General features: G+C 37.6%; 2 pseudogenes; both read right to left on the minus strand.

The window, feature by feature from the left end:
• Nucleotides 1-485: 485 nt before the first annotated feature.
• LOC149223284 (nibrin homolog) lies at nucleotides 486-14,225 on the minus strand (annotated as a pseudogene).
• Nucleotides 14,226-14,258: 33 nt separating this feature from the next.
• LOC149223285 (nibrin homolog) lies at nucleotides 14,259-106,991 on the minus strand (annotated as a pseudogene).
• Between the last annotated feature and the right edge of the window lie 37,188 nt (nucleotides 106,992-144,179).

The raw sequence follows: 144,179 nt of genomic DNA on the forward strand, positions 1-144,179 counted from the left end.
TCAGAGTTGTACTCTTCAATTAATCTCTGTCAAACAACTGTACAATAAAGCTCTCTATTCTCCTCCACGCACCTCTCAGAACTCTCCTCCTTTTTCAAATGATTTTCAATACATTAAATAAAACTCAACTAGGAGAAAACAAATCGACCCAAAACAAGGGTGTTGTTTCAACTGAAATGATGAAGAAAAAAGGTTTGCTCTAAAAAGGAGCAGCGTTACATTTGTTTTTTGATGGCCAATTAAAAGACATAATCTGGAGCATAGACCATTTGAAATGCAACTGAGGTCAAAAATAAGCAAATCGACCCTATTTCTCTGCTTATGGTTGGTATTTTGCGTTTAATTTGGGTTTGACTGTCTATTCACTTCCGTTACCATTATACCACCCTCCCAAAATGTCACGACATGTGTCTCTGCTGAAGGCACGTTTCCATGCTACCACATAGATACCCATTGTTCCAGATCACAACCCTGAAGACGTACATTCACCTTCTAAGTTTCATCCTTTGCAAATGCATTACTTTAAAGTTTCCCCAATCTATAGTTAACACCTCAAGACTCCTAAGAGTACGTAATGCTTCACGGACAGGAACATCCAAAAGAGAACCTAGAAAATGTATTTCTACAGCCTTTAGATACCTACGACACCGTTTAGCCACTTGCTCTGCAATAATTCGACAATTCTCAAAATTCAAACATCTCCAGAAGTCTTCATGAACACTAGCAGCATGCCAATGTCTACACACTAGACCAGCTTTAAAACGCAGTCCAAATCATCATAGTTAAGCATTTCCACATTATCCATATCATCGTCGACATTCTCAATATCCTTTCAGTTTGCAGGAAAATGCAGTAATTTGGCACGAATCTGGGTGAATAAGAGAAATTTCTTTGGCTCTGAGACTGTATGGGTAGCGCGCCTACCCAACGCGTAGCGCACAGCAAGTGCGTAGCGCACTTGATATTTAACACGGGCTGTGGGCGTTATATGCGTAGCGCCCCTTATATGGGTAGCGCACCACCTCTGTGTCATTTACCTTTTTGAAACGTTGGCATTACTGCGCTGGATTTATAAAACAATTTCTGTTCCCGCATAAAATTGACCTCATGCTTAAATCTTTTTATTTCAGTTGTATCTGAAAAAATTTGTCTCTCCTTACAAATTGGCGGCAACTGCACACAATTACCACTCAAGTTTGTCTTGCTGCTATCTATGACCTTAGAATGTTGATGTCTTGTGGTAACCTCCTCTTCATTTTCAGAATCAGCCACATTTATGTTTGTTTATTTGAAGATGATGAAGGGTACAAGGTCATTTGGAAGGTAAATGCACTACAGTCTCCAGCTACAATCGCTTCAACTACTTTATCTTCACTCAATCTAGCGATTTCCTTAATGTAACTGAATCCATTAGAGTCAAGTCCTAAGTTCTCTTTTGTGCCCTCTGCTGGAAACTTCACGTTCTCTTGATACACCTGCCTGTGTACTTGAAAACCTTTTGGAAATTTGAATAATAGTAGCCCCAGCAACTTCCAGCAGAAGCTGCAATTTCTCCTTGTAATGGTACAAATGAAATGGCCCAACAACAAATGTCGTTCCACATAAGCATTCTTCTCGATGTTTTGGATCTGCAATCTTAACTTGTACAGAAACTCGCCCACATTTTAGTGCCATGGAAGGAGGAAAGCTCAAGCAATTCGGAATCTCTGAAGGTAAAGATGTTTGCCCCACCATGGCTTGAATAGCTTCTGTCACATCATTTGTTATAGGAGAAGAATCTTCAACAATAAGATGTGTACACTCTGACATCCATTTCTCTGTTGCGTAGGCTCCCATTGATGACACAATGGTACATAAACCATGTTTCCGGTTCAATTTTTCTAGAGATGGTATACAGAATAAGCATGGAACGAAGTTCAACCTGAAAGTTGAATTATTTGTTCCAAATGTTATCAAGTCCCCGTTACTTAGGATTGTCTCCTTATTTGCTAAAGAAAACATGGACTTTGAGCAAATTTCCTTATTGACAAATGTGCCAAACTTTGAAAGATCCTTCAGGTGAATTTCTGGTGAAGGGACGCTTGAAAAGCACTGCAAGGCCTTCTAAGAAGAGGCTGCCTCAACTATGATCTCCGCATGCACACTTGAGATAGTTTTATCAGTTTGAATTGCCACTGCACAATCTTTCCGACCAACTTTGTATGTTCCTTGAGATATCAAATAGTAATTAAAATAGTAGACCCATCAAACACTGTGTTAGCGCTAGGAATTTCACCTCAGGCTGAGAAAGCTAAACTCCAAGGCAACATCAAACCACTTAGCCTCGTAGCTAGCCCTATGGGGCAGGAGAGGGCTCTCTCCGGTCTATCTCGGTGAGATCTTCAATGGATGAGATGACCAATAGGGTAACACTGATTTTAGGCTAGTAAACTGAACAAAAAGGTTGATTTAGGGTTTTTAGGGTTTTCGGTGGCAAATTGAGGGGATGGAAATTTTGGGTGCGGGGATGGGACATAGTTTCTGCAGGGGTTTCCTTGGGGCGAGGTAGGAGACAGTGTTGATGCCTTTGATTGAGGTGGATGGTCAGGAATGAAAGGTGAAGAGCTAAAGAGAGCAAACAATAACTTTGAATTCTCTTTAGACAGTAGAAAACATTGAAATTAAACAAACTTAAAAGCAGAGCATGGCAAGCATGAATTCTTACTTTAACACTTCATTTGTTTAATGTGCAGAAGTAAAAGAAAGGAAATGATTCACATAACACACTTAAAAGTACATTGAGAAACACACCATCAACACATGAGTCCATAAGAATCCCAAAGAGGACTGCAAAACCCTGGTCTTCCTTAGCCAAAAATTGCAGAGATACAGTGAATAATACAATGATAGCTTCTCCCTCAAGAGTCCAACCTCTCCAACCATGAAAATGATTGAGAAAATACATAATATAGGCAAGCCAACCTCTTCCCTTGCCTCTAGGGGTCGAGCTCATCCTTCTAGGAGCTGTTTCAACCAATTCTAAACTGAGCACTAAAATCTAGGCAGTCAAAACAACTTGCCTCTATAAGCTAGGAAACCAATTCATTCATTTAATTTTCACCTTTTTCATGAATGAATCTTCTAGAAGAGGTACATAAGTGTAAAAGTGTCATAAAAGTACATTAATTACATCAAAGAAGATAATAATCCACCCCAAAAAGTCAAACAGGGTCAAACTGCGTTTTTCTGAGCTGTACACTGAAATTTGGAGAAATTTGCCTGACGGGTCGCGCGCCTCTGCCTAACGGGTCGCACGCCTTTGGGACCACTTTTAGGGCACCTCCAGGCGTCCAAATTGAGAAAGAGTAGGCTTGTTGGAAAGGTCTGTGAGTCTACTTTCCAACCCAACTAGAATTTCTGAATTTGGTGGTCATTTGCCCCTCCAAAATTGCAATCTCCCAAGACTGCTTTCTGCAACTCAAAAATGTGGCAGAAAGTCAATTTTTGCTTGTTTTTTGACTTTATGGAGGCCCAAAACTTCATAAAATCTCAAGTCCATTGATGAGCATATGTAACTTCTCATGAAAAATCTGGAAATGCTGAGTTTTTGCAAAATGGAGTTGCCATGATGAAGGGTCGCGCGGGGGGTGAGACCCGTTAATGGAGAAAACCTGCAAATTGCACAAAAAATTCACATTTGACAAAATTTTCTCCAAATTTCTTGAAATTTGGGCTGGGAGTCCCCAATAAGGTACCATACTCAGTAAAAGAGGCTTTGGCCAAAATTTGGAGTGGATCAAGCCTTTTCCGTCGTTTTAGTGCCTTGGCCAACCTCCTTGGATCTGGCGATTGCAATTTTGACATTTCTCTAAAACCATGACACCTGTGCAAAAAGTGAAGGAGGTTTTTCTTCTTTAGCATGTGATGGACAAAAACCTCTCTTATTTTTCCAAAATTCATCTTTGATTGCTCAGAAACATCATTTGAGTGCGACTTACCCCGATGTGTGGAATAAGGGATTTTGCCGAAATGAAGCGAAATGAAGGGGATAAGGGGCTTCTAAATTCTTGACGAAATTTTTGGCAGTAGGGAGGGATGTTAGGAAGTAGGGGAAAGTGGAATCTCAGAGAATGAGTGAGGGGAAGGGGTCCAAAAGGGCAAAACACAGGCCAAACCTAGAAAATTGCCAGGTTGTAGCTAGAAACTAGGGTTTGTGCAAAAATGAGGAATTTGGGGGATCTCAGTGATGGGAAGCATTTGGTAAGGTACTTTAAGGATAGGGGAAGGTGTATGAACATCAGGAAACAAGTTTTTCCGGTGATTTGACCATCCAAGAGAAATTGCCTTCAAAACCCTAGGAGAGGGAAATGACCTTGCCTAGGCACAACTGAAGCATGGAAAAGGTGTAAAATGACTCATTAGACACTGACATAATAATGACAACCCTATGAATGATGATAGACTCAGCTGAATGATGACATAGACTGACATTTGGACAACTTTTAGAAGGAGTGAAAGCAAACCCTAGACCTAATGCCTAATGACCAAATTTTGCTTGAAAACTCTTTGAAATGACAAAATTTGACCTTGACACTCTGAAACCACTTTGTAAGAGCATATTTGATCACTGGAGGAAGGCTGGAAAGACTGACACTAACACACTGTAATGGCCAAAATCATCTTAGACAAATTTTTCTAAACAATGCCCCACACAGGCAGAGTTTGCTAGTTTTTCGATTTCACATACCATTTCAATAGCTTTTGAGGTAATTGCTCTACAAAAGCAATGTCAAAATCTTATATATGTGAATTATAATTTGACTCCAACATGAATTGCGACTACTCCGCCTGAAAGGTCTCATATTCAACTTTCTCAAAGCCTGCTTCCTTAATCATTTCAGCGAACTTTTCCTGAGATGGAAACTTGCGTACGCTCTCCACTAAATATTGGTAAGACACAGGATCCCCAGCAACAATTTCTCCAATACATGGAATAACTGAAAATGAGTACAACTCATATAATTCTTGGAAACCAGGGATGTTGACATGGCTCAACTAGAGACACAGAAATCTTCCACCCCACCTTAAGACTCTGTATGCTGCGCTCAAAGCTTTTTCTATATGTGTTTTCGAATCATGCTTAATAGACCGATAGTACCCTGGGAAAGATGATGTTTCATAATGCTACGCCAGGGGCTTCTAATACCTTCAAAGTGCAAGATTTTGAAACAAATATTTCCATCTAAAAGTGAAGTTTCTTTCTATGGAAATCCTTTAGATATTCCAAGTTTATTTATCTCCAGAGGTATCTTCTCTTCAAGTTTTCTCCAAGCAACATACAGTAGCTATGTCATCCTCCATTGAATAAGCCACATGGTACATTCTCTGACTTCATATAAAGGAAACACTATATTCTAATCGGTGGAGTTCTTCTTAGTTCTGTCCTTCCAACATCTGACATGGCTGTAGCATTATCCTGTAGATCTCCAGCTTCAGCAGAATCAAGAATATGCCATCTTATTTATGGAACTTTCAATACTTATGATAAGTTCTCCTGTTTACATAGACTGACGGGGCTATTGAACCTAGCAAGATGACCAAGGCCTGTATTTCGAAGTACTCCATGATGGAAGGCTTTAAAATGTAAATTTATTACAAAAACAAATTTGTCGATTTCTTCTCCAAAACAGAGTTTTGGAGAAGGATCATTTTCGAGCATTACTGATGATAAACTCTTGAAGTAAGAGACTTATTCAACCTCCCTCTGGCCTGCAAGCGTTATTTCACATTTCTGGAGACAAAACCTTGGACTCAAGAAGTAAAATGACTCTTTTTTGGACCACAGTAACATCAGTGACTGTGCATAACAAGGAATGAACTATGGAGAATTTGACTACAGCGGGCTGACAAGACGGAGTCTAACATTGGCTCCAATGGGGATGGCAGCTGCCTCTTTTTGGAGGTGCCAAGAACCGCAGAGCTTTGGGAGAGCAGACAATGCCTCTATCCATTAGGCAATGGAGTCATTATTGCGAAGAAACGACATGATTAATTTATTCACTGGAAACTGACTGAAATGATTGAAAAACTGACTTGGCAAATGAAACTGGAACAAAATGCTTCCTTTTGGCTGCTTATTTATTTACAAAATTTACCCTACTTTGCTGCAAAAATAATAGATCAGGTAATACTGAAATTCCAGATCAACCATTCAAGTAAATCTGAGAAGAATGCTGCTTGAGAGTGTTTCAACCAGATCACAGATGCAATTGCTGGCAGCCCTACATGCACATAATCAGTCTGATCACGTAAAAGACAGTTTGATTTGTCAGTCAAACTGAAAAACATTTCCATGTACATCACAATAGGATCGCCAGACTCCGTTTGCTGCCCCAACTCTGCAATACATACTTCCAGCTGCACACTGCCAATGCAAACATCTGTAGGCAACTCTATTATTTTTTGTTTCGAAGGAAGAAGAGTTTCCAAGAACTTTTTAGGGTCTCGGAAATCATATGACTGGATCCGCTCATTCAAATAATGAATCTCCTTCTCAATTCTTTCAACAACTAACTCACAGACACCATTTTTCACTTCAAGAGGAAGTTTCGGAGATTTCAAACATTGAAGTAAGGAATTGAAAAAAACTTCATTAATTTCAAAATTTGCTAACTGATTTCTTACTTCTTTTACAACTTCACACAGTGCAGGGTTTACCACATACCCTACCATTGCATGGATGGATCAGCAAGCACTGGAATGTCTGGATCGAGTTGGAGTCACCAGGTGAATGTTTCAGCCTTCATATGTGTCTGACTGCTATCCACCATTAGCATTAGATTTGCAACTTGATTTCATGTACTGGGGCAAGACAATCTTCAAGTCGAATGTCACATCAACAGCAAACCATCTTCCCCAGTATGGTCGCCACTATGTTAGCGCTCAAATCTACCTCAGGCAGAGGAAGGCAAAACTCGAGGCCACATCAAACCATGCTCAGCCTCGTAGCTAGCCCTACGAGGATAGGAGAGGGCTCTCTCCGGGTCTATCTCGGCAAAAGGTTTTCAAAAGGGCTAAGATGCCTAAAAATAATACTGATTTTAGGCTAGTAAAGAGATAGGAACATTTGTTTTAGATTTTTGGGTTTTTTGTTGGAGAAACGGGAAAAGCATTTTTGGGTCCGGGGATAAGGCCAGATCTTTGCAGAATTCGAGTTGGGGCGAGGTAGGCAGTAGTCTTGATGCCTTTGATCAGGTGTATGGATGGATCAGAATGACAAGGAGCTGAAGAGGGCAAGGGAGAACATGGATCCTCTCCAAACTGGCGAAAACATGTAAAACTAAACAAATTTAAAGGCAGAGCACTGTAAACAATGGATTCAACCTCATTTACTCATTCATTTAGTTTCAGAAGCATAAGAATGGAATGGCATACATTAAACATGAATAAACTTACAATAAACTGAGAGATAACACCATCAAGAACTGAAAGCCACAAGAATCCCAACAGGTGCTGCAAAACCTCTGATCTTTCCTTAGCCAAAATATGAAAAATATGTACAATAGTGTGCCAAAATCTTCCCAAGAGTCCAACCCTTGCTACTGACTGAAAAATTACATAATATAGACCAAGCCAACCCATTCCCTAACCTCTAGGGGTCGAGCTCCTCCTTCTAGGAGTAGTTTGAACCAATTCTAAACATGGAGCAAGAATCTAGGTGACCAAAACAATCTGCCTCTAAAACGAAGGAAACTGATTCATTACATTAAATTTTTGCTATTTTGTGAATGAATCATCTAGAATATGGTAAATAAGTGCCAAGTTTACATCATGTACATCAAATTATATCAAGCTGGGTCAAAAATCACATCAAGAGGTGAAACTGGTCATAACTGGCCGAAATTCTGAGCTGGAAAGTGAAAAATTGACCAAAATCTGTATGTGTAGCGCCCCTGAGCCATACGCGTAGCGCGAATTTCAACCTATTTTTGGGGCACTTCCTGGCATCCAAATTGAGCTCATGATAGCTCGTTGGAAAGCCCTGGATGTTGGCTATCCAACCCAAGTGGAATTTCTCAATTTGAAGCTCATTTTCCCCTCCAAAACTTCATTCTCCCAGAAGTACTTCCTGCTGGTGCAAAAGGTGGCAGCAAGGTGGTTTTCATGGTGTTTTTGGGCCTTTTGATCATCCAGAACTTGATGAAATGCTTCAGAAATACTTGAGCATGCATAACTTACCATGAAAAACCAAAAAATATAAAGTTTCCCTCCAGCAAGTGTCCCAATCAAAAGCGAGCGCGTCGACGCGCTACTCGTATAGCTGAAAAATCTGTTTTGGGACCAAAAAATTTCAAAATGACAAAAATTTCTCCGAATTTTCTCAAATTCGGAGCAAAGACCCTCCATCATGTATCATGCCCAGCCAACGAAGCCTCGGCCAAAATCCGGAGTGGATCAGGTGTTTCACGGCGCTTCAGTGTCCTCCTGGTGTATGCAGTTCAGTGGTGCAATCTCTGTCTTGGTTGTATGATGTGTTGTTGTCAGTCATGGTGTTGCAATGTGTATGTTCAGCTTGTTGAAAATGAGAAATGAGACCTTGGTGTCTTTGTCTCCAATCGCCAAATGCGTGCCAAAGGGGAATGAGGGATTGAGAACACCTATAAGTGAGATAGGAATGGGATATGGTGATGGGGGGTAGTTTTTAAGGACAGGAGTGAAATGAAATGGCAACATATTAGTGAGTCAAGTGGAATCAAGGACAAAGAAACAGCCTTTGAATGTTATGGAGATTAGGCTTTTATCAATGGAGGAATGTAGTAGTAAGTAATAGTGTTTGGGATTTCACATAGGAACCAAAAGTATAAAGGGATATGAGGATAATGAATATGGGGAAGGGACAACGATATGATCACGTGGTAGTGACAATAGTGATGGAATACAAAGAAAAGGTTGACAAATGGCAAGAATTTAGCACCAACACAATCTTCAAACTTTATGCATAACCCTAGGAGCAGATTTGGTATAAGGTAGGGTTTGATGTTCACCATATCAAACACTTGTTTTCTTCACATTCGAAACACCATAACAAATTCACGAATCACTGAGCAGGCATAAATAACTTACTTGCAGACAAATGAAGTGGTTTGATGAGAATTTGGGTGATGAACTGTTGTTTTCCAGCCTTGGGGCTATATGCGTAGCGCGCACTTTTATATGCGTAGCGCGCCACATAGTGCATTTTGCAGGAGGCTTTTGGAGGCCTTCCCGGTGTCCAAATTAGGCGTGTGATAGCTTGTTGGAAAGATCTTGGAGTCTACTTTCTAACACAAGTAGAATTGTTCAATTTGGAGTTCATTTACCCTATTAGAAATCAAATCTCCCAACACTACTTCCAGCAGGTGCATCAATTCTCCCGAGGCAACGGTATTATTGACATTTCTCCAAAACCATTATACCTGTGTAAATATTGAAGGAGGTTTTTCTTCCTTGCCATGTTTTGAACAAAAAACTCTCTCATTTTTCCAAAATTCATCTTTATTTCTCTAAAACATCATTTGAGTGAAACCTATCCCGATGTGTGAAACAAGGGATTTTGTCGAAATGAAGCAAAATGAAGGGGATAAGGGGCTTATAAATTCTTGGGAAATTTTTGGAAGTAGGGAGGGATGTTAGGAAGTAGGGGAAAGTGGAATCTTAGAGATCGAGTGAGGGGAAGGGGTCCAAAAGGGCAAAACACAGGCCTAGCCAAAAAAATTGCCAAGTTGTGGCAAGAAACTCGGGTTTGTGGAAAAATGAGGAATTTGGGGAATCTCAGTGATGGGAAGTGTTTAATAAGGTACATTAATGATAGGGGAAGGTGTATGAACATCAGGATACAAATTTTTTCGATGATTTGACCATCCAAGAGAAATTACCTCCAAAACCCTAGGAGAGGGAAATGGACCTTACCAAGGCACAACTGAAGCATGAATAAGTTGTAAAATGAATCAATGGAACTCCACATGATGATGAAAACCCTCTGAATGATGATACACTCAGCTGAATGATGACATGGACTACCATTTGGACAACTTTGAAAAGAGTGAAAACAAACCCTAGACCTAATGCCTAGTGACCAAATTTTGCTTGAAGACTCTTTGAAATGACAAAATTTGACCTTGACACCTTAAAATCACTTTGTAAGAGCATTTTTGATCACTGGAGGAAGGATGCAAAGACTGACACTAACATTGGCTCCAATGGGGATGGTAGCTCCTTGGAGGTGCCAAGAACGGCAGATCTTTGGGAGAGCAGACCAGTGCCTTCATCCATTGGGCGATGGAATCATTATTTTGAACAGATAACACAAAACATTTGACACATTTATTGAATGAAAACTTGACTGAAAACTGACTGAAACTTGACTGAAACTTGACTCAAACCGACTCGATGGCAAACTGAAATAACTTGAAAAAACTGACTCAACAGACCAAACACAAATGACTCATGATTGACTTAAAACAAGACTTTACAAAGCTTTTGGAAAAATGGCAGCAATCCATCAAGATTTGGAATCATGATGACAACCACCTGCATACTAATGAAATATGTACAATCATGTATAATTGGCTTTCCAATGTAACCAATCAAGTAGATGGCTTCTTGATTGATTTCCCTGATCAGATCTGCTGGTCAACAATACAAACTGATAACTGGGCATCCAAAAACATAGCCGACCATGATCTCCTTCATCACTGAGCACTACAATAATCACTTTCACTGCTGACTATAACAAATCTGCCATTGGATCCTAAAAAACATGAAGATTTACCTCCTATTGAAGAAACAAGGTGTCTTTCTCTTCTGATTCTGATATGTCTTTATCATGTACTTCATTAAAAGTATGCTCTTGGGCTTCAAAAAACTTTGAACAGGTAGATGAGCAGATCTCCTCTTGTAAAAACATTTCAACACATGAGACATATGAAGAATCTGAAAGGTAATCCTGTATTCTCTGATCTTCTGTAGTCTGACAATATGGTAGGTCATTTTCATATGATATCACAACCAAATTATCAAGTTCCTTATTACATTCTTCAATCATAAGGAAAGAAACTTTAGCTAATTCTTGAAGTGAAAAAATGACATTTCTATCATCTACCATAAATTCATCCAAAGGAACTGTTTCACTTACTTGAATGAAGATCTCATCTTGCTTTTCATGAACTGATTGAATTACCTCCTCATGCAAGCTTTGTTCTGATGGAATGAGGACATTTGGATCAAAAACTCTATCTATGATCTCAACAAGAAAACTCTCCTTTTAAGGATTCAGCACAAGGTATGCTTGGTCATCACAATCTGAATCTAGAACTGAGGTAGTTGTCCTAGCATTATCACATTCTGCAATCTGAATGTTGTCTTCTTCTATGGGCAGATCTGAAACAAGCTCTTCTCTTTCATCAATTTCAGCCATATAGAAAATTTCAACCTGTTGATCTATAAAGCTGCTTACATGACTATCATCCTTTTCGGAAGAGGAAGAAGGTCCACCATCACCTTCTTGACCATGTGCACACTACAGATCTGCGTTAACTTGAGCTGGAACAAGACCTCTCAAAAGTAGATCTATCTCATCTTCAAATAGAGGAGATAATACCTTTTGTTTTCTTTTGTTCAAATAGTGATTGTCTTCATTTATTTCAACTGAAGGAGTATACAGATTTTCCTCATACTGTTGATCCATTTCATGCAATTCCTGTTGACTGTCAAGATGCGAAATTGTTTCATTTTCCACCGTACTAAGATCTTGGTCCTGCTGGAAATTTTCATGATCGTCTCTATGCTGCTGAAATGGATTTTCATACTGGGCTTCCATGATCTCATCATCCATGAATTTATCATCTTCATAATATTTCTCAAGGATTTCAATAAAAGTAGAAGCATATTTGCAACAGTCATGAACTAATTTTAATGATGGGTAAGATACTTGATATCTTCCAATGAATAAGGCATGAAAATCCTTTAAACAGTAAATACAAGCCAACGGTAATTTTTCATACCAAGATTGGGCTTCACCTTCCAGAGTGGCCAAGAATATCTTCATCAAGCAATCTTCAGGAAAATCCACCTTCAACTTGCGAATATGCATATGAAATCTAACTAGATGTAAAGCAACATCCTTCTTACCATCATCGTTAAATGTAGGCAGATTCCTTGACCAATCTACCTTGGGCATCTTATTTGGAAAACCTGGAATGTGGTCTCGGCTCATGGGAGCATATCTTCTTGTGATTCGGTCCATCTTGAAAATCTCACAGCTACTGATATCCCTGCAGTGAAGTCACCATTAAGCATCGATTTCTAGATTTGTTCAGTCAATGAAGTCACCGGGTGAATGATTTCAGCCTTCTTATGTCTGATCGTTGTTCACCATCAACCATCAGATCTGAACTTGATACACATACTGGGGAAATTCCCAAATCAAGGGGCACATTCACAAGCTAAACCGGAGATCGACTGAAGCAGCTTTTATCTACTATGCACTCGCAGAGCAAGAGCAGTTCGAAGGCTACCTGGCGTGACTTCAGACTCCGTCTATAGCAAATGACAGTAATAAGCAAATTTCTCCCCAGTATGGTCGCCACTATGTTAGCGCTCAAATCTGCCTCAGGCTGAAGAAGGAAAAATTCAAGGCAACATCAAACCAAGCTCAGCCTCGTAGCTAGCCCTACGAGGACAGGAGAGGGCTCTCTCAAGTCGATCTCAAGAAAATGAGAAATTGGATGCGAGATGACTTCAAACTGGAACTGATTTTAGGCTAGTAAATTGATAGAAATGAAGTTTTTAACAAATGATTGGGTTTCTGGGCTGCATGGGGCAAAGACAGCAAGAGCAGAGATTTAATCAAAAGCACAGATTACTCCATAAGGTAAGGTAGGCAAGATCTTAAGCATCCAAACTGAAATTATATGAAATGGAAGGACTGTTAAGAAAGATGAAAGGGGCATTAATGTATGAATCCCTTTCAGACAGAGGAAGAAACACAAAACATGAATGCTTCTCCAGGGCAAAGCAGTAAGCTGAAATTTACCCTTCTCACTCAGAAACATTCAAATTGAAAACGATTTATGAATGAAATGAAAAACATTACAAGATACATATGAGACAAAGAAAAACATATGCCAAATTTCAAGCCACATGAATCTTATAAATCAGAGTTGTACTCTTCAATTAATCTCTGTCAAACAACTGTACAATAAAGCTCTATGTTCTCCTCCATGCACCTCTCAGAACTCTCCTCGTTTTTCAAATGATTTTCAATACATTAAATAAAACTCAGCTAGGAGAAAATAGATCGACCCAAAACAAGGGCGTTGTTTAAACTGAAATGATGAAAAAAAAAGGTCTGCTCTAAAAAGGAGCAGCGTTACATTTGTTTGTTGATGGCCAATTAAAAGACAAAATCTGGAGTGTAGACCATCTGAAATGCAACTGAGGTCAAAAATAGGCAAATCGACCCTATTTCTCTGCTTATGGTTGGTATTCTGCTTTTAATTTGGGTTTGACTGTCTATTCACTTCCGTTACCATTATACCACCCTCCCAAAATGTCACGACATGTGTCTCTACTGAAGGCATGTTTCCATGCTGCCACATAGATACCCATTGTTCCAGATCACAACCCTGAAGACGTACATTCACCTTCCAAGTTTCATCCTTTGCAAATGCATTACTTTAAAGTTTCCCCAATCTATAGTTAACACCTCAAGACTCCTAAGAGTATGTAATGCTTCACGGACAGGAACATCCATAAGAGAACCTGGAAAATGTAGTTCTACAACCTTTAGATACCTACGACACCGTTTAGCCACTTGCTCTACAATAATTCGACAATTCTCAAAATTCAAACATCTCCAGAAGTCTTCATGAACACTAGCAGCATGCCAATGTCTACACACTAGACCAGTGTTAAAACGCAGTCCAAATCATCATAGTTAAGCATTTCCACATTATCCATATCATCGTCGATATTCTCAATATCCTTTCAGTTTGCAGGCAAATGCAGTAATTTGGCATGAATCTGGGTGAATAAGACAAATTTCTTTGGCTCTGAGACTATATGGGTAGCGCACCTACCCAACGCGTAGTGCGCAGCAAGTGCGTAGCGTACTTGATATTTAACACGGGCTGTGGGCGTTATATGCGTAGCGCCCCTATGGGTAGCGCACCACCTCTGTGTCGTTTACCTTTTTGAAACGTTGGCATTACTGCGCTGGATTTATAAAACAAGTTCTGTTCCTACATAGAATCGACCTCATGCTTAAATCTTTTTATTTCAGTTGTATCTGAGACAATTTGTCTTTCCTTACAAATTGGCGGCAACTGCACACAATTACCACTCAATCTTGTCTTGCTGCTATCTATGACCTTAGAATGTTGATGTCTTGTGGTAACCTCCTCTTCATTTTTAGAATCAGCGACATTTCTGTTTCTTTAGTTGAAGATGATGAAGGGCACAAGGTTGTTTCGAAGGTAAATGCACTACAGTCTCCAGCTACAATCTCTTCAACTACTTTATCTTCACTCAATCTAGCGATTTCATTAATGTAACTGAATCCATTAGAGTCAAGTCCAAAGTTCTCTTTTATGCCCTCTGCTGGAAACTTCACGTTCTCTTGATACACCTGCCTGTGTACTTGAAAACCTTTTGGAAATTTGAATAACAGTAGCCCCAGCAACTTCCAGCAGAAGCTGCAATTTCTCCTTGTAATGGTACAAATGAAATGGCCCAACAACAAATGTGGTTCCACATAAGCATGTTTCTCGATGTTTTGGATCTGTAATCTTGACTTGTACAAAAACTCGCCCACATTTTAGTGCCATGGAAGGAGGAAAGCTCAAGCAGTTCGGAATCTCTGAAGGTAAAGATGTTTGCCCCACCATGGCTTGAATAGCTTCCATCACATCATTTGTTATAGGAGAAGAATCTTCAACAATAAGATGTGTACACTCTGACATCCATTTCTCTGTTGCGTAGGCTCCCATTGATGACACAATGGTACATAAACCATGTTTCTGGTTCAATTTTTCTAGAGCTGGTATACAGAATAAGAATGGAACGAAGTTCAACCTGAAAGTTGAATTATTTGTTCCAAACGTTATCAAGTCCCCATTACTTAGGATTGTCTCCTTATTTGCTAAAGAAAACACGGGCTTTGAGCAAATTTCCTTGTTGACAAATGTGCCAAACTTTGAAAGATCCTTCAAGTGAATTTCTGGTGAAGGGATGCTTGAAAAGCACTGCAAGGCCTTCTAAGAAGAGGCTGCCTCAGCTATGATCTCTGCATGCACACTTGAGATAGTTTTATCAGTTTGAATTGCCACTGCACAATCTTTCTGACAAACTTTGTATGTTCCTTGAGATATCAAATAGTAATTAAAATAGTAGACCCATCAAACACTGTAATGGCCAAAATCAGCTTAGACAGATTTTTCTAAACAATGCCCCACACAGGCAGAGTTTGCTAGTTTTTCGATTTCACATACCATTTCAATAGCTTTTAAGGTAATTGGTCTACAAAAGCAATGTTAAAATCTTATATATGTGAATTATAATTTGAATCCAGCATGAATTGCGACTACTCCGCCTGAAAGGTCTCATATTCAACTTTCTTATTTATGGAACTTTCAATACTTATGATAAGTTCTCTTGTTTACATAGACTGATGGGGCTATTGAACCTAGCAAGATGTCCAGGGCCTGTATTTCGAAGTACTCCATGACGGAAGGCTTTAAAATGAAAATTTATTACAAAAACAAATTTGTTGATTTCTTCTCCAAAACAAAGTTTTGGAGAAGGATCATTTTCGAGCATTACTGATGATAAACTCTTGAAGTAAGAGACTTATTCAACCTCCCTCTGGCCTGCAAGCATTATTTCACATTTCTGGAGACAAAACCCTAGACTCAAGAAGTAAAATGACTCTTTTTTGGACCACAGTAACATCAGTGACTGTGCATAACAAGGAATGAACTTTGGAGAATTTGACTGCAGCGGGCTGACAAGACGGAGTCTAACATTGGCTCCAATGGGGATGGCAGCTGCCACATTTTGGAGGTGCCAAGAACTGTAGAGCTTTGGGAGAGCAGACAATGCCGCTATCCATTGGGCAATGGAGTCATTATTGCGAAGAAACGACACGATTAATTTATTCACTCGAAACTGACTGAAATGATTGAAAAACTGACTTGGCAAATGAAACTAGAACAAAATGATGCCTTTTGGCTGCTTATTTATTTACAAAATTTACCCTACTTTGCTGCAAAAATAATAGATCAGGTAATACTGAAATTCCAGATCAACCATTCAAGTAAATCTGAGAAGAATGCTGCTTGAGAGTGTTTCAACCAGATCACAGATGCAATTGCTGGCAGCCCTACATGCACATAATGAGTCTGATCGCGTAAAAGACAGTTTGATTTGTCAGTTAAACTGAAAAACATTTCGATGTACATCACAATAGGATCGCGAAAGCCAGACTCCATTTGCTGCCCCAACTCTGGAATACATACTTCTAGCTGCACACTGCCAATGCAAACATCTGTAGGAAACTCTATTATTTTTTGTTTCGAAGGAGGAAGAGTTTCCAAGAACTTTTTAGGGTCTCGGAAATCATATGACTGGATCTGCTCATTCAAATACTGAATCTCCTTCTCAATTCTTTCAACAACTAACTCACAGACACCAGTTTTAGCTTCAAGAGGAAGTTTCGGAGATTTCAAACATTGAAGCAAGGAATTGAAAAAAACTTCATTAATTTCAAAATCTGCTAACTGATTTCTTACTTCTTTTACAGCTTCACAGAGTGCAGGGTTTGCCACATACCCTACCATTGCATGAATGGATCAGCGAGCACTAGAGTGTTTGGATCGAGTTGGAGTCGCCAGGTGAATGTTTCAGCCTTCATATGTGTCTGACTACTGTCCACCATTAGCATCAGATTTGCAACTTGATTTCATGTACTGGGGCAAGACAATCTTCAAGTCGAATGTCACATCAATAGCAAACCATCTTCCCTAGTATGGTCGCCACTATGTTAGTGCTCAAATCTGCCTCAGGCTGAGGAAGGCAAAACTCGAGGCCACATCAAACCACGCTCAGCCTCGTAGCTAACCCTACGAGGACAGGAGAGGGCTCTCTCCGGGTCTATCTTGGCAAAAGGTTTTCAAAAGGGTTGAGATGACTCAAAATTAATATTGATTTTAGGCTAGTAAAGAGATAGGAACGTTTGTTTTAGATTTTTGGGTTTTTTGTTGGAGAAACGGGAAAAACAAGTTTGGGTCCGGGGATAAGGCCAGATCTTTGAAGAATTCGAGTTGGGGCAAGGTAGGCAGTAGTCTTGATGCCTTTGATCAGGTGTATGGATGGATCAGAATGACAAGGAGCTGAAGAGGGCAAGGGAGAACATGGATCCTCTCCAAACTGGCGAAAACATGTAAAACTAAACAAATTTAAAGGCAGAGCACTGTAAACAATGGATTCAACCTCATTTACTCATTCATTTAGTTTCAGAAGCAAAAGAAGGGAATGGCATACATTAAACATGAATAAACTTACAATAAACTGAGAGATAACACCATCAAGAACTGAAATCCACAAGAATCCCTACAGGTGCTGCAAAACCTCTGATCTTTCCTTAGCCAAAATATGAAAAATATGTACAATAGTGTGCCAAAATCTTCCCGAGAGTCCAACCCTTGCTACTGACTGAAAAATTACATAATATAGACCAAGCCAACCCATTCCCTAACCTCTAGGGGTTGAGCTCCTCCTTCTAGGAGTAGTTTGAACCAATTCTAAACATGGAGCAAGAATCTAGGTGACCAAAACAACCTGCCTCTAAAAAGAAGGAAACTGATTCATTACATTAAATTTTTGCTATTTTGTGATTGAATCATCTAGAATATGGTAAATAAGTGTCAAGTTTACATCATGTACATCAAATTATATCAATCTAGGTCAAAAATCACATCAAGAGCTGAAAATGGTCATAACTGGCCGAAATTCTGAGCTGGAAAGTGAAAAATTGACCAAAATCTGTATGCGTGGCACCCCTGAGCCATACGCGTAGCACGACTTTCAACCTGTTTTTGGGGCACTTCCCGACATCCAAATTGAGCTCATGATAGCTCGTTGGAAATCCCTAGATGTTGGATATCCAACCCAAGTGGAATTTCTCAATTTGAAGCTCATTTTCCCCTCCAAAACTTCATTCTCCCAGAAGTACTTCCTGTTGGTGCAAAAGGTGGCAGCAAGGTGGTTTTCATGGTGTTTTTGGGCCTTTTGATCATCCAGAACTTGATGAAATGCTTCGGCAATACTTGAGCATGCATAACTTACCATGACAAACCCAAAAATATAAAGTTTCCCTCCAGCAAGTGTCCCAATCAAAAGCGAGTGCGTCGACGTGCTACTCGTATAGCTGAAAAATCTGTTTTGGGACCAAAAAATTTCAAAATGACAAAAATTTCTCCGAATTTGCTCAAATTCGGAGCAAAGACCCTCCATCATGTATCATGCCTAGCCAACGAAGCCTCGGCCAAAATCCAGAGTGGATCAGGTGTTTCACGGCGCTTCAGTGTCCTCCTGGTGTATGCAGTTCAGTGGTGCAATCTCTGTCTTGGTTGTATGATGTGTTGTTGTCAGTCATGGTGTTGCAATGTGTATGTTTAGCTTGTTGAAAATGAGAAATGAGACCTTAATGTCTTTGTCTCCAATCGCCAAATGCGTGCCAAAGGGGAATGAGGGATTGAGAACACCTATAAGTGAGATAGGAATGGGATATGGTGATGCGGGTTAGTTTTTAAGGACAGGAGTGAAATGAAATGACAACATATTAGTGAGTCAAGTGGAATCAAGGACAAATAAACAGCCTTTGAATGTTATGGAGATTAGGCTTTTATCAATGGAGGAATGTAGTAGTAAGTAATAGGGTTTGGGATTTCACATGGGAACCAAAAGTATAAAGGGATATGAGGATAATGAATATGGGGAAGGGACAACGATATGATCACGTGGTGGTGATAGCAGTGATGGAATACAAAGAAAAGGTTGAAAAATGGCAAGAATTTAGCACCAACACAATCTTCAAACTTTATGCATAACCCTAGGAGCAAATTTGGTATAAGGTAGGGTTTGATGTTCACCATATAAAACACTTGTTTTCTTCACATTCGAAACACCATAAAAAATTCAAAAATCACTGAGCAGGCATAAATAACTTACTTGCAGACAAATGAAGTGGTTTGATGAGAATTTGGGTGATGAACTGTTGTTTTCCAGCCTTGGGGCTATATGCGTAGCACGCACTTTTATATGCATAGCGCACCACATAGTGCATTTTGCAGGAGGACTTTGGAGGCCTTACCTGTGTCCAAATTAGGCATGTGATAGCTCGTTGGAAAGCTCTTGGAGTCTAGTTTCCAACCCAAGTCGAATTGTTCAATTTGGAGTTCATTTACCCTATCAGACATCAAATCTCCCAACACTACTTCCAATAGGTGCATCAATTCTCCTTGGGCAAATGTCTTCTTGACATTTAACCAAAACCATTATACCTGTGTAAAAAGTGAAGGAGATTTTTCTTCCTTGGCATGTTTTGAACAAAAACCTCTCTTAGTTTTCCAAAATTCATCTTTATTGCTCTGAAACATCATTTGAGTGAAACCTATCTAGATGTGTGAAACAAGGGATTTTGTTGAAATGAAGTGAAATGAAGGGGATAAGGGGCTTCTAAATTCTTGGGGAAATTTTTGTAAGTAGGGAGGGATGTTAGGAAGTATGGGAAAGTGGAATCTCAGAGATCAAGTGAGGGGAAGGGGTCTAAAAGGGCAAAACACAGGCCTAGCCTAGAAAATTGCCAAGTTGTGGCAAGAAACTAGGGTTTGTGGAAAAATGAGGAATTTGGGGAATCTCAGTGATGGGAAGTGTTTAATAAGGTACATTAATGATAGGGGAAGGTGTATGAACATCAGGATACAAATTTTTTCGATGATTTGACCATCCAAGAGAAATTACCTCCAAAACCCTAGGAGAGGGAAATGGACCTTACCAAGGCACAACTGAAGCATGAATAAGCTGTAAAATGACCCAATGGAACTTGACATGATGATGACAACCCTCTGAATGATGATACACTCAACGGAATGATGACATGGACTACCATTTGGACAACTTTGAAAAGAGTGAAGACAAACCCTAGACCTAATTCCTAGTGACCAAATTTTGCTTAAAGACTCTTTGAAATGACAAAATTTGACCTTGACACCTTAAAATCACTTTGTAAGAGCATGTTTGATCACTGGAGGAAGGCTGCAAAGACTGACACTAACAGAAGGCAGTCTTCCACACATTAGAGGGTTTGATAGGTGCCTGGTGATAACCTAACTTCAAGTCAATATTTTCGAAATATTTTTCCTCCTTGAGCTGGTCCAGAAGGTCATCAATCCGCAGTATTGGGTATCTATTCTAGAAAGTGATCTTGGTCAACGTTCGATAATCAATACAGAGCCTCCAGATCCCATGCTTCTTCTGTACTAATACAATCAGAGTCCCACAAGGTGATGATCTTCGCCTAATGTGCCCTTTCTGCAATAGTTCCTAAATATACCTCTTGATCTCATCATTCTCCAAAACAGAGCATCGATAGACCAATCCATTGGGTAGTAGCACGCCTAGGGTCAGATCGATAGAGTGTTTGACATGACAGTGTAGAGGTACCCTTATGGGTGAGGTGAAAATATCCCTATACTCCTCCATGACCTTTTCCATCTGTTGTTGTTGTGCAGAGGATCCCTGCCTAGAAGTCGTGGCCACAACCTTCTTCTTGGTGTGGGGGCGAATCATAACGAAAAGAAATTTCCTGGTCTAGGAAAGGATCTTACTACATTACTTTGTAGTAATCAAAGAGATGGTGGTATAATGCTCAGAATTGTCTTTCCAACGATATATGGAACTCCCCAATTGGACTCTAGAATAAAAACTTACAACAGGTTAAAAGTTACCCTTGAAAAATAGAAAGCAAAGGAAAATGTTTAAGTTTAATCCTGAATCCCACAAATCATATTTTTCTAAATCATAAGTAGGGGAATGCATCAGCAATTAGAAATCAGCGATTTCCAATACCAGCTTATCCTAGATCGGAGGTCTGAGAGCATATCATAAATCAATGGATCAGGTGATGAGGCAATCGTTGCCTCATGTAGCTGAGCTCCGTTAGTGCATATCGGCATATCAAAAATTGAGGGTGCATGGAAGATGTTATATCAACGCATATCTCATATCAAGTTAGGTGTCTGATATATCAGAGGTCCTATATCGGTGGGTGAATCAGTGGGTCAGGAAGTGTGGCAAATTGGAGGTTTCAGCGATCCCGCATATCGGCGATTGTAAATATCTTAGGTTCCAACAACATGGCATGTCACCAATCATGATAGTGCAAGATCGGTGCATCACAATCAGTTATTAAAAAATGGAACCCTTCCAAAGTTTCCATTGTGATTAAAAGTGTTGGGATTTAAGTCGATAGTACAAATCACTAGGAAAGGGTTGAAACATCTAACAAAGGAAATCAGCGCAAAACCAGGGGCAACCAAGCCCTTTTCTCTTTCCTCCAGGAGGCCACGTGGCAGAATATTATTAGATCTAGTAAAGACATGGTGGCACTGAAGTGAGCATGACATGGCATTAGGGAGGACACGGGGCATGCAAATCTGGCATTTTCAAGGGTACAAAGAGGGGATATCTGGGTGACGTGTCACCACTCAGGAAGTGCCATGTGGGAAAGGATGATGTCACATCAGAGATCGCAAATCGACGTTTGCAATTTGAGGCATGTTATTACACTAGTTTTAAAACCCTGATTGCGATCCGCCAAGAAAGGACCTCCAATAAGGGGGCTAGCCAGTGGTCACAGGGAGAGTGAAGAACCAAGAGCTAAGCAGAACAGACGATCCCACGTATTAGTGATCGCAAGTATCAAACAGTGCATACAAAGGTGATGTTATGAAATTTCCAATTACGATATCCCGGGTGGGCCCAATTGGCATTTGATGGTCGCAAGTGTCAAAGGGAGCAAAACAAAGGTGATGTTATGAAATCGTCGATTGCGATATTTGTAGTGGTACCAATCGGTCTTCGATGGTCGCAAGCTAGAGAGGGAACATACTCTCCCTTATTCTTTTTCAAGTGGGTTAGACTACATCGTCCATCGGAGATTACAATGTTGGGGAGGAGGCACAAAAGATGAACATTAGAAATCACCAATAGGCGGGATTCCATGTAACAAAGGAAAAAGACCCCCAAAGGGGAGTCAAAAGGCCCTAGCACATAAGGACTAAGTGCCTAGTGATAGTCGCTGATCACATGAAGCAAAAGGGGATAAAGTGGATTATAATGCCCCATACTGTAAGGAATTTTAATGGGAAATCCCGATGCAATAGCTCCGTAACAAGCTAATGCAGAACTTTAAACGTGTGGTTGGTCGACAGCTGAGGCATTTAAGAAAGGATATGGAGCATTCAAAAATTGGCATGCGATGACCCTGTAAGCCTCTTGTGACATGAAATTGGGGTTGACACTGACAGACTGAATGAAAACAAGGAATCTCAGGAGGACTTGATGATCTAGCGTGGTTCTCCATGCAGGGGGAAGATGAAGTACTACCCAGGAGACCTCTGCTTATGTATTGTGGGATTAAATTGATATTTGACAGCTCCCAATTATTGAGAATGAATTATTAGAGTAGTAATGGCAGAAGTGATGGGAATTAGCTGGGTGGCACAGGAGACCAGACCATGGGCAAGAAATAACCTAAGAAAAGGCAATCCCAAGGATGGGCATGGAGAGATTTTGTTGGCATTTCCATCTAATTGTTTACCTGTTTTGTAATCATGTAATGTGTCAACCATTTAATGAAGCAATTAATCTTTGTAGTCATTTTTGGGCCATAGATCCATCCCAGGCCGAGACAGCTAGTTCATCTCATAGTTGAGGCTCGAATAAAGATATTTTGTTGTAATTATTGTTCAATACTCCCCTCTCCAGATAAATGGTGGGAAGCCACATTTCACAAAGGTTCAGAATCCTAAAGAAAGAACTACATGTTATTTCGACACTGTATGACTTTACAATATGAATCTTTCAAAATATTAAGGAAATGGCAGTGATTCCTCCTTCGAGTACTATAGTATGTTATCCCTGTATTAAATTCTAGTATGTTCATTTTTCCTCTCTGAATTCATGTAATTCTAGCTGCTAGAAATGTTTCATATGTTCTTACATATTCATTTGTATTGACTCATTAATGCATGTGCCTATATGGATCTTTGATATTATATCTTTAAAATTGTGCTCCATCAATCATCGCACACATCCTCTCTCATCCATTTGTCTACCTTTAACTCATATAAGTGTAGAATTCTATAGGCTTCAAACACTATGCGATAAGTGTATAATTCCTGACGCTTCAAGCTCTATGTGATGAGTTATTCTATCTCCTTTTCTTCTTTCATTGCGTTGTCAAAGCTTATTAAGCTATAAGACCTTGAACTACTCGGCCTCCATGAGTTTATACATATATTTCTGTGAGTTTTATATGTGAAGAAGTACCAGAAATACATGGCTTTTTCCTTTATATGAATGAACCAACCCATGTTATTTAATACAAATATATAAAGACATGTACAAAAATATATGTGATGTCTCCATCTTGCTGAGAATCATATGAGACACACAAAATCTAGATGCTCTAGACACTGGTCTTGTAAGCAATCTGAGGTTGTCTCTAGAAGCGACAACACCCTTAACCCTTAACACCTAAACCCTTAACCAACAACCCCTTACCCCATAAGCCCCATTAACCTCTAAATCCACTAAGCCCTAAACCTCCTACAAAAATTTAAATTACACACGAATGAATATCTATATATATATATATATATATATATATATATATATATATATATATATATATATATATATATATATATATATATATATAATTTGAAAAGGAAGATAAAAATATATTCTATTATCTTTTGTTAAAAATAATATTTTATTATTATTTAAGAAAATTTGTACTATGTTGTCACTTTTGTTAAATAAATTTATTAAATTTTAAAAATTGAAAATCCAGGAGTTAGGGTTACTTAAGAGTTGGCAGTCTAGATGGAACAATCATATTAGGTGAGATAAGGAAACAAAAACAACAAATCAATGATGAATCTTATGCAATTTATCAAGATGTTTATGGAATGTGCTAAAAACATTAGGAAAAATGTTACTTTTCTTAACATGTATAAAGAGAGACAGTTTGGGAGATATATAGTCATAACCAGTAAAAATAACCTATTCTTATGTCGCTTTCAAATTCTTGCTCAAAAGATAAACCATACCATATGACCCAAAAAAACTATGAAAGCAAAATCAGTTAAAAATCCATAGAACAATATTCTTTAAATATTATATCTATATATAGACATAGACACCAATAATTCACCCCTAGGTAACCTCTAAATTATTAACCCTTAACCCCTTAGATTCTATCCCCCCTAATCCTTAACACCTTATCCCCATTCCTCATAATTAAGCCCTAAAACCCCTAACTCCCAAACCCTTAACCAATAACCCCTTACCTCCTAAGCCCCTAAACTATTAGCACCTAAGTTAGCATAACCCATTAATCCCTAACCCTACACCCCTTAAAAAATAAACCCCTGATTTACAAAAAAAATCTGCAATATAAAAACATATAGTGAATAACTAACCAAAGGACGATATTCATGCCTTCCTTCAAGGTGTTCATAATATCTACAATGTTGTTTATATATTCTTCTTAAAATTTTTATCTTTTTGTAGCCCCTACATTTGGTACAAGAGAAATAACATTTTCCATCATTCATTTTTCCTTACCAAACTTTCAATATTGATTATATTCAAAATCAATCACAACTTAACTATTAATGATGCAATTTGTAATGTCAATATATATGTAAAACAAATCATCAGATTTCCACCATCCAAATATTATGGAGATATGTTGTATAATGGCCAACAAATTGACCTCCACCACTGTCGACATTATGACATTGATATGTTTGACCCGGTCAAATGTATCGAATCCAATGCATGTACCATTTACATCAAATATCTGACATGTGTAAGAATGTGTTGGATATCTTATGAATTTACATGTAGCATTGGATATTTGGCGCTGGTTAGGGATTTTAAAATAAAACTAAAAAAAGTCCAAATAAAAAGTGATAGTACGACTAATTTTATTAGTACTGTCGGAGTAAAGCATTATATGTTTCATCTATATGTAGTAGTGAATCACACAAGGCCCCAACCCCCTTAGATCAATAAGCACCAACTTTCTTGAGGCACCAACCTCATATTTGTACCGGAACCAACCTGCTTTAGCTAGTCATATCTATATTTCATACATTTTAGGACTTAGGCCTCAAGCAACATTCTTTAATTCCAATTTTAAATTAAAACCACTATTGTCGTACAACCATCTATGCTTCTACAACACACATAAGCCTTACTAGGTCCTTCTTTCTTCTATAAGCACACACATATGCAATTTGTAGCGCCACACTTCTAAAACACAATCGCTATCAGGTTCAATTTCTCTTAATCTACACTGTCTCAACTCAGCCCACACACTCTGGCTTTCTCACACCCACATACTTGGCTACTATTTTTTATTTAAATTCAAATTAAGTAGCACTTGAGAACAGGTGCTTCATTCAATAATCACAACACACAACATGGACTTCATTTCATTCTTCTTTGGATTGAGGTAGTAATTTCATTCATTCTTGCGATAGTCTGTTATTATTATCCTCTGACACTCTGTTCCTAAACTTCAAAATGTCAAGCAGCTCATTTAATCTCCACAAACTACAAATTTCTTTTAAATATTCTCTATCCTTAGTTACAATTTTACTAGCACGCATTCTTAATCTTGCACTACATTCTCTATAGGTAGTTATTTGTCACTTCTCATGAATAATTTAATCCTGCAATCTTCCAATATTCTATAGTTCAACGATGCAAATAATCCTTTCATTTTTCTTAACTAAAAATGGCTTCAAAATATAACTATCTAAGCTCTAGAGGCTTCAACACCTTCTTCATGTGACTACATAAATGACTAGGGTCTTTATGTTAAATAAACTTATGCTCATACACACATTTAGACCCTTTTATTGATGCACATGAGAAAATCAATTCAATGCACGGACTACTGGAGATGAGCTCTGGTATTACAACAAGGCTGTTGAAACTCCCAGGGTTACAAAATTTAATTTATTAATCCAGGGTTTTACAAACTTAAGAGGTGGAAACACTGTATGTGTAGTAGGTGGTGTACTTCTACCTAAGTTGGTGCAAGGGACTAATGTACTATATGTTTAAATAAAGAGAAAGTGTAGCTAATCCTATTTATAGAAAATAAAAACTACTTACTTTTGCAGAAAATAAGCATAATTACTTTTGCACAAAATAAGCGTAAATGTTAATCCTACTCGCAGAAATGTAAACATTAACCTATTTGTAGAATTTAAATGTTGCATCAAAAGGAAACCTAGTATATGCAATAGAAATAACAATGTTGGAAATTGAAACCCTAGCTTAAGATGTATGAAATAAATAAAGAAAACCTAATATATCTTACAAGACATGAAGTCATTCATCCATCACTGCATTCAAGATAGATTTTTTCAACAAAGTTCACAGGGTGCTTCATAAAATAATCATGAAAATCATCATTATGCTCTTCAAGTGATGAATTTTTCCACTAACCCTAATTGCATAGTTGAATTGTAATGGTGATGATGCAAGGGTTAAGAGGTATTTGGTCTTACTTAATCATGGTTTTGGAGTCTAAGAGTCATTATTGAGGGCAAGGAATAAAAAATAGAGCATTATAGGAAAATCCAGTCAAGTTTGGAGAGCTTCTACAAGGTGTTATAGGATGTTACAAGGTTGCTATAGGATTACCCTATTTTTCTAGGATTGGACCCATTCTAAGGGATAGAAATGTGATCTAAAGGTTGGAAGAGGTAGGGTAAGGTAGAAGAAGATTATATGCTTCCCTATCCAAGCATGGTACCCTTCAAGGGCCCATCTTGCACGAGGAACAATGCACACGATGTTATGCAAAATCTATGACTACATACAGAAGTATCTTCCCTAGGCCTGGTGGACTGACATAGAAAAATACAAATAAAAAGGCACTAAATTTTTGCTTAAAGTAAATAGATAATGGGATGAAGCCTACCTAGAATCAATTGTATGCTTCACTCCTTCTTGTGCTTGAATGCTCCAATCCTAGCTCCAAATGATATTATTAGAACCTTCTCAATCAGATAACACAAGCCAATGATCCATGAAATCTATGTAGCATCATATAATCACTTTATTCAATAGATCAAAACGGTATTGAAATATATGAAACCTTAGCATCATATATAGGAAAACAAATAATTTTTTTGCATTAATAGAAATTGAGTGAGTTACAACCAAAAATAGGTGTTGATCCCATAAGAGAGCTCCTCCAAGTTGACTTGTCCTTTCCTTGTTATAAAGTGCACCTCTAATCACCCTAATTCATGGGAAGATATCTCTCAATTCAACAACATAGGAGTAGAAACACTCTACAAAATTCAACCCCTAGCTTGTGGATGGGCACAAATATATAGGAAAGTAGGATAAGTTGGGAGTTCTTGTCCATTTACCAGTCTAAGGCTTTAAATTCACTATTGATGGGAGGATGGGATAAAAGTATAAGGGATGAAAACTACAAGGTAGGACAGGATAGGATTCGAGACTTTTATTAAGGTAAATGATTACAACAGATCCTAGAATCTTCTGGAAGAAGAGGCATCAAGATTCTCCATCCTTTTCCTGAATTTCTAGAACCAACGTAGGTGCATAGTGGAGAAACCTGTAGGTGATCAACACCATCCACAATCGAGAAACATTTTTCTCAACACTGTCCAGTAGGATTCCAGGGAGCATTGATCCTTAAAATGGTTGAAACAAGGTGTTTTTAGGTAGAAACTTAGGGATAAGAATGATTCATGCTTAGGGATTTGTGCTATGATGATGAGAAGGAGGTCAAATAGTGTTGATTGATCTAATTGAAGGCCTATTGACCAAAGGTGACAAAATGGCCTATAACAGATTGCCCCCTTAAAGTGCAAAGTCATAAATGATAGATGATGAATGAAGTGCTTTACCTTGTGACAAGTAGGGATCAAGAACAACCAACAAGATCATTATCTGTTACAATACATTTACATCATGATATCTTTTTTGAGGGAGGTATATGTAGGTTTTAACCCTCCTTTCTATACAAATGACAAGACCTCCTTTCTATATATAGGATTCTAAGGGGTCATAATATAATCAGAGCCAACATAACAATAATAATGTAAGGGCACAATAATCACAATAGTGGGCTTCTATGGGGCACAATAGTAACAATATGGGGACTGCATGGGTACAACAATATAATAAGGGGGTTGTACTAATAACAATAAGGGGTTACACTAGTAGGATAGGGGCTTAACATGCCCCTCTCCTTCAAAAGGTGTTGTACTCAACGCTTGAGTAGTTCTTGATGCTTCTGTATAAATCCTTCTCCTCCCATGTGGAATCTTTGGTGGGTAACTTTTTCCACTTGATGAGATACTTTTAAATTGATCTATTTCATAGCTTTTGATTTCTTAGTTCTGTGACTGCATTAGGTTCCAATATGATTTTTCCTTCGTTGTCAAGTTCTCGCAATACTGTTTGAATTGGGATCTTTTGCAACTTTTGAATGAGTTCCCACTCCTTTGGGCATATGGATATATGTAACCCCTGATGTTTGGAGGAACACTTCATGGAACCAAATGAATAGCATGATCATGATCATGAATAGGTGGGAGGCCTTTGGGAGTCTCAAATACCTTGGAATGATTGTCCAAAACGTTTTGGAGATTTGGAGAAATACATGATTTCAATGTGGGATCCTCTAGTGAACGTAATTGTGCAATTACACCCTGTTGTTCTTTATTTAGAAGCTTTGTCATGTTGTTAGAGTTGATTATCATTCCAAGTTTTCCTTCGATACCCCTCAATAAAATCATGTTAGAAATCCATGCACAAAACCATAGGTAGGTCCGCCCACCTAATATAGGGTCTGAAAAAAAATTCCCACGGCGCTACCCCTAACCCCATGTGTGGGGTAGTCGTGGAAAGAATATAACACAACCCAACAATATACACATACTACACATAATCTAACATTACATGTACAATGATAAAAAGACATGTCCAAAGATGACTGATGGTGGACCGATAACTGGATGACTGCTTGTATGATCATAGTCATCATACATTGTGATCTTGTATTACTCCTGAAATCGTAGCCCTATTGGATGAAACTAGATCTGAGGTCTTCTATCTCGTTCACCCAACCAATCAACATATGAGTCTAACCATGTGAATCAATGAGTTGGAGTTGAACATGGTAGACACCATATAATTACCGACCAATGATGTAAGTCGTTAACAGATGCGATAGAAACCATTGATGATGTTAATGGCTCTGAAGGTACTCTAGTACAATGTGTATAGTGTGAATAAATGAGTTGATGGTGAACACAACATATAATATTTCGGTCAAAGGCCAATGATGTAAACCTTTCACAGAGAGCAAGGATAATTTCCATTGATGTATGCAAACACCAAGGTACCAAGGGGTGTTTGTAAGTCAACTTCCTAGAGAATGAGCTGAACAGGAAGCAACCCATTGCAGGAGGGCCTTGATGTATCCCCCATCAATGACATGAAATGGGTATGACAATTTGAGACAAAATGATCAGAGTGATGCTGATATGAAATTGGATTAGGAAAGGATGACATGGAATGAAGACTTAAGAGTATTTTAGTAGATATTAACTAAATTATTTCTCTTGAACACAGCGGTGAAACTGAATGGAGTTGGTAGCATTGACCCAAAAGCAAAAGAGGATGCTTTGAAACGATATGAAAAACCAAATGAAAAGCATATTTCCCAACCCAACATCCATGGAGATGAAGTGGAAGAGTATCATGTTCAAGAGTGACTCACTGCCATTAGCAAATTAGAGAACCCTATTTTCCCAATTTCCCCAACCATAGTGGTCAGTACCTCTTTATTTTTTAACAAACTTTGGGAGGATAACATATGCTTGATCTGTAAGTTCATCCTTTAGATGAATCCCTCTGAGAGTATTTAACAAACCCAAAAGAGATGGAAAAGAAAATTCTAGATGTTTCTTTTTGTAGATAGTCCCTTATGTTTAAAAGTAAGAAAATAATACCTAAGATAACCTCTAAGCCATGTTTGACTAAGGTATTCCTTTTTCATAGTTTATATCATTCTGGAAAAGGGTTAAACTTATACTTAGTATACATCTTTTCATTTACTTTTACGAGTTTGAAAATACAAGTGCTCGATAATATTTTCATATTTTGGGAGTTTGAAAAGAGCTAAAAGCGCACTCCAGGGGGTTCCTTTCTCATAAGTTTATGGAGTCTGAAAAAGTGAAAAAATTATACTCCTTGGTCAAAATGATCGTTTCAAAACATGGAAAAATCCGTCAAATAGCTGTCGACTTGCTCAGAACATCAAAAATGGATTAAACATACTTGTTTCATGGTAAAAATAGGTTGTTACTAGGTAAAAAAAATAAATGTGAATAAAATAATGGAAGAAACAACCATAAATATCCAAAATCACTATTCATATTTACCATTTCACATTTACCTTCAACAATGAGAGCTCTAAGTAGGTTTTTCCCTCTATTTTCTGTAGTCGATTACGCTCAATCCGGTGGATCGTTTTAGGTGCCATAAATTCCAAGTAGGAGATAAGACATTTCTCTTTCAGTTCATGGCCCCATTTTATGATTTCATGCAAATTTTTTATATTTTTTAGGGCCTCAGGGTTCTAAAAATTCACCCTAGGACCAACGTAGGCCTAGGGAGTCAAAAATTTCATTGCACCTAAGTCAGGATACACTACAGGCAAGGGTGAAACACTCTGTCTCCTTCCTTAGGGGTGTGTTAAATGCAATTCCAAAATTTGTTTTCCAATTTCCCCTAAAATTTTCAATGTTTTGTTGCATTGAAATGATCCTAACGAGTCTCCCTTTAATGTTTTAGGTCTTCATTAGCATAAAATGGCTTTCATTTAGAAAGAAAGAGAACATGAGGAACATGATTTAACTGCAAATAATTATCCTACTACCATCCGGGAACTAAAGGATTGTGGATTGTTGAAACTATTTTGGGTTCCTAGTATGAGGCAACAGATGGAGCTACTAGAACATATTATTCATGCATGGGATGTGAAAACACAAGAATTCTGGTTTGTAGAACACATTAGGGGAATTTTGAGGTCTAAAATGGGCCTCCTAAGAAAAATGTACAACCAAAATAAACCTTATAAGAACCAATATGATTCAAGATGATGATGTCAACCATGGGGGATGATTCACCATTTTTGGAGTAAAAAAGTAAAAAGATTAAAAAATAATAAAATAAGAAAACTACTTTTTCGACTCATATTTTAAATTTATCTCCCTAAGTTTTTACTCAAATTTTGAGTGGCAGTACTCATTGGATGAAAACTTTAATTCCTCATCCAAGGAGTACCCATGTTGAATACTTCCAATGGACCCTACTACACGAAAAATTAGAAATACATGAAAAAACGTTAGTGCAATCACAATTTTCATGTATTTCTCATTTTTCATGTAACAAGGTCCATCAAAAGTATGTAACATGGGTATTCCTTGGCTGAGGAATCAAATTATGCATCCAACAAGTGTTTTTGCTTGAAATTTGAGTAAACCCATAGGGAGATAAGTTTAAAATACGAGTTGAAAAAATAGTTTTTATTTTTTCCCTCTAAAATTTGATGATGTAATCAAATCTTATGTTATTATTTCCACTATTATTTTATAATTTCCTTAGGAGGCCCATTTTAGACCTAAAAAATCCCCTAATGATCTTCTCGAGATCACAGTAGATTACATATATTTTTTTTCCTGGTTTATCCAGAAGACGTGTGCCCATCTCTCTCTTAGCTGGCAGAAGGGGTGTTGAAACAGTGAAAGACTATATCATTACTTACTGCAGACCTTAATCCAAACCAACTAGAGATCGAAATATCAGTATAAAAGATGTAACCAATTTTCCCTTAAGAACAACCTTGTTCATTATTGCCAGATTTGCAGGTAGCTCAACACTACATGTACCTAGCAGATCATACATGGAGTACGGTGTGGAGCACTTATAGCCAATTGTATTCAACTGGAGTGAGTGGGTATTGGTAAATATGAAAGAACAACTTCCTAAATAAAGAGAGGAAAAGTTGAAAATCTTTGGATACAATTCTATCATAGTCTCTTTTACCCTAGAATGGATTCCACTACTTCAGCCTCATCAGATTATGCCTGAGCCCATTGATCTGAGGGTACCATGGATGAGTAGACGAATCGATCATATGTCCCAACATGTAGGTCTGTCAGCGATCAACTTCTCACCAACCTCCTTTGGATGGTTGCAGAGATAATTGAATATGGTCAATGACTATCCATATGAAGGGATGGATTTTCATGATGACCTTGAGCTCGTGCTTTCTTAGGGTGAGAGATGGGACCTTATAGGTAAGATATTTTGACCATTTGAATTTTCTAAAGTTTTACAATGTTTTTGTGTTTTTTGATGTTTCTGAGACTTAAGCTATTGATTTGTCATGTAGATATTAGTCCCGTTGGACCAATAGGTGCCTCATATCTCCGTCATGTAGGAGAATGTAGGAATTTACAGAGTAAGTTCCTCAGACAGAACACCAAAGGACACCTCTCACAAACAGATCACAGATCAATACACCAGTATTTTTGATGTGGTTAAAACCCTCAAAGAGGGAAATAGTCCATGGCCTGAGCCAACGCGGCCACTTCAGGCAATATATTAATAAAAAGAATGAAAATTTACATAAGCTTCTCTCATGAACGGTTACCCTACAAATGACCCTCCATGCTCTTTAAATAGAGATCATGGACCAATCGGGTGTTAAGCCATGGATCAAGTGTCGGTAATACCGAGGAGAGAATGAACCGTCAGATCACTACATATCGTGACCATCGGATCGTAAGTTACAAAATGTACATAGTAAAGAAACACACTTTACCTAACTCTATACTAGACCAAGTTATACTTAACTTTTTCCTATGTGTCGGAATATCCTAACATCCCCCCTTAAGAACAACTTGGGATAGGATTGAAGGATGTACAAATATGACACAATAGGAGAAGGAAGGAGGCACTAGAGCCTATCCCCCCTTAGTGACAACTTCCTGAACTCCAACCATAAATCTAAGTTTAGTAAACTTCGCCTCTATGAGAGCCTTTGTAAAGATGTCTGCAACTTGATCATCTGTTGAACAATATTTCACTTCAAGAAAATGGTCATGAATGAGCTTTCTGATGAAGTGCATGTGCAGTTCAATGTGTTTGATGCACTGATGTTGGACTGGATCTTTGCATAGTTGAATGGAACTTTGATTATCACACCAAAGTGTAGTCGGATGCTGCTATTGAAAGCCAAACTCTAACAGGATCTGACGAAGCCACAAGGCTTCCTTACTAGCTTCTACGCCACCACGATACTCTGCTTCTGCTAAAGAAAGAGAAATGGCACCTTGTTTCTTGCAAGCCCATGTAATAGGTCCTGAACCAAGAGTGAACACATAAGCTGTAGTAGACTTCCGATCATTAGGGTCACCAGCCCAATCAGAATCAGTGAAACCAACCAATAGAGGAGCTTCTTCGGCACTGTAATGAATCCCAAACTGAACTATACCTCGAACATAATGAAGTATTCTTTTAGCTTCTTTCCAATGACTTTCATGTGGGTTTTGCATAAACCGAGCAACAAGGCCAACATCAAAGGAAAGGTCAGGATGAGTATGGGTTAGATACAAAAGTTTTCCTACAAGTTGACGGTATAAGGTAGCATCAACTTTAGGAGAAGTACAAGTGACTGAAAGTTTGACTCTAGACTGAAAGGGAGAAGGGGCTAGTTGACAATCTTCCATGTGAAAATGGCGTAGAATATCACAGGCATACTTGGACTGGGAAAGGGAAATACCTTCCTTGGATTGCAAGACTTGAAGACCAAGAAAATAATGTAAGTGTCCTAAGTCTGTCATTTCAAACTTCCTTTTAAGGCTAGACTTCACATGGTTTATAAGGTTGGGATCACTACCAGTCAGGATAAGATCATCAACATAAAGAACAAGAATGATAAGAGACTTGCCCACTTTCTTGTTGTAGACAGTATTGCCAGAATGACACCTAGAAAAGCCATTTTCTAAAAGAAAGTTATCCATTTTGGCATACAAAGCTCAAAGAGCTTGCTTGAGACCATAAAGGGATTTCTTAAGTTGACATACAAGGTTGGAGTCTGTTTGTATAAAGCTAATAGGTTGTTCCATATAGATTTCTTCATGCAAGTCCCCATGCAAGAAGGTAGATTTAACATCCATCTGATGGACTTCCCATTTGAAAGAGGCAGCAAGGGAAAGAACAAGGTGAATAGAGTTCATTTTGGCAACAGGGGAGAAGGTTTCAGTGTAGTCAATGCCTTGAACTTGTGAAAAACCCTTAGCAACAAGATGAGCTTTATGTTTATCAACTTTCCCATCTGGTCCATACTTGGTTCTATAAACCCATTTGCATCTAACAAGTTTTCGTCCCTTTGGTAGAGGAACAAGATCCAATGTATCATTTGCCAATAATGAATGATATTCTTCATTCATAGCTGCTTCCCAATCTGGATGGCTTGAAGCTTCTGCAAAGGTGTTAGGATCATAATTCACTGAAGCTTGAACCAGTAAAGAAGAGGCTCTATAAAACTGAGAACGTGTACGTCGCTGATCTGTAGGATCATCGGCAAGATCACCTGCTGCATCCCGAGTAGCACAGACCCATTTTGGAAGCTGAGGAGCTGAAGGGGGATCCTGAGAAGGCAAGGGAGGATTTTAATCCTCGCTTTCATCATCTGAAGAAGAAATATTTTCAAAAGTAGAAGAGATAGGGAGAGGTGGCACATCCACCGAACTAGGCTCGTAGGCCGATATATTTTCAACAAACTTTACATCTCTTCTAATGATAACATTTTTGGACTTAAGTGGAATAAGTCTATATCCTTTGACATCTTCAGAATATCCAACAAAAATACATTTTTCACTCTTAGGTTCTAAAGCTTTATGTTTCTCATCTAGAATATGGGCCCATGCTTCACTTCCAAAAACACGAAAGTGACTTACATCTGGTTTAATTGAGCTCCATGCTTCTTCTGGAGTGATATTCTTTAAAACCTTAGTAGGAGTGTGATTTATTATGTAATTTGCACAGTTAATTGCTTCTGCCCAAAAATTAATACCAAGTCCTTTAGATTGAAGCATACAATTAGCCATTTCCTTTAAAGTGCAATTCTTCCTTTCAGCTACACCATTTTGTTGTGGAGTATATGGAACAATATGTTGCATTTGAATTCCATTCTCAGTGCAAAAGTTAATGAATTTGTTGTTAACATATTCTCCACCATTATTAGATCTTAGCTTAAGAATTTGATGTCCAGATTGTTTTTCAACAAAGGCCTTAAAGGCCAAGAAAATTTTAAATACTTCACTCTTGAGTTTTAAGAAGTATACCCAAGTGCGTCTGGAGAAATAATCAATGAAAGTTAAGAAATACTTGTATCCAGAGAATGAAACAATTGGAAGTGGACCACATAAATCACTATGCACACGCTGTAAAGGGGCTGAGGCGTGCCAAGAGGCATGTTTTTCAAAACTATCCCGGTGATGTTTTCCGAGTACACATCTGAAACAAACACCATCTCTGCAAGATACCATTGGAAGACCCGTCACCATATTTTCTTTACATAGATTCTGAAGAGAGTGATAGTTTAAGTGACCAAATCGCTCATGCCAAAGTTTGCTCACTTCATCGTTATGAGCAACAAATACCGAGGGAAGATTTGATGACCCAAAGTTGTGAAACTTATACAACCTTGTAGAATCATCAGCAATGCCAGTAGCTAAAATCTATCTAGGATCTCTTAGGTCCTTAATTACAACATTGTGAGGTGAAAATTCAACGATTTTACCTTCACCTGTATGAGTTATCTGATATACAGATAGAAGGTTGCAGGATAAGGTTGGAACACATAATAAATCATTAAATTGACCATTGTCTATATGAACAGTTCCAGTCCCTACAACACTAAGAGATCTATCATCACCAACATATATATTTTTGGTGTTACAATCATTTAAAGAAGAAAACATGGCTTTGTTTTTGGACATGTGATAAGAAGCTCCAGAATCAATGAGCCACTCATGAGAATGAGAAGAAGAAGATACATTTAGTGCATAGCCAGACCGAGATGCTTGAAACCCACATGCAAAAACTGCTATTCTTGAAGATGAAGTTGAATTTGAAGAGTGCTCCAAATGGATGTTATGCTTCTTCATTGCTGCTTCCAAGGCTTCCATCTTCTTAAAGCATTCGGATTCTAAGTGGCCATCTCGATTACAAAAGTTGCAATGTCTATCAGTCTTCTTCCCTTTGTTTTTATTTTTCTTATCATTTTGTTGAAATGATTTTTCATTTTGAGGCTGAAATTGCTTAGGACCCTTGTTTGGTTTAGGACCATTCCTTTTAGGATACAACTTCTTAGGATTCTTTGAATTTGGTTGCTGCTGGGAGGCTAACGCTTTCTTAGAAGAGTTTCCAAGATGAAGAAGACCAAGGTGTAAGAGTTTTTCTTTTTCTCTTATTAAAGAATCACAAAAGGAATCAAAGGAAGGGGACCTGTAGGCTTGTCCTTGAGAAATGAAGGCTTCTCTTGTAGAATGGAAGGTGAAAACAAACACAGAATAGGCTGGTCCCAATTTAGTAAGAATGGAATAGATAAGGTTACTATCTTCTTTCTTAACCTTAACACCTTCCAAGAGAAGTCTAAGGGTCTTGAACTCGGACAAAAAATCTTCAATGCGAGAAAAATTATTGGGGTCCAATATAAGAAACTCATTTTCGAGTTGATGGGCTTTAAGTTCATTTTTAATTCCAAAAACTTTAATGATCTGTTTCATTGCTTCCTCAGGAGTATCAAGTTCTACAATATGGAATCTAAGATCTGGAGAAATAGACATCCCTATCAACCCTTGTGCTTGATCTTGCCTATTTTCCCATTTAGCTACCTTATCTTCATCTTTCTGTTTGGTTTCTTGGCCTGAGGCTATTCTGTAGAGACCTTTACTTCTAAGTAAATCCACAATGTAGGACCACCATTGGAAGTAGTTGGTGCTGTCAAGAATAACTTGGCATGGACTTTCCATTTTAACAAAAACTGAAGCTATAGATGCTGAAACTAAGTGTTCGAATGGAAAGATCTCAAAAAATTAGGCTGGTTCAAAAGAATGGCTCTGAAAATGGCTTCTAGATGAAGAAGTTATGGCTTTTTGAAGAAAAATTGATGAAGATGCCGACGAAGTGCGAGAATGTGCGGAAATGAATGATAATGTTAAAAAAATTCTGCCCCCTTTCCATAAAGTAGCTTTGGACCAATTGAGCTAAACTAAAAGTTTAGTAATTTTTGGAAAAGAAGAAGGGTTTTTTTTTTTTTTTTCTTGGTCGCTGAAGCTTTGGGCTGCGTGCTTACTTTGAGAAAGCTCTTTTTCCCTACAAAACAAAAAAACACAAAACCCAACACGGACATACAAAAAGAACGAACCTTACGGCTCGAAGTTAGATTTAGCCAGAAACTAAATATTTTCCTCAATGTTTCTAATTTTCTGAGATCACACTAAGGCGCAATAGAAAATACCATACGCATGAGAAAAATCCTTCCTTTCTGTTTCTGATTTGCTCAGATCACACAGAGTCATGGGGCAAAGAGCATACGTAGAAATGCAAGGTATAGATCCGGTAATAAAAAAAACAAAAATCTAAATAAACCGAAACTGAAATAAACAGAGAGAAAATAACTATAAACTGCAAATAAACAATGTATGCCTCCAGATCTTAAAAATGACATAGCTAGGGCTACCGGAAACCTTTTCGCATGAAACGAAAGGGGTTCCTCACCGGAATAGATGCTCCCAACACAATAGAGCAGTCCTCTTGGCCTAAAAGTAGTCAGAAATAGTAGATATAGGAAACGACAGTCGGATGCAATTCTATTGGCTTCAGATTTGGATCACCAATGGACGTGGCCCTCAAATAGCTCTGATACCATGTAGGAATTTACAGAGTAAGTTCCTCAGACAGAACACAAAAGGAAACCACTCACAAATAGATCACAGATCAATACACCAGTATTTTTGATGTGGTTAAAACCCTCAAAGAGGGAAATAGTCCACGGCCTGAGCCAACACGGCCACTTCAGGAAATATATTAATAAAAAGAATGAAAATTTACATAAGCTTCTCTCATGAATGGTTACCCTACAAATGACCCTCCATGCTCTTTAAATAGAGATCATGGACCAGTCGGGTGCTAAGCCACGGATCAAGTGTCGGTAATACCGAGGAGAGAATGAACCGTTGGATCACTACATATCGTGACCGTCAGATTGTAAGTTACAAAATGTACATAGTAAAGAAACACACTTTACCTAACTCTATACTAGACCAATTTATACTTAACTTTTTCCTATGTGTCGGAATATCCTAACAGAGAACATCCACAAGAATTAGTGTAACCATCATAGGTTGGTGCAATAAGATGATATGTGCTACGAGATCTAAATGTAGCTGAGATCCTAACTAAGGTGGAGCATCACATGGAGGGGTTGACTCAAGGGATAGATGAGACCGCGATCGACTAGGTTCCTTTACAACTTCAGAAACACACCATCAGAGTGCCTAATCATATTGGTCAGCTATTGTGTAACATAGCTCATGCAGTGTCTTGTTATCATGAGCACTTTGATTAGTCTACTTAGATATTTTAATGTAGTTTTGTATATGGTCTATGTGGTTGTATGTGTCTCTACCACAAATTTTGTAAAATCCAAACTATATATAAATATATCTATATATATATATATATATATATATATATATATATATATATATATATATATATATATATATATCTATATATATATATATATATATATATATATCTTTAGTGTTTCTATATTCTTACTGTGGTTACAATTATGTGAAGTGTATTGAAATTTATATACATTTGGTGCAAATTTCTATCTAAAATATGATTAGAAAGTGCATCTGTCAATGTATTCAGATTTCTATAAGTGTGTTCATATTGTGGAAAATCGAAATGTCCTTCTAGAAGGTAGACCCTTAAAAAGATAGGCAAGATGGTAGGACTTCTAGCTAAATAAATAGTAGCAAGTTGTAGTACCATGAGTTGTGAGTCAAGTTTGACAACTAAACAACAAATACCATGTGAAATCGCATTAGACAATAGCTTGACCACTACACTATACTCAGCGATATTGTTGGTAGAGTGACCAATACAAATCCATTGTAAACTTTCTATCTTTCCATTTGGAGAAATGATGGCCCATGGTGCGGAAGATAGGTTCTGAGTACTACGACTAACACCATCAGCATAACCAAAATATGGTTCTAGGGATGCCGACATCTGCAAACCAAACATAAAAGGAATCAATAAAACCCAAGGAAACTCTAAAGAGACACACCACAAACACACTCAACACACCTATAGATAGTATGTACACAGTTTTACTACGCATGAGATCAGGCATAGTATTTTGTAATGTACAACCCATTCTTGGGCTATGCTAGTGGAATCCCATCAAAATCAACTAACTCATTGGCCCCTTTTGCAAGGATTCCCTTGACAATATATGGACCTGACGACATAGGTTGGAACCTTCCTGAGCCTAACTTATCATATTCTTGTTCATATAAAAGAAGAAGGTCTCCTTCTGAGAAGACACGAGGCTTGACACTTTTGTCGTATTGCACCATGATATATATTTCATGAGCTTCATTAGCTATAGTGGAATTGAGCTGTGTCTCATCTAATCGAGTCAGACATAAAAGATGTTCCACTTCTACATAAGTGGCGAGAAGAAGTTAGACAGCTAATTTTAATGATGGAATCTCACATATTATTCAAAGTATTGTTTCAAGACCATAAACCAACTAAAAGGGTGCAAATCTAGTAGCAGTCCTTAATGAGGTTTGGTATGTCCAAGACAACATAAATGATCAGATGCTAGTCTGGTTTATGGACCCCTACCATATGTCCATATGTTGAAGCACAATTTTAAGAATTTTATTGATAGCCTCATCTTGTCCATTAGCCTGAGGATAGTAGGGAGTGTAAATTCCATGGAAAAGTCCCAACTTAGTAGTTATCTTAGTCATCATATGATTTTGGAAATGATTTTCGTGATCTGTAACTATGTCTTGCGACACACGAAACCATTCGATGATGTGATTGGAAAATAAGTATGTAGTCATTTCACCGGTGTTTTTAAATATATACATCACCTCAACCCACTTCGTAAAATAATATACTGCAACAATGATATAACGATGGCCCCCGGCTGAGTGAGGGTTACATGTCATGAAGTTGATACCCCATTTCGCAAATGTTTTGATGATGATAATGGGATGCAATGGAGCAGGCGAAGTAGGGGTATTATGATCATAAATATGGAATCCATGATACTTCTGGAGAATGAGAATATAGTCTTGAAAAAGCGAAGTCCAAAAGTAACCAACCCACAAAATATTTTACGTAGTAGCGTAGCCAGATAAATGAACACCACATGCCCCCAAATGGCATTCTTTTATAACTTTCTTAGCCTTTTCATACATGAGGCACCTTCATAAAATCATATCAGTACCACGTCTATAAAGAGTGTCACCAATGATGATGTAATTCTTTGCTTGGTATCCAATACATCGCTGCTCGAAGTGAGAGGTATCAGACCAAAAAATCTAGGTATGGAGATAAATTAGAATGTGTCCATACCATGGGTTAAATGATGAAATAAAAACAGTGACTAATCAGGGATAGAATTGTCAGATGCCGATTCAGAATCAGGGGAAGGAAGGTCGGATATAAGCTCAGTGAAAACTAAGGATTTATTTGACTTAGATTTGATGAATTCTAGGTCGAACTCTTGCAGGATAATGAGCCATTTAGTTTAATTCCACCGCCAATAATTGGAATGACAAAATGTATGTCATAGGGTTGCAATCTGATCTCCAACGTATGGGGGCCCTCCAACGTTTTCTTGTACACTTGAAGAACTCTTCAGCTACATCTAACTTAATAAATCATCCATAGCATGAATAACAAATAGAACAGTATAAATGATTCTTCAAATTATCTCAAAAGTCTCCAATAATCTTAATACAAAATTACACTCATTTTGAATGGTCCATAAACTCTACCTAAATAAGAAAATCATAAACAAACTCTACTATAATGGCTATAACAGCCTTATCAATCCTAATCCATCCATATAGCTCGAAATCATCAAGTCTAGTTCACAAAATCAAGAAAAATCCCACAAAATAATAAATCTACTCCTTTTTACTGGGAATTCCTGAATGACAGGTCAAGTTTGACCAGCGTTGACCGGGCTTGTTTTTGCTCAGTTTGACTAAAACAATAGGTATTTGTTCATCTGTGGTTCCCAATATTTCCAAATATGTGCTTAGATCTTGCCCAGATGTTCTGCACATATGACTTACATGAAGCTATTACGAGAACTTTTAATGTAGTCCAAATTTACTATTAAAACCAAATTTTTACAACAATTTCCAAAAAATTGAAAAACTTAATTTAGTTACCTAAATATGAAAAATAAGACTAAAATGAGGCATATATAGGTGAAATAGGATGGAATATGGTGATAAATAAATGGATTTAGGATAGGCAAAGATGACCAAAATTGAAGGCCAACATCTCCCCCTTGCTGATGTGCAAGCATGTCCTCATGCTTGCCTCCTCCAATTGGATCTCCTGAGTGATGATGCCCCTGCTGTTCTTGATTCTATCGCTTCTTCATATGTAACCTGAAGGAGAATGTCAATAAACTCATGTTTTCTACTTTGTAGATGGCAGTGTTCACCTTTTGTTTCTCATATTTGTACTACCATAACTTTTTCTCCTTTAGCCATTTGTCGGCTTGTTTGGAGATGAGGATATTCCGAGTCTCAAGATTTTTAATCTTCTTGCTCAATTTCTTGTTCTCCTTGATTATGTTGTTGTTATTTTGTTTATACATTTTGTTCTCCTTTTCCAGATGTCTATCCATGATCTTGCTATCTTCCATCTCACTTGCTAACTCTGCTATTTTCTTAAGATATACTTCGCCATGCAGTTCTTTAGATTCTTCCCTGGTCTCTTTGGCATATGAGTGAGATGAGGTGGATCCTACCCAAGCATCTTCAAAATAGGAGTCTTTCTCTATGAGATCTTCCTAGAATTCCTCCTCCAATCTCTGTATAATCTCATCAATCTGCTTTGATATTTGTGGAGGCTCAATTCCAATGATTTCAATTTCTTGATCTTTTCCTTTGTTGTGTGGTTCCTCTTTTGATTTTTTCTAAGCCTCCTAGGAATGGAAAGAAATGATTTCTCTTTCTCAATCATAATATCATCTTACTTCTTCTTAAATCTTGTCTTGGGATACAAAGGATAATGCATGATACTTCCTGTTACATCCAACTGCTCAAACTTCTCTTCATTCTCTATTGTTTGTTCTTCAAAATGATGTTTAGCCAAAAAAATCCTTCCAAATAAACCCCTTATTCCTTACCTGATACTCAAAAAGTATCTTGATTAGCCCATGATGATAGATATTGGCTTCCTTGGCTTCTGTTTTGTTCTTGACATTCTCTATCATTTTGGTTAGGCTTTCTAAAAAGAAGTAGGGTAAGTTGATTTTACAATCTCCCTTCATATGTTGAAGCAATTTGATACAATAGAGGTATACCACATTGTACTGATTATCACACGTGAAGTACTTCTGAAAAATCAAAACCAACTCTAACCATGGCTCTCTGAGCCAATCTCTTGGAATCCTCCTGTCCTATCAAAGGACCCCTTCCTTTGTTTCTCCAGGAAAAACATCCATCCCTTCTCCTTAAAATGATGACCCTTGTGATACTCTTCTCCTATCAAAGGAAGGTCCAATGCTTTAGAAAGAAAAGTTGGGTTCAATGGTATAGAAAGTTCACCATCTCTGGTTTTTCCATGTTCAAAATTTTCTATGAACTCCTGTGTGATTTTATCATTGTGACCATTCAACATTTTAAGAAACTCGGGTAGCCCTACTTGGTATAGTTTCTCTATTGTATCCTTACTCCAGTTTTAAATCTTGAAGTCTTTAGGTTCAGTTTTGGTTACCATTTGCATCTGATCTACATACCAATTAATATGGCCTTGTCTAGTAAATAACCTCATTATGAATATAAAAAGAAAAATATGTATATTTGACCTTCTCATTCATGTAATCTTTGGATAAAAATCATGGTGAATGTACTTACCAGACCTTTATAGTTTTGAAAAAAAATGATATTACTTCTTCTGCCTTTAGGTTTTCAATTTCTCTGTCTCCTACTGCAAATGGTATTCAAAAAAAAAAATCCTTTGTTCATAAAATTGGGTAAAAAAAACTCTCACTATGTGAAAAACCATGTCAAAACATCTCCATTGCAAAAATATCTCATTGTTTGCAAAATTGTGTTTAAAAATTCTCTTTGTTTCCAAAATTTCCCATAAAAATCAATGAAAAACCCTCTCTGTTTGCAAAATTTCATACAAAACTGCTCACTGTGTTTCTTTTATGTGAAAAATTCGGCAAACTATGTTTAAAAATGTATGAGGAAATCGTTTTTGGAACGATACCTGAGCGAAAAATGACTATCGAAACCTTGTAGAGATTATCTTGTTAATGTTTATTTTCTCCTATGTAAACATACAGTCCTAGTTAAACTCTCTGTCTCCAACAATTTGAAAAATCATTGGTCTACAGGTGGCATAGCCTTTTTAGGGTGATAGAGCATTGCTAATTTAGGACTGAAGTCGTGTTTCTCTCACAGTATGAAAAATTTAAGCAAGAACTTAAGTTGAACCCTTTTCGAGAGAATAACACAATCTTAGAAATATTTTATCTGTTGAGAAGACCCCAAGATCTACTCTTACCTGATCACTATGCAATTTATGGGATTTGATGGAGAATATGTCTTCTCAGTGCAGAGGAAATATCAGTTTAGCATTATCCTATCTCTCATCCTTTTAAACACAATAATCCTCCTTATTTCTCCACGCAATTCCTCATTCTATCTCTATTGCACATGGTTCTCCTCTTTGCACGCAGTTCTCTTTCAATCTCTACGTATTTCTCAGACAAACAGGGTTTGTTTTATCGTGTTTTCTTTAGGTTGTAGATAAACAGCGAATACGCAATGTCCTTTGATTATGAGTTAGGTTATGATGGAAATTAGCTGTGATGATGAAGAAAAAAGTGAAAACAGTGTTCAACTGTGCGTGCAACCCTTTGAAACATATTTTGACCATTTTCTGGTGTGTTTTTTCGATTTGACTAGATGACTGTTCATCTTGCCACTTGTACATTTGGATGCCACTTTTTTCCCTTGATGCATCATGGTTTTATACTCTTATCACCACTTTGTAACACAAGTGCTGTCCATTGTACATGTCTCGACACTTGTTTTGTTTCTTGTTAATGTTGCATCATAGCTCGTAACTGCTTGTAGTTTAGAGCTTTCAATACTCATCACTATTAGGACTAGTCTATGACTTTTGCATTGCATGCTTTTTTGATTATGAATTATGCTTGTTCATTGTGCATTTTTAGATCCATTATACTTGCATTGCATGTTGCATATTAATTATTATGTCTTTATCATTGCATACTTGCCCTTTTTTTTGTGTCATCATTTGCATATACTTATGTATTGATTTGTTTTGAAATGACCATAATCTTGGGTCATTTCAAATCAAATTATTTTTGAAATGAGATGTTAAGTATATTTGTAATGATTATAACTCTCTTTGTTCTTGTTTTGTAGGCATATGAGACTAATCCTTCTTGTTTTGTACGCAATTTTCCATGAAGCAAAAAAAAATTGGCCCGAAAAGGAGATGTGGCCAAAACGTTTGGTCAAAAATGCAAATGAATGTGGTTGAGTGAACGATAAATTGATGAATGTAAGGTTATAATAAGGTTAATGAATGTAATAATGTGAATGAATAATGTAAGAGGTAAATGTATATATTGTAGGGTGATAGAGGATATAGGGTAATGTAGGATAATGTAGGATGATATATACATGGATAGGGGTACTACATATTAAAGTTTAAACTAGTTTATCAATCTTAGAAAAAATTTCAAAATGGAGGGCATTAAGAATACTTTAAACTTACAGTACTTTCATTTCACTTGATAGCTCATTGTCAATTCTTTTCTTCTGTTGATGATGACCTTAGCTCTTTTGTCAACACTTGGCCTTTTGCTAATGATGACGACACTTTGACCTCAAAATGAATTCTACTGAATGATTTTGCTAGATTGTAGATGCTTGTAGTTTCTTCTCACGTCCTTTTGATGTTGATTTAAATATGAGTAATTAGGTCCCTTCTACAAGAACATATGAAATTGATCTTGTTTAGGTCCCTTACTGATAAATATTGATTAAGATGTCTCAGGTCCCTCCTGCAATATAGTTGCTTGACATTAAACCAGTTGCATAGTTTGTTGGTTTATTATGAATCTTCCCCCTTGCTGATATTGAGACTTGTCCTCAAGTATTTGAATTTTCGAGGATGATTCTACAAAATGAAATTGTAAAAAATAAAATAGAATTCATATTAGCCAAACAAGTTGGTTTTCCAATATGAATTCGAGTTTGTATTGCGCCAGTATCTTGGATTTTCACAACAAAAGTCTTTAATTATTTTTTAACTTTTTTTTTTTTTTTTTTTTATTCGAGAAGTAGGGAAGGCGTATCACTCTGTTGTTCCAATACTTCCATATTGTTTTATGCTGAGACTCTCTTCAGAAATTCTTCTTTATTGATAGGCTTATTATAAACTTTGATTCTATGAACATTAACTAGAAATGAAATGGTGGCTTCACTAATTGTCTTGATCTTGACTGCTCCATTGTCAAAGATTTATTCTATCTCATATGGCCCAAGCTAATGAGTATTAAAATTAGCTTTGAAATATTTGTACTTCGAGTCAAAAAGAAGTGGCTAGTATCCCTTATGAAATATTTTGTTTTTGATAAATTTTTCATGCCATTTGATTCTCTGTTGTTGTATGAGTGATGTATGCTCAACTGCTTGTTGTCTGATTTCGTCTAGTTCATTTAGCTGCATAATTCTCTGCTATTGGGCTTCTAATAGGTCCAATCCCAATTCTATTGTAAGTTTAAATGTATGAATTTGAAATTCGATTGATAACATAACTTCTTTACCTTATACCAGTTGATATGGGTTGAATCCAGTAGTATTTCTCCATGTAATTTTGTATTCCCATAATGCATCTTTTAATTTTTCTGACCAATCTTTTTTGTTCATTTTCATTGTCTTTGTCATGATGTTTTCCAGAACCTTATTAGTAGATTCCACGTGTCCATTTGCTTGAGGATGACACAGAGTAGACTTCCTATGCTTGATTTTGTAATTTTCTGTAAGATCTCTAACAAGTTTAGAAGTGAACTATGATCCTTGGTCTATAACAATTTGTCTTGGAACTCAAAATCTTACAAAGATTTATTCAAAGCGGAATGAAACCACTATTTCTTCTGTTTCTCGTGCCACTTATTTTTCTTCCACCCATTTTGTAACATATTTTGTGCACACTAAGATGTACTTATTTCCATTTGAAGGTAGGTTAATAGGTCCCACAAAGTCAAGAGCCCATTGTTCAAATGGTTCTATAAGTACTTGTGATTTCAATGGCATCTGATCTGATACTACAGGTTTTCTAGTCCCTTGATAGCTATCACATCTTTTGACATAGGCCTTTGAGTCCTTGAAAATTGTTGGCCAATAGTAGCCAAGCTTGATCACCTTGTATGTTGTTCATTTATCTGCAAAATGGCCACCACATGGTTCATCATGACATGCTTTTATAATATCAAGAATTTAATCTTATCTTACACATTTTCTTATATAAATATCAATACCAGTATAGAAGAGGTCACCATTAGCCCAACTATATCTAGCACTCTCTCTGATTATTTTTCTTTTCTGCTTTCTATTGAAATGAGATGGTAATATTCCAGATGATAAATAATTAGTTGCATCTGCAAACCATGGGGTTTTAGTTGTTATAGAAAATATATGTTCATCAGGAAAGTTGTCTAAAATACGAATAAGATCATCAGGAGAATGAAGTCTTGATAGGAAATCTGCCACTTGATTATCTTTTCCTGGTTGATCTAGAATAGTGAGATTGAATCCTTGCATTAGTAACAACCATCTAGTAATTATGCCATTGGTAATTGTTTTTTCATTAAATATTTAATGGATGAATGATCTTTATGAATAGAAACTTGATACCTGTTATATAATGCCTAAATTTATTGACTGCATGCACAACAAATAGCATTTTTTTTTTAGTTATTGTATAGTTTAATTCTGTCAGAGTTAGATTTTTGCTAATGACATAAATGGCATAGTTAAAGTGATTTCCTTTTTGTCTTAGAGATGCTCTTTTATTTGTATCTAATTCATAAGTAGATATGTGGAATGGAAATGACCAATTTGGTCCTCTGAGAATGGGTGCTATAGACACTTTTTCTTTCAGTTTTTCAAATGCATTTTCACAATCTATAGTCTAGTGAAGCTCAATGTCTTTTGCAAGTAATTTGAATAAGGGTAAAGCTATTTTGCTAAAGTTTTCAATGAATCTTCTATAATAACCTATATATCCCAAGAAACTTCTTACTTCTTTCTGTGTTGTTGGTGGCATTAAGTTTACAATGACTTTTATATTTTTTGGATCCAATTTTATTCCAGATGATGAAATTTGGTGTCACAACACCATCCCTTCAGTTAGCATCATAAAACACTTTTCATTGCTAAGAGATAGATTTGTGTCAATTCATCTTTGTAAAACCTTTTCTAAATTGTTTAAACAATAATCAAATGTGTTCCCATAAACAATAAAATCATCTATGTATACTTCTACACATTCATGTATAAGATCAGCCAAAATGGCTAGGGTTGCTCTTTGGAAAGTAGAAGGTGCATTATATAGTCCAAAAGGTAACACATTGTAAGCAGATGTACCCCATGGAAAATTAAATTTCGCTTTATCCTAATCCTCTAATGCTATCTTGATTTGATTATAACCACTAAATCCATCAAGAAAGGAAAAGAACTTTTTCCCTACCAATGAGTCTAGTACTTGATCAATGAATAGTAGAGGGAAATGATTTTGAAGTGTTTCTTTATTTAGTTCCCTATAGTCTACACAAATTCTCCATTTTCAATTTTTCTTAGGAACCACAACTAAGGGAGAAACCCATTAACTATTAAAGATGGGGTAGATAAATCCTACCGGTAATAGTTTCTGCAATTCCTCTTTCACTATCTCCTTCATCAATGGGTTCATTCTTCTTTGTGGTTGTCTTAACAGTTTGAGAGTTTTATCTATGTAAATGTGATGGATACATTCCTTTGGATGGATTCCGTACATATCTGTATATACCAAGAAAAAGGTTTTGAATAGTTCTTTAAGTTTACAATTACTTATTCTTCCTGTGATGATTGTAGATTGATACCAATGCTAAGATTTCTTCTGGGGTTAATTTGAATTAGTTTACTTTGAGAATTTGTTATTGTGTTAACACAAAAAATTGCTTCAAATAATGTTTGTTGTGAATTAATAGTGCAATTTTCCTGTAAACATGGATTTAGCAATTGATTTGTAGCTTTATTAATACTTAGAATTGGTTATCCTCTTATCTAAGATAAAATCTTGATTAATACTTAGAATTGGTTGAGTTTCTTCTTTTTTTCATCAAACCAAGATAATAGAGAAGGATATTAGGTAAGATATTGGACAGGAGAATAGAGTGTTGTGTGCTTTCTTTCATTTCCATGTGATATGTTGGGTCCCTATTATACTAGTGATTACCCCATTACTATTGTAGTTATACCCCTTATTTATATTGTTGTGCCCCTATTACCCCCATATTGTTATTTCTGTGCCCCATAGAATCCCTCTATTGTTATTTTTGTGGCTTTATATTATTATTGTTAGGTCGGCTGGATTATATTGTGACTCCTTAGACTCCTATATATAGAAAGGAGGTTTTGTCATTTGAATCATCGAATAATTGTTCATTTATGTAATGTAAAGGAGGTTGCCCCCTAGAAGAGGCTGAATTCTAAGGCGTTGATCTATCTTTTCTATCTTTTCTTGAGCTGGCTTCATAACATTTGGTATTGGAGCTTTGGATTCTAGGGTTTCGCTGCTCCAAACAGGTCATCGTGGAATTTTCACTATAACTTTTTTTCTGTGGCGTTTCAGAAGTCGCAAAAAAAACCCATTTGAGAAGAAATCACGCTGAACCTTGGGTCCAAATTGCAGAGCTTTTCGCACGATATTTGTGGAGATATGATCTAAGGAAGTTGGCCTTTTTGCAGACTCCTGAATTACATTCAAAACAGGTGACCTGGGGAAAATCGTCATAACTTTCTCTCTGGGAATCAGATTGAAATTTCGTAAGAAGGTATAGAAAGAGGATGGACTGTAGTTTCTTGCATATCATTTTTAGAACCAAAGATCGAAAATTGTACACGTGGTACTTCATACAGGTTCGCTCTTCTGGAAAGGTCTATAATCAGGTCATCTTGGGAGATTGTGCATAACTCTTTCTTGGAGAATCCAATTTGAATCAGACTGGTGGCATTGGAAAGAGGACACAGAGAGATACTACAGCTCACAAATTTAGAACTAGATTATTGGAAAGTACAGAGATACATCAGATGCAATATCGAGCTCCTACAAAGTGAAAAAAGGTGTGTAGAATTTTTTAAATTTTTGCTTAAGCTTGGTTTGAAAAGTTATTTTGAAGGAATTAAAAGGGCATAGTAGAGCATTATTATTGGTAACTGATGCCCCAAGGAAAGAAAATGCAAACACCTAGTAAGGAACCTGAAAGCTCTAGCATGACTCATGAAGAAGAGGAAGAAATGCTACATGATATATCAAAATTACAAGAACAAGTGCAACAAATGTCACGCTCACAAAAGTTAACAGAAGCTAAGATAAATGGCGTGGAAGCTAAGATGAATGGCATGGAAGCTAAGATGGACAATTTGAATATAGATTTGAACACAAATTTGAAGACAGGCATTGCAGATTGAAGACAAATTTGACAAATTTTCTACAAGAAATACTTACTAATGGTGAAAAGGTAGTAAAGGAAACTCATGATGAGAACAAAAGAAATGTTAATCATGATTCCTTAGACGCTAATGTTGGATCGAAGAATCACCATATTCCAAAAATCGATATGAGGAAGTTTGATGGCAAGGATCCTGCCACATGGATATTACAAATGGAGCAATTCTTCGATCTCAATAATGTACAAAACGCACAAAAGGTACATATGGCAATTGTATATTTGTAACCAAATCAGTTTGTATGGTATCAATGGCTTTGTTCTCGTAAACAATTTATCACTTGGGAAATTTTTACGGAAGAATTGATAGCACATTATGAGGATACAAAAAGCAACACTTTTTTTAGCTAATTGATAAGTCTCAAACAAAAGGGTTCAGTAATGGAGCACATTGAGGAGTTCCAAAAATTGAACATAAGAGTAAAAGATATTCCAGAGGAGCATAGGATTGATGTGTTCATAGGGTCTTTAAAGGATAATATCCAACATGATGTTCACCTTTGGGAACCTGATTCATTAGAGAAGGCATTCAGGTTAGCAAGAAAAATGGAAAGCAAAATTATGGCAACTAGGAAGCATACCACTCACAACTATAAAGACGGAAGTGTTGTTGCCCCTAGTCTTCCACAACCCACAAGGTTGACACCACAACAGTTGGAAGAAAAAAGAGCAAAAGGGCTTTGTTACAGTTGTGATAGAAAATACGCAAAAGGTCATAAGTGTGCTGAGAAGAAATTATTCTACATAGATTGTGAAGAGGAAGAAGAAAAGGAGCAAGAAAGGTCAAAAGAAGAGGATATACTCCAGGAACAAAGCCTAGATGAAGAACAAATAAATCTGACCATATCTTGTAATGCATTGGTGGGAATTACCACTCCTCAAACCATCAAGATAGAAGGACAAATCAAGAAGAAAAAGGTAATAGTGTTGATTGATTCAGGAAGCACCCACAATTTTATTCATTGTAGGGTAGCAAAAGAATTGAATTGCTTCCTATATCCAGCACCAGAGTGTCAAGCGATGATTGCAAATGGAGGAACAATAAATTGCTCTGGAAAGTGCCATAATATCAAGCTATCCATGGGAGAATATGTATTGACTAGCCCAATGCTTTCCATTCCAATGGGAGGTGCTGATGTTGTACTAGGAGTCCAATGGCTACAATCCTTGGGTACAATAGCTTTTAATTTTCAAGAACTTTTCATCAAATTTTCTATGGAAGGAAAGGAAGTTTAATTAAGGGGTATTGCAGGGAAACCAGGAAAGATAATCAGTTCTAATGGCATGACAAAGGTTCTAAAAAAGGAGAAAAGAGGTGTAATTGCACAATTATGTTCGCTAGATGTTTCCACATTGGAATCATCTATTTCTCCAGATCTCCAAAAAGTCCTGGACAATAATTCCAAGGTATTTGAGACTCCCAAAGGTCTCCCACCTATGTGTGATCGTGATCATGTTATTCATTTGATTCCAGGAAGTGTTCCTCCAAACATCAGGCCATACATATATCCCTATGTCCAAAAAAGTGAAATTGAATGTATGGTTGTAGAAATGCTAGAGGTTGGTATAATTCAACCGAGTCAAAGTTCTTTCTCAGCTCCAGTAGGATTGGTGCACAAGAAGGATGGATCATGGCGCATGTGTCCAGATTATAGGGAGCTCAACAAGCTCACTATTAAAGATAAGTTCCCCATTCCTGTCATTGATGAATTACTGGATGAATTGCATGGATCAATTTACTTCACCAAGTTGGATCTTCGTTCGGGATATCATCAAATCAGAATGAAGATTGAAGACTTTCCGAAAACGGAATTTAGAACTCATGAGGGTCATTATGAATTTTTGGTCATGCCTTTTGGCCTTACCAATGCACCTTCAACATTTCAAGGTTTGATGAATTCAATTTTCAAACCATTCCTTAGAAAATTCGTGTTAGTATTTTTTGATGATATACTAATCTACAGCAAGTCTTGGAAGGATCATGTTGAACATGTTGACAAGGTGCTACAACTATTGGAGGAGAAACAATTATATGCAAAAAGATCCAAATGTTTCTTTGGAGTCCAGGAGATGGAATATTTGGGTCACATTGTATCTCATGAAGGAGTTAAGGTAGACCCTAGCAAAATCAAAGCCATTAAGGAATGGAAAATCCCCACATCCATAAAGCATATGCGAGGATTTCTGGGGTTGACAGGGTATTATCGCAAGTTTGCTAAGAATTATGGGAGAATAGCAGCACCTCTAACAACATTATTGAAGAAAGATTCATTTTCATGGACTCCAGAAGCAACAAAGGCCTTTGAACATCTTAAAGAGGCAATGTGCCAAGCACCGGTCTTAGTTACACCGGACTTCACAAAAACCTTTATTGTGGAATGTGATGCTTCAGGAAATGGAATTGGTGCTGTTCTAAAGCAAGATGAAAGACCCATTGATTTTGAAAGTCGTCCAATCAACGGAAAGTTTTTAAGCAAAGCTATTTATGAGAAGGAAATGTTGGCAATACTCCATGCACTTAAGAACTGGTGACCCTACCTAATGGGAAGACACTTCAAGGTAAAAACGGATCATGATAGCCTTAAATACTTTTTAGAACAAAGATTATCCTCTGAAGAGCAACGAAAGTGGGTCACAAAGATGTTGGGTTATGACTTTGAAATCATCTACAAAAAAGGGAAGCAAAATGTGGTGGCAGATGCACTCTCAAGAAAGGATGAGGATGTGGAAGCATTGTTGTGTGCCATTTCTATTATCCAACCAGATTGGATAAACGAAGCAAGGGAGGAATGGAAGAATGACGAAGAATTATGGGCACTTATTCGAAAGCTACAACAAGATTCCAGTACTTCTGATACATTTAGCTGGAAAAATGATTCGTTATGGTACAAAGATCGCTTATACCTCTGTAATAATTCCCAACTAAAACAAAAGATTCTTATGGAATTGCACACTTCTCCCTTAGGAGGGCACTTAGGATTTTTAAAAACTTACCACAGGGTTAAGAAGGATTTTTTTTAGGATGGCCTTAAATCAGATATTCAAAAGTTTGTGGCGGAATGTTTTGTTTGCCAACAAAATAAAGTTGAAACAATTAAGACACCAGGTCTATTACAACCTTTATCCATTCCAAGCCAACGTTGGAAGGAGGCCTCAATGGATTTTATCACAGGTTTACCCAAGTCTAAGGGAAAGAGTGTTATTATGGTGGTAGTTGATAGACTTACCAAGTATGCACACTATTGTGCATTATCACATCCATTTAAAGCCAGTACAGTTTCTACTGCATTTATGGAAACAGTTCAAAAGCTACATGGAAACCAAAACATTATTGTAAGTGACAGAGATCCCATTTTCACTGGAAATTTTTGGACAGAATTATTTTCTTGTCTTGGTACTTAGTTAGCTCATAGCTCATCTTATCATCCTCGATCTGATGGGAAAACTAAGATAGTAAACAAATGTTTGGAAGAATATCTTCGTTGCTTTGTATCTGATAAACAGACACAATGGGTCAAATGGTTGCCTCAGGCTAAATGGTGGTATAACACTTCCTTCCATACAACAACAAAAATGACCCCATTTATGGCACTTTATGGGTATCAGCCACCATCCATCACATCATATTTAAGAGAAAATTCTAAGGTTCAGGCAGTGGAACATCACATCGAACATCAACAACAAGTCCTCCAACTCTTAAAGGATAACCTCGTGTTGGCACAAAATAGAATGAAACAACAGGCAGATCAACATCGCAGTGAAAGAAGTTTTGATGTAGGTGATTGGGTATTCCTACGGCTACAACCATATAAGCAAATGTCCCTAAAGCAAGCTAAGAAGGATAATAAATTATCACCAAAGTATTATGGTCCATACAAGTTGTTGCAAAAGATTGGTACTATGGCATACAAATTGGAGCTTCCTGCAGCTTCTCGATTGCACCCAGTTTTCCACCTTTCATGTTTAAAGAAGGTTATAGGCGACAAGCTCCCAATTCAAACAATATTGCCAAAACTTGACGAGGAAGGAAAAATTATATTGGAACCGGAACCAGTCACAGAAACAAGAACTCGACAGCTACGAAATCGATCAATTTTAGAGTATCTTATCAAGTGGAAGAATTTATCCGCTGAAGATTCCACACGGGAGGATGAGAATTTTATGTAGAAGTATCCAGAGCTACTCAAGCGTTGAGGACAACACTTTTTTTGAAGGAGAGGGGCATGTTGGGTCCCTATTATACTAGTGATTACCCCATTACTATTGTAGTTATACCCCTTATTTATATAGTTGTGCCCCTATTACCCCCATATTGTTATTTCTGTGCCCCATAGAATCCCTCTATTGTTATTTTTGTGGCTTTATATTATTATTGTTAGGCCGGCTGGATTATATTGTGACTCCTTAGACTCCTATATATAGAAAGGAGGTTTTGTCATTTGAATCATCGAATAATTGTTCATTTATGTAATGTAAAGGAGGTTGCCCCCTCGAAGAGGCTGAATTCTAAGGCATTGATCTATCTTTTCTATCTTTTCTTGAGCTGGCTTCATAACAGGTTGCTCTTTGGAAAGTAGAAGGTGCATTATATAGTCCAAAAGGTAACACATTGTAAGCATATGTACCCCATGGAAAATTAGATTTCGCTTTATCCTAATCCTCTAATGCTATATTGATTTGATTATAACCACTAAATCCATCAAGAAAGGAAAAGAACTTTTTCCCTACCAATGAGTCTAGTACTTGATCAATGAATAGTAGAGGGAAATGATCCTGAAGTGTTTCTTTATTTAGTTCCCTATAGTCTACACAAATTCTCCATTTTCAATTTTTCTTAGGAACCACAACTAAGGCAGAAACCCATTGACTATTAGAGATGGGGTAGATAAATCCTACCGATAATAGTTTCTGCAATTCCTCTTTCACTATCTCCTTCATCAATGGATTCATTCTTCTTTATGGTTGTCTTAACAGTTTGATATTTTCATCTATGTAAATGTGATGGATACATGTTTTTGGATGGATTCCGTACATATCTGTATAATACCAAGAAAAAGGTTTTGAATAGTTCTTTAATTGTACAATTACTTATTCTTCCTGTGATGATTGTAGATTGATACCAATGTTAAGATTTCTCCTGGGGCTAATTTGAATTAGTTTACTTTGAGAATTTGTTATTGTGTTAACACAAAAAATTGGTTCAAATAATGTTTGTTGTGAATTAATAGTGCAATTTTCCTGTAAACATTGATTTAGCAATTGATTTGTAGCTTTATTAATACTTAGAATTGGTTATCCTCTTATCTAAGATAAAAATCTTGATTAATACTTAGAATTGGTTGAATTTCTTATTTTTTTCATCAAACCAAGATAATAGAGAAGGATATTAGGTAAGAGATTGGGTAGGAGAATAGAGTGTTGTGTGCTTTCTTTCATTTCCATGTGATATGATCATGCTTCGTGATCTACATCCAATAAAGGCATCAACTGTGGCTAACCATCGTCTGCTAAGAATTAAATGATGGCCTCATAAATTTGATTTTGGTTGTAGGACTAGTAAGTCTACAAGATATTCCCAAGAATCCAAAGAAACAATGATGTCTTTGAGTACTCCTTCTGATACTACTTTGGATCTTTCAACTAGTTCCAGAATTGTAGTGGTTGGTCAGATATTTGGCAAGTTCAAATGTTTCATGGTTTTTGTTGTCATAACATTGATAGTTTCTCCTAAGTCAATTAGAGCTTTAGATACTGAAAAATTGTTGATTTAAATGGTTACCATAGGTATTCCAGAATAAACATATTTTTCAATTGTGGTTTTTGTTGACATGAGACTAGCCAATTTCACAATGACATGAATTGTAGGTGGATCCTCTTTTCTTTTTGCAGTTTTATTTGTACACAATTCCTTAATTGCCTTTGTATATCTTTGATAGCTTGCAACAAAGGAATTTTGACATAAGAATTCTTAAATTCATCCAAGATATCAAATTCAGGAAGAGAAATTGAAGTTTTCGGCTCTAATAACCTTTCTGGGAAAGGTGGTGTTTGAGTCATAATAATTTTAATTTTCTAAATTTGATTCTTTGGATTAGATATTTCAGATTGTTCTCCTTCTTCAATTTGTTCTTCTATAATCATAGGAGAGTCTTTTTGTAATAATTTTCCAAACCTCAAGTGGATGTTTTGAATAGGAAGAATTGAATATGATGTTCCTTCCTTAGTATTGTAGATTGTCCTCTCCACTTTGTTGCTTGGATTTGCTACTGGTTGGGCTGGTAGTTGAGTTGGTCTAGGTGGTGTTTGGTTAGAAGGAAACTAAAGCTGCTGAGGTTGAGTTAGTGCAGGAATTGATTGTTGTGTGAATGTATTTGATTGAGGGGATTGCTAATATGGAAATGGTTGTTGAGGATATGGTTGTTGATATGACTGTTGAGGATAAGATTGATATGGTTATTGGGGATAAAATTGTTGGGAAGGTTGGGATCCATAAGCATATCATTGCCAAGTTTGTGAAAGTTGGTTTTGGTTTTGATGAGGAGGCCAAGCTTGCCATGGCATAGGAGAATTCCATGAAGTTTGGGCATGATATTGAGTAAATTGTTGAGGTAAATTTTGATGCATACTTGTAAACCGTGGTTGTGAAGGTCTTCTTGGTGCCAAATAATAGAAAGAGTCAATTCCTTGACTTTCATATATTGAATTTTGTTGTAATTCCTTTAGATTTGGGCAATTATCAGCTAGATGATTTTCAGTACAAAGTCCACAAATTTGAATACCATCTAAAGGACATTCCATTAGTGGATGTTTCTTCCTACATTTAGGATAGAAAATTGATACTGATAGATCTTGTTCATCCTATTTCTTCTTAGCCTTAAGTACATCAACTTGTGTTCCCAATGTGCTCAAAATATTAGTTTTAAAATTCTCAAACAAATTCCTTAATTCAACTCTTATTATTCTTCATGTTGCTGATTTAGTAACTTTTGAATTTACATCTCTTTTTCCACTTTTTGCTCTACCTCTAGAATACTTTTGACAAAATTTTGCAATTTCATCAAATGGAAAATATGAGATGTCTCCTTTTCCCATCACATTAACAATATCAATATACTCATCTCATATTCGTTTGAGAAAATATGTTCTAATGGTATCAGGATTTAGAGAATGTTGTTTGGATTTTTGTAAGTTGTAAAGAAATAATTCATAGTATTCTTCCAAAATCTCATCTTCATGTTCAGACATCCTAAAACTATCTTCTTTAGAATCTCTAGGCCTACAATAGGCTTGATACTTCTTAAGAAAAAATTTCCTCATGTCTTCCCAAGAAGTTATAGTGTGTTCTCCTAATCCCATAAACCATTTTAATGCAGCTACTTTAAGAGTAGCAGGAAAAGGACGAATCTTATGTGTATCATCAATATAAACATAAGTACGACATAAGATATCAAATTCAAACATGAATGAATCTGGATCTTCAAAAGACATTCCATAGAAATTTGGTAAAACCAAAGGTGGAATATTCTTCATTTTTACCTCCTCTCCAATAATTTCTCTAGTATCTAAAATTTGGAATCCAAAAGTAGCTTCTTCATCTTCTTCTATTTTTGCATCTTGTCTTCTCTTATGATCATATTCTCTTTCGGCATCTTTCTCTCTTTTCCTTTATGCTTCTCTTCTTGTCTCTTCCTCCCTTTTTATTTGCCATTCTTTTTGTTTCTTTTCATATTGTACCCTTTGTTTTGGAGTGAGTATTGGGATGTCAGATCCTTTCCCTTCTTCTGCCATATCATTTTTAGCAGTTTCAAATGTTTCAGTAACAAACTGAGATTGTGTATTTTCAACTTTTTTTGTTTGTTCAGAAATAGTTTCAAAGATACGCTGATCTATTTGTTAAAGAATATGCTGATCAATTGGTTTTCTTAATTCTCTTTGCTTTCCTATGGAAGATGTTCCTGTTTGCTTTTTTTTTTCTTTTTACTTCATAATCTAACAAAGTTTGTATTTCAACAAGTGTTAACCAGTGTCATGAACTTTGTTTTCCTCTAACTCTTCCAAGGTTGGCTTTCCAGCAATTGGTGTAGTTAATTCAAATGTAGGTAGTCCTGATTCTACCAGTGGTTTAGCAGTTTGGGGGTCTTATTTTATTTATCTACCCTTTTCATCTCTTTTTCTAGTCATATAGAATCATAATGGAAAAATCATAACGACAATTTTTTTTTTTTAAAGATTCCTATTTTGATTAAATCTCAATGTGCTTCCCTAGTAACGGGGCCAAAAATGTCAGGTAAATTTACTAAGTAAACTAACGCATGTGTTTTACTTGTGAATCTAGGTTTGTAGACTTGGAAGCACGTCCAAAGTATATGGCTTTCAGGTAAAGTAAATTTTGGAAGGAAAGGCACAAAGGTTAAGGAAAATGCATATTACAAATAAGTTATAAGTTTAAAGAAACTAAAAAAAGGTCTTTGATTCAAGATGCAGTAAGCGAAGGAAGAGGCTCCTAACTTAGGAGGTCCTAGTTGTCCTTCCCCACAGTTAAGTCCTCAAGGAGAGAAACTAAAGAGCAGTAGTTTGTGATGTGTAGAAAGCAAGAGAAGAGGCTCCTAACTTAGGAGGTCTTGGTTGTCCTTCCTCACAATTCTACTCCAACAACATTACGATTGCATCAAATCATAAACTGGAATTCAAGAAACAATTCAAGAAATGCAAAAGGATGATTCTTAGTTGTGATTCATAATTTGATAGAAAGAGAATTTAACTTAAATACTTGGTTTTCCTTTCATACAAAATTAGATTTTCAACCAAAATAATCCAAAAATCATATATAAATCATAACACATGTAAGTAATTGAATCATAAAACTGAAGCAAGAAATATTGAATCAAAGCTATGCTAATTTATACAAAATTTAACCAAAGTGTATGTAACTTGCTAGGCCCTCCAACCTTGCCTTGTACACCTGAAGTACTCTTTAGCTACAACTAACTTAATAAAGAATCCACAGCATGAACAACAAATAGAACAGTAGAAATGATTATTCAAATTATCACCAAAGTCTCCAATAATCCTAATACAAAATTACACTCCTTTTAAATGGTCCATAAACTCTGTTTAAATAATAAAATCATAAACAAACTTTGTTATAATGGCTCTAAGAGCCTTATCAATCCTAATCCATACATACATGCTAAAATCATCAAGTCTGGTTCACAAAATTATGAAAAATCCCACCAAATAATAAATCTACTCCTTTTTACTAGGAATCACTGAATGACCGAGCTTGTTTTTGCTCAGTTTGATTGAACCAATAAGTGTTTATTCATTTGTGGTTCCTAATATTTCCAATATTCTTTCATATCTTGCCCAGGTTTCCTACACATATGACTTCCATGAAGCTATTACATGAATTTTTAATGCAGTGCAAATTTACTCTTAAAACCCAATTTTTACAAAAATTCCAAAATTTGAAAAACTTAATTTAGTTACCTGAATATGAAAAATAGGACTAAAATGAGGCATATATAGGTTAAATAGGATGGAATATAGTGGTAAATAAATGGATTTAGGAGAGGCAAAGATGACCAAAATTGAGGGCCAACATACCACTTGTACCAAGCACCACCTGCACAACATCACATGTACACAACACCACTTGCACAATGTGTACACAACACCATATGTACACTGCACCACTATACAATGTGTACACAATACCACATGTACACAATACCACACACATGACATGTATGCAACACCACATGTACACAGCACCACATGCAAGACATGTACACAACACCACCTACACATAGTGCCACTTGTACAACAGGTACATAGCACCACATGCACCCAACACCACTTGTACAATCATCGACACCACACCATATGTACATAGCACCACATGTACAACATGCACGCAACATCACTTGTACATAACACTGCATATGCAATATGTACATAGCACCATCTATATCCAACGTTGAATATGAAACATTCATACAACACTATCTGTAATAACACCCTATACATAATATTACATAAACAATGTGTTCACACACTACATATGCACAATACTGCATGTGCACAATCATCACAGATGCAACATGTACAACTACAAACACAACTCGTTGACACAAATCTATAAGAAACCTACAAATCAATTAAAATATATGAGGAAACAAACATAAGAGAAATCCAAGAATAAAAATAGATGTTAATTTTTGCACCTAGTGACAAATTCTACATTAGACAACTCATATGACTGAGATGATTCTTGCATTAAATTCCTCTTTTTGAGAGGACCAAAATCGACCTAAATATCACCCTATTTGGTCAAGCGGAAGTTGATTTTTGAATTATTTTATTCATACATGTATTATGGAATGGGTCGGCCCTAAGCACATGTGAAATTGGCTACATCAGCCTCAACCCCAAGTGCACCCTCAGGAAATCATATAAATAGAAGCAACCTCAAGCTCATTTCATCACATTGATCAAGTCATCTTCAATTATTTTCTTTTATCTTGGCTCGCACAAGTTTGACGGAAGGAGTTCGCATAAGGGTTTGAAATCATAGGGGTGGAGCTCGCACTAATCTAGGGCTTTCTAATTCCAGGACACTGACACAAAACTGGGCATTTTAGTCCCTAAACGCTGGACCACATTCATTGAGACAACATCCAAATACCCCTAGATGCTAGCATAGAATATTAAGAGAGTGACGAGGATTTCAGAAGCAGATCTAAAGGTGTTTGTCCCTAGCTGCTTTCATAAAGTGGTCCTAAGAGTGACCAGACTGTCTCGGACACTAGCATAATAACTGGAAGAGAGCGTCTAAGGTTTTTGAGAAGATCTAGGTGAGTTTGACCCCAGACGCATGCAAAGATTCTTCCTGAGAAAGTTCGAGTAGTCACAGACGCCCTCACACAATTTTTGGGGCGTCTGAGAGAGAGTCTAGAGAGTTTCAGAAGCACATAATCAGTTTTATTGAGAACATCCAGGGTTTTCACTTTGGGTTTGACAGTTGGCTTTAGATGGATTTAGAGATCTAGTATATCTAGGTTTCTCTCTTTTGGTATATAGATCTGTAGATCTATTTTGCAAATCTGCACTGCAAATATATGTATTGGGCTCATTTTACTCTCCGTTGTTTTTATGAAAATCTATCAAAGAAGAATATTTGAAATGGTTTCCCCCGTGTGGGGTTTTTCCCTAGCCTTGGACCAATCTGTTTTCTCTTATGGTTGTGTTGTTGTCTTCTTTGTCATTTCATATATTGTTCTATCTTCAGTTACAGTTTACAATTGGTTACATTGTTATTAATTGGATGCATTGTTAATGAAGAAGTAAATTGGGCTAAAGTAATTGATATAACACACAACAATCAAAAAAATTAACATGGTTTCAGAGATGAGGTGAAGGGAAAGCCTAAAAGAAGACAAGAATTGAAGCTGTCTTTATCAGAAAGAAGATTTCCTAGTCAAGGTCAAGATGTCTTCCTCCACCTTCAAGAAGCATGAAAAGTTAGGTGATGCATCAAAATTTGTTGCATGAAAAGTCAAATTGAATATCATATATGGCAACAATGATATGTTGGAATACATATAGGGAAGGATGTCTGAGCCTCCATAAAATGCTTCTTCTACCCTCAAGAATAGGTACAAGAAAGGTGAGTCCAACGCAAAACAAATTATAGCTGATGGTTTATAAGATCATTTACTTGCATATGTTCAGAATTTAAGAAAGTCTAAAGAGATGTATCACAGGATAGCCAGCATGTATGAAATAAAAAAATTGAATGAGATAATCACCTTTAAATATCAACTCAAGGAAACCAAGATGAAAGAAGGAGAAGTTGTTCAATCCTACATTATGAGGATCTCTTGCCTTAGAGATCAACTGCAGAGAGTTGGAGAAAATGTGCTTGACAGGGAACTAGTATTTTTGACTCTTAGAGGTCTCCCTCCTATTTGGCAAACCTTCATTACTACAATCAACAACAACAATGTCGGGCCTCCATATTTTGATGAAATTGTTCAAAAGCTTACTCAAGAAGAATCGAGGATGATAGCAAGAGGAAGGATTCAAAATCATGAAGAGGGAGAGGATGTTGCATATATCTGTCATAATAAAAGGAAGAAGGAAAAAGGAGGTCTATCAAGGAAGCCTCCTTCTCAAAAATCAAAAGGGAGGAATGACATATCATTATCTCATATTGAATGCTACAATTTCCTAAGGTTTTGCAAATGGGGTAGCAAGCTAAATGGGCTTGATTGTGGGGAAAAACTCCACAGTTAAGCGTGCTTGAGCCAGAGGAGTTCTGGGATGGGTGACCTCCTGGGAAGTCCTGGTTACCGGGTGCAAGCCCCGGAAGTGATGATTGATGCTATGTGATTCATTCTCCACATTTCACTAGTTTCAATCCCACTTCTTCACCCCTGTGAGCATCACCCGATGCAATGACTGCTAAGTGAACTATTCAAAAATCATGAGAAATTAGTCAGTTACGACTACCTCTCATGGAAATGGTCATACGTTTGAATGACTTACTTAACGCAGTTGAATCCCAAAAATGATATCTAATATAATGCACTACGTAAATCCCCCATACTTAAATTCAAAAAGAGTCAAGGGATCTCTACTTGAATGGTTCATGAGGCACAATACTTGCTAAGGTTTTGCAAATGGGGTAGCAAGCTAAGTGGGCTTGATTGTGGGGAAAAAACTCCACAGTTAAGCGCGCTTGAGCCAGAGGAGTTCTGGGATGGGTGACCTCCTGGGAAGTCCTGGTTACCAGGTGCAAGCCCCGGAAGTGATGATTGATGCTATGTGATTCGTTCTCCACATTTCACTAGTTTCAATCCCACTTCTTCACCCCTGTGAGCATCACCCGATGCAATGAGTGCTAAGTGAACTATTCAAAAATCATGAGAAATTAGTCAGTTACGACTACCTCTCATGGAAATGGTCATACGTTTGAATGACTTACTTAACGCAGTTGAATCCCAAAAATGATATCTAATATAATGCACTGCGTAAATCCCCCATACTTAAATTCAAAAAGAGTCAAGGGATCTCTACTTGAATGGTTCATGAGGCACAATACTTGCTAAGGTTTTGCAAATGGGGTAGCAAGCTAAGTGGGCTTGATTGTGGGGAAAAACTCCACAGTTAAGCGCGCTTGAGCCAGAGGAGTTCTGGGATGGGTGACCTCCTGGGAAGTCCTGGTTACCGGGTGCAAGCCCCGGAAGTGATGATTGATGCTATGTGATTCGTTCTCCACATTTCACTAGTTTCAATCCCACTTCTTCACCCCTGTGAGCATCACCCGATGCAATGAGTGCTAAGTGAACTATTCAAAAATCATGAGAAATTAGTCAGTTATGACTACCTCTCATGGAAATGGTCATACGTTTGAATGACTTACTTAACGCAGTTGAATCCCAAAAATGATATCTAATATAATGCACTGCGTAAATCCCCCATATTTAAATTCAAAAAGAGTCAAGGGATCTCTACTTGAATGGTTCATGAGGCACAATACTTGCTAAGGTTTTGCAAATGGGGTAGCAAGCTAAGTGGGCTTGATTGTGGGGAAAAACTCCACAGTTAAGCGTGCTTGAGCCAGAGGAGTTCTGGGATGGGTGACCTCCTGGGAAGTCCTGGTTATCGGGTGCAAGCCCCGGAAGTGATGATTGATGCTATGTGATTCGTTCTCCACATTTCACTAGTTTCAATCCCACTTCTTCACCCCTGTGAGCATCACCCGATGCAATGAGTGCTAAGTGAACTATTCAAAAATCATGAGAAATTAGTCAGTTACGACTACCTCTCATGGAAATGGTCATACGTTTGAATGACTTACTTAACACAGTTGAATCCCAAAAATGATATCTAATGTCATTATTCTCGAGACTATCCTGAGAAGAGAAGGAGGCCACGTTACAACACCAAAAGCAACAACAATAATAAAAGAAGAAAATACAATCAAAGAAATAACCACGATAGAAGATATGAAAGAAGAAGAAGAGACTCCTAAAGCGACCGTGCAGAAGATCATCCTACTAAAAAGAAGTCAAGGGCTACTAGGTATGAAAGTAATGTTGTAAATAAATCTAAATACATCCTTATTTTTTCCCTTATTAGTTCTTCTCCACTGAATTCATGGGATAGTTGGTTGGTTGATAGTGGGGCCACTCATCATTTCTCTAGATACAAAAGTCCTTTCTAATCTAGTAGAGAGGGAGACTAAGTTGAAGATCATTCTTGGAGACAACTTCACTCATCCCTTGAAAGGCTTTGGGTCCAGCAAATTTCAGTTGAATTTTGGGGAATCAGTTTTGTTGCATGATGTTATGTATGTACCAGGATTAATGAAGAATCTGTGGTCTATATCTACATTGGAAGATAAAGGGATGAGGGTTTTCTTCATAAAAGGAAAACTTTTAACTCGGACTGTTGATTCACCTATGAGAGATGCATTCACATTACGATCAAGATTTGAAGGACTCGATAGGGTCACTGGAAGAACACTTCTAGCATTGGTTCATAATACCAATCATTTGAGAAAATTATGGTACCACTGGCTGGCTCATTTACACTATGATACTCTTTTGAAATTGAAGAAATTTGTCTCAAGTATTCTTGATGTTCAAACTCATCATGATGGAGTTTGTCCAGGTTGTGCAAGTGGAAAGAAAACAAGGGGACCATTTCCCTCTAGTAAGAGCAAGACAAATGACATCCTCCATCTCATTCATTCAATTATATGTGGTATGATGCTTGTACATTCCATTGGTGGTCATCTCTACTACATCACCTTTATGGAAGAATTATCAAGAAAGACATGGATATACTACATTAAGCACAAAGATTAAGGCTTTGAAAGTTTCAAGGAATTAAAAACCTTGATCGAAAATCAAACAAGGAAGATAATCAAATTCTTGAGGTCCGATAATGGAGGAGAATACATGTCAGATGAATTCATAGCATTTTGTAAGAAAGAATGGATCAAGAAGGAAACAATTGTGCCATATACGCCTGAACATAATGGTTTAGCTGAAAGGAAGAACAAGTCTATACTAAAATCTTCCTGTGCCATGCTCCATGATGAAAAGGTGCTAAAGTTCCTTTGGGAAGAAGCCACATCTACTATTGTATATGTTCAAAACATGATTCCTTGTCAAGCATTAGAAAACAAGACCCCCGAAGAAATATTCACAGGCGTCAAGCCCGATATTATTCATCTTTGTGTATTTGAATGCCTCATATATTTTCACGTGCCAAAGGACAAAAGAAACAAATTGGAAGTTACAGGAAGAAAAGGTACGTTTGTGGGTTATTGTGAAAATTATAACACATATAGAATATATATTACTGATCAAAGGAAGGTCTAAATTAGTAGGGATGTAACTTTCTATGAATATGTAGCTCTTGAAAAAGAAAGAGCTCTTCCTCTGCCTCCTCCTCCCAAGGAAGATAATGATGAATGGGATATTCTAGATGGTTGTTATGTGCCCAATTATGATATGGTTGATTATCCCATGGAGCCTATGGATCGTTAGATCCTCCTCGAAGTGATCCTCCTAATAGGAAGAGATCACTTTGGTTACACGATACTCTACAGAATGCTGAAATAAATGTTCCCATTCATAGATCATTCAGACAAAGGAAGCAACCATGTAAGTATCAAGGATATGTTGTAGCCATGACCACTATGATTCAAGTCAAACCATCCTCATTTGAAGAAGTAGTAAAAGAACAAGTTTGGAAGGATGCTATGGCTAAGGGATATGAATCGATTGTGAAAATTGATGTATGGGATGTTGTGCCAAGACCAAATGGGAAATGTGTTGTGACTTCAAAGTGGTTATTCAAGATAAAACATGGAAATGATGGCATCATTAAGAAATACAAAGCAAGGTTCGTAGCTTGAGGATTCTCTCAGAAAGAGGGCAAAGATTATGATGACATATTTTCTCCTGTGGATTGATTTACAACCATCCATTTGATAGCTTCACTTCTTTCCAATCATGGATGGACTCTTCATCAGATGGACGTAATGATCGCTTTCCTACATGACATGTTATAGGAAGAAGTATATGTTGAACAACCACACAGATTTGAAGTGGAAGATAGAAGAACACATAATTGCAGGTTGAAGAAGGAATTGTGTGGTTTGAAACAAGTTCCTCGTGCTTGGTATGCACACATTGACAGTTACTTAATGAAGTTGGGATTCACAAGAAGCAAAATTGATCCCAACCTCTACTTCAAGGTAGTCCAAGGTATGCCATTGATTTTCGTTTTATATTTTGATGATCTATTCTTGATAGGTAGTGAGCCTTTAATGATCAGGTGTAAGATGGAGCTAGCCTCTGAATTCGAAATTAAGGACCTTGGTCTCATGCACTACTTTCTAGGCCTTGAGGTGTGGCAAAGGCTTGGTGAGATTTTCCTTAGACAAGGAAAATATGTTGTGAAGTTGTCGAAAATATTTGTGATGACTAAATGAAAATCCATGGCTACACCAATGGAAATGAACTTCAAGAAGTTATGTGAAGAAGTTACAGGACCCGATTTGGAAAAATCGTCTAAGTATAGGAAATTGATTGGGGGTATGATGTTCCTTGTGAACACTCATCTAGATATATGCTATGTAGTTAACACATTGAGTCAATTCATGAACGAGACCCTCCATGAACTTTGGATATTTGCCAAACACATATTGAGTTATTTGCATGGGTCAACAACACTTGGCTTGAGATATTCTATTGGAGATGTTCAAATTCATGGATACATTGATGCTGACTAGGCAAGAAATGTTATTGACATAAATAGTACATGTTGTGGGGAAAAATGCCTATGCAGGACGATCCTATCCACCTAAGGTGTGACAGTACCTTAGCAACAAACGAACACAGCTACTTCGGTTTCTTCCTTTATGAAATATGAAAGAGAGGAGATTGGTATACTTACCGTTATCTTTCGGTTGTCCCTCGATCTAGATCCTCTCCTCTTTGTGTGTCCACAGCTACTTGCCTCCTTGCTTTTGCTCCCACGAGATCACAAGAGAACAACTACCTGTGACAAGAGAACAGCTACATGCAACAAGAGAAGGACACAATACAAAGGCAAATATACATATTCATAAATGATTCAGGATTAGAAGTAAATCAAATACACTAATGCAAATCGTACAATAAACACCAGCATATAGGAAAGAACCAAGAAGCTTTTATTGATTGATAAACAAGGTTCAGGAAGAGATACAACCCAAAGGGCTCCAACCCAGCATCTCCTTCCCAGCAGAATGGAATTCCTTCTTCAGCCCCTTTCAAAGCATAAACACCCAATGATCTAACCACAAACCAACAGCAATTCTTTGCAAATACAATATTCCAGCCTCCCATGACCTCCTGAGAGAGATCTATATATAGGAGTTTTGGAGAAAGGATGAGTCAGCTTGAGGCTGGCATGGAGCTGACTAGTGTCCTCTCCCACTTCAGTTCTTGAGTCCACTTGGAGGTTCTTGCTTCCACTTGGAGATTTGGAACCTCTTACTCATCACCAGTCGAATTCCCTGATCCAAGTGTCATTTTGGAAGATTCCTGGGCATTGACACCTTGAGAAATGAGTCTGCCACTTGTCCAGTTACGCTTAGCGCAGGTAGCCTTGTTTGCAGTTGACATTCAGCGCAGGTAGACAGTGGAGCAGTTGACATTCAGCACAGATGCTCAGTGGAGCAGTTGACATGATCCAGAAATGGCTTGTTTTTGAGTGTTTTCAGGTGGAGAACTTTTGTGAATTGCTGTGGTTTGCTGGCCTTGTTCCTCTAGGGGTAGGAACAACATGTTTAGGGACTTTGGATCCCTTAATTATTGACATTTCATGCTCAGTGATGTAAGGCACAAAAATGTCTATAACAGTTGCCCCCTAAAGTATGAGGCCGTTTATCGGGTGAAATGCTTTATCCAGGGGAGTCCGAAGTTCATCCATTTGCTGGGAGGAGACTTGTAATAAGATACAATACAATACATTATGATTCATACAGCTTTCATGATCTAGCTGAGGCGGGCATTCCCATGCTCAGCTTTATAAATACATTTTGGTACATAGAACAGATGATCGTCTGATGATAGACTGATAATTCTGGCGAAACTATCATCCTTTGAGTAGGATGATCATCTGCTGCAATGATGTACATGTCAAATGTCTTTATATTTCCTGAATATATATCGCAGCCCGGATGGATGAAACTAGATCCGGGGTCTTCAATCTCGTTCGATCTTCACTCTAAGTACAAGTCGATCCATGTGAGAATTGCGCTGAAGTCGAACATGGAAAGACATCGCTTGATTACCGGTCAATAATGTAAACCGTTAACAAGCGCGAGAGGAATCACCGATAATGATAATGACCCTCAAGGTACTGCAGTATAATTCACGTGGTGTGAATAAAGGACTTGGCGTCGAACACCACGCAAAATCTTCTGGTCGAAGGTCATTGATGTATACCTGTCGCCGGAAGTGAGAAACTTGCCATTGAGGCATGCAAGCTTCAAAGTACTGAAGGGGTTGTTCCTAGATCAACTTCTTGGATAATGAGCTGATGTCGACAAGAAGCGATCCGTCAAAGGAGGGCCTTAATGAATCCCACATCAGTGACATGGAACGGAGCTAATGATTTTAATGGAGGTGAAAAAAATCTGTGACATATGATTCAGGGTGGCGGTCATGAAATGGATGAAGGATAATGTATGGCAGTGGATGGGACCTGGTTGACTCTTTCTGAATGACTTCTCTTGAACATATGGTGACACTGATGCGATGGATTGGTAGCATTACCCCAAGTATGGATGGTGTGGCAAAGACCATGGTGATGTGACCGGTGAATGAAACAACCCAACCTGATGTGGTACGGAGGAAAGGTGTCATGTTCAAGAGCGACCTGCTACCATCAAAGACTTCTTGATTTTTCCCAATTTTTCCCCAGTCATTGCTGACCAGTACCTCTTTATTTTTGTCAAGCTTGAGGAGGATAACATATGCTTGTTCTATAACCTGCCCTTCGGGCAAGCCCATCGCTATGTTTTAACGAGCCTAGCAATAGGGAAACTCGTTCTCGTCTAAAGACAAGTTTGTCGCTATTTAGTGATTTTAACGAGTTTAACGACAAAGAAAACTCGGTCCTTTTCTTTTTTAGAGAGTCTGAAAAGGCACATAAAGTTAACTCCAAAATTCCTTTTTCGTCATCTAATCCCTTAAGTCCGAAAAAGTATAAAACAATACAGAAGGGATGAGTTTTCGATAGTTTTAACGAGCCGAACAAAACAAGCGCTCGATCTTTTTGTGCAATAATCCCTCAGGTCCAAAAAGATTAAAATCTAGAGGAGGGATAGCTCTTTCGGTCGTTTAACGAGCTGGAAGGCCAAAACTCGGCAATCTTTTCATATTTTACGAGTCAGTTGAAAAGAGCTTAAAGAAGACTCGTCTTTTGAGAAACGAGTGATGAACAGGGTTAGCAGCTGATTCCAAGTACAGGTTGGAATTTTCCAATCATGGCAGTGTCACAAGGACGGCTAGGTGAAATCACTCTTCGCAGCTGTTCCTCAAAATGGGTAAACAATCATATGGAGGTAAACGATCGGCCAAATGAAAAGTGGAGGTGACGTTACACAAACACGACCAAGGCTTTTATGGTCGATCAGGTTACATACTTCAATGGTTATTTACCGGGATGGGTTCATTTTTTAACGAGCTTGAATGCGCCAAAACACTGCTCAATCTTATGTTTATTTTTTAACGAGCATGAACTATGTGCTAAAACTGCTCGGATCTCGCTTTTCTATTTTTTAACGAGCATAAATTCCGTGGTAAAACTGCTCGATATACCAGTCATATGATACGAGTGTCTCAATGGAGATTGCTATTTTTTAAGGAGCTTCATCTCTCTTGCGCCTTACTCCTCATCCTTTCTTTATGCAAGTTCGGAAACGGCTAACCCAAAAAGCAGATAAATAACCGCTCTTAGCTTGCACTCCAAAAGGTTTGCATGCCCCCAGGTATAAAATACAATTTCAAGGTTGCCCCTCCTCCTTCTCACCTTTGCTCTTCTTTGGGTGTTCACAGCTACTTGTCGTCTTGCTAGTTTAGTTTCAATGGGTCTATACGAGGTCACAAGAGAGCAGCTACCTGTCTTCTCGTTAGTCCAACTTTCAATAGATTTTTTGCAAGATCGCAAGAGAACAGCTACTTGCGACAAGAGAGCAGCTACTTGCGACAAGAGAAGAACACTACTCAAAGACAAAACATTTGTGTTACTGAGGGAGGCTTACCTCTTTCTGGTTACCCAAAGATTGTCTCGTTAGACAAAACACTTCCTTGGCCTACCTTTTTCAGGTTACCTAAAGATTGTCTCGTTAAACAAAACACTTCCTCGGCAATGCCTACCAAAATAGACAAAGGTGGGCGACGGGTCCCGTCCTCCCACATAACTTTGACAAAAGAATCCTATCCTAGAACAACCCTCTTTCCTCTATGGACGGGGTACGGACTAGTCATATTCTCTCGCGGAAATCCTACCTTATACCCAAAGTTCTCTGCCGAAGCAGACCAGGACGCATGCCCCCTGGGTTCCAGTCATGTCCTCTCGGATTACTCGCGCTCATCAGGAGGACGGACCGTGGGTTGAGACACTTCTTGCGTGAATAGACCATTTAGGGATGGTATATGACTATTTGCGATGTGTGATCCGGGAAACGAAAGTTGGTCCACGAGCTTGACCATTCTTCCTCCATGCGGAAAACACATTACTCTAAAGAGTGAGGAGACTACTGCTCCCATGCAATATATATAGTCTCGTCCAAGGAGTAGGTTATAATCCAAGGGTCCTTGAACGACCATCACGTTCATTTGAACGGTCTTCCCTTTCAATGTTATTGGCACATTGGGGAGGATCCCTAAAGGGCGACTGGTTCCCTTATCAAAGCCTGATAGATTTCTCATTTCAGGCAAAAGCGCAGGCGAACCAAGCGCTTTCCAAGCAATAGAGGAAAGGATACTCACAGATGCCCCTTCATCAATAACTGTACCAGCCATTACCATTCTGTATATTTGCACAATGATTCTGAATGGTATGCTAGCTGGCAAGCGGGGTCTGCCTAGTTGGTTCCAGTTAAAGGACACAACCAGGTTGCTTGGTGGTGGGACCGAGTAAACGGCCGGATAGCGCTCTGATGAACTTCCTTCCTGTGATAAAGGAATGGCGGCATTGCCCCCTTGATCATCAGAGTCAGTGCTGATGAAGAGAATTTGGACGGTGTCGTCTTTACTCTCCTTTGTGATGGTGTCATTCGAAGATAGAGCCTTTGAAGGCAAAACTGGGTCAACTGCCATTTCAACCTTTAGACTTTCGTCAGGTATGGATTCAGACGGTTCATCTTCAATGACAGGTGCTTCGGCTGACCACCTGGGTGGGTCAACTGGATTCTCAACTAGCGAGGGACTTGGCAAGAGTTTTTAATATCCAGGAGGAAGATTCGCTCGCAATATCGGGCGATCTTCCAGAACTCTTTTCGCCTTGTCTAAGAAGGGACAACAGTGGATGGCGTGATCGCCTTCACACAGTCTGCAGGGAAATCTAGCTTTCCCGCTCTGTCCTGGGGCTTCACTCCCACTAGTTGACGGTGAACAATCGACATGGCTATCAGAGGTCGATGCTACCGGATTGTGCAGACGGGGGGACCAGTCTCTTAGTATCCAGAGGATACATGGACAATCTCTATGGAAATGGTCTCCCCTGCATATGATGCATGGCGATTTAGGCCTTGCGAGTGCTGTGTGTGGATTTTTGTTAGATGACGTTTGTTTGCCCCCAGTCGCCTTAGGCTCCTTCTGCTTCTTTTCTTTCTTCTTCTTCTCCTTCTTCTCCTTAGGAACCCGGTTCTTTGAACGACCAGTTCCCTCAAGTGAAGAGGAAGGAGGAGAGGAAGATGAAGTGGAAGGCTGGTGGGCAACTCTTGTCTGATCTAACTGTTGACTCGACTGTTCAGGAATGGTGGTATTCTGAACGACATTGTTTGAAAAGAGCCATACAGGTAGGAAAATTGTCAGTCCTGGAAGCGACAATGTGGCCATGTGGGGCGCACCAACATCTCCCCAAGAGGAGAAAGGACTAGGATTCCCATCAAGGGGAACTCCCTATTTGGTGTGCTCCATCTCTTCAACCTAAAGATCAACGCGGGAATAAGGGTGATTGTTCCGTTTAAAATAAATTGTTAACGACGCTTTAGACACAACTTGCTTTTTCAGTTTTAAAGAGTCGAGAAAAAGCTAAAGATGACTCTAGTCTCCTTCGATGTTTTAACGAGCCCGAAGTGACAAATGCTCGGATGGACTTTTTCTGTTATAGAGTCTGAAAAAGGCCAAAAGAAACTGCTCTGGAGATCTAGGCAGAGGGTGTGTCAACCTTTTCGCAAAACCACAGAATACTTTTTACGGTACGGGTGGTCGATCTTCGTGAATGCTGTGTTCACTGCATTGCGATCAGTAGGGCAGCCGACACAGCTTCCTAAGGATAAAGGATATATACCTATAGGGGTCTCCCAATATATACGCGACGGTACGTGGGAGCACAAGTCCGTATTAGTGCAATCGTCCCTCAAGAGGAATCACCCACCTTCTTAGAGATCGACAATCACTACGTTTAACGACGCCGGAACACGTCTCTACCTAGACCTCTATGTTGTGCGTTATGTTGCAAAGCGTTGTTAGGTTCATTCAATATATTTCAAGTTGATCTTTTTAAAGTTTGTCTTTCAGGATCACCACGAGATGTATTGGTAAAAATTCCTAAATGCAGTCTAAGATGATAAGCAAGCTTTATAATCTTTCAACTTTGAAAATCCTAGCTACTAAGGGAAAAGAGAGCGACTATCTTTTCTCAAAGAGCAATCAGCACACTCTAATGCACTCTTCCTAAATCACACATGCAAACTTATCAAAATGCAAATGCACAATGCAGGTGTTTGTTTTCACTTTCTTAGTATAAATGTCTACAAAGAAAGCTTTTTGTACAACTTCGAATTTGCTTTTAAATGACTGAAAATAAACAAGTTTACTTTTTCCAAAATCAGCAAGGGTAGAAGAGATTACAATCACTTTGTGATTTTTCGAAAGAAATACTTGTTTCGACACTTAAAAGTGACAAATTCAAACCAATAAGCAAAAGCAAATGATAATCAAACTGCAAACAACCAATGAACTCTCTCCTAAGATCACAATCAATCAATCAATCAGATCTGAATCAAGGCTACAGGATGACTATTTCGCTCATGCAAAGGAAAACTGTAAATGACGCCACAAACACATAAAAACACTTACAGTCTTTTTGTACAAAAATGAGGCGGAATTCAAGCAAAGAAAAGGGGTTTCAGAGGTGGTACCTATGCTGGTTAAAGGCTGCAAAAACAGAGATCAAACAGGGTAAAAGACAACAAGGAACCCCAGCTGCACAAGGCCACACTGGTTTAGTGCAAGTGTAACACTATCAGTTTGGCATTCAGTGCAGGTAGCCTTCACGGGACCTGCGTTGAAATGCAGACTGCCTTCACAGTGTCTGCGCTGAAAGGAGAAACTCTCGTTTCTCTTGGTTTCTGGGTCATAAAATGCTCAAAAATCAACTGTTTCAGGCCAAATCAGAAACACAAGCAAGGTATAAACAGAGGGATGCTTTGAGAGGGTACTAAAGACTATCACAAAGGATCATCAAGTCATTTGTGTGTCCATTGTTGAGATCATAGACAAAAACCCAGTGAAGGATCAAAGCAGCAACATTCTACTTTGCAAAGCAGTTCGATTGTTGCTGTTAAGTCTATGAGGTAAACAATGATGCAAACAAACAAAATGACTAAAACAAAGTTCTTCCCCAGTGGAGTCGCCAATTTGTTGTGGGGAAAAATGCCTATGCAGGACGATCCTATCCACCTAAGGTGTCACAATACCTTAGCAACAAACGAACACAGCTACTTCGGTTTCTTCCTTTATGAAATATGAAAGAGAGGAGATTGGTAGACTTACCGTTATCTTTCGGTTGTCCCTCGATCTAGATCCTCTCCTCTTTGTGTGTCCACAGCTACTTGCCTCCTTGCTTTTGCTCCCACGAGATCACAAGAGAACAGCTACCTGTGACAAGAGAACAACTACATGCAACAAGAGAAGGACACAATACAAAGGCAAATATACATATTCATAAATGATTCAGGATTAGAAGTAAATCAAATACACTGATGCAAATCGTACAATAAACACCAGCATATAGGAAAGAACCAAGAAGCTTTTATTGATTGATAAACAAGGTTCAGGAAGAGATACAACCCAAAGGGCTCCAACCCAGCATCTCCTTCCCAGCAGAATGGAATTCCTTCTTCAGCCCCTTTCAAAGCATAAACACCCAATGATCTAACCACAAACCAACAGCAATTCTTTGCAAATACAATATTCCAGCCTCCCATGACCTCCTGAGAGAGATCTATATATAGGAGTTTTGGAGAAAGGATGAGTCAGCTTGAGGCTGGCATGGAGCTGACTAGTGTCCTCTCCCACTTCAGTTCTTGAGTCCACTTGGAGGTTCTTGCTTCCACTTGGAGATTTGGAACCTCTTACTCATCACCAGTCGAATTCCCTGATCCAAGTGTCATTTTGGAAGCTTCCTGGGCATTGACACCTTGAGAAATAAGTCTGCCACTTGTCCAGTTACGCTCAGCACAGGTAGCCTTCTTTGCAGTTGACATTCAGCGCAGGTAGACAGTGGAGCAGTTGACATTCAGCGCAGATGCTCAGTGGAGCAGTTGACATGATCCAAAAATGGCTTGTTTTTGAGTGTTTTCAGGTGGAGAACTTTTGTGAATTGCTGTGGTTTGCTGGCCTTGTTCCTCTAGGGGTAGGAACAACATGTTTAGGGACTTTGGATCCATTAATTATTGACATTTCATGCTCAGTGATGTAAGGCACAAAAATGTCTATAACAGTACATATGGATGTTGTTTTAGCCTTGGATATGCCATGATATCTTGGATGAGCAAGAAACAAAATTTTATAGCACTGAGCATCGTCGAATTAGAAAACATTGCCGCTAGCATGGCTAGCTGCAAAGCAGTTTGTTTGAGGAAGCTATTTGAAGACCTATTTGGAGAGCTATTTGAGAAAGTCCTAGACACTATTGGTGATGTATTGTAACAAAAAGAGTGGGATCCATTTGGCATAGAATTCTGTTTTCGACAAAAATCATTGAGAATCGATATCACTTTATCCGAGACATGGTGTAAACATGAGCTGCTAGAATCCATCACATTTCAATAGATGAATAGATTGTAGATATTATCACCAAGGAATTACCAAAATGAAAGTTCTTAGTTTTTAGAGATAATATTGGACTGATGGATGTGGCCCCTCTGTATAAGGGGCAGTGCTGATCGAGGACACTAAGCCAACTCTTCCTACCCAGTTTAAGCTACCAGAGTGAGGAATTGTGATAGAGGGCTCATGGGGTTGACGGATCTCTAGATAATAGGGTACTCCCCTATATGTTACCCATTGGGTTGAATGTTTTTATCCCCTATCTTCATAGGGTCAGAGAATGCTGCTCCCTTGTCCAGTCTTTATGTAGAAATTTTTCTACAAAACCTCGCTCTAATACCATGTAGAAATTCCCACCTGTAGATCACCTGATAATGCAATATACTAAAGCAAAATACTTGATCTACTTCTACAACCAATTTAGTGAAAGCTTAATCAAACATGAGCAACATCAATAAGAACACATATAAATGATATGGAGAAATCAATCACACATATCACATAAGAAATATCCAAGGGAAAGCACCAGCCTAAAACCCCATCTCTGTATTATCATACAAGTCGAAATATAACCAGTATTACAAAAAGAATTAGCTCAAAAGCTATTCTACCCTCTCTGTAATACCTCTGCTGCTCATAGATAGTCAAAGGCCTCTATCTAACCTCTATTCTACCCTCCAAGCCTCCTGTTTCTTTGCGCAATTCTGATTGGGGTCTAGTGTAGCCACTTGTGTGAATTGGCCGCTTCACACACTCACTAACCTCTCATCCAACTATGCAGTCCTGAAGGAGATAAAACCTCATCATGGATGAGCTTCCTTTATAGGAAAAATTTCATCCAACTGATAGTACACTGTCCCTTCTTTGATCTCAACTGGGTCTCTGTTTGAACTGACATGCATGAGTTATTCATGATACAATCTTCAGTTATCTGAAGTGAAGTAATTATATGCAAGCATGCATTAACTAACTGAACTCACATTAATTTAAACAAGCCATTTAAATCAATCTAACTGGACTTGACTCAGTTAACTGAGCCAACTAATTACAACTCAAATTAGAACTCATCCTTATCTCTTTAACTGATGGATAAATTCCTCAATTAATAGATAAATAGTTGCATGTTCTCACATAGACTTCATGTTTGATTTTTCACAACTAATTAACTCATGGAGAATTAATTAATTTATTTTCAAACAGCTGTTAAGTTCACATTCGAATTTTACTTCCTATTTTTAGTCCACAAACTGACTAAAATAGGAATCCATCCTGAACTGCTAACAATAGAATTCTATTTTTAGCACTTCCATTTTTCATTCCCTGTTGCCCAATCCAGCATTGGTACCCAAACTGCTATTTTCAGCAGTGCTATTTTTAGCACTTCTATTTTTAGCATTTGTTGTTGCCATTTTCAACACTCCCTCTCACCAAGAAAGGCATTCAACTCAAACTCGATCCTATACCTTTTGAATGTTCTATATGCAACACTTCTACCAAGTGTGGTTGCTCCAGCAACTCTAGAAACAAAAAAAGTCCCAACTGACCTCTCTGTTGGGATAGAAACATACTCTGATGCTGAAGCTCTACATGTTGCTGACAAGTGCTCCCTCTCTAAGCTCTGAGCTATTGCAACACTCCATGCATCCCGCACCATTGCACACCTCTCTGTGTCATCCTGCACTGGTGCAACACTCCTGTGCCTCTCACATCGTTGCAGCCTACTAGCTCTACAAAGTCCCGAGATTCATGCATTGTAGCTCTCTCTGCCGCTCCATCCGCATCTATCTCTACCCAATCAGTCAGTTCTGCTACTCCTCATTGGGGCTCCTATAGTTATTTGAATCAAAGAGGTAGAGTATCTCAAGGATCCTACCCCTATTCCAGCCTTCTAGGGATGATCACTCCACATTGCCCCACCTCCTTCCTTGAGGTATGGATGCATGTGATCCCTCTCCCCACCGGGCTCAAAATTTCCCCCTACTAGAGGTCTTTGCATTAGTATATGTCTCTACTCAATCTCCTCTCAGCTTCTCTAGTTATGACTGCTCCACAACCTCCTGAAGCTGCTTCACCAACTGTGGCTCCTCCACAATTGTCTGAGACTTCTTTTCGTGCTACATGTTGAGAGGTAATGTACTCTCCCTCTCAACCACCATGTTTCCATCAGTTGCCTTGCTCCTCAAGGCTTTGCATGCATCTTGAACCTCAAGAGCATACAGGTTCTTGACCCGTGAACCGATCTGCTTCACCTGTCTAGTGATGATGTGTCTAAGGAAAACCTTTCCCTTACTGAAGACTACATCATAGCCTCTGTCTTCCAACATTTCAATCGACACCAAGTTTCTCTTCAATCCTGGTACATACTTGACATCGGTCAAGGTAAGGCATGCTCCACACTCCCTCTAAAAAATAAGCGTGCCTACACTTGAGACACTATACTTTTCATCATTACCCATCGCTATGAGTATCTGGAGATCTTTCTCCTCCAAAGTACTGAACAAACTCTTGTCGTCGGTCATGTGGAAAGAAGCTCCACTATCAAGAAACCAACCACTTCCCACCATGGATGAAACCACGCATGCGAAGAGTGTGAAATCAAACTCGAACTATGAAGCAAGTGCCTCACCTTCTGATCCTTCCCCGGATCCCTTCTTGGATTTCCTCTGTGGATAATTTGTAGCAAAATGGCCCACCTCACGACAACGAAAGCATCGCACTTTCGATTTGTCAAACTTCTTCCCACCATGGGAAGAACTGGATTCATAAAGAGAAATCTTCTCCTTCCCCTTCTTCGCCTTACTCACTAAGGCACAATTTTCTTCATCCTCCATGGATGAAGAACCATCTCTGGTGCTTCTTCTTATCTCCTCTTGCATCAAATCCGACCAAAGTCGTTCCCAATCTAGCAGTTTCTCTCTTCCATTAACTGAGTCCTGGTAGCTATGCCAGCTCTTAGGAAGACTGAGGAGTGCAAGACTCACCATGTCATCATCATCTGTCACGATCCCTACACTTCCAAGCTCAACCCTGGATGAGGTGAGCTTGTTCAGATACATAGAGAACGTGTCACCCTTTTCACACTTGATCTTTCGAAACTTGTCCTTCAATGCCAGATTTGTTTGATCACTGCTATTCTGATATAGATATTTCAATGTTTTGCACATTGATAACGGTGTCTCCTTCCCATGAAGACTCGAGACTATGTGATCTCGAGCTCCCTCCAGAAGGATTCTCCTTGCTCTAGCCACACATTTTTTTATAGGGAAAAGTGTCTACATAGAACTGCTTATCCCACTAAGGTGTGGTAACTACCTTAGAAACAAACAAAGTAAATCTACTTTTGTTTTTCCTTTATGAAATATAGATGAGAGAAGAACAAAGGAGACTAACCTCTGTCTTGCGCTTATCTACTAGTTCGATTCCTCTCTCTCTTGATAGTCCTTCGCTAATTGCTTCCTTGTATGCCCAGCTTCACAGAGTACCTGTAGGATCAAAGTAGCATAACACCATACAAGAACATCGATCTATAATCATAAACAATCTAGGATGAGATGTAAATTGACCATACAAATTCATAAAACATAAATGACACAAGAGTATGGAGGAAAACTTGAATAGCTTTTATTGATAATCAAGAAAGAGCCAAGGGAGTTACAACCAGTTGTTCTAACCCAGCATCATCCTCTTAGCAAGTAAGCCCTTCTTCACCTCATACAAAGATTAGATCACCCAACACTATGATGTTGTCTCAAGAAACCAACAACAATTCCTTACAAGATGCAAAATTCCAACCTCTGGATCTCTGGGATGAGGGATCCATATATAGATATCTGTAAGGGAGATGAGTCAGCTTGTGATTTGATTAGTGTCTTCCCTCTAATAGTTCTTTCTTCCACTTGGAGATTGATGATCTCTTACTCATCCTTGGTCGAATTCAGAGAGGCAAGTGTCACAGGAGAAGTTTCTGGAAGATTCCATGCCTCTCCACCTCGCCGATTGACACTACCATTTGTCACTTCTCACCCATCGCACCCCATAGAAGGGCTTTTTGAAATGAAACGCACCCACAGAGTGTACTTAGGTGAGATGCAATGCACTTTGCCTATGGAGCAGCTGAAATGATCCTGTTTTGACCAGTTCTGAGCAGTTTTTCATGGAAAACTTCTGCGAGAAGCTGTAATCAGTTGACCTTGTTCCTTTACCAGTTAGAACAACACTTTTAGGGACTTAGGAGCCCTTGGTTTATGGACATTTTATGCTTGGGGTTGCAGTGCCCAAAATGTCTATAACAGTTGCCCCTAAAGCATGAGGTCGTTAATCTTTTGATGTCGGGTTAAATTCTTTATTATGAGGATCCGAAGTTCTTTCAAGCTGGGAGGAGACCTGTAATAAGATACAATACAACACATTATATTCATATATTTTCATGATCTAGCTGAGGCGGGAATTCCCATGCTCAGCTTTATAAATTCATTTTCATGTACATAGGATAGAAAATCGTTTGAGTGTAGATTGATGATTCTGGTAGAGACATCATCCCTTTGATTGGATGATTATCTGTGCAGCAACAATGTACATTTGATGTCTTTATTTCCCTGAATATATATCGCAACCCGGATGGATGAAACTAGATCTGGGGTCTTCAATCTCGTTCGATCTTCACTCGAAGTACAAGTCTATCCATGTGAGAGATGTTCTAGAGTCGAACATGGAAAGACATTGCCTGATTACCAACCAATGATGTAAGCTGTTAACAGGCGCGAGAGGAATCACCGATAAGGATAATGACCCTCAAGGTACTGCAGTACAATTTACGTGGTGTGAATAAAGGACTTGGTGTCGAACACCACGCAAAATCTTTCGGTCGAAGGTCATTGATGTAAACCTGTCGCCGGAAGTGAGAAACTTGCCATTGAGGCATGCAAGCTTCAAAGTACTGAGCAGGGTGTTCCTAGATCGACTTCTTGGATAATGAGCGGATGTCGACAAGAAGCGATCCGTCATAGGAGGGCCTTAATGAATCCCACATCAATGACATGGAACAGAGCAAATGATTTTAATGGAGGTGAAAATGATCTGGTGATATAAGGTTCAGGGTGGTGGTCATGAAGGAATGAAGTGTAAATGTATTGTAGCGGGTGAGACACAGGTGAATTCTCTGAATGACTTCTCTTGAACATATCGGCGACACTAACGTGATGGATTGGTAGCATTAACCCCAAATGTGGATGGTGTGATGGGACCATGGTGATGTGACTGGTGAATGAAACAACCCAACCTGACTTGGATGCGGAGTGAAAGTGTCATGCTCAAGAGCGACTTGCTACCAACAAAGTTTCTTCAAGTTTTCTTCCCAATTTTTCCCCAGTCATTGCTGACCAGTACCTCTTTATTTTTGTCAAGCTTGAGGAGGATAACATATGCTTGTTCTATAATTTTCCCTTCGGGCAAACCCATCGCTATGTTTTAACGAGCCTAGCGATAGTGAAACTCGTTCTTGTCTGCTATGGACAAGTTTGTCGCTATTAAGTTTTAACGAGTTTAACGACAAAGATAACTTGGTCCTTTTCAATTTTAGAGAGTCTAAAAAGGGGCGTAAAGGAAACTCCAAAATTCCTTTTTTGTCATCTAATCCCTTAAGTCTGAAAAAGTATAAAACAATACAGAAGGGATGAATTTTCGATACTTTTAACGAGCCGAACAAAACAAGCGCTCGATCTTTTTCTGTAATAATCCCTTAGGTCCAAAAAGATTAAAATCTAAAGGAGGGATAGCACTTCTGGTCCCTTTAAAGATCTGGAGAGGCCAATGGCTCGGCAATATTTTCATATTTTACGAGTCAGTTGAAAAGAGCTTAAAGGAGACTTGTCTTTTGAGGAATGAGTGATAAAATTGGGTAGCAGCTGATTCCAGGTAAGGTTTGGAATTTTCCAATCACGGCAGTGTTACAAGGATGGCTAGTGGGATCACTCTTCGTAGCTATTCCTCAAAAGGGGTAAACAATCAAATGGAGGTGAATGATCAGCCAATACAGAGTGGAGGTGATGATGAGAACACGACCAAAGCTTTAAAGGCTGAAGTACTACATTCACGATGGTTATTTACCGGGAAATAGTTCATTTTTTAATGAGCTTAAATGCGGGGAGAAACATTTGCTCATGACTTATGTTTATATTTTAACGAGCTTGAACTATGTTCTAAAACTGCTCGATTAATCCAGTCATATAATAACAATGTCCCATATATGAAAATGACAATTTTTCAAATCTTTGCCCCACATCCTTTCTTTATGCAAGTTAGGAAACGACCAATCCTACGAGTTTAAAGGGTTAGAGGACCTACAAATTTAAAAAAATAAATGGTCGCTCTTCGCTTGCACGCCAAAAGGTTTGCATGCCCCCAGGTATAAAATAAAGTTTCAAGGTCACCTTTCATTCTACCGACAAAACATTTGTTTTATCAGGAAAGGTCTACCTCTTTCAGGTTACCAAAGATTGTTCTATTCACACCGCAAACAAAACACTTCTTCGGCGATGTCTACCGAAATGGACAAAGGTGAGACAATCCACTCACATAACTTTGACGAAGGAATCTTATTCCAGTCTAACCCCCTTTTCCAATCTCGGACGGGAGTACAGACTAGTCATATATCTCTCGCGGAAACCTACCATATGCCCGAAGTTTTCCTGCCGAAGCAGACCAGGGTGCATGCCCCCTGGGTTTTAGTCATGCCCTTCGAATCACTCGCGCTCATCAGGTGGACGAACTGGAGATTGATGAGACATTCCTTGTGTGAAAAGACCATTCAGGGTTGGTATATGACTATTTGCTATGTGTGATCCGGGAAATGAAAGTTGGTCTACGAGCTTGACCACTCTTCCTTCGTGCGGAAAACACATCACTCTAAAGAGTGATGAGACAATGGCTCCCATGCAATAAATATAGTCTCATCCAAGGAGTAGATTATAATCCAGGGGTCCTTGGACTACCATTGCGTTCATATGAACGGTCTTCCCTCTCAATGTTATGGGCACATTGTGAGGGATCCCTAATGGTCGACTGGTTCCTTTGTCAAAGCCTGTTAGATTTCTCATCTCAGGCAAAAGCGATGGCGAACCAAGCGCTTTCCAAGCAGTCGAGGAAAGGATACTCACAAAAGCCCCTTCATTTGTGATGGTACCAGCCATAACCATTCTATATATTTGAGCAATAATTTGGAATGGTACACTAGCCGGTAAACGGGGTCTGCCTAGTTGATTCCAGTCGAAGGAAACAACTAGGTTGCTTGGAGGTGGGACCGAATAGACGGTCGGGTACGACTCTGATGAACTTCCTTCCTCCGGTAAAGGAATGGGTAAATTGCCCCCATGTTCATCAGAGTTTGTGCTTACGAAAAGAATTTGGACGGTGTCATCCTTGTTCTCTTCAGTGACTGTATCATCTGAAGATGGAACCTCTGAAGGCAAGACCGGGTCAACTGCCGCCTCGACCTTTTAACTTTCGTCTTGTATGGGTTCAGATGGTTTATCTTCAATGATAGATGCTTCGGCTGACCACCTGGGTGGGTTAGCCGGATTTTCAACTAGTGACAGACTCGGCAAGAGTTTTTTATATCCAGGAGGAAGTCGTAACGGTGAAACTGGACGATCGTCCAAAACTCTTTTAGCCTCGTCTAAGAAGGGACAACGGTGGACGACATAATCGCCTTCGCACAGTTTACAAGGAAATCTATATTTTCCTTTTTGTCCTGGGGCTTCACTTTCACTAGTCGATGGTGTGTTTTCAACATGATCATCAGAGGTTGACGACACCAGGTTGTGCAAACGAGGAGACCAGTCCCTTAAGATCCAAGGGATGTAGGGACAATCTCGATGATAGTGGTCTCCTTTGCAAATGACACATGGCGACTTAGGCCTGGTCGGTGCAGTGTGTGGATTTTCGCTAGACGACGCTTGGTTGCCCCCTTTCACTTTTGGCTCCTTCTTCTTCTTCTCTTTCTTCTTCTTTTCCTTCTTCTTCTCAGGTACTTTATTTTTGGCTTTACCAGCCCCATCAAGCGAAGAGGAAGGAGGAGAGGAAGAGTTGGAGGAAGTAGAAGGTTGGTGGGTAACTCTGGATTCATCTAGTTGCTGACTCGATTGTTCAGGAATTGCGGTGTTCTGAACGACAGAGGTTGAGAAGAGCCATACGGGCAAGCCGATTGTCAATCCTGGAAGCGACAATGTGGCCATATGGGGTGCACCAACATCTCCCCAAGAGGAGAAGGGACTAGGATTTCCTCCAAGGGGAATTCCTTGGTTGGTGGATTCCATTTTCTGAACCTAAGATCAACATAGGAAAGGGTGATGATTATTCCGTTTAAAATAAATTTTAGACGCTTTGACACAACTTGTTTTTTCAATTTTAAAGAGTCGAGAAAAAACAAAAGATGACTCTAGTCGCCTTCGATTTTTAATGAGGCTGAAGTGACAAGTGCTCAAATGGACATTTTCCGTTAAGGAGTCTGAAAAGGAACTAAAGGGACTGCTCTGGAAATCTAGGCAGAGGGATTACCAAACCAATTGCAAAACTGCAGAATACTTTTTACGGTACGACAGTCAATCTTCCCGAATGTTGTGTTCAGTGCATTGCGATCGATAGGGCGGCAGACACGGCTTCCTATGGATAAAGGATTAAGCCTATTGTGGTCTCCCAAAATATACTCAACGGTACGTGGGAGCACAAGTCTGTACTGGAAATTATCATCTCAAAGTGGAGGAATCACCCAAGCATCAGTGAGAACAATAGTTACCAGGCTTTATGACACCGGAATACATCTCTAGCCTAGACTTCTAGATGTTGTGTGCTAGGTTCCAAAGCATTGTTAGATTCATTAAATTTATTTTATAGTTGGTCTTGCTTAAGAAATTTGCCTTTCAGGTTCACCGCGAGATGTAGATGTACAATTCCTAAAATGCAATCTAAGATGATAAACAGTCTTTTATCTTCTTTGTGCAATGAAAATCCTAGCTACTAAGGAAAGAGAGACAGTATTCTTTCACAAAGAGCAAAGAGCACACACTAAATGCACTGTCCTAAATCAAACCAATCAAACAGTCTAAATGCAAATGCACATGCATGTATTTGTTTTCGGCTTTCTTAGTATGTGAATGATAAAAAGAAAGCTAATGCGCAAATCTGAATTACTTTTCAAGCGACAGTTACTAACAAGTTTCTTTTCAAAATCAAAAATGAAGACAATCACAACACTTTACGATTCGGAAATGAATACTTTCTTTCGACACTAGAAAAACTACAAATTCAGGCCAAATACAATAGTAACAGGGTAATCAACTATCAAGAGCAACCAAACTCTCTCCTATGACTGGAAACGACACTTGCGACACTTTCAAATCAAGAAACGACAGTACAATTACGTTACTTTTTGCAACGGAGAACTGAAAATGACTCAACAAATACACAAAAACATTTACAGTTCTTTTGCACAATGGAGGCGGAATATCAGCAAGGAAAGGGGTTTCAAACAGAGATATACTGATTACAAATAGCAAAACTCATGAATAGAACTGAAAAGAATGAACACAGAAACCAAAACTGAGGAACAATGCCTAGTCTGATCAATGCACCTGTAACATAGTGAACTTGAAATGCAGCACACCTACTACACTCGGGAAGTGCGCTGAATTTCAGATTCATAGAACAAAACCTGCACTGAGCCAGAGATGAGACTTTGCTTGGGTTCCAGGTCATAGTTTGCAGTTCAGTTCAGGGGTTTTGGCCGAGCAAATGGTAATCAGTAAACCAACAATCAGGGGTAGATCTAAGGAGGTTACTAGAGCTACCACTAGGCCAATCAGAGAGTTTGTAAATCAGTTGCTTAATTCATAAACAAATCCCGGAGATTGACTGAAGCGGCATTTATCTACTTTTCATTTGCATAGAAAATGCAGTTCGAAAGCTACCTGGCTCAACTTCAGGCTCCGTCTGTAAGTTTATAAAATAAACAACAAGGAAGATAAACAAACAACCTAGTCGCTCCCCAGCAGAGTCTCCATTTTGTTACAGGGAAAAGTGTCTACACAGAACTGCTTATCCCACTAAGGTGTGGTAGCTACCTTAGAAACAAACAAAGTAAAGCTACTTTCGTTTTTCCTTTATGAAATATAGATGAGAGAAGAACAAAGGAGACCAAACTCTGTCTTGCGCTTATCTCCTAGTTCGATTCCTCTCTCTCTTGATAGTCCTTCGCTACTTGCTTCCTTGTACACCCAGCTTCACAGAGTACCTGTAGGATCAAAGTAGCATAACACTATACAAGAACATGGATCTATAATCATAAACAATCTAGGATCAGATGTAAATTGTCCATACAAATGCATAAAACATAAATGACACAAGAGTATGGAGAAAAACTTGAATAGCTTTTATTGATAATCAAGAAAGAGCCAAGGGATTTACAACCAGTTGTTCTAACCCAGCATCATCCTCTCAGCAATTAAGCCCTTCTTCACCTCGTACAAAGCTTAGATCACCCAACACTATGATGTTGTCTCAAGAAACCAACAGCAATTCCTTACAAGATGCAAAATTCCAGCCTCTGGATCTCTAGGATGAGGGGTCCATATATAGATATCTGTAAGGGAGATGAGTCAGCTTGTGATTTGATTAGTGTCTTCCCTCTGATAGTTCTTGCTTCCACTTGGAGATTGATGATCTCTTACTCATCCTTGGTCAAATTCAGAGAGGCAAGTGTCACAGGAGAAGTTTCTGGAAGATTCCATGCCTCTCCACCTCGTGGATTGACACTGCCATTTGTCACTTCTCGCCCATCGCACCCCATAGAAGGGCTTTTTGAAATGCAACGCACCCACAGAGTGTACTTAGGTGAGATGCAACGCACTTTGCCTATGGAGCAGCTGAAATGATCCTGTTTTCACCAATTCTGAGCAGTTTTTCATGGAGAACTTCTAGGAGAAGCTGTAAAAGGTTGACCTTGTTCCTTTAGGGGTTAGAACAACACTTTTAGGGACTTAGGAGCCCTTGGTTTATGGACATTTTATGCTTGGGGTTGTAGTGCCCAAAAATGTCTATAACACATTTCTTCCATTCAACCAATTCAATAGCACCAGTCAGCTTGAGGACTTCTTGATCAATGAAGTCCTTTAGACTGTTATCCTCTAGTATTGCTTCCATGTGATCCTTCTAGGCTATATAATTTGAACTGCCATCAAGGGCATATTCGAGTCTCAAACCATAGAACACCATAGGTGAAATAGAGATGTGATAAGAACTCGATTTCTATATTCAGGAATCAAAAAATTCAACTTCTCCCTTCTTGTATACTATTCTTCCTTGATCACCTATGATCTAATACCATGTAGAAATTTTTCTACAAAATCTCGCTCTGATACCACGTAGAAATTCCCACCTATAGATCACATGATAATGCAATATACTAAAGCAAAATACTTGATCTACTTCTACAACCAATTTAGCGAAAGCTTAATCGAACATGAGCAACATCAATAAGAACACATATAACTGATATGGAGAAATCAATCACACATAACACAGAAGAAATATCCAGGGGAAAGCACCAGCCTAAAACCCCATCTCTATATTATCATACAAGTGGAAATATAACCAGTATTACAAAAAGAATCAGCTCAAAAGCTATCATGTTCTCTTTATAATACCTCTGTTGCTCATAGATAGTCAAAGGCCTCTATCTAACCTCTGGTCTGCCCTCCAAGCCTCCTATTTCTTTTCACAATTCTGATTGCAGCCCAGTGTAGCCACTTGTGTGAATTGGCCTCTTCACACACTCACTAACCTCTCATCCAACTACGCAGTCCTGGAGGAGATAAATCCTCATCATGGATGAGCTTCCTTTATAGGAAAAATTTCAGCCAACTGATAGTACACTGTCCCTTCCTTGATCTCACTGGGTCTCTGTCTGAACTGACATGCATGAGTTATTCATGGGAGAATCTTCAGTTATCTGAATGGTGTAGCAGTTATATGCAAGCATGCATTAACTAACTGATCTCACATTAATTTAAACAAACTATTTAAATCAATCTAACTGGATTTGAATTAGTTAACTGAGCCAACTAATTACAACTCAAATTAGAACTCATCCTTATCTCTTTAACTGATGGATAAATTCCTCAATTAATAGATAAACTGTTGCATGTCCTCACATAGACTTCATGTTTTATTTTTCACAACTAATTAACTCATGGAGAATTAATTAATTTATTTTCAAACAACTGTTAAGTTTGAATTCGAATTTTACTTCCTATTTTTAGTCCAATGACTAACTAAAATAGGAATCTATCCTGAACTACTAAAAATAGAATGCTATTTTTAGCACTTCCATTTTTCATTTCCTATTGCCCAATCTAGCACTGGTACCCAAACTGCTATTTTTAGCAGTGCTATTTTTAGCACTTCTATTTTTAGCATTTCTTGTTGCCATTTTCAACACTTTACAGAGTATACCTCAGTTGGTGTCATACCCACAAGCAGGGCTTGTTGGGAATACCAATCCTTGTTTGGCCAATGAGTTGAGAGTGTACTTGGGGTGTACAAACCAAGTCAATTATGACGTAGGTTTTCTACCATATGACTATTGAGGGTCATTATTGGGAATATAGGTAGGAAATAGGATTAGGTTGAGAGTTTCTCCCCTTTTAATGCTCAGGTTTGAGAATCATCTCCCCGATGAGATTCTAGGGCCGAAGATGTGCTCCCCTATATGATGAGTTATCATATTTCTCGGTATGGGTGGAAGTTATTTCTCCCCAATTCTTCTTATTTTATATTTGAGAAATTTTCAGCAGATAGATATGAGCAGAGACAGTCAAATCATGACCACAACATGACAAGATGATATGAAGATCAACTGACAGATATTGGTAGGTGGAATTCTTCCTAGTTGAGAGGGAGTGTTAATTTTAGAATATAGGGTGAAATTACACATTGGAAAGCTCAGATGATCAATATGATTCTTGCATTAAATTCCTCTTTTCTAGAGGACCAAAATTGACCTAAATATTATCCTATTTGGTCAAGTGGAAGTTGATTTTTGAATTATTTTATTTATACATGTATTATGGAATGGGTCAGCCCGAAGCACATGTGAAATTGGCTAGGAAGGCCTCAACCCCAAGTGGGAGCTTAGGAAATCCTATAAACAAAAGCGACCTCAATATTATTTCATCACATTGATCAATCCATATTCTATTCTTCTCTTTTATCTTGGTTCGCACAAGTCTTACAGAAGGAGTTCACACAAGGGTCTGAAATCACAGGGGTGGAGCTCACACTGATCTAGGGCTTTTTGATTCCTAGATACTAGCATAGAACTAGCCAGTTTAGTCCATGGATGCTAGCACATAGTGGTTGATACAGCATCCAGAGACCCCTAGACATTAGCACATAAGCTTAAGGGAGTGTCCAAGGTTTTAGAAGAAGATCTGAAGGTGTCAGTCCCTAGATGCTCACACAGAGTGGTCTTGAGAGCGTTCAGGCAGTCTGGGACACTTGTATAATAACTCAAATAGATTGTCTGAGGTTTTAGAGAATATCTGGGTGAGTTTGACCCTGAGCGCATTCACAGAGACTCCCTAAGAGCATATGAGCAATCATAGATGCCCTCACATAGTGTCTAAGAGAGCATCCAGAGAGTTTTGGACGCACATAATCAGTTTGCTGAGAGCATCTAGGGTTTTGACCTTGGGTTTGACAATTGGCTTCAGTTGGCTTCAAAGATCTAGTAGATCTTCATTTCTCTCTACTGGTATATAGATCTATAGATTTTTTTTGTAAATCTCCACTGCAAATATATGTATTGGGTTCATTGTACTCTCTGCTGAAAACTTTTTATGTTGATCTATTAAAAATGAATATTTTAAAGGGTTTCCCCCTTGTGGGGTTTTTCCCTAGTCTTGGACTAATCTGTTATCTCTTATGGTTGTGCTATTCTATTCTTATTCATTGTATATATTTTTCTATCTTCAGTTACAATTTATGATTGGTTAAATTGTTAATAATTGGATGCAATGTTAGTGAAGAAGTAAATATGGCTAAAGTAATTGATACAACATAGAACAATCAGAAAATTTAACAATAGAAACACTTCTTTATTAATATAAAACCCTTGCATTAGGGTAACACCATACAAATACTCCTCAATGAAGGAGAACACTCCACAAGGCATGTGCTTGTCAATACAAAACAATACTCGACAAATCTTTCCTTCCTATTTTTGAATATATATAATATTCTAATATGAAAGACCCTAACTGCTCGTAGTCCCTTGCATAATGCAATTTAACCACTTTATTTATTAACTATGGAATGCTTATTCATCGTCATTAACTAAAATAAATAATTTTGGTCCCTTTTTATAATGAGGGTCAATCACTTACATTCATAATTAATGCAGGTAACTACTTAGATGATTTATTTACTAAACTAAGTAATTGTGTTCCCCTTTTACATCCCATTATGCCCTTGGGTAACCCCCTATGTACCCTATATTATCCACCCCTATTTATTTATTAATATAAAACCCTTGAGGTAGGGCAACACCATACAGTTATTCCTTAAGGAATGAGAACAATCCACAAGCCATTTGCTTGTCAATACAAAACAATACTCGACATATCTTTCATTCCTATCTTTAACTATACATAATCTTCTAATATCCAAGACCCTAACTTCTTGTAGTCCTTTCATGATTTAGGTTAACCACTTTATTTATTAACTATGACCCATTTATTCATCGTATTCAACTAAAATAACTAATTGTGGTCCCTTTTTCTACTGAGGGTCAACTACTTACAATCATCATTAATTTGGGTAACCTCTTACTGGCTTTATTTATGAAACTAACTAAATGTGTTCCCCTTTTACATTACATTATTCCCTTGGGAACCCCCCTATTTACCCCATATTATCCACCCCTAGGTATACTACATTCCATGCCCTTTAAAGAATGTTTCATCCCTGAAACATGAGAAGAACATAAATAATAGGATCTACTCAAAATAGTAGTCCACCAGTTGTTGGAATAAGGAATTATTGAGAGGGGATGAATCAATAATTGTGAGGTTCTTTAAAATTTTAAGTATAATTCTTTGATTATTTTCACTACGTTTAGTTACTTGTGAGAGCTTTCATACATAATACAAATTAACAACAAGATAAGGCATTCACCTGTACATATAATCCATCGCATGAGCATCATACACATTTTGACACAAGTATTTTTACATGGAAACCCAAAAGGGAAAAAACACCAATCTATTCGTTGTTATGATGTAAATTAAACACCTACTTAATTACATCAATTTTTTGTGAGAACCCACTCATAGGAGGCACCAACCCCCTTAAGATAGCAAGCCACTGCCTGCCAAGATGCTCCCACCTCTTAAGAATGCAGGCCACTACCTGCTCTAGCCTCTGTTCTACTTTTCATACAATTTTGAAACTAAAAATAGAGGCGAATGCATATACATAGAAAACAAATTTGATCTACTCTAGTATGAGTTCCCTTCCTTCAACTCCCCATTTATCCTTCGAATTGTAATCTGTGTTGCTCACCCATCTGATGAGCCTCAATATTGCAACAAGAATGCCGCAACTCCCAAGGCTACCGACTTTAATTATCAACCCGGGGTTCGTACAAACTTAAGAGGTATCGGCACTATATGTGCAACAGACAATGCATCCTTCCTTTGTTGTCATGAGAGAAAAGAAATGCTGCCTATTTGCATGAATGAAAGATTGAATTTAAAAATGCTTGTAAAGTAACATGAAATCCTCTATCTACTTATTAACACACTTTGCTTGCAAAAAGAACCCTATTTTAACCCTATTTGTCACATGTGATGTTTTAACTAATCTAAGCATGAAATCTAATCTCGAGAGTACTAACTGTTGTGTGCATGTGAAAATATAAATGAACTCATTTTTTTAATATTTTTCTTTATAAATGAAAATGCTAATCTTTCCTTGACCTTTGGCAGGGGAGACAGGTGTGGAGGAAGAGGGGTACAATGATTTTGATGGCTTGGAGGTCAAGTAGGGGCCTAATCCCAACTTCAATGATAATTTTTCTCAATTCGGGCTCAAAACAGGCCACTACAAGATTTCCTACAGGATGTACTAGTTCTCCTACATGATCCCCTAGTTCTCCTATAGGATCCTTTGTTTTAATACATGATGTTACAAATTTATTATACAAATTTATAATTCATCGAATAACCAAGAAAATCAAATCCAAATTTTATGGGATAAATTTTCTTATTGACTAGGATGTCTTAGGTCCCCATTCCATGTGGAATCACTCAAAATGGCCTCTGTTAACCCATGCTAAAAAATATCAGAAAATTATTAGTCTAAAAATCAGAAATTTGAGAACTAGTGAGCTAGTAAATCCATCAAATTCCCAACCTAATCAAGTGAAAATGCAATGTGATAATTTTTGTTATGAACTAGAATGTTTTTGTGATCTAATACAAGTGGAATCAACTTGATTGAATCTCATTAGAATGCTCTAAAAAATAGCAGAAATTTATTGCTAGTTGCCACAAAGGAGTTCCATAAATCTAGATTTGGGAATAAGAAGACTAATCCAAGTAGCTCAATGATTACTATGACCTTCCAAATCTTTTCCAAGGGTTAAATGATGCTTTTGATCCTGCAAAAGAACATACATCAACCATTTAACCCAATCCTACAACAAGAAATCATTAATAGTAAACGTAGAAATAAAAATAAATAAAAACAAGAGATGCATGTGATTAAGAAGTGAAAAGAAGGAAATAAAATGATACAAAAGGGATCTGAGGCTCCTAGGATGGCCAAGACCAAGGAAAATCAGAGACCTATTGAGGAGAAAAAGATTTATAAGCTAAACTTGACACCAATCTTCATTACTTTCATGAATACAATTGCATCCCTACAAGAAAATACGATGGGACTACAGAAATACAAGTTCTCTCCACAAGAACACTAATGAAAATATCCTCTAGAGGCAAATTTGACTTGGTACTTATACAAAATGATTAGGAATCATTCCCCATGAAAGGAGGAAGTTTCCTAACCAAAATCCCTTGATTAGTGGATCTGGTTCCCAATACTAGGAATCTGCATTAAATGGCATGGAACACATTCCTAGATTTTCTCAATCATTGGAGTTCCACAATCTATGTCATAATTCCCTAATATCTTTTTGATTTATTATTTAATAGTGATCCTCCTGTAGTAGGGAGAAAGTCCTTAAATTATCTCCTCCTCCAAATCTTCATAATCTACCCAATATTCTCATAATATTCCACAAAAATAAATAATATTAAGCACAAATATGCAATTATTCATAAACCTTCCTAATAAATATATTAAAGTTAAAATACATTATCTAATGCGAAAAGATAGGTTTAATGTGCTGAAGGATGGTCATAGGTCTTAATGTATGTTTAATTGAGATGTATGGGTCTTAATTTATTTCTAATTTAGAGGCCCATCATACCCCCTACTAAAAGTGTTGCTCATCCTCTAACCAACTTAGTCACATCATTGTGCCTCATTCATGGCCCTAGTGGCCTCTCTCTTGTGCATTAAGATTCTTGTCTATAAGTTCTGTAAGGTCAAGCCCAAAAATCTATTTGTGCATAAAAAAGTCATTGTTTCTTGAGACCATTAGTTTGCCTTCCTCCCCTTGTTCAAGATGGTTCTTGAATATTTTTAGTTTGGCAACATCTTCCACATCCTTATCAACCTTATACTACCTTGTTCCACTATTTGGAAACATTTGAAACCTTCAAAATGTCTTTAGATGAAAACTAGGACATCCTGTAGTAATTCCTGTCAAACCTACAGGAAACCCTTTTCTAGCATAAATGACAGTTTGAGACTAGGACAGGCCCTCAAATTGACTCCCATGCCTTTCTCTTATTTCTATAACATCTTTTAGGCCTTGGACATGTTAGACTAAACAAAGTGCAGCTGAAATAAATATAAACATACACATCACATACAAAAAACCACACAAAACCATAACACAGAGATTTAACGTGGTTCACCCAACCAATCTGGGCTATGTCCACTAGAACAGAGGCATCGGCAATCTTATTATTCAAAGGAGATTACAACAAATCTAATAATTCACACATACTCTCATCTCTCCCCTATTTTCTCTACTTTCTCTACACACTCTTACAATCCTCTACGGGATTACATTTCTATATAGCTGGAGCATAAAACTGAATCATAAATTCCCTCACAACAAATATAGGATGCATTAACTCCTCCTCAAAAATACTGGAGCTAATATAGAAACTAATCCTATTGTTGTCACATACATGAGATTTTTCACAAATTTAATAAAACAGAAAATCTCAACAATCTCCACCTTGACAACAATTAGCCTGATGCCTTGTTCATTTATTATTTTTATCTTTTCTACAAGCCAAGAGAAGCCAGACACCAATGCAGCTTCTCTAACAAAATTGGTTTCGCGAACATGTCTGCACAGTTTTCCTTCATATGTACCTTTTCAAGAGAAACACCCCTTTCAGTGATAACCTGTCTTACAAAATGGTACTTGATTGGTATATGCTTTGATTTACTATGATAGGCTAGATTCTTAGCCAAGTGAATTGCACTTTGACTATCACAAAATAACTTGATGTTGTCCTGTAACCTCCCAAACTCACCAATCAAACCTTTCAACCAAACCGCTTCTTTGCAAGCATGTGAAGCAGCTATGTATTCTGCTTCAGTAGTGGATAAAGCAACAATATTCTGTAGCTTTGACATCCAGCTAATAGCTCCACCTGCAAGAGTAAAGACATACCCTGAAGTTGACCTTCTCTTATCCAAATCACTTGCAAAATCGGAATCAACATATCCACAAACAAATTCACTACTTTTATTATAAGTGATACAATAATCACTTGTGCCTCTCAAATACCGAAGCACCCATTTCACTACTGACCAGTGTTCTTTACCTGTATTTGCCATATACCTGCTGAAAACCCCAACTGCATGTGAAATATCTGGTCGAGTACAAACCATCGCATACATCACACATCCTACTACATTGGCATACAGAATTTGAGACATATATTCCTTTTCTTCATCTGTATTAGGACATAAACTGGAAGAAAGCTTAAAATGGGAAGCTAAAGGGACTGACACAGTCTTCACATTGTTCATACGAAACCTCTAGAGTATTTTCTCAATATACTTCTGTTGTGATAGCCACAGCTTACCATTGCTCCTGTCTCTGAAAATCTCCATGCCCAAAATTTGTCTTCTTGCTCCTAGATCTTTCATATCAAATGTCCTAGCCATCTGAGCCTTTAACCTGTTGATCTTTGTTATGCTTTTGCTTGCTAAAAGCATATCGTCAACATACAACACTAAGATAATGAACATGCCATTACTTAATTTCTTAAAGTAAACACAATGATCATATTCACTTCTTATATAATTTTGACTCAACATGAAAGAATCAAACTTCTTGTACCATTGTCAAGGCGATTGCTTCAGACCATACAATGATTTCTTCAGCCTACAAACAAATTTCTTGTTGCGATCTTGAACAAACCCTTCCGATTGTTCCATGTAAATTTCCTCATCTAAATCTCCATGTAAAAATGCAGTTTTAACATCTAGTTGTTGTAATTCTAAATCAAGCAAAGCCACTAATGCTAATACCATTCGAATTGAAACAATTTTTACAACTGGTGAAAAAATCTCATGAAAATCAATGCCTGCTTTCTGAGAAAAACCTTTCATAACCAGCCTTGCTTTGTACCTGTCCTTTGAACCATCAACACCCTTTTTCAATTTGTACACCCATTTACATCCCACAGTTTTTTTGCCTTTAGGAAGTTCTACGAGATCCCATGTGTCATTCTTGTGTAATGCCATCATCTCGTCCTTCATAGCTTCTTTCCACTTTTCACTTTTTGAACCTTCTACAGCTTCCTGATAACACAAAGGTTCATCATCGTTAGCGGTTAAAGCAACTGAAGTAACATAATCATCATACCTTTTAGGAGGGCGTTTGATTCTTGTAGACCTCCTTAAGGATGTTTCTGGTGCTTCCACAATTGGCTGACTACCATCTGTAGGAACTTCTTCATGATCAACATCTGAGACCTGTTCATGATCTACATCTGAACCCTATTCATGATCTGATTCTGAAACCTGTTCATGACTAGTATCTAAACTATGGTCATCATGACTATCATTAGAAGTGCTTTCAAACTGAATGTGTTGAAAATCAGATACATCATCCTGTTTCAATCTATTATCTACATCTAACTGTACAAGAGAGGATTCATTAAACTTTACATCTCTGTTGATGATGATCTTGCGGGTAGTAGGATCCCACAATCTATATCCCTTTGTTCCATCACCATATCCAACAAAGATATACCTTTTTTACTTTGGATCTAATTTAGTTCACTCATGTTTAGGCACTAGAGCATATGCATCACAACCAAACACTCTGAGTTTAGAATAATCACAAGGGTGATCTTTCCATACCTCTTGAGGAATCTTGCAACCTATTGGTGTGGATGGTGATCGATTTATCACATAACAAGCTATAGCCACCGCTTCTGTCCACAATTCCTTCTGCAAACTGGCGTTACTCAGCATACTCCTTGCTCTCTCTAAAAGAGTCCTATTCATGCGTTCAGCAACTCCATTTTGCTGAGTATAAACAGTGGTCTTATGTCTCTTGATCCCTGCATCCTTGCAATAGTTTTTGAACTCCTTGGAAGTAAACTCACCACCATTGTCAGTTCTTAAACATTTTATAGTTCTACCAATGATGTTTTCTACCAATGCTCTAAACTGCTTGAAAATTATAAAAACACCAGACTTCCTTTTCAACATGTAGACCCACACTTTCCTAGAAAAATCATCAATAAACGATACAAAATATGACGAGCCACCATATGAAGTTGTAGGGGCTAGACCCCAAACATCTGAATGGATATAATCAAGTATTCCTTTACTAGTATGTTTGCCTATTTTAAACTTTTGCTTACTTTGTTTTCCAAACAGACAATGTTTACAGAAATCTAACTTTCCAAACTTTAGATTAGGAAGTAACTTGCGATTAGCCAAAATTTTTAACCCTCTTTCGCTCATATGGCCCAACCTTTGATGCCATAAGCGAATGGAACTACTGTCATGTTCAGACACCATAGACACATGATCTGACCCTGTTCTTCCTTCTAACTGAAATAGATTTCCTACCTTCTTAGCTTTCATTACTAGTAAAATACCTTTGTAAATTTTCATTGCTCCACCTTGAATTATAGTTTTATATCCATTTGTGTCAAGTTCTCCTAGTGAAATTATATTTTTCCTTAAATCTGGTACATGTCTTACATCAGTTAACATTTTGGTTGTCCCACCAAACATTTGCCGCTGTATACTCCCTATTCCCACAATATTACATGTGACATCATTACCCATGTACACGACTCCATCATTAATTGATCTATACGTCTTAAACCATTCTCTATGAATACACATGTGGTTTGATGCACTAGAATCTAACAGGCAATGTTGATCATGATTTGACAAATTAATTGATAACACTTCATCACTCATACCTGAACCAGAGGCCGAACCTGTATCTGTCGTGTTTTCTTCTTGCTTCACTGTCGAAGAGTCTTATTTGGATGCTTGCTATCTCTTCCAATAGTCCTTCTTCAAATGTCTCTATTTGCCACAAAACCGGCACTTTACCTTACTCTTCTTCCCTTTTGATTTTGATCGAGAGTCGCTGTGCTTACCATAGTGTCTTTCTCTTGAACGACCTCTAGCCATCATTGCTTCTGATGTAGAGGTGTTGGCATTTGACCTCTTCCTTGTCTCTTCGGACAACAAAGCTCCAACAATATCATCAAATAATATACTTAGACTGATAGAAGTAACAAAATGATCCCATGACTTGGGCAACGAGCACAATAAAATTATAACTTTATCTTCTGATTCAAATTTTACTTCTATACTTTCTAATTGCACCATGAGAGTATTAAAGACATTCAAATGATCAGTAATAGCTGTACCTTCCTTCATACGCAGACTGTACAATTGTCGCTTTAGAAGAATCCTATTGGTCAAGGATTTTGTCATGTACAGCTTCTCCAGCTTTGTCCATAAACTAGAAGCAATTTTCTCTGACACGATTTTAAACAAAACATCATCCGCCAAACACAGTCGAATACCACTCAGAGCTCTTCCATCCAATTCATTCCATTCATCATCTGTCATGGGGTAAGGCTGTTTGGATCTTCCCAACAGCGCCTTCGCCACGCCTTGTTGCACAAGCAGATCGTGCATCTTCACTTTCCAGATCTCGAAGTTATTTTTTCCATTGAACTTCTCGATCTCAAAACGAGCGCTTTGAGTTTTTGCCATGTTGAATAAAAAAATCTCCAATTCCAAATAAAAAATGCCTCTATCGTACCGTGTAAATGCAATTTGAAAAGAAAAACAAAAATTGCAGGTTTACTAGAGGGAAAAACTGTCGGGCGCTCCTTGACAGCGAAAAAACCGCGCCTAAAACACAATCCACTGCCTGGCACTCCTTTGACAGTAGATGCTCTGCGCCAGAGCAAAATCCGTGTAAGTGTCGCAAAATTGGCGTGCTTAATCCCATCGATTCCACGCCAATCGGAATATTGGAGCTCTGGCACGAGTATCAGACTCGGATCCACGCCAATTGGCGCGTCTGTTCCAAAATAAAATGCGCCAACCCGTTCACTGCTAGAAATTGGCGCGACTGTCTCTGCTAAAACCACGCCAATCGCTGAAACTCCACCTTCAGCCGATCTGTCACACACACCAGCTCCACAACCAGAGACTTGTAGGTTATGGGCCCTCCACGCTCCGCTGCGCCACTCTGATACCACTTGTTAGACTAAACAAAGTGCAGCTGAAATAAATATAAACATACACAACACATACAAAAAACCACACAAAACCATAACACAGAGATTTAACGTGGTTCACCCAACCAATCTGGGCTACGTCCACCAGAACAGAGGCATCGGCAATCTTATTATTCAAAGGAGATTACAACAAATCTAATAATTCACACATACTCTCAGCTCTCCCCTATTTTCTCTACTTTCTCTACACACTCTTACAATCCTCTACGGGATTACATTTCTATATAGCTAGAGCATAAAACTGAATCATAAATTACCTCACAACAAATATAGGATGCATTAACTCCTCCTCAGAAATACTGGAGCTAATATAGCAACTAATCCTATTGTTGTCACGTACATGAGATTTTTCCCAAATTTAATAAAACAAAAAATCTCAACAGGACAAAAGCTAGAAAGAGATTATAGACCTCTTGGAAAGTCTCTTTTCATCATTGTAGTTTGAGTTGTATTTTGATTGTGTGTGCCTCATTTTCTTTTGTTGCCTTATTCTTCCCTCTTGTGGCCTAGATGGTTTCCTAATGGCCTTGGAGTTCTCTATTTTGGTTAGGTCTCTCTTAGGCACTGTCATTTTGGGTTTTAGCACAATTTTTTCTTTCTTCCTTCTTGTAGCAGCATTCTGCCTTCCTGTAGTAATCACTCCTTCTTCCTTCAAAGTCTTATAACAATATGTGATTGATGAGAAACGTTGTAGGTTTGTGAAAATGTAAAGGATGATCTGTTTTCTTTTTCAAGAATTTTTTCAGTGTGAGATAGGGTTTGTTCTTGAAATTATGAAATGGGATGGATGAATTATGGACAGATAGTGAATATGAAGTGGATGGAGGTCTTAGAGTGTTGTGATGACTTGGCCTTTGCAAAAATTTCCTTTTTTAACTGCTTTCCTCATTCCCTGAAATCGTCACCCTTCATAAATTGACTTTTCAACAATGCATGAGTGGAGTGAGTTGCAATTAACTAGTTGAAGGTAGCTGAGACTGCTGACCCATCCTTAGCTTATAAAACCTCATCTCTCATGCATTGACAACAAATTTATAACTATAATATTCTCAAGAGAAGAGGTCAAGAATATTTCATACTTGTACCTACCTGATGGTTGTTGGAGAGACATGCATGTTGTTGCTGAGTTGATGTTGTTGTGTTTCTCATGACTTGGGTACATATTCTTGACTTCCTTTTTCTTTTTTGTTGATCGTATTTTGTTGATGGGTTGTCTTCTTGTTGATGTGCAGGTGATGACTTCCTCTGTTTTTGTTGAGCTCTCAAGGAGTTTCATTGTGCCTATAGTTATGCTTCTCCTCTTTCGATCATGGTGTTGAAGGTTAGGCTTGGAGCCTGCTATTACTTCCAAATAGGTTTCCTTAACTGCCCCTTTTTTTAAATGTTTGTCCTTTCTCTGTTGGAGGGTAAATAAGTATTGGAATGAGTGGAAGGTGTGGTCATAGAGTGTCATGGTCATGATGGGTTTTGGATGAGATGTGGTGAAGTCAATGTCATTTTTTCCTATCCCAAAATAGGCCTGCATCATAATTTTTCCATCAGAGTGTCTTTCCTGTAAATTTTTAGAACTTCCCGTAGTACTACAAGAAACTCTTGTAGTAATTCAGGACAACCTCTTGTAGAAGACTTGTTTTGTCCATATATCCCAAACGGTAGAATGGATTGACTTGAAAATTTTTGAGCATGTTTCCATCATCATTATGAAACTCCCCATAAAAAAATTTGGTCAATGGATGCACGGATCTTGATAAAAGCTAAAAATGGCTGAAGGTGATGGAGGTGGATTTCTTGGAAACCGTGCACTCGAATTTTCTGAAATTTCTTGGGCAAGTTACTACCATCCATATGCATCTCCTCATGAAACATATTTTTAAATGGATGCACGGATATCGAGAAAATTCAACAATGGTTGTAGGTAATGGAGGTTTATTTCTTGAAAACTATGCACTGGAATTTACTGAAATTGCTTGAGCATGTTACCATCATCCATATGCATAACCCCCTGAAATAGCTCAGTAGATGGATGCATGGTTTTCAAGTTATGGCAAATGAAAATTTCTGCTCTATGTATTTTTGTTTCCTGTAATAAAACATAGCCTTCCTGTACTATTTTGGAACAACAGACAAATTGAAAGGGAAAATCTTGAGAATGATGGGTGGATGGTGGAAATAGATTAGTGTGATGGATTAGCATGGCCTTGGCATCTTTGGAGCATTTGAGAAAAGGAGGAGAAAGTCAAAATTTGACTTCTTTTGACTAGGCTTGACCATTTTTTTCTTTTGGTACCAACTTGTTTTTGTTGCTTGTAGATGTTGGAGAGTACATGCATTCATCAGAGAGATACATGGAGCAAAGTTTTTTTTTTTTTTTTTTTAGTTCTACTAGCTTCCTCAAGGACGTTTTCAACTAGTAGGTCTGCCTAGGCAGCTCAAAGGAGGTTTTCACCTAGGATCTTTTTTTTTCCCAACACATTGACTGTCTCATGGAGGCTTTCAATCAATGAGCCAATCTCAAGCACCTCAAAGGAGGTTTTCACTCTTATTTTTGAAATTTTTTTTTACCCTATCCTACTCAAAAAACAAAATCACTTTCAAGTATAAGAATACTTCTAATGGAGCCATGTGCACATTAAGATGATGAAGAAACTGGTGTTTAAGCTTGAAATGTATGCATTGACATGTACCTGAATTTGAGTGATCAAATTCTTTGACTTTGATGATATCAAGCACGATTGAATAAGATATTATTTTAGAAATTTAGTAACTATCTGGAACCATATTTCAATATGGTTGTGATGCCCCTAGTCCACTTGCTGATTTGAATCATCTTGGATGTCTTCTTCTTCCATGACCTTCAAATATTCCTTTTTTGCTGATTTTTCTCTTGAACACTTGGAGGATTTGATGGTAACCATGAGGGAGCTTTCTCAATCTTTGATTTTTTTTCTCCTCTTCATCAAATGTAACCCATGGCCCTTTTGTATTCTCATTTGAATCTTCTTCTTCTAGATGTGGTCCTTCAATGATATCAAGAGAATCTCTTTTTTGCAATACTCTTCCTAAACTATGGCGAATACCATTTAGCTCAAGAGGAGATGTTTGGAAGTGTTGTACCTCAGCATTATAAGTGGGCTGAGCTACTTCAATGTGTGCATTTGGAAATGGTGGTATAGGTAGTTGAGTGGGAGTGGATATTTGAGATGGATTTGGTTGGGTTTGTCGTTGTGGTGGAGATGAATGGTAGCGAAAATACTAAGGATATTTTGGATGGATCCCATAAGTTCCTTGCCAACCTTGTTGCCAAGATTGGTTTTGGGGTTGAGATGGACAATGTTACCAAGAAAAGGGTGTGTTCAATTACTTTGAGGTGGATATGCATAACCTTGAGATTTTGAATTAGGCCCTTGCATCATACTAGGTTGACTAGGCTGCCATGGTCCTCTTGGAGCTACATAACATTGCTGCATTAGCAATTGACTTACTCCATTGTCCTCTTGGTGAGCTTCCTTCAACCTTGGTAATGAGGAGAAACATTTAGCATCATAGGATTCTTCATGGACAACACGAATATCAACATCTTCTTTTTGCTCATTTTGTATCCTTAACATTTCTACTTGTTCACTTAGATTTCTAAGAATTTCTGTTTTAAAGTTGCCAAGCAAATTTCCAAGTTTAGTTTGACTTACCGATCTTGATGCTGATTTACCTACTCTTGTCCTTCCTCTTGATATGTGTTTTCATGTTTCACAAATTTCTTCAAATGATAATTAGTATACATCACCTCTACTCATGAGATCGAGGATATTAATCCATTCATCCCTAATTGTTCTAAGTAAGAAGATTTTTAGTGTGTCAGATCCTAAATGATGTAGTTTTTCCATCTTAAGACTATACATGAACCTTTCTATTAGATCCTATAGACTCTCATCTTCTTTTTTATTCATTCTAAATATTTCTTCTTTAAGATCATGATCTTTATATTTTTCTAGAAATATATTTTGTATATCATTCCATGATCTTATTGAATTAGTCCCTAAACTCATGAACCATTTAAGAACTCTATCCTTCAATGTTGTCGGAAACGATCTGAGTCTTTGATTTTTTAATAAGTAACCATAAGATCTACAAAAAATTTCAAATTCAAAGAGAAATGCTTTTGGATCCTCTAATCTTAGACCATGAAATTTTGGAAGACAAGATGGAGGGATGTTCTTCGTGTGCACACTAACATCACTATCTTGAATGGGAAATCCAAGAGGATCTTCCTCATTGTCATCATCTCCATCAATTTCTCCTACATTCTTTGCCATCTTCTTCTTCTACCTGCAAAAGTGAATGTTGATGTGGCTCTTACTGCACCACGTGATCAAATGGGGGGGTGGGTTGGTGTTGGAGATATTTTTTGTTTTTATGATTGAACGAAAACACTAATGTAATGCACTTTTCTATTTTTGGAATGAAATATGCCTAATGCAATTATTTTTTTGTTTTTGTAAAAAGTGAAAAGAAATTAATCAACTAGGGAAGAAAACAATGAATACTTTGACACCTCCCCAACAATGGAGCCAAAAAGTGATGAGCCTCGGTATTGCAACAAGAATGTTGCAACTCCCAAGGCTACCGACTTTAATTATCAACCCGGGATTCGTACAAACTTCAGAGGTATCGACACTGTATGTGCATAATACAATGTGTTCTTCGTTTGTTGTCATGAGAGAAAAGAAATGCTACCTATTTCTAGGAATGAAACACTGAATTTAAAAATGCTTGTAAAACTAACATGAAATCCTCTATCTACTTCTTAACACACTTTGATTGCAAAAAGAACCCTATTTTAACCCTATTTGTCACATGTGATGTTTTAACTAATCTAAGCATGAAATCAGATCTCGAGAGTACTAACTATTGTGTGCATGTGTAAATATAAAAGAACTCATTTTTTTAATCTTTTTTCTTTATAAATGAAAATGCTAATCTTTCCTTGATCTTTGGCAGGGGAGACAGGTGTCGAGGAAGAGGGCTACAATGATTTTGATGGCTTGGAGGTCAAGTAGGGGCCTAATCCCAGCTTCAATGATGATTTTTCTCAATTCGGGCTCAAAACAGGCCGCTACAGGATGTACTAGTTCTCCTACAAGATCCCCTAGTTCTCTTACAAGATCCCCTAGTTCTTCTACAGGATCACCTGTTTTACGACAAGATGTTACAGATTTACTATACGAAATTATAATTCATCAAATTACCAAGAAAATCAAATCAAAATTGGATGAGACAAATTTTCTTATTGACTAGGATGCCTTAGGTCCCCATTCCAAGTGGAATCACTTAAAAAGACCTTTGTTAATCCATGCTAAAAAATATCAGAAAAATACTAGTCTAAAAATCATAAATTTGAGAACTAGTGAGCTATTAAATCCATCAAATGCTTAACCTAATCAAGTGAAAATGCAATGGGATAATTTTTGTTATGAACTAGAATCTTTTCGTGATCTAATACAAGTGGAATCAACTTGATTGAAGCTCGTTAGAATGCTCTAAAAAATAGCAGAAATTTACTGCTAGTTGCCACAAAGGAGTTCCAGAAATCTAGATTTGGGAATAAGAAGACTAATCCAAGCATCTCAATAATTACTATGACCTTCCAAATCTTTTCCAAGGGTTAAATGATGCTTTTTATCCTACAAAAGAACTTACATAAACCATTAACCCAATCCTATAACAAGAAATCATTAATACTAAATGAAGAAATAAAAACAAGAGATACATGTGAATAAGAAGTGAAAAGAAGGAAATAAAATGATACAAAAGGGCTCTGAGGCTCTTGGGATGGCCAAGCCCAAGGAAACTCAAAGACCTATGGAGGAGAACAAGATTTAGAAGCTGAACATGACACCAATCTTCATTATTTTCATCAATACAATTACATCTCTGCAAGAAAATATAATGGAACTACAGAAATACGAGTTATCTCCACAAAAACACTAATGAAAATCTCCTATAGAGGAAAATTCGACTTGGTACTTATAAAAAATGATTAGGAATCATTCCCCATGAAAGGAGGAAGTTATCTCCACAAAAATCCCTTGATTAGTGGATATGGTTCCCAATACTAGGAATCTGCATTAAATGGTAGGGAACACATTCCTAGATTTTCTCAATCATTAGAGTTCCACAATCTATACCATAATTCCCTAATATCTTGTTAATTTATTATTTAATAGTGATCCTCATGTATTAGGGAAAAGTTCCCTAAATTATCTCTTCCACATCTTCATAATCTGCCCAATATTCTCATAATATTCCACAAAAATAAATAATATTAGGCACAAATATGCAATTATTCATAAACCTTCCTAATGAATATATTGAAGTTAAAAATACATTATCTAATGAAAAAAGAGAGGTTTAATGTGCTGAAGGATGGTCATAGGCCTTAATTTATGCTTAATTGAGAGGTATGGGCCTTAATTTATATCTAATTTAGAGGCTCATCACCATCTCAAGTCTCAACCCTGAGATACAACTTTACTCACTGACACTTAGCTCAGACACACACCCACATCACTGTACTATTTCTCATTCAATAATATTGCATACCACAATTTCCATAACTAATCTCCATGGTTCTGTTCTTCTCCTGCATTGTGATCGATGTTGTCTCTATAACACAGTTCCTAGAAGTGTACTTTTGCACGGCTCCCAATGTTGTTGTTCCATCATATTGCAAGACCACTACAATTTCATTAATCATTTAGAATGAGATCCAAATATATCTACATTACAATTAATGAAAATAATGAACCCAAAACAACAAAACTCTTTCATGTTGTTGTAGCTTTTGTTCTCAGTCACAACAATTAATTTAATGAAAAGGATGGGAATCTGAATTCAATTTTGCAGGTAGGCTTAGATCACTCAATGTTTGTGGTTCTTCAATGAGGCTCACTCTATACTTCACTCTTCCTGAGTGCGTACTCTTGAAAGTCTCTCCATTCTCCTATTACATCCCAACACCTACCCACTGTAATTGTATTAAATTTGAGAATGGGCTTTAGCGATTCTGCCATGCTAAGAATTAATTCTCAGTCCACCTGCACACTCAAATATCCCATCCATTTAAAGTTTTCCTATAAAAATGACATGGATTTCTTGATTTTGATCCAATCTCCATTACTCTCATTTATCTCTTCATGGTGTGAGGAGAACTTCAGGTTTGACTGTGCTAGATGTCATTAATGTGAAATAGGTCGAGGTCCTAGTTTCCTTGTATCTCTGTTTACCTAAAGACAACATTTCGTTCAACATAAAAGTCTTCAGGTATTTAACACATAGAAACATTGCATAACCATTGCTTGGGCATGCCTTCTAATGTAGGTTAGGTGGTCAGGAGTCGGCCCCACTTTGTTTACTTATGCACTTTCATTTGGCTCAACCCCTAACTTTCTTATAGGCCTAACTTAAAGCCTTTTATGCTGCTTTGGGACCATTTTATCAATTTCAATTTCGAACACCAAACACAAGAAGAAATATTCACAAAAGATTCCCTTAGCACAAACTTCGAGGTTCTTCAACATCATCATCTTATGTCACGCTAACATCATCCAGGCCACATGTAATCTTTTATCTGGTGACACATGTCACCTAGATTTTTCCCACTAAGCTATCCAATAATTTTGAATCTACATACCACGTGTCCTCCGCACTTCCACGTCACGTTGATTTCATCTGCCACAATCCCTGTACTGAGTCCCATATAGGTCAAGGGTCAGGAGTTAGGGTGTTCTCTTGCCAATTCTTTTTTGTGACCCTAACCTCCAACTAGGCCCGAATTCTAACTTAGAGATGGTCCCACACAGGTTGGGGGTCATGGGATCAAGATGTTCACTTGTGAGCTCTACTATGCAGCCCCGACCTCTGACTTACACTGACTTCAGACTAGGCCCAACCTAGTTCAAAATATGCCTAAGTCCTAATGAATCAAATTCTCTATCTTCAAACTTCAACTGCTTGTAACTCTTACACCAGAAGGGCTTTTCCGAACTTCAGAATACCATTGGAAAGATCTTCCATAACACGACTTGATGAAGTCATTTACAGATACAACTGAGTTAGTCTCCTGGGACATAATTTCCTCTTAACCCTTGGACTTCCAACCATCATAATCATATTTTTATGGCTTCTCCACTAAGCCTAATACTATGATGATTCTCGATACAGAACACTACAACAACCATCAGACTCCCCCTAAACAACATGAACACACCAATGCTAACATTTGTTGCTTTTGACCTCAATGCTAGTTTGGTTAACATCAATGCCAACATATGAAGTGCCACTAACAAATTAGACAAGGCGAATTGTACAACACCAGTACCATGCACTTGCATACATTCATTCAAGAGAAGGGCCAACACTTGGTTTATCAGTTGCCTTTCTTTCTTGATATGGAATTTTTTTCTTGTGGTTCCTCTATGGTGATGTGTTGTGGGGGGGGATTGCCATGCTTCTCTTTGTGTCGTCTATATGTTTCCGTTCATGTTGCTAATATAGTGTCATCTTGTTGGTTTTTGTCTTATTGATTGGAGTCTTGCTGGGTGGTGCAAGTGGTGATACACAAAAGCCTTAACTTATGGTGTGTTCTTCTTCAATTCCTCAACTAATGGTTCCTGAGTGGTATTTGGTTCTTTTTGTGGTACCTTCTTTTATGTTTGCGTTGGGTTTTCTTCCATTATTGTTTCCACCAAGGACCCATTATCTGATTCGTTAGTTCTTGTAGAGATTTGTACTTACTCCTCCTCAATCTTTACGTGTTCACTAATTGAAATATGCTGCAAGGTAGTTTTCTTCTTTTTGTGCCAGAGCTTTAGAAAAAAAATTGTACATTGATATTGACAATACCAACTAAGCCCACACAAGGATATCCCAAAAATACATCCTCCCCATTTATATCTAAAGTATGAAAGCCTGAATGTAACACATACTTATCCATGGTAACATTCAAGTCCTTAAATATTTTAATATGCGCACTATCAACTTGTGTGCTTTGAATATGTTGTATTGGAACTTGCAATGTTTTACACAATTTGAGATTGTTGAGATTATGGTTGCAACTAGGGTTAATAGAAACAATGACCTTCTCCCTGTGAACACATCCATGCGCCTCTAATAAAGAGATATTAGAAAATAGCCCTTTTATGGTTCTTATTGTCCTTCTTTCTAGGATGAGAACACTTGTCCAAAAGGACTTGCTCAAATTCCTCATTGGGAAGTGCCACCATCTAATTATGATCAAGTGAGTTCCACCATATGACAACCTCATTTTTTGAAATTAAGTCATGATAAATCTTTCCAAAATGTTTGGTATTGTGACTTTAACACTTTTATAAATTCTTTGATCTTATGACCATCATATTTTCCTATAAAAAACATCTTGCTATAACCTCTAAAATAGAATAAGGGTTTTGAAAAATAAATCACTTACTGCAGGAGGAAAATTTGGAATGGTCGCAAATCAAACAATGTAGCTCAAAATTCTTATTATAACATACTTTTGGAAATGGAATGGCCACTCTGCATCTTTCTATGTGATTGGAATCACAATCTGTGCACTTTATGAACTTTTATTGGCATTGAAACTTTCATGTCATCACAAAACTTTTTGGAAAAATAGTTGATGTTAAATCAACAAGATCTCCTCCATATAGTCTCTGATTTAGATGATTATTTTTTTGAAATTAGGGTTTCTCTCAAGAGGAATTCAAATCTACAATTAGTTTCTTAAAATTATGCACCAAAATTTCTAGATCCGCTTTGCAAACTTGTGTGTCATCACAAAAGTTCTTGAATAATAGTTGATTTTAAAGTAGCTACATCTGCTCCATCCAAAGTTTGATTTAGACAAAAAAATTTTGAAATTGGGTATTTTCTTGAGAGGAATTCATATATACAATTATTTTCTATAAATTTTGCACCAAAATTTCCAAAACTTGACTTGAAATTTGTCACCCATTATTTTTCGTAAAACAAGTCCTGCAAAAAGGAAAAACAAATCTCCCCACTTTACCGAGGAAAGAGATTTGATACCACTTGTAATAAATCTGCAACTTAATTAAAATATGTGGTGAAACTAATCTAAGAAATCAAAGAATAACAATAGTGATGCTTCTTTATAAATATAAAATCCTTGAGGTAGGATAATCCCATACAACTACTCCTTAAGGAAGGAGAACACTCCACAAGTCGTGTGCTTGTCAATACAAAACAATGCTTGAGATATTATTCCTTCCTATCTTTAACTGTATATAATATTCTAAAATCCAAGACCCTAACTACTTGTGGTCCCTTTCATAATGTCGGTTAACCACTTTATTTATTAACTATGGCATCTTTATTCATCATCCTTAACTAAACTAACTAATTGTGATCCCTTTTTATAATGAGGGTCAACCACTTACATTCATTATTAATGAAGGTAACCACTTACGGGCTTTATTTACTAAACTAACTAATTGTCATCCCATTTTGCTTCTCATTATGCCATTGGGTAGCCCCCTATGTACCTCATATTATCTATGCCTATTTATACTACAAAATCACACATCTATGCCACATCATGCACTAACAACTCTTCTTACATCATGATGTCACCATGCCACATGGAAACATCTTAATGATTCCACATGTCACATGGATTTGTCCCACTTGGTCATCCAAAAAATATAAAAGTATTTTCCATGTGTCTCTTACACGCAACACCATGTCATCACATAGGTCTACTCAATGCCACCTATATGCCACTTCACTAGGTTCGTCATCCTGCCATGTCAAAAACTTATACAGGGGGGATGGGTTCAGTTCGGGTGCTTTCTTTTTTGTTTTATTTTATAATATTCTTTATTTTTCGATGCCTAAACTATATTGGAACCATATTGAAAAATGGAACTCTTCTCAATGGTCTGGGTATCAGACCTTTCTTTGCATTCACCCTCAGATGGTCAGAATGACCTAAATATATGGACTATTCTAGACTCATGTGGGTTCTTCCTCCTTTCTGACACATTACCTACCTGGTTTACCTGTTATCCTGGTCCGCTTGTTATCCTACTCTAGAGTCCATATTATTTTTTCGCACACCATCATTGTATCTCAAAAGGTCTAGACCTTCGTACTTCTTTAGTTGTACTAATAGCCCAACTTCAAACTACAATATCTCTTCAACCATTGGGAGATTTTCTAAGTGCCATATTTAATTGGAAAGGTCTCTCAGAGATATATCCATCTATGAATTTTGCAGGGACACCTAATTTGATATTTTACACTTAAAATGTCTTACTACATTTATTGTCACTCTCTAAATACTTATTCGACAAAGCAATAAAAAATAACTAAGAGGGTTCTCCAATAATTCCATCAACACCCAACAGTCATACTTTTTAAGGATTCATCACTTAGCAAGATACTTCAGTTATTCTCAACTAAATACCACACAAACCATCTCCATACTTCTTTTGAAATCAATGATTGTACAACAATCTTGAGTACCAATCAAGGACAACATTATGCTCAACATATCCCCCCTTGGCATTGATGGCAATTGTGCCAAACATTTCTATGTCATTGATGGAAACGATGTGTAACATTCAGTAATACTCACCTTGACACTAATTTTCCTCACTCTTCTCCCCTTTAATGTGATACTTTCCATGGCTAACATTGTTCCCTTTTGACTTGTTCTTATTTCACCAAAGCATCCTCTCCCCTTTTGTTGTGTGTCCAAGCCATCAATATTTTGACCACTCAACTAAATATTCATCTTAATGTTTGGGACACTCATATTATCCCCATTTGAAACCAATGGTAAAAGGTGTACAAAGCTAGAAAATGTTGCCCTGAAACCATGCTATCTCAAACCAAAACAATTTCCTTTGTACCCATATTTATAAATCAAAATGTATGCCATTTCACCATTCTTTTATTATTCACCATTATACTCCCACAACCTACTCGTGAGATTTCTCAAGAAAAGGAGTAGTTTCTTCCTCAAGCAAGCTCAGTCAAATTGTGGATGTAGAAATTTCTCCTAATTTGTGTCCTAGGTACACAAAAGGCTCCCTAGGAAGTAGCTTGGTGAAAATATATACAATTTTCTCTTTAGTAGCCACATATTCCAATCTAAGAACATGGTTAGCAACTTTATCTCTCAAGAAATGATATTTAATTTGAATTTTTTTAGTATTCGAATGCATAATAGGGTTCTTGGGGATACTAATGGAACTTGGATTATCACACAAAATGGGGATTGGATCATCAAGCTCAACTTTGATATCTTTCAATGTTTTCTTCATCCAAATAATTTGAGTACAAAAAGTAGCTACAACTGTATATTCAGCTTTAGTTGTAGATAAAGAGATTGAATTTTGTTTCTTGCTTACCCAAGGCACTAGGCAATTCCCCAAAAATAATGTTGCTCCATTGGTACTCTTCCTATCATCAATACTTCCATCCTAATCAGCATCAATGTAATCCCTTAAAGTGAAATCCTTACCTTCTTAATACCCCAAAACATTCTCTATTTTTCCTTGGAGGTACTTTAATATCCTTTTGAATTCATTAACATGGCTTTCCTTTAGATTTTCTTCAAATCTAGTAGCCAATCCTACTGCTTGAATATATCAGCTCTTGAAGTAGTTAAGTACAACAAAATTCCAATCATGGACTTATGTCACTTGATTTACAGTGGTGTCCTCATCCTCTTTGATCAATTTATATCCATTGAATACCATAGGAGTACAAACAAGTTTGCAATCATGCATTCCAAACTTTTTCAAAGTTTCTTTCAGATACTTGGATTGGTAGACAAAGATACCTTTGGCTGACTGGGTGATTTTCATCCCAAGAAAGAACGATAGCTATCTAGCATGGACATTTCAAAATATTTTTATATTTCTTTAACAAATTGATGTCCTATCTACTCGAAATCACTTCCAAATAATATCATCTACATACACAACAATAATCATACATACTGAATTTCGACTAAAATTTAGAACGGGTTGGAGTTGTCTGAGAACTGCGAGACTAGGGTTCGGGCGATGGCATTTTCTCAGGTGAACAGGGTATCCGAAGGCCCGGATGTCGCCGCCGCTCTCAAAGATCAACACTGCGCAGCAAAGGAGGGGTACCGGGCAGACGGCAATGCGATACATGATCGATTCAATCGGATTCTCGCATCAAACAGACCGGATCTCATCCACTATCGAACGGAGGCGACGGTGAAGGCGATCTACAGGAGCACAATAGATCTGGTTTGTGCCGCCGCTAAGCACATAGAACAACACGGGGTAGAAACGGATGGGGCCCTGGTAAATGGATGCGCAGAGTACCTTTTCTTTCGGGTTTGGTCCGGATCCACCAACGGAAAGCAGCCTCAAGACTGGGAACTATACAAACAGAAATTGGGATTGCTATTCCGCTTCTGGGTTCAGGACAAATCTTTCAGGACGGATCTGGGTTCCATCATACAAAACGCATGGCCATCTGTATCAAAACAGCTGGATCCCAATCTGTATCGGACAGCAGCGATTCTCCCAGCGAGGGGTATGCCCGGGAAAGGAAGCAGTGCCTGCGTTATTGGAAAAATGATCCGGCAGCATCCGGCCCGATCTGACATTTTCTGGCAGATCTCAACCAATTTGGTTGATGACCAAACAAGGGGCGAGAGCTTAGATCTAGATCCACAGCGATCTACAATAGGAAATGCTGTAAAAGAACTGATCGCAAAACAGCACATTCTCTTGAGAGACAACAAGGAAACCCCACATAGATCTGGATCACAGATTCAGATCATAGATCGAAACAGAGAACAGAGAGAGGAGTTGCGGGAAGAAACAAAAAACAATATCTTCATCAGATCCATGGAAGGAATTACACTATGCATCAGAATAGGAAAAGGGGAGGAGATAATCATCCTCAAACAGAGGATACAAGAAAGAACTGGAATAACTCCGTGCAAACAGCTTCTTCTCCACTCAGGAAAAGTATTGCAGGAAGATCGCAAACTAATAGAATATGGAATAGGAAACAACTCAACAATATGCCTTAGCACAAGGATACGCGGAGGCTGTTCCGGCACAAGCTCAAAAGGACCAGCATCCTTCAAAGATGCACTAAAAGGGAAGGTAGAACCACAAATGAAAACAGAGCAGCAAACTACAATACCTGGGGCCTACATTGTGGAGCAGACAACACATAATCCAGCGTTAACTATTGCTATACCAGAGGTAAACGAAATACACACTGATTATCTAACCAAAGCAGTGGTTTGCAGATTTAATGGATTCTGGCCCAAACCAGAAGCTCTCCGACAATGGATCTACTCCATATGGACAGAAAGCTGTGACATCCATTTATGCTCAAAGGGATTCTTCATTGTCAAATTTGATACCATAAAGGACAAGGAATATGCATTAAACGAAGGGCCATGGTTCTGGGGCAATGCAGGCCTGTTTGTAAAACCCTGGTTCCCAGACTTCGACCCCAACAACATGGTGGTCTCCAAAATGCCTGTATGGGTAAAACTGTTCAATCTACCTATACATTTTTGGCACTATAAAGTACTAGAAGGCATTGGCAACGCTTTGGGGACATTCCTAAAAGTAGACAGCGAGCGACTGTCAAAGGATATCTACACTTTCGCCAGGATCTGTGTGGAGGTCGATCTCAGTCAAGGACTACCGGAACACATCCTCTTACTCCACAATGGGAAGCAATGGATACAGCCACTTGATTACGAAAACACTGCCTTTCGCTGCCGTATATGCAGACAAACTGGACATCTTCAGAGTGCCTGCCCACAAAATAAAAAAGAAAGGAAAAGAAGACAGCCCTCAAAACCAAAAGGCTGGCAGTTTTCAGCCACATGGACAGAGGACATAGAAGAGGAACAGAAGAAGGAAGACATCAGTGTACCTCAAGAAGATGCAGAAGAAGGAAATAATCCAGAAAACAAAAATGAAAGCAGCACACAATACCCACAGATAAATGAAAATCTGATTGAGTATGCTACAGATCCAAATGATAGCAAACCACAGCATCAATTTGAGAACACAGGACAGGAAGTCGGGAGCAGCAAGAGAGCACACTCTTCATCAGGATCAGATTCTGAGAAAGAAATCATGGCTGACACAAACAAACTTCAAATGACTATTGTAACTACCACACCCAACAATGAAGTTTGGCGGAAAGTGGAGAAAAAGAAAGGCAGGAGGTAGGAAAGTCTAGATTGTCTAGTTAATTGATTATTAGCTCCTGATTAGCAGGACAAGTTTTGTTACTATGAACATCACAGCAATGCCAATGGCATCTACTATATGTAATTTTCTAATCTTAATGGAAATTACTGATTTTTCCAGTGGAAAAAAAAACAATAATCATACAACAATAATTATTAAATTATCATTTTAGATTTAATGTATAAATTTGTATCTATTATTCCTCTTTTAAATCCTTGATGTTGTAGATACTTATCTATCCTAGCATACCAAGCTCTTGAAGCCTTCTTCAACCCATATAAGGTTTTCTTAATTTTCAAAAAAGTCTTCATCTTCTAAGAGACGAAATCCTTCTGGTTGCTCAATGTACACTTCCTCTTCCAATTCATCGTTATGAAATGTTGAATTCACATCCATCTTATAAACTTTAATGTTATTGTAACTAGAAACTATCAAAAACATTCTTATAGATTTTATTTTGGCTACAGGGGTAAAGGTTTCTTCAAAATATATACCTTCAAATTGAGCATAACCTTTAAAAACCAGCATGGCTTTGTTCCTTAGAACTTTCCCTTCTTCATTTAACTTTTTCTTGAAAACAAACTTAGTTCCAATGATATTATTAACCTTCTTCTTATGAACCAGTTCCCAATTTTTATTCATCTCTATATGTTCCAATTACTCATTCATTTCCTTAACCCAACTTTTTTCTTCAATTGTCTTGTTGAAGCTCTTGGGTTCTATATAGGAGAACAATGAAAAGTTAGCTGGTTTGGGATTTCCTATGGATCTTCATCTTGTCTGCATGCCAAGATATCTAACCCCAATTATTTGGATCTTGGGATGTTTCTTTTGCACATATCTAGATGGTGTTTTCTATTTTTGAGGAGATCATTATAAATCCTCATCTTCTTATTCTCTTTCTTCTTCCTCCATCTCTTTAGGTTCTGCATATTGAAAGATATAATCATCACCCTCATTTGATTTCTTCAGAGCCTTTCCTACATGAGGTACATCTTCGTCTACTTTACCATTGATGAATCCTTCAATTTAGTTGCTCCATTTATTGTAGAATTTATATCTCTTACTTCTCATTGCATATCCAAGAAAAATTCCCTCATCTACACAAGAGTCAATTTTACCAAGTTTAATGTCATTCCTCTTATATAAATTTTTCTCTGGAATACTTTGAGGTGCTTCAGTAAGGCTCACCTTCCTTTCCACAATTCATAGGGTATCTTATCATTATTCAGCCTGCATTGTCTTATCTTGAACAAATAAACATCCACTTGATTTGCTTCTCCTGAGAAGGCATTTTCAACCTTCCCTTCATCCATCATGGCTCTAGCCATTTCTTCAATGTTTTTGCTCTTCCACTCTACTACCCCATTCTACTAAGGGGTTCTTGCCACGGAGTATTACCTACTGATACCATGGTCTTCACATAACTCTTCAAACTCCCTTGATGTATTCACCTCCATTGTCTAACCACAGACATTTGATCTTTAAGTCTTTTTAATTTTCAACCTTGGCTTTGAATATCTTGTATTTTCTCAAAGCTTTTGGTTTTTCTTTTAGTAACATGAACCATATAGCTCTAGTGAAATCATAAATGAACAAAATAAAATAATTTTTTCCTATTGGATTGTGTTTCCTTGTAGGGCCACATATGTCTATATTGACCATATCTAGAGGTTGAAAGTTTAATACACCTTTGCTTTGAAATGCACCCTTTCGTATGTACCAAGCTTAAAATACTTACATACTAATTTTTCTGGCTTTGATAATTTTGGTAATCCTCTGACTACCTTAATCTTGTTTATTTTCACCAAGTTATAAAAATTTACATGACCCATCCTCCTATGTCATAGCCATGTCTCATTTATCTTTCTCAAGTAGCATTTTACTTTGGAGTCATTAAGGACATATACATTGTTGGTGGTTCAGATTGCTTTCCCTACCAGCTTCTCATTTTTTCCCTTCTAATTTCACAATCCTTTGATAAAAAAATAACATCATAGCCATTATCATATATATAGCTAACACTTAGAAGGTTGTGCTTAAGATTGTCCACTTACTAGAAAAATTGAGCTTGGTCTTCTCATCTAGGTTGATTGTTCCTTTCTCTTTTTTTTCTCAACTAGAGCATTTCTTTTGAATCTGACACTTGCTTTTCCATTTTCTTTTAGAAATGGGACCTTACTTCTATCTCTAGTCACGTTCTTGGAACATTCATTGTCAAAATACCACTTTTCTTTCTAATCATGAGCATATAAGACAACACTACATTCCTTAGTTCCTTTTGTCTTTATTTTCCATTTCTTCACATTCTTTTGGGGGCCTGACTATCTATCCATCTATTGCCTAGTTTGATTAAACAATTTACTCCAAAATCATTGGATTTATGCCCATAGTTGTGATAGATGTAGCACTCAATTTAATTCATAAGAGGAGAGAATGAGTTTCTTTGTGTAGCGAAAATGTTTCTAGATCTATAATGTTGAGAATGAATGGATCTAAATTTTTTATCTCTTTCAACTTTATTCACTTTATAAATAACAACTTTGTGAGCAAAGTTATGACAAGTATAGAAGTTACAATAAAATAACTTCGCGTACCTGAAGTAGTGCATTTATTGAGCTTGGGTATATTTATTATAGCTTTATTTTCTTGTTTTTTGATCGGTAGGTCTATGCTAAAGTATAATTATAGTCTTGACTGGATTATCATATTTCTTGTTTCTTCCTATCTTTATTTTCCTTTCATCTTTGTTGGATTTCTATTTAAGTGCTTCAACATAGATCTGATGCTCTTCATTTCCTGGGGACTAGGTGCTTGATTCTCCTTTTGAGGTCTATTGAGGTTCCTTATATCCCAACCCAACTTTACCTCCTGATGATATTTGAGAATGGAGAAGGTCTTCTAAAGCCTCTAAACCTTTAGTAAATCTAAGATTCAAATATATATTGGCCTTTGTTTTCACTAGACTGTTTCTTAGAGATATAACTTTTGCCTCTAATTATTGGCAGTTCCTTCCCAATTTAGTTACCTGATTCATAATAAGCTCATATTTTATTCTAGATTCTTCGAGCTGATTTTTTAGAGATGATGTATCCATCATATGCATCTGAGATTGTCTTTCCAAGATTCTTTGATAGTTATAACTTCAAGGCTTCATGTTCATCCTCTAGGTTACGATGACTCTTTTGTTTTTATTTTAATTATTGCACAGGTACATCCATGAGTTTAACTACTTCCTTCGATTTTACTTTCTAAAGGTTAAAATATTCATTATCATAATTATACATACCTTCCTCAACTCTTAGGAGTTGTTCCTTTAGTTGGTTGTTCTTTTTCCTAGCCTTCTTCCACTCTTCTAGTGCACTTATTAGCTCTCCACCACACCTTCTTCTTTATATTTTAACATTTTCTACAACTTTCCTTAGAATATAATTCCATAAGCAAGGCATTCATCATGCTCTCCTTCAAAGGATTCCTCATTGTTGGCCTCAGATGAATCACTATCTTCCTTAGAGGATCAGCTCTTCTTTCTTTGAGTCTTCTTATTCTGATATTTCTAAGCTTTGCCTCTATTCCTTTTTCTATTTCTCTTTCTCTTACTTCTCAACTTTAGTATATGAAAATTTTGAAGCAAAGTGTCCTCCTCTACCATAGTCAAAACATTTAAAGGGCATCTTACCCTTATACTTTCCTGAGCCTCTCTTGAGTTTCCTTACAAATTGAGCCATCTCCTTATCTGAGTCACAACTGGAGCAATATTGATGTCCTATATTTTATTTATGCTTCTTTGAGGCTTTGAAAACTACTTCTTTTCGTTTTGATTTCTCTCATGCAATTCTCATTTCATAGGTAGTGAGGCTTCCATGTAGTTGTTCCATTGTGAGAGTTTTCAATTCTGATATTTCTTCTATTTCTGAGATATTAGCATTAAATCTCATTGGAATAGATCTCAATTTTTTTGGATAATTACTTCTTCTTTGATATCTTCATTAATATTTAGCCCACGGGGCTTTGGATTGACAGTGAATGGGTGCACTGTTAAGGCAGTCCTTGCGATAGGTCACTGGTTCAAATCCCCCGTGGGTGCTTACATACCAAAAAATATATATATATCTTCATTAATACCTCTAATCTTATTTGCAACTTCATCAACCCTAAGAAAATATTTTTAAATGCTTTCCTCATCTTTCATCCTCATACTTTCAAATCCCATTCTATAAGTTTGGATTTTTACTTGCTTTACCTTTTCATCTCCTTCATATTAGTTTATGAGCTTATCGTAGGAATCCTTTGTTGACTGGTGGTGCATCACCTCTACTAGCTCGGATTGATTAAGACTAGCCACAATTGCATTCTTGGCCTTTGCATTGTTGTTATAGGCTCTCCTTTCATCAGGATCTGTTAGTGGGGTCGCTCAAATTGTATATCTAGATTATAAAAGGGCGCATAAATTCACATCAAGAGACATGATGTAGGCTTCCATTCTAACTCGCCATAATACATAATTGACTCCATCAAAGACGGGTACTCTTCTTGAATAGATATCCTAATTTTCCTTAATTTCTTTGATTCCCCACACATCTACCTTCTATTGATTAAATTGTTCTTGAAGGAACTCGCTCTGAGACCAATTGTGCAGAATTACTGAGGTGGGGGGGTGAATCATTAATTATAAATTTTCTTATTGTTTAACCAATCATTCAATCAATTACAATATAAACATGTCAAGAAAACAATCACATCATATTTGTACACATATATTTTTTAACATGGAAACCCTTCCAAGAGAAAAACCAACAAATCTTATTTTATTATGATGTAAAACAAAAGCGTTGTCTCTAATTACATCAATTTATTTGTGATCACCCACTCACAGGAGCCTCAACCCCATCAAATCAGAAAGCATTGACTTGTTTGAGGCACCAACCTCAGATCTATGTAGGGACCAACATGCTTCAACCAGTCATATCTATATTTCATACATTTTTATACTTAGACCTATAGAAGAATTTTTTAATACTATTTTTAGATTAAAACCACTACTCTCATACAACCACCTCTACTTTTTTAACATACATAAGCCTTACTAGGTTCTTCTTTCTTCTACAGGCACACTTATACACAATTTGCAACACCAGACTTCCGTAATACACTCACTATCAGTTTGAGCTAATCTCAATCTACATTATCTCAAATTAGTGCAAACACTATGGTTATCTCACACCCACATACTTTGTTGTTGTTTTTTCTCTAAATTCGAATTACACACTACTCAAGAATAGGTGCTTCATTCAATTCTTACAACACACAAGATGTACTTCATTTCATTCTTCTTCAACTCGAGGAGGTACTTATATTCATTCCATCTGTAGTACACTATTTTTCTCCTCTCACATTTTCCCTAAACTTCAAAATGTAAAGCAACTCAGTTTATCTCCACCAACTATTCTTTTATTTTAAAGCTTCTCTATCCTTAGTTACAATTTCACCAACACACATTCTCAATATTTCCTTGAATTCTCAATGGCGTCTTTTTTAGGTCTACAACTAGCCCATAGCCATAGGTAAGGGCTTGTTGCAACTCCTGTAGTACTCAGGGAGATATTTCCAACAAGGTATTCTACATGCCAAACAAAGATAATATGACCAAGTTACGACCCTGGGAAATTGGTTGCCCACCTAACCCCAATGAGGCCCATAAATTCTTGGTGTTCCATCTCTTGAGATTAGGGTTTTGGTTATTTAGGGTTTTCCCTTTTTGTTCAATAATAAATAGGCCCTTGAGCCTCATTGTAACACAATTTAGAGGCATGTAGCCGCCACATCTCTTCTCAGAGATAAGCTGCTATCACCTCAGCTAGTTTTATTTCCATTTTGTTTGTAAGCATATTTCAGCATTTGATATTTATGAAATGAAGTGTTATTTTCGCTGCATATCTGTATTTATGGTTATATATGTAATTTTTTTCATTTTTGTTTAATTTTGGATCAATGGTATCAAATCAGTCTGCATTTTTTCTATTTTTCTTTTCATGTCCCCAAAGAGATCAAGATATAAGGAGTTAGGGCTCAAACTAGTTGAACCTTTGCAAGACTAGCCTTGAAAATCCTGATGGCCTCCCATGGAGGAAGAAAATAAATACAAGGGGGCAGGAGATCCTTCCAAAATATTTCTTGAAGAAGCCCTTAATCAACTTAGGAACACGATGATGGACAACCTTTCCCAGATCCTTCAGTGGTTACCCAAGGGCAACGCATCTTCTTCCAGCAGCTACTCTAGAAGCGCCACACCCTTTAAGGTACAAGTTAACTTTAACATCCCCATATTTGAAGGTCAAATAGATGTGGACACCGTAGATAAATGGTATCTAATAGAAGGATATTTTTATGTTCATGACTTTTTTATTCGGGAAAATATTACTTTTTCACTTCTCAAAACCGCCATCCATGTCGAGGACTGATGGGATACCTACAGTGATAACAAGGATGAAAGTACACCTTCACTATTTTCAACCGCACCCTCTTGGAATTCATTCTGGGAAGCCATCAAGGAACATTACTACCCTGTCGAGAACTATAAATATATATACATAAAGTGGACCATGCTACAGCAGGGAAGGGACCAAGACGTGTCGGAGTTTACCAATGTTTTCCATACCCTTTGCATGAAGTTAGGTATCAACAATTTTGAGCGATATTTGCTACTCAAGTATCGTGTCTTCCTACACAGATACATGTAGGAAAAGATGGAGTTCATGGACATCTCCTTGCTCAGCACAATGTACTGATACACTATCAATATTGAGCAAAATTTTAAATAGAAGAAGAAATACTTTGGATCTGTGAATTTGAAGCAAGGGAAAGGCACTCCCAAACCACAGAACAAAGGAAAAATCCAAGGGGGGGTGATTCAAGAAAACTCGTCAAAGTCGCAAGCAAAGAACAAAACCATGGAGACAAAGAAGGACACAGAAAAATGGTGTCAGTTCCATAAGAGATCCACTCACAACATCAGTGAATATCAAGCTAAGTAGTCAACGGTGACTGAGCTAAAGGCTTTCGAATGTGATGCATTTTCTGAGTTAGAGTCAGAACTCGACAAGGGAAATGAAAAAGGGAATCAGATCATTGATGCACCAGTGCCACTATGGCAACCATCAAGATCTAGAAGAATGAACCTGAAGATCCATAGGAGGGGGAACAACTCTTCCACTCACAGATTTGGTTGAAGGATTCTCCACTACAGTTATTTGTCAACAACGAGAGCCAAAAGAACATCACTTCCGCAGAGGTCGTGAACCAGCTGAGCCTACCAACTATAGCACATCCACAACCATACACCATGACGTAGCTGTACCAAGGATGAGATCTTAGCGTCATCTAGCAGTGTCACCTTCCCTATAGCATCAAGCCCTTCACGGATGAGGTATTGTGGGATGTTTACCCTCTTGAATTTTGTGATGTATTATTAGGAAAACCATACTTGTGGAAGCGAAATATTGTATATGATTCTAGACCTTGCTCTATGATTATTATTTTGGGAAATAAGTTGTACAAGATACCGAAGGTAGCCCCTCCTATCGCTATCTCTTTGATCACTACAAAGCAATGCAGTAAGATCATTTCACAAACTAAGAAATTTGTTTTCCTTATGATTTTCCCTCAAGAAAAGAAGAAGATCATGGCCCCGACTTCCAAATAGGGCTCCTCTGCACAGCAGCAACATATGGACAAGGTTGTGGAGGAGTACAGGGAAATTTTATCCTCACCTACTAGGGTGCCTCTGCACTGTCAAGTCAAGCACTCCATCCATTTGACCTCGGGCGAACTGCTACTGAATGGGACGATATATTGAGGCTCTGCTATGGAGAATGATGAGATCAAGAGGAAGATTCAGGATTTGTTGCAGAAAGTGCATAGCGGGCCAAGCTCATCACCCTGTGGGAGCCCGACTATATTGGTGTAGAAGAAGGATGGGACTTGGAGACTCTATATTAACTATCAACCGCTAAACAAGATCATTGTACAGAATATATACCCAATCCCACAGATTGATGATGTTATGGACCAGCTCAAGGGGGCCAAATATTTCAGCAATATTGATTTTAAGTGTGGTTATCACCAGGTGCCTATCAAACCCTCTAATGTGTGGAAGACTACCTTCAAATTCAAGGAGGGCCTTTTCAAATTGTTGGTCATGCCTTTTGAGTTGATGAATGCCCCTACAATCTTCATGAGATTGATGGGTGACATCTTGTGACCCTTCACCAATTCATTTGTGGTGGTGTATTTAAATGACATCTTGATCTTCAGCTAGAAATGGGAAGAGCAGCTCCACCATATTCGACAAGTTCTCCAAACCCTGCGACAACACAAGTTGTGTGCCAATTTAGATAAATGCACTTTTGGCACGAGCCAAGTTCAATATCTAGGGTACATCATTGATTAGCAAGGTGTGCATGTGTACCCATTCAAGATACACGTCATTCAGGATTGGCCAGCCCCAACCACTCTAAAAGAGCTCCGCAGCTTTCTGGGTCTTGCCAATTTTTATCACAGGTTCGTGTTGGGGTTCTTTCATATCAGTTGGCCTTTAAGTAAAGTCACCAAGGGTGGAGAGAAAGAAAATTTATTTTGTTATGAAACCCAACATAAGGCATTTGTCGATTTGAAGCATCACCTCTACTCTCCACCGATGCTCAAATTACCATACCTGTAGCAACCATTTGAGATTGAGACAGATGCCTCTGACTATGCTATTGGTGTAGTTTCTACTCAGAAAGGGCATCCAGTGGCTTACCATAGTGAGACACTTTCAGACACAATCTGAAAGTGTCCCACCTATGAAAATGAAATGTATTCCACTATGCAAGCCTACTTTCAATGGAAGAATTACATTATGGGGAAAGAAATGGTCATCCACACAGACCATCAGCCCCTATAATTCATACAGACACAAGGGAAGTTCTAGAATGATCACCATCAGAAAGGGTCCACATACCTGCAACAGTTCCATATGAAAATTAAGTACAATAAAGGAAGAAACAATAATGTTGTAGAATGCCTCAGCCGACCACTAGTCATGGCGTTGATCATTGTGCTCAACTCCTGTGGGCACGAGACTTCGTGGTGGCCACATCTTTAGAAGAGCGATCTAGAATTTGGCAGCACATACCAGACACTCCTATAAGGTAAGAAAGTTCCAAATTTTCACCTCTAGGATGAAATGTTATGCCACCTGGGACATATATGTGTTCCTTCAAGTGAGTGTTCTAAGATGATTTGGGAGGTGCACTTCAGTCGAGTCGCTGGACATTTCGGAGTAGAGAAAATAGTGACAGTACTACAAAAGTATTTTTATTGGTTGAACCTTCGTCAAGATGTTGGGAAGTACATTCCATCTTGAAGTGTCTGCATCATTGCCAACCCAACCATTAAGAAGCAAGGCCTATATACTCCTTTTCCTACTCCTAGTGGACCTTGGGAATCCATCTCCATGGATTACATGTTGGGCCTTCCTTCTACTAAGCACGGAAATGACTGTGTTTTCATGATCGTCGTCAAATTCTCTAAGATGGCCATTAGGGCGGCCTATAAGAAGAGTATCATAATAGAGGCCACTACTAATATCTTATTTGAGAAAGTATGCGTGCACTTTGGGATCCCACAGTCTATTGTCTCATATCACGACAGTAGATTCCTAAGTGCATTTTGGTCAATTCTTTGGTCGATGTTGGACACCAAACTTACTAAGTCCATGACTTTCCACCCCCAAACTGATGGCCAAACAAAGGTCATCAACAACATGATCATGCTTATTTTTCACATGTAAAACTTGAAGCATCCATGAAAATGGGATGAAAGCCTCCCTTATGTCCAACACATCTACAACAAATCTCTCCATAGCTCAACAGGCCACAATCCATTTCAGGTAGGGCCAGGATTTCAACCATTATGTCGTATTGATGTGGCCATACCATTTTCATCCACTTAGACAGATTCGTCTCACGTCATGTCTGAAGCTGGCTAATAGCTTCATTTAGAAAATTCATTACATTTTCCAGTAGGTCCATGATATATTGGATAGAGCCAATGCTAAGTACAAGAAATTCCACGATCAACATCGGGTGTCGCACAAGATCTAGGTGGGTGAAAAAGTTTCGCTAAATTTGAAGAAGGAGCATCTCACTGGAATCCACTGCAAGATTCACCCACTCTGATATGGGACTTAAAACATCATCAAGGATGTAGGGTAAAATACCTTCCAGCTCACCATTCCACCCTAATTCTTGGTTTGCACCCAATGTTCAATGTAGAGCACCTTTGGCAATACTTTCCACCATTGTTGGACACATCCGACATTGCAAAACCACTCACACCAATAGAGTTAAATCTAAACTATATGGAACATGAAACAACTAATCATATCATGGACACATAGATCAATAACACTCACCAATAGAGGGTCCTACTATATTGATTTGTCAAAGCAGGCCAACTTATTCACCAGGGAAAGTGGTTCACCAGGGACCAAGTGCAATAGAAATTTCTTCACCTCATGGAGGCTCTGAATGTAATTGTTATAGAAATATTTGGGCACTTCAACCCCAATCTTATATGTTGATAAAATATGGCTCTTTAGCCCCTAAAAGAGTTGTTTCATACCATAAAAGAACATGGTCAACTGATTACATCATTCCCCAAAAGTTCCACTTGAAAAACCATCCAGAATTGGCCTAAATTGGACCATACTGACTGCTCCACTGTCAGGGTGCGATGCATACTAACTTCTACACTAGCCAGGTGTGATGCATACTGATGGGGCCTTCTGTAGGGTGCAATGAGCGAGGATGGACAAATTTTTGAGACAGTTTGCTAAGTTGATGCTCATGGAATCTTCTAGAAACTTCTCCTATGACACTTGCCTCTCTGAATTCGCCCATGGATGGGTAAGAGATCCAAGAAATATCCAAGTGGAACCAAATGCAACAAGTGGAATGACACTAATCAAAAACCCAGAGATGACTCACACCCTTGCAGACATCTATAAATGGATCCCTCATCTGAGAGATCTAGGAGGCTGGAATTTTGTAATTTGCAAGGAAGTGTTGATAGTTTGTATTTGAGAAAGAGCATTGTATTGTTAGTGTGATCTTGCTATTTCATGAGGTGAAGAGGGCTTCATGCTGGGAGGATGATGCTGGATCAAACAACTGGCTTGTAATTCTCCCTTCTATTTAATAAAGTTCTTTGAGTTTTCTTCCATACAACTGTGCAATTGTGAATGTTATTATTTATGAATGCCATTGTATGTCCATTATACTTCTGATTCTGTAATGTTTATGATATAATAGATCAAGATGCTTTGACGGTTCTTTGTTACTGTGTTTCTACAGGTACTCTCCAAGCGGGATAAGTACAGAGAGGAGTTGCAAGCTCTGTCAAGGGGGAGAGAGATCAAGCAAGGAGTTAAGCAGAAGATCCAAGTTGGTTCCTTTTTATTTCTCTTATCTATTATACATAGAAGAAATCACGATTTGCTTTAAACTGTTGTTTCTAGGGTAGCTTCCAAACCTAGAGGGCTAGTCGATCGAAAAGACACTAGTTTTCCCAGAAACAAAATGGCAACTCTGCTAGGGAGTGAATAGATGTTTGCTTGTTGTTGTTGTTTGTTTTATAAACTATAGATGGAGCCTGAAGTTAGCTAGGTATCCTTTGAACTTCTCTTGCTCTGCAATTGCATAATAGATGAATGGTGCTTCAGTCAATCTCCGGTTTAGTTTATGAATTGAAAATTTGACTTACAAGCATTATAGATGCCCTTTTGGTAGCTCAGTAACCTCTCAAAATAATTCCTATGCACTTTTCTCTTTACTGTCCATCATAGCTCAGCTTAACTCACTGAAATTAGCTGCAAATTTGAGCCAAAACCCAGTTCAGTTGCGCTCCCTGGCCCATCGCACTGTCTGTCATTGTAAACTAGTATGCATCACACTTCCTGAGTGTAGTAGGTGCAATTAATCCCTGTCTCTATGAAGACCAAATGCGATGACTGACTGAATCTATTTCCATTCTTGAAATTTGGTGTTTTTTGCTTGTTTTAAGTTCTGTTTAGTTGTTTTTGCTGCTTGTGAACAGTCCCTCATTACTGAAACTTCCTTGCATCACATAGATTAGCGTCCGTTGATTAGGATTAGTAAATGTTTTTATGTATTTGTCCATCATATACAATCCTCTGTCAAAAAGTTTCTTAAATCGATCTGTCGCTTTGGTAAAAAAAGTGTCGTAACTGTCATTTTGTGTCAAAAAGAGAAGTGTCGTTGAGTCTTCCTTCCCTAAATAGTTGATTGAACTTTTCTTCAAGTATTTGCTTTGATTTTTTGATATTTGAAGTGTCGAAAGAATTTTCTATTCGAAAATGAAAAGTGTCATTTAGTCTTCCTTTCTATTTTGAAAAAGAAATTGTCGAAAATGTCGCTTTGAGTAAAATATTTCAGATCTTTGCTATACTTAGTTTTCGTTTTTGGCATTTTTCACATTAAGGGGAACGAAAAAAAATACATGAATTTGCATTTGCATTTATTTTGTGTGTGAAAAATGATTTTGGAAAATGCACTAATGTGTGCTCTTTGCTCTTTGATTGAAAGAATTGTAATCTTCTTCCCCTAGTAGCTAGGATTTTGATTGCTCAAAATAAACAATGATTGTTTATCATCGTAGACTACATTTTAAGAATTTCAAATCAACATCACACGGTGAACCATTGAAAGGCAAACTTCTAAAAAAGATCAACTCTAAAATAAATCTCAATGAACCTAACAACGCTTCAGAACTTAATGGAACACATCTAGAGGTCTAGGCTAGAGACGTGTTCCGACGTCGTAAAAACTAGTAACTATCGTTTTCATCAAAGGTTGGGTGATTCCTCCTCCTTGATACGACAAGTGCTAGCACGGACTTGTGCTCCCCGTATCATCGAGTATATATTGGGAGACCACAATAAGCTTCTATCCTTTATCCATAGGAAGCCGTGTCTGCCGTCCTATCGATCACAATGCACAGAACACAGCATTTGGGAAGATTGACTGTTGTACATAAGTCCTTGTAATTTCTCTTTAATTTATCAACAAGGTGTATATTGCAGTTTTGTGATTGGTTTGGTAATCCCTCTGTCTATATTTTCCAGAGTAGTCACTTTTGTTCCTTTTCAACTCTTTAAAAGAAAAGGTCCATTTGAGCACTTGTCATTTCAGGCTCATTAAAAATCGAAGGGGACTAGAGTCATCTTTAGTTTTTTCTCGAATCTTAAAAAATAAAAAAGCACAGTTGTGTCAAAGCGTCACTGAAATTTATTAAATTTGGAATAACATCCCTGTTCCTTAGTTGATCTTAGGTTGAGATATATGGAGACAAATCCGGGATCCACCAATCAAGGAATCACTTTTGAGTGGAATCCTAGTCCTTTTTCTTCTTGGGGAAATATTGGTGCTCCGTATATGGCCACATTGTCCCTTCTAGGAATTACAATTGGCCTGCCAGTATGGCTTTTCTCAACCTCTGTGCTTCAAAATACCGTAATTCCTCCGCAATCGAATCAACATCTAGTTGATACTAAAGTTGAACTTTCATACTCTTCTTTGTTTGTTTCTCCCTCCCCTTCTTCCTCTTCACTTGGTGAAAATAGTGATGCTAGTAACTAGGTGGCTGAGAAGAAGAAGAAAGGGAAGGAGAAGAAGAATAAGAAACCGATTCAGCAAGGGAGAAACCATGAATCATCAGGTGAAAATCCACACGCTAAATCTCCTAAACCAAAATTTCCTTGCATAATTTGTAGAGGAGACCATTTTCATCGATATTGTCCCTACCTTCCTCGGATCTTGAGAGAATGGTCTCCCCATTCGCACCAACAAGTGTCATCAACCTCTGGTGATCATGTTGACAGCACACCATCAACTAGTAATAGTGAAGTTCATGGACAAAAAGGAAAGGTAAAAGTTCCATGTAGATTATGTGAAGGGAACCATACCCTTCACCGTTGTCCTTTTTTGGATGAAGCCAAAAGAGTCTTGGATAACTGTCCTGCTTCACCGCAGTGACTTCCATCTGGTTACCAAAAACTCTCCCCAAGTCCTTTACTAGTTGATAAACTGACTAACTTAAGTCAACCATCGGTCGAAACACCTATCGTTGAAATTGAATCTTCTAAGTCTATACCTGACGAAAGTCAACAAGTCGAGGTGACAGTTGACCCGGTTCTCCTTGTAGGTTATGTGATTGGTCTGAGACACCATTCACCTTTGTCTATTCTATGAATGAAGCCAAGGATGTGTTTTGTCTATTCTGCGGACGAAACCACCCTACCCAACCTCAGAAGTTTCCATATGGCTACTGGAGACTCTCCTTTTCATCATGCTGGGGGCATGCAATCCTTTTTCAATTTCATTTTCTAGCTTTTTAGTTTTGTTGTTTCTAGCTTGCATAAAAAGAAAACTAGAAAACCAAGCATATGTTTGTTCGTTTCAAACTTGTAGAAACAATGAAACCCACACCGAGCATAGTTCCCCATGGTTTAAGCTCGTTAAAAAATGAACCCACCTTTAGTAAATAACCTTTGTGATTGCCATGCTATTAGCCTTTTGAGCCTTGGTTGTGTTCCTACCATCACCTCCATTCTTGTGGCCAATCATACACTTCCACTTTATTGTTTACCTTTTTTGAGGAACAGCTGTGACGAGTGGTATTATTAGCCAACCTCTTCACATCACAATGTTTTGAGAGGTTCCAAGCTTACCTGGAACCAGTTGCTACCCTAAACACTACTCTTTCCTAAAAAAAGAGCCTCCTTTAAATGCTTTTCAGACTCGTTAAATATGAAACGATTGTCGAAAAATTGGCCTCTCCAGCTTGTTAAAGTGATTGGAAGTGTCATCCCTCCTGTATATTTTAATTTTTTCCGGACCCGAGGGATTATCTCACGAAAAAGTTCGAGCGCTTGTCTTTTTGGGTCGTTAATGTGATTGAAAAGCCATCCCTTGTGTATTTATTTATCCTTTTTCGCACTTAAGGGATTATGCTATGAAAAAGAACTTCTGGATTTTCCTTTTCGTCCCTTTTCAAACTCTCTAAACATGAAAAGGACCGAGTTATTCTTGTCATTAAACTCATTAAAACAATAGCGACAAACTCGTCCTAGACGAGACAGAGTTTCCTTTTCGTCTTTTTTTAAACTCTCTAAACATGAAAAAGACCGAGTTATCTTTGTCGTTAAACTCATTAAAACAATAGCGACAAGCTTGTCCACCTAGACAAGAAGGAGCTTCACTATTGCTAGACTTGTTAAAACATAGCGACAGGTTTGCCCGAAGGGAAAATTATAGAACAAGCATATGTTATCCTCCTCAAGCTTGACAAAAATAAAGAGGTACTAGTCAATAATGACTGGGAAAAATGGAAGAAAACTTGAAGAATTTTATGGTACCAGGTCGCTCTTGAACATGACACTTTCACTCCATCACCATGATTGAGTCAGGTTGGGTTATTCCGTTCACCAATCATATCGCCATTGGTATTCCACAACATCCATCTGTTGGGGTTAATGCTACCAATCCATCGCAGTGTCACTGATATGTTCAAGAGAAGTCATTCAGTTGAGAAACCATAATCCAGTTAATGACTCATCCACTGCAATACCTTCAACCTTCATTTTTCATGACCACCATTCCTGAACCTTGTGTCGTCAGATCATTTTCACCTCCAAAAAATCATTTGCTTCATTTCGTGTCGTAGATGTGGGATACATTAAGGCCCTCCTACGAAGGGTCACTTCTTGTCAACATCAGCTCATTATCCAAGAAGTTGACTTAGAAACACCCCTTTCAGTACTTTGAAGCTTGCATGCCTCAATGGCAAGTTTCTCACTTCCGACGATAGATTGACATCAATGGCCTTCGACCAAAATATTTTGCGTGTTGTTCGACATCGGATCATATATTCACACCACGTGAATTGTACTGTAGTACCTTGAGGGTCATTATCATTATCGATGATTCCTCTCGTGTCTGTTAACAACTCACATTATTGGTTGGTAATCAGGTGATGTCTTTCCATGTTTGACTTTAGAAAATCTCTTCACATGGATAAACTTATACATCGGGTGAAGATTGAATGAGTTTGAAGACCCCGGATCTAGTTTCATCCATCTGGGCTGCAATATATTCAGGGATATAAAGACATCAAATGTACAAAGAAGCTGCACAGATGGTCATCCAAGCCAGGGATGATGACTCTACATATGAAGAATCACCAGTCTGCAACTGCAGATGATTATCTATTCTATGTACATGAAATGAATTTATAAAGCTGAGCATGGGAATGCCCGCCTCAGCTAGATCATGAAAAATTATATTATGATGATGTATTGTATTGTATCTTATACAGGTCACCTTCCAATTCGAAACCTCGGATCCTCATGATAAAGCATTTCACCCAACATCAAAGATTTACGACTTCATGCTTTAGGGGGAAAATGTTATAGACATATTTGGGCACTTCAACCCCAATCTTATATGTCGATAAACTAGGGCCCTTTATCCCCTAAAAGAGTTTTTTCATACCCTAAAAGAACATGGTCAACTGATTACATCATTCCCCAAAAGTTCCACCTGGGAAACCATCTAGAATTGGCCTAAACTAGACCACACTGACTGCTCCACTATCAGGGTGCATTGCATACTGACTTCTACACTAGCCAGGTGTGATGCATACTGATAAGGCCTTCTGTAGAGTGTGATGAGCGAGGATGGACAAATGTTCGAGACAGTTTGATAAGTGGATGCTCATGGAATCTTCTAGAAACTTCTGCTATGACACTTGCCTCTATGAATTCGCCTAGGGATGAGTAAGAGATCCAAGAAATCTCCAAGTGGAACCAAATGCATCAAGTGGAATGACACTAATCAAAAACCCAGAGATGACTCACACCCTTGAACACATCTATAAATGGATCCCTCATTGAGAGGATGATGGGAGGATGATGCTGGATCAGACAACTGGCTTGTAATTCTCCCTTCTATTTAATAAAGTTCTTTGAGTTTTCTTCCATACAACTGTGAAATTGTGAATGTTATTATTTATGAATGACATTGTATGTTCATTATAATTCTGATTCTGTAATGTTTATGATATAATAGATCAAGATGCTTTGACAGTTCTTTGTTACTGTGTTTCTACAGGTACTCTCCAAGTGGGATAAGTATGGAGAGGAGTTGAATAATAAATAGGCCCTTTAAGATTATTTTAACACAGTTCAAAGGCATGTAGATGCCACGTCTCTTCTTAGAGATAAGCTACCATCACCCGAGCTAGTTTTATTTCCATTCTGTTTGTAAGCATATTTCAAGATTTGATATTTATGAAATGAAGTGTTATTTCTACTGCATATCTGTATTTATGGTTATATATATAATTTTTTGCATTATTGTGTAATTTCAGATCCATTATACATCACTTCTCATCAATAATCAGATCCCATGATCACACAGTCCACTATAGTTCATCCATGCAACTAATCCTTTAGTTTTTCATAACCGAGCTTGACACCAAAATCTAAGTCTCTAATCTCTGGAGGCTTCAACACCTTCTTCATGTGACTACAACAATGACTAGGATATTTACATTTGACAGGCTTATGCTCATACCTGAGTCTGGATCCTTTTGTTGATGAGCTTTGTTGGGCTTCCAATTTGTCTTATTTTCATTCTTTTCTCTCATGTTGTTGTTTGGTTAAATGATTAACTATTGCGAATATTTGTTACTTCCTTGTTTTAACATGATTAAAACATTATTAATTAAGGTTTGTATGTTGTAGGTATAAACATTAATTCGATCATGTCTTATACAACCTTTGAACCTGTATTTACCTGCCTGCACCATTGCACTTACCTGCCTGCACCATGCAATGGATTCCTGCACTAGTGCAGGCATGTTCAAGTGAAGGCATGTTTAGTCTAGGCATGTTTTTATGGCTGCCTGCACTCTGAAGGATGCACTCTGAAGAATTCTCACGTTCCTGCACTAGGAGACAAGAAATGTGTTGATCCGGGTGCCTTGATCTTGTTCTAGTGTTACACAAATCTTCCGTTGGGATTCATGGATTTGATGATCATGCACTGTTGCTCTCAATTTCTTCACCAGAACACCCTTTATTTTATTAAAGTTTATTTTATCATGAATTGTATCTTCGGTGATGAAGTGATTTGGGTAGTAATATATTTGAGTATTGTTAGCTTGAAGTTGGTGTTACTACAGATGAGTGCGTGCTATCTCTTCACATGAGGCCTAAGTATATCCATTACAAATTCTTGTATGATTCACCCCTTCCCATTGGTTGATTAGTGTTGCAACTTGCAGACAAGGCACAGGTCTGCAGACAATGATCTTGGTTCTAATTGTAATATAGTTCCTCTCGGAATTGGGGAAATATTTTTTTGGATGCTTCACCAAGTAATAATGATGGAGTCGTTGACATGCATAGTAAGGCCACTAAGGCTGCGATAGATGGTACTGAGGTTGAGAAGGAAATTGTTCATGTTGTTATAACTTCATCCTTGGGGAAATCTTCAAGCAGCTCTTTTGGAGATACTGACTCTCAGTTGTGGTCAACGCATCTGCACAAACTTCAAGGAGGATGTCTCTAAGAATGACCAATGAGGCAATTCAAAAGGCCACTATCGTGTTGAAGACTTCTGACCATCAACGAGCTATGCCAGTCTTGAGCAAAAGTTAAATCTTCCAATTATCCCCGTGAAAATAATTGGGTCATTCCCATAGATAGTTGAATTGTGTCGGTGGAGTACTATGAAGAAAAATTGCAGGGATTTTCATTTACAATCTTATGGATCCCGTGTGTGAAGCCACCAGCTGAACTGGCAATTACGTAGGTAGAAGAATGGTTTCAAACCTTGTTAATTCAAAAATTGCGCTAAATAATTGTTCTTCTACAACTATGCAAAGTTGTGATGAGGCAACATTGTGCCCATCCAATGTGGAGTCAACATTGTTATTTATAAAATATAAATTCTCGAGGCAATCCCAATTTGTTGAGGAAAATAATTTTATTTGAACAAGAAATTCAAGGAAGTAGTTGAATCGCACCTTCCAACAATAGCTACTCCAGGAAAAGAGGAATGATTCACTAGAATCATTCTCTCTTTTGACACTCAATTTCAAACTAATTCTTATTTCGGTGAATTGTTAAAACTAAGAATATTCTATATTTTAATTGGTTGAATTAAAATGCCCGGTATATAATTCGATGTCTATATAATAAATCGACTGAAGCAAACATAAATTAGTCAATTAGTCAATTAATTAGGTAGATAGGAATTAGGAAATCTATTGAGCCAGAGGAAGTATGCACAGAGGAAGGCGCAAAAGGGAAGAGGAGCTATCCTAATGTGGCCTCACATAGTTCATAACTAGTGGATAGCTCCTCCTGTCTTGCTAGAGCTGAGCATTGTCTGCTTGATGTAAAGATTGTTTTCTTTAGGAAGTAACTGAAGCAATTTCCCAGCATGTTCTATTTATCTATTTGTTGTGTCTAATGATTCTAATTACTATGTGAACTAGGTTAATTGAGCGTGTGAGATGGCTAGGTTGGCCACCATACCAGCTCGCCACCACTCTTCATTTCTTAAATTAATTAGAATTTAAATTGTCATTTACTGTGTGAAGTTTATTCAATAATTTGTAGTCTCTTTACTTCTCCAGACTGATGTTATTTAACTTGCTGCAACGTTTTCCTTTCATATTTAAACTTCATTGATTTTCCGCATTAAGAAATTGTTCCTGTACTTGAGATTTGTGCTTACACTTGGGATATTTCTTCATATCAAATTGTGTCCCTCCAGTTTTTCTTATTTACAAGATCAGCTTATGCGTTGATGTGTTGTAATTGATTTGTATTCCAAAACATGAAAACGATGTGAGTGATTATGGTTTTGAGGTACTAACATATTCATTCAATCTATGCTTACAAGAACCATATATTGCTTGTATGCCGCGGATCTGATATTCATGAAAGAAAATTGCATTATGTTGAAAACAATAATATTTACTTTCCATTAAACTTCTGGACAATTATCCATGATTTATTCTTAGGGACAAGGAAGGCGAGATTCATATTAATTTAATTTCTTTCATAAGTTATTTACGTAGTAGATTTACTTGCTGATGCTTTCAAGTTAATTTCACGCAGAATTAGTATAGCAGAATGATTTTGAACTGCTTTTGAATTCCTTCCAGTATTTACAGTATCTCAATATTGTGTCGACACTGTTTGGTTTCCAGTTATGATTTCCTTTCTGAATTTCCTTTCGTATTTATTTCCCACGTGATTTAATTGTTTGGATTGGTGTCTCTTGAATTCTCTTTTAGTTCAGGATTTGAATTATTGATGAGATTAATATGCAAGATAGACAAGCATTTGTTTTGCAGGTTTCCAAGGGCTTTCTCTGGCATTTCCAGTGCTGCATCTCGAAGTTCATGAACTTTCTGGATTGAAAAATTATATGTTGGTAAATTTGTAAGCCATATACTACACCCAACATTTTGGCACCATTTCCAGGGAGGCACTCAAGGGATTGACCTTGGTGACCTAATGCACTTTTTTTTCCTTCACCTAGTTTCTCTTGAAATTTTATGTTCTTTGAATTTATTTCTTTACTGCGCTATTTCTTTAAGGTTTCTCATTTTCTCTGATGTTGTAAGAACTCCCCACCCTATATATATATATATATATATATATATATATATATATATATATATATATATATATATATATATATATATATATATATATATATACACCATTCATGTGCTAACGAATGTACCAATTGGCTTGTTAAAAACAGGAAAATGGTATTTTGAGGAATCATCTAATGAGGAATTTTTATGCTGCTACAGAGACATACAATTCATCCAATGAAGAATTAACAATTGAAAATTTTAATATTTTGATTGAACATAAAAATGATATTATTAAATCTTTGATTTCAAAATTGGATGATTTGCAGGAAGAGTGGGAGCAGGATGAAAACCCACCACTTATCTTTTGCGCCAATTGTAGAAAGAAACACCTCCTTGGAAAGTGTCCACTTAGTAGCCTGAAAATTTTCAAAATTTGTGAAGAGGATCATCTAACAGAACATTGCCCAACACTACCAAGATTACTGCAGATACTCAGGAAATCTAGTAAGGAATCAAATCGACTACCAGATATAACTCAAAACCCATCACCATTTGATACTTGGAATAATCTTTATTATCCTAAGTAGGTTCCTCAACATGTTTATAATCCTACAGTTCCATGGAAAACTTTTAATCCTCCTCCAATCAAATATCCTACTTCATGGTCACAGTGGCCCTCTCCTTGGCCCTCATCCTCGAGCTAGATATCTCCATGGCCTCAAGAATCATTTGGATCCTTCTCTCTAGGGAAATATCCCATGCAAATACAATCACTTTCGCACCAACAATAGCCATCATTCCTTTCCAATGCACCATTAATTTATCCCCCTCCATGGTCTCAGTCACATGTGCAACCTTACCCTAGCCTTAATCCATACCCTACCCCTTATCTTAATCCTTACCCTACTCCTTATCCTTACCCATACCCTAGCTCTTATTCAAACTCCAATCCATACGCTAGTCCTAGTCCATACCCTAGACCTAGCCCTAATCTACACCCTAGACCTAACCCTAGTTCTAATTCAAAACCTAGACCTAACCCTAGCCCAAAGCCTAATCCCAATCCAAATCCAGACCTTACTCCAAGCATTGACCAAAACCCTAGCCCAAACCATATCATAAACCCTAATCTAAACCATGAGGTTGCATAGTAGTTTCAAACACCTATTCTTCCCATTGGAAAAAATGATACATCTTCCATGTTTAGAAAGGGAATGAATTTGGAAACTTCCCCCATTACTACAAAGCATTCACCCCAAGAAGATATAATTCAAAGACCACCAGAGGAGCAATATTTCATTGGAACTTGTTCTGAAATGTTGTTGAAACTCGAAACCCTAGAATCTCACTCAACCATTCTTGTCAATTTGAAAATCAAATATTTGATCCTAAACTTGAGGGATTTGTCTTTTGTCTTTCACCAGATTCTTTGTGCCTCTAGGAGAGTGGCTATCAAACTATGGAAGACTTGCATCAGTTGGAGAATCATACATATGTGGATTCTATTGAATCTTGGTTTCAAGTAGTCATCAAGCCACCCTATTTCCTCATCATTCGGAAACTCTTGGTACCATGTCAATTGAAGCAATTGGTTTCTCACGCTTTGGTATGTCTTGAAGTCTATTCTTTAAAACTAAGTGTGAGTATAATCAACATTTTGTTATGCACACGACTTCAGTGGAAGTATGCCTTCACTTAAAGGTGATATTCCTTTCTTTAATAATAGGGTAGGATAATAGGAGAATAATGAATAAAGATGCATAACAACACTCTTGAACTTGTGATTCCCTAAAAGAACAATTTTTTGAAATTTCTATTATCATGCACTCTCATGGTAAGACTTGTCAGAAGAAATTTACACTTAATACCTCATATTTTAAAGTGACTTTCATTATGGATTAACATGTCAATCAAGGGTATTGTTATAAGTTACATATAATACTTCTCTCCTATTCTAAGAAACTATCATCCAAAAAATATTTTCAAGTTCCTCTTCGAAGGGACCGGTGAAAAACCTCATATGGTGGACCACACCTAAAAAACTCTAATAAGCTTTCATAAAGAACCTTGGCATGATCAACTCAAGGAATATTTTTGGTCATTATCCGAGATATTTTTTAAATAATTTTTTAGCATAGCATGACCAACTAGTAAAGAATAGTAATTAAAAACTTTTCACGCCATACTGCACTCTTAAAGAGTAGATTTGCTTTCCCACCTATTAAGTAACCCATCTGAGGTTAATCATAATCAATTTTTTTTTTTTAAACATAAACGAATTAATTGAGGGACAGGAGGTCTCATTGCAAGCTAACCTACCATGATCATGGGTCCTAAGGAGAGTGACATTACCACACTAGTCACCTAGCCAAGGTAATGGCTTTCAGTTGAAAAACTGGAAGACGAGAAGTCTATTCACAAGACAGCTTTTTCATTCTTGTTAGTTCTCGTGAATGGCACTCTCGATAGCTGGATACCAAGCTAGGACAACGACCTTCAATTAACTTCTAAAAATAGAAAAAGCAAATGCTCTTAAATAACTTTGAATCTATATCTAATAGGTGGGACACAAGCATTTCATGAGGTTAAAAGGTATCCTTGTTGAGGCTATAGATGCCTGTTGGCAGCAGGGTTGTGCTTGTGGTATTAAAGTTAACTCTACACTATAATTTACTTGGTTGTTTTTTCTTTCCCTGAACTCATTATAAATATCTTTGAGAATGGCTTTAAAATCCTTCTGCTATTATACCTTGGAGTTCTATCTTTTTGGAATGATTTTTATGGACGTGGTACCCTTAGGGCAGGTAATTCACTACGACCAGACAAGAGGAGCTTCAAATATACATGGATAATGGTAAAATGTTCACTATGGGAAGGTATTACTATGTCTACTTTTGAAACCAAGGCTTTTAAATGATGTCACTAATATTTACAATGAGGATTTTAAAGTGTAACTTCTGATAAGGGATGCCTCTGAGATATTCTTTTGGAAATTTTAAAAGTTAGCTATTTTATTCAAGTAATAACACCATCCGTGCAATTTATTTTTTGATGGTAGCTTTCCTTTTAGGTTTCCTTGAAATCGGTTTAAGAAAATAAAGAGTCCAACAGACACTCTGTTTTTAGAGCAAGCTTTAACTAGCGCAATAAGTTTGATCACAAAAAATTGAAGGAACATCATTTTGAATACCTACAAATGTTTCTAATTTTGTTTTTTTTGCGAGGAAGTGACAGTGCCAGATTTCCTTGCATGAGGACATGCAAGATGGTCAGCATGGGGGGACGTTGGGCTTCCAATTTGTCTTATTTTCATTCATTTCTCTCATGTTGTTGTTTGGTTAAATGATCAAATGTTACGATTATTTGTTACCTTCCTCATTTTAACATGATTAAAACATTATTAATTAAGGTTTGTATGTTGCAGGTATAAACATTAATTTGATCATGTCTTATACAACCTTTGAACCTATATTTACCTACCTGCACCATTACACTTACCTGCCTGCACAATGCAATGGATTCCTACACTAGTGCAGGCATGTTCGAGTGAAATCAAGTTTAGTCCAGGCATGTTTTTATGGCTGCCTACACTCTAAAGGATGCACTCTGAAGAATTCTCATGTTCTTGCACAAGGAGACAAGAAATGTGTTGATTTGGGTGCCCTAATCTTGTTCTAGTGTTACACAAATCTTCCGTTGGGATTCATCGATTTGATGATCATGTGCTGCTGCTCTCAATTGCTTCACCAAAACACCCTTTATTTTATTAAAGTTTATTTTATCATGAATTGTATCTTTAGTGATGAAGTGATTTGGGAAGTAATATATTTTAGTATTGTTAACTTGAAGTTGGTGTTAGTACAGATGAGCGCGTGCTATCTCTTCACATGAGGCCTGAGTATATCCATTACAAATTCCTATATGATTCACCCCTTCCTGTTGGCCAATTAGTGGTGCAGCTTGCAGACAAGTCGCAGGTCTACACACAACGATCTTGGTTCTAATTGTAATATAGTTGCTCTCAGAATTGGAGAAATATTTTGTTGGATGCTTCACCAAGTAAGAATGTTGGAGTGGTTGACATGCATAGTAAGGCCACTAAGGCTGCGATAGATGGTACTGAGGTTGAGAAGGAAATTGTTCATGCTGTTATAACTTCATTCTTGGGGAAATCTTGGAGATATTGCTCTCAGTTGTGGTCAACACATCTTCACAAACTTCAAGGAGGATGTCTCTAAGAACGACCAATGAGGCAATTGAAAAGGCCACTGCAGTGTTGAAGACTTCTGACCATAGACAAGCTATGCCAGTCTTGAGCAAAAGTTAAATCTTCCAATTATCCCCATGACAATAATTGGGTCATTGCTATAGACAGTTGAATTGCATCGATGGAGTACTTTGAAGAACAACTCCAGGGATTTGCATTTACAGTCTTATGGATCCTGTGTGTGAAGCCACCAGTTGAGCTGGAAATTATATAGGTAGAAGAATGGTTTCAAACCTTGTTAATTCAAAAGTTGTGCTAAATAATTGTTCTTCTACAGCTACACAAAGTTGTAATGAGACAGCATTGTGCCCATCCAATGTGGAGTCAACATTTTTTTTCTAAAATAGAAATTTTGCAAGCGATCCCAATTTGCTAAGGAAATTAATTTTATTTGAATAGGAAATTCAAGGAAGCAGCTGAATTGCACCTTCTAGCAACAACTACTCCAAGAAAAGAGGAATGATTCACTAGAATCATTCCCTCTTTCGACACTTGACTTCAAACTAATTCTTATTTTGGCAAATTGTTAAAACTGAGAATCTTCTATATTTTAATTGGTTGAGTTAAAAGGCTTAGTATGTAATTTGATGTCTATATAAGAAATCGACTGGAGCAAACATAAATTAGTCAATTAGTCAATTAATTAGACAGAAAGGAATTAGGAAATATATTGAGCCAAAGGCGGTGCGCATGAAGGAAGGCACAGAAGGGAAAAGGAGCTATCCCAATGTAGCCTCATGGAGTTCATAACTGGTAGATCGCTTCTCTTGTCTTGCTGGAGTTGAGCATTGTCTGCTTGATGTAAAGATTGTTTTTTTTAGGAATTAATTGAAGCAATTTCTCAACATGTTCTATTTATCTATTTGTTGTTTCTAATGATTCTGATTACTATGTGAACCAGGTTAATCAAGGGTGTGAGCTGCCTGGGTTGGCCACCAGAGCAACTTGCCACCAGTCTTCATTTATTAAATTAATTGGCATTTAAATTTTCATTTATTGTGTGAAGTTTATTTAATAATTTATAGTCTCTTTCCTTCTCCAAATTGATGTTATTTAATTTTCTACAACGTTTTCCATTCAGCTCTAAAGTTCATTGATTTGCCGCATTAAGAAATTGGTCATGTACTTGAGATTTGTGCTTACACTTGGGATATTTCTTCATATCAAATCGTGTCACTCCAGTTGTTCTTATTTTCAAGATCGGCTTATGCGTTGATGAGCTGTAATTTATTTATATTTGAGAACATGAAAATGATGTGAGTGATTATGGTTTTGAGGTACTGACATATTCATTCAATCTATTCTTATAAGAACCATATATTACTTGTATGCTGCGGAGCCGATATTCATGAAAGAAAATTGCATTATGTTGAAAACAATAATATTTACTTTCCATTAAACTTCTGGATAGTTCTCCATGATTTATTCTCAAGGACAAGGAAGGTGAGATTCATATTAATTTAATTTCTTTCACAAGTTATTTATGTAGTAGATTTACTTGCTGATGCTTTGTTATGAAACCAGCTCAAGAAAAGATAGATCAACGCCTTAGAATTCAGCCTCTTCTAGGGGGAAACCTCCTTTACATTACATAAATGAACAATTCTTGGATGATTCAAATGAAAAAACCTCCTTTCTATATATAGGAGTCTAAGGAGTCACAATATAACCTAGCCGACCTAACAATAATAATATAAAGCCACAAAAATAACAATAGAGGGATTCTATGGGGCACAGTAATAACAATATGGGGGCAATAGGGGCACAACAATATTAATAAGGGGTATAACTACAATAGTAATGGGGTAATCACTAGTATTATAGGGACCCAACATGCCCCTCTCCTTCAAAAAAGTGTTGTCCTCAACGCTTGAGTAGTTCTGGATACTTCTGTATAAAATTCTCATCCTCCCATGTGGAATCTTCAGCAATAAGTTCTTCCACTTGATAAGATACTTCGAAATTGATCGATTTCGTAGCTGTCAAGTTCTTGTTTCTGTGACTGCTTCCGGTTCCAATATAATTTTTCCTTCCTCGTCAAGTTCTGGCAATATTGTTTGAACTGGGAGCTTGTCGCCTATAACCTTCTTTAAACATGAAACATGGAAAACTGGGTGCAATCGAGAAGCTGCAGGAAGCTCCAATTTGTATGCCATAGTACCAATCTTTTGCAACACCTTGTACGAACCATAATACTTTGGTGATAATTTATTATCCTTCTTATCTTGCTTGAGGGACATTTGCTTATATGGTTGTAGCCGTAGGAATACCCAATCACCTACATCAAAACTTCTTTCACTGCGATGTTGATCTGCCTATTGTTTCATTCTATTTTGTTCCAACACGAGGTTATCCTTTAAGAGTTGGAGGACTTTTTGTTAATGTTCGATGTGATGTTCCATTGCCTGAACCTTAGAATTTTCTCTTAAATATGATGTGGTGGATGGTGGTTGATACCCATAAAGTGCCAAAAATGGGGTCATTTTTGTTGTTGTATGGAAGGAAGTGTTATACCACCATTCAGCCAGAGGTAACCATTTGACCCATTGTGTCTGTTTATTAGATACAAAGCAACGAAGATATCCTTCCAAACATTTGTTTACTATCTCAGTTTTCCCATCAGATTGAGGATGATAAGATGAGCTATGAGCTAACTGAGTACCCAGACAAGAAAATAATTCTGTCCAAAAATTTCCAGTGAAAATGGGATCTCTGTCACTTACAATAATCTTTGGGTTTCCATGTAGCTTTTGAATTGTTTCCATAAATGCAGTAGAAACTATACTGGCTTTAAATGGATGTGATAATGCACAAAAGTGTGCATACTTGGTAAGTCTGTCAACTACCACCATGATGACACTCTTTCCCTCAGACTTGGGTAAACCTGTGATAAAATCCATTGAAACATCCTCCCAACATTGGCTTGGAATGGATAAAGGTTGTAATAGACCCGGTGTCTTAATTGTTTCAACTTTATTTTGTTGGCAAACCAAACATTCTGCCACAAACTTTTGAATATCTGATTTAAGGCCATCCCAAAAAAATTCCTTCTTAACCCTATGGTAAGTTTTTAAAAATCCTGAGTGCCCTCCTAAGGGAGAAGTGTGCAATTCCATAAGAATCTTTTGTTTTAGCTGGGAATTATTACAGAGGTATAAGCGATCTTTGTACCATAACGAATCATTTTGCCAGCTAAATGTATCAGATGTACTGGAATCTTGTTGTAAATTTCGAATAAGTGCCCACACTTCTTCGTCATTCTTCCATTCCTCCCTTGCTTCGTTTATCCAATGTGGTTGGATAATAGAAATGGCGCACAACAATGCTTCCACATCCTCATCCTTTCTTGAGAGTGCATCTGCCATCACATTTTGCTTCCCTTTTTTGTAGATGATTTCAAAGTCATAACCCAACATCTTTGTGACCCACTTTTGTTGCTCTTTAGAGGATAATCTTTGTTCTAAAAATTATTTAAGGCTATCATGATCAATTTTTACCTTGAAGTGTCTTCCCATTAGGTAGGGTTGCCATTTCTTAAGTGCATGGAGAATTGCCAACATTTCCTTCTCATAAATAGCTTTGCTTAAAAACTTTCCATTCATTGGACGACTTTCAAAAGCAATGAGTCTTTCATCTTGCATTAGAACAGCACCAATTCCATTTCCTGAAGCATCACATTCCACAATAAAGGTTTTTGTGAAGTCTGGTGTAGCTAAGACCGGTGCTTGGCACATTGCCTCTTTAAGATGTTCAAAGGCCTTTGTTGCTTCCGGAGTCCATGAATATGCATCTTTCTTCAATAATGTTGTTAGAGGTGCTGCTATTCTCCCATAATTCTTAACAAACTTGCGATAATACCCTGTCAACCCGAGAAATCCTCACAGATGCTTTATGGATGTGGGGAATTTCCATTCCTTAATGGCTTTAATTTTGCTAGGGTCTACCTTAACTCCTTCATGAGATACAATATGACCCAGATATTCCACCTTCTGGACTCCAAAGAAACATTTGGATCTTTTTTCATATAATTGTTTCTCCTCCAATAGTTGTAGCACCCTGTCAACATGTTCAACATGATCCTTCCAAGACTTGCCATAGATTAGTATATCATCAAAAAATACTAACACAAATTTTCTAAGGAATGGTTTGAAAATTGAATTCATCAAACCTTGAAATGTTGAAGGTGCATTGGTAAGGCCAAAAGGCATGACCAAAAATTCATAATGACCCTCATGAGTTCTGAATGCTGTTTTCAGAATGTCTTTAGTCTTCATTCTGATTTGATGATATCCTGAACGAAGATCCAACTTGGTGAAGTAAATTGATCCATGCAATTCATCCAGTAATTCATCAATGACAGGAATGGGGAACTTATCTTTAATAGTGAGCTTGTTGAGCTCCCTATAATCTGGACACATGCGCCATGATCCATCCTTCTTGTGCACCAATACTACTAGAGCAGAGAAAGAACTTTGGCTAGGTTGGATTATACCAGCCTCTAGCATTTCTGCAACCATACGTTCAATTTCACTCTTTTGGACATAGGGATATCTATACGGCCTGATGTTTGGAGGAACACTTTTTGGAATCAGATGAATAGCATGATCATGATCATGCATAGGTGGGAGACTTTTGGGAGTCTCAAATACCTTGGAATGATTGTCCAGGACTTTTTGGAGATCTGGAGAAATAGATGATTCTGATGTGGAAACATCTAGCTAACATAATTGTGCAATTACACCTCTTTGTTCCTTTTTTAGAAGCTTTGTCATACCATTAGAGCTGATTATCTTTCCTGGTTTCCCTGCAATACCCCTTAATTCAACTTCCTTTCCTTCCATAGAAAATTTGATGAAAAGTTCTTGAAAATTAAAAGCTATTGTACCCAAGGATTGTAGCCATTGGACTCCTAGTACAACATCAGCACCTCCCATTGGAATGGAAAGCATTGGGCTAGTCAACATATTCTCCCATGGA

This window comes from Pinus tabuliformis, chromosome Q (genome assembly GCF_031772625.1).
Source record: "Pinus tabuliformis cultivar Carrire ecotype Pingquan chromosome Q, CPIR1, whole genome shotgun sequence".
In the NCBI taxonomy this organism is placed as follows: domain Eukaryota; kingdom Viridiplantae; phylum Streptophyta; class Pinopsida; order Pinales; family Pinaceae; genus Pinus; species Pinus tabuliformis.